This window comes from Henckelia pumila, chromosome 3 (genome assembly GCF_033568475.1).
Source record: "Henckelia pumila isolate YLH828 chromosome 3, ASM3356847v2, whole genome shotgun sequence".
In the NCBI taxonomy this organism is placed as follows: domain Eukaryota; kingdom Viridiplantae; phylum Streptophyta; class Magnoliopsida; order Lamiales; family Gesneriaceae; genus Henckelia; species Henckelia pumila.
In genome coordinates, this window is record NC_133122.1 from 38,036,523 (window position 1) to 38,174,012 (window position 137,490).

A 137,490-nucleotide genomic window follows, 5' to 3' on the forward strand; every position below is an offset into this window, starting at 1 on the left:
ATGCTTATGAATGCGCAAATCGCCTTCGGAAAGATATGAATTTTTCTCTAAGTGATGATGATTCGGAAGAAGAACAAGAAAAGGTTGAACAGGCAGATCTCATATCTTTTACTGCTTTACTGGAAAGTAAGAAAAATTTTCAGATCAATCCACTCGGTGTTGGCTCCGGTGTTGCAACACCTGGACGCAACACAGTTCAAAAATCTGTTTGTTTTGTTGCTTCTAACCTTGATAATTCCAGTAATCATGAAGAACAGGTAGCTGATCCTTATACTCTGGAAGGTATTCAAAAACTCTATGAAGAGTTGTTTTGTGATTGGAACAAGAGGAATCAGTTGAACACAACACTCGCAAAAGAGAATACTGAATTGAAAGCTGATGTGGCTAGATTGGAAGTTCTCATGAGTAAGAAAGATCTGGAATTAGGGTTGCTGAATTCTGAACTTGAAAGAGCAAAAACAACACTTGATAAATTTAATTCAAGTTCAAGCAAACTTGATTCCATTTTGACTATGGGTAAAAATGATAAGTTTGGTCTTGGTTTTAAAGAAAGTGTTTTTGAAACTGGTGAATCTTCCAAAACACCAGTGTTTGTGAAGGAAGGTAATGATTCCTTGAACCATCCTTCAACTGCTTCGAAAGGTAAGAAACTCATTGTTGAAAAGAATGTTTCTGTCCCTAAGCCAAAACAATGGAAGCGTCCTTTTGTATGTCACTATTGTCTCAAATCTTGTCATATCAGGCCCTTTTGTCGAAAGCTGAAAAATGACTATGTAGTGTAGGAATCTAAGAAGGTGTTGCCCCCCGTGTTTCCCAACACCAAGAGCAACACTGGCAGAAAGAGGCCCACTGTGAAGAATGTTTGGATACAAAATGTCATGCCCCAAAACCGGGCCTAGTTGACATCGGCGTTGTTTAACATTTCGAATTGAAAAATAACAAGCCACGTAGTATAGATAACAACCTTCAACCAGTTTTTTATATAATCAAATATGTCTTTACAAAATAGAAAATACGACAATAGCTGAAGCGACAAAATAATAGAAAACAACTACTAATAAAACTTCAACTTGATCACCAACCCCAGAATGCATATTGTTCATCCTCTTCTAAATTTTATTCGGTATCTGGGGAGGAAATTAAGGGGGTGAGTGTTTTGGAAAACACTCAGCAAGTGGGGGCCGATCGAGCACGATAAACACCAAAAATATATTTACATGTACACATGTATATTTCATAATCTCGAAACAAAATAAGCATGCTGAATTCGAACAAATACGAAGCAAATATTACACTGTTAATTATCTCATTTTTCGTGGTTCTACTGATCAGTCTCCTATATGTTACTCCTCTAAGAGGCGAGGCCAAAGTAACGGTTATTATAACCCACCGCATCAGGGCCATATCAAATCAAATCAAATCATCGGAAATTCCTTAATCATTTCTAAATCGACTCTTAACAGTGCATCTCAAATATTTCCAATTAATTCTAACATGCTTCAAATAATATCATGAATATCCAACAAATAATATTTATCAAAGTGGAATGAATATACGTATCATGTCGATCGAATTTTCAAAAGCATAATTATTTATTTTATAAAACTTAACTCACACACAAAAATAAATATAAGTGTAGAAACTTATATTACACAAAAGAAAGGTAGAAGCCCACTTACAGTATTCGATTTCTAATAAAATCGTGAAGGAGTAAACGTTTGTTGAAGAGCCTCGACTGGAGTAAAAATTCGAATTAGATTCACGGCAACAATCTGCTCGATCTTAAGAAAACTAAGCTTCTCGGTTTTGGCAGAAAAATGCAACTTCTCGATCAACTTCGGCGTTGCTTCTTGGACAGATTTCAAACAGCTTTCTGACTTAGGTTGTTGTAGATGATTTATTTAACCTGGACAGATTCTAAGGCTTCAAGAACAAGCAAAAACTTGCTCTCGAAATGGACATAAATTCCTTCAAAATGGATAGAAAGTTTACTTCGAAACGATGCCGACTTTTTCCGAGTTTTCTGGAAACTTTGAAGATCAACACCGAGCAGAGATTTCCGAGCTTCAAACTCCTGCTATGGAGTTTCGAATTTAGGAAGGAGATACGCTCAAAATTTGGACAGAAACATGATCTTAGATTTTTGCTTACTGGTTTTCGAAGATAGCCAAAATAATCCTTCCGATACGATGCCGATTTCTTTGAGGATTCTGGGCAGCAACTTAATCCTTTGAATTGCTCGATTCAATTGCTGCTATTGATCCGTGAAATGGCCAGAAATCAGCTGTCTGAATCCTTGCTAACTAGACTGTAATTTGATGCTTAATTTGGCTGAAAACTGGAGCTCGAAGTGAACAAAATGAACGGAACTCAAAGCTTAAAAAAAATGTTGCTGCTGCTCGAGTATGGAGTGTTGGAGTGATTGAAAATGGTGTGTTTCCCATCAGCTTAATCCATAATTTATAGGCTTCAAGTAGCTACTGAAAGTCCTCCCATGATCAGTCATTTATCCTCCATAATAGCCATTTAATCTCCCTTACATGACTGTTACACTAGCTGTTACAATTCTTCAGTTTTGAATTTGAAAAGAACCTTCGGTTATGGCTCATGTATTCTTCGGTTAAGGCTCATCATCTGCTGGGTTCTCACACAAAATCCTGATGTTAGATGTTTTGTTATTTATACTTCCTTGAAAGCTAACACTGCAGGTAATTGGTATTTTGATAGTGGAAGCTCTCGGCACATGACAGGCTTGAAAGATCACCTCACTGATTACGTTGAACAAAATGGTGGTAGAGTGACTTATGGAGGTGGTGCAAAGGGAAGAATTGTTGGCAAAAGAACACTCAATGTGGAAGGGTTTCCAAAGCTTCATAATGTCTTACACGTTGAAGGACTTAATGCAAACTTAATTTCAATTAGTCAACTGTGTGATGACGACTTGCATGTGAAGTTTGATAAGAATACTTGTGAAGTTTTTGATAATACTAATCATTTTGTTATAACAGGTACAAGATCAGTGGATAATTGCTACCAACTTGGTGAGGAATTGGCATGTAGACACTCAAAGGTTGATGAGTTTAGTCTATGGCACCAAAAGCTTGGACATGTGAATTTCAAGACCTTAAAAAATCTGAGTAAGTTTGAAGCTATCAGAGGTCTTCCAAATCTAAAGTTTGGTGTTCCATATGTATGTGGTGCATGCCAAAAAGGTAAGCAAACCCGTGTTGCGCACCCCGTGTTACAACACTGTGGGACAACACGGTGTCTTGAACTTTTGCACATAGATTTGATGGGTCCCATGGAAGTCGAAAGCTATGGAGGTAAAAGGTATTCCTTGGTATGTGTTGATGATTTTTCTTGTTTTACATGGGTAAGGTTTCTTAGAGAAAAATCAGATACTTTTGATGTTTTTAAGAAGTTGTTTATCAAGATTACTAACCTACATACTTTGACTGTAGCAAGGATCAGAACTGATCATGGAAAGGAATTTGAGAACTCATCTTTTTCTTTTTTTTGTGATAAGAAGGGCATCTCACAGGAGTTCTCTGCCCCAAAAACTCCTCAACAAAAATGGAATTGCCGAAAGGAAGAATAGGACGTTGCAGGAGATGGCTAGGGTGATGATGAGCTCAAAAAATATCTCCAAGAGATTTTGGGCAGAATCATTAAACACAGCATGTCATATTTCCAATCGTGTGTATTTGAGAAGTGGTTCTTCAATGACTTCCTATGAAATTCTCATGGGAAAGAAGCCAAATCTCACTTATTTTCATATCTTTGGCTGTGTATGCTATGTTTTGAATGATAGAAATCACCTATCAAATTTGATTCCAAAAGTGATAAGTGTTTGTTCCTAGGTTATTCTACAAATAGTCGTGCATATAGGATGTATAACCTTAGGACCAGAACAATTATGGAATCTATTAATGTTGTTTTTGATAATGGTGCAGATCTCAAAGAAAAAACTGCTGAAAATGATATTGAAGGCTTGCTGGAAATTTCTCACGAAGAACACAGTGTTGTTCCTGATGTTGCAACACCAAACACAACACTGGTTTCTCCAAAAACTGTTCATGAGGAAAATTCCCAAAATATTAAGGAAACTGAGATGATTACTAAAAAGGATATTCCAAGCAAGATACAGAAGAATCATCCATCATCACAGATTATTGGAGATGTTCATGGAACAAGGCAAACCCGTGCTAAGGACAAAATTGACTACCGCAAGATGGTTGGGTTAGTATGCATGAGTTCCGTGTACTCACAGGTAATGCATTCCTGTTTTGTTTCCAATATTGAACCCAAGAATGTCAATGATGCTTTGAATGATGAATTTTGGGTAAATGTCATGCATGAAGAACTTGAACAATTTGTCCGAAATAATGTGTGGTTTTTGGTTCCACCTCCTGATCATGGTAATGTCATTGGTACAAAATGGATTTTTAAAAATAAAACTGATGAATCAGGAAACATCATTAGGAACAAAGCAAGGCTGGTTGCTCAAGGGTATACTCAGGTTGAGGGGGTTGATTTTGATGAGACCTTCGCTCCTGTTGCCCGCATTGAGTCAGTCCGACTTTTGCTAACTATTGCATGTCATATGAGTATAAAACTTTACCAAATGGATGTGAAGAGTGCGTTTTTGAATGGTATTTTAAATGAGAAAGTTTATGTGAAGCAACCCAAAGGCTTTGAGGATCCACACCACTTGGATCATGTTTACAAGTTGAAGAAGACACTCTATTGCTTAAAGCAAGCTCCACGAGCATGGTATGGTAGGTTGACCGAGTATTTGCTCGAAATTGGCTTCAAACGAGGTGAGGTTGACAAAACCCTTTTTATTCAAAAGGCCAAAGGTGAAATTCTTATTTTTCAAGTTTATGTGGATGACATTATATTTGGTGCCTCTTCTCAAAAGCATGTTGATAGTTTTGTTGAATGCATGTCTTCTACTTTTGAAATGACCATGGTAGGAGAGTTAACTTTTTTCCTTGGACTGCAAGTAAGCAATCAAATGATGAGATTTTTCTTTGTCAAAGTAAGTATGCAAAGAATTTGGTAAAAAAATTTTGCAAAGAGAATGTTAAGAACATGAAAACTCCAATGGGTTCGAGTGAAAAATTGGGAAAAGACAGTGTTGCGGCTGGTATTGACAACACATTGTATCGCAGCATGATAGATAGTCTTTTGTATTTGACTGCTAGTCGTCCTGATATCATGTTCAGTGTGTGTTTATATGATAGGTACCAATCTGATCCAAAGGTAACCCATTTAAAAGCCGTTATAAGAATTTTGAAATATGTTTCGGGTACATTGGATTTGGGATTGTGGTATATGAGGGAAACCAACACTAAACTTGTAGGTTTTAGTGATGCTGATTGGGCTGGTGATGTGAATGATAGAAAGAGCACTACAGGTGGGTGTTTTTACCTTGGCAATAATTTGGTTTCATGGTATAGTCGTAAGCAAAATTGTGTGTCACTTTCGACTGCTGAATCTGAATATGTGGCAGCCGGAAGTTGTTGCTCACAACTTCTTTGGATGAATCAAATGATTGAAGACTATGGTTTTAAGAGTGAACCCCCCATTGTTTATTGTGATAATTCGAGTGCTATTGATATATCAAAGAATCCAGTTCAACACTCACGCACAAAACACATTGACATTCGTCATCACTTTATTCGAGATTTAGTAGAAAAAGGTATGATTCGAATGGAGTTTGTTGGAACCAATAACCAATTGGCAGACATTTTTACTAAAGCATTAGATCATGAGAGATTCTCAACTCTTCGGAGGTCACTCAACATGTGTGCATTATAATTCATTGCATGTGTTGTCTGCGGTGTTACAACACTACCGACAACGCTGTTGTTTTTCTTGTCATGCATATTTAGGATTTTAGGCATTTTTCACTCACTCTGTTATGTGTAATGTTTAAATCTCTGTGTCATTGATTCAATCGATGCCAAGTTTTTCTGCAAAATTTTATTGAAACACACTGGCCCTTGCAAATCGAACTCTGACTAAACCACTAAGTAGTTGAGGGATGTACGTGTATTCCATTTTCTTGTCCCATGTGAAAGGTGGTTTCGCAAATTCAGTGTTCAGTTTTTTAAAGTTTGATGATCAATGTCATATATACAAACTTTATAAATAATCGGAAGAAAATGGAAAAAACTACCTAATTGAGTCCAATGAAGACTGTTCTTTTGGTGTGCAGGCTACCACTTCTGGAATTTTTCTGAAAACAAGGGTAATCAAGTGTGTAAGTGTCAAATGTTTTTTTGAAAAACTATAGTGTTGTTGATGATGTTGGCAACATGAGAGGCAACACTACACTTGTCAACATATTGTTTGCTTGTGATTGCATTCTTACTTTATGTTACATTCTGTTTAGGCATAAAATAGGCCATGCATATGCATTTTTGTTAATAGAGTTCTGTTTTTTGGGTAAGGTTCTAAATAGACGAATTTTGATGATTTACCATATTTACTTAAAATTGAATTTTTGTGATTGTCTTTTTGTTTCAGTGGAGTTAGGCTGATGTGGAGGTAATTCTGGAAGATTTGGGCTGAAATATTTATCTCGGATTATTGCCTTATTTATGGGATTTTATCTCTTAAATCTCGGCTTTTAAAATTTTGGCCGTTTAGGAAAGTTACCGTTGTAACTTGAGGGAGATCAAGGATCAGGGCAATTAAGAGTTTGTTAGAGGGAAATTATTACCGTTTTGTGATAGGATTCTTATATATTTGGTTCCCTTTGTAATCGGGTGTTATTATTCTCCTATTTTTTTCATTACCCGATTGAGTTTTCTGCAAACCCTACCCTTCTCTCACTTTCAAATTTTATTGTAATGACAGGCCTTGATCCTCAAGACATTCGAAGTGAGATGGCCCATAAAGAACCCGATGTTGCCGCCAGTGTTGCAACACCGGAGAACCCAACTTCCAACCCTTCTCTATCGATCATTCCAGTACCCATGGAACCCGTTCCTCTTGTTGTTCTCATGCCTGGAGAACCAGGGAACGCGATTGATTTGGAGAATCCTCCTGATTTTTCCGTTTTGAATAGGGTTAATCCTCCTCCACAAATGGCTCGCCGATCAAAAAGGCAGGCAGGTTACAACCCTGATTTCACCTAGTCTAAAAGGTTTTACAAGGGTCCTCGCATCTCCATGGCTGAAGAAGATCGCAGCTCCGGTGACGATTCTGATGATGCCAACTACGAATTTGTGGCGAGGAAGAAACCCTCTAGTCCTGCTGCTGCCTCTGCCTCAGCTCCTATTGTTGAATCTGCGTCTGAGAGTGATGATTCAAACACCTCTGGTGATGCTCTGCCTAAGGATGCTCCTAAAAAAATTGTACCTCAGGAACCTGCTGGTTCTGATGAAGATGCCACTCTGGCTCAAATTTTGAAAAGCCTGAAGCAAGGAAAGGCTTCCTCGTCTGTTCCTCCCTCTTCTCATCTCTTCGATGATGAGCCTGATGCTGAGATGATGGACGAGTTTGTCGCAAGCAAAGCCCATCAAGCTAATGATCCTTCTTCCTCTTTTTCTTCTGCCGACTCTGATGCTGACTCTTCTGATAAGAGTGCTGATATTGGAGATGAAGAAGACTCTGAAGATATTTCCAGCATGGATGCTGATGAAGAGCCTTTAGAGACAGAGGATGTTTCTGCTATTGATGCCAGTGTTGCTGTTGGTGTTGTCAACACCACGGACAACACTGTTGATGAGGACTATGACATGGATGCTGCTCATTCCCTCATGTTTTACTCTGGTGATGCTGTTGCTGTTTGGCCTCTCTTCGCTCATAGAGGTCTACTGGATGAGAGGAACATAGATGTACGCTCCTATGATAGGTACAATCTTGTTGATTTTATGAAGCTTAGGCAACTTTATTCTACTGTTTTTGCTGTGATACCCTACTGTAAGAGGGTAATTCTGGAATTCTATGCAAACCTGACCGCAAGCATTGAAGATCCAGAATCTGCAAAGTATGGTTTGGTTTATCTTTGGGTTCGGCTGTTTGAGTTTACTTCAGTCGTTATCAACGCTCTATATTCAAACCCGATGTTGATGAAGGACCCCATCCAGATGTTAATGAAGTTATCTCTGTCCTCACTGGTGGGTTGGTCAAGAAATTCTCTGACCATTTTTCTGCAGCCAAGTTGACATCATTTTATTCGGTCCTTCACAAGATTGTTGTGAGGAATTGGATGCCTTCCTCCAACTCTACAGTAATCACACGACCACAGGCGTTCATTCTGTATGTCATAGGGACTGGAAGTCCTTTCAATTTTGGGAAGATGATATTCAAGACAGTGCTCCAGTTTGCTGATGGAGGACTCAAGTCTACTAAGCTGCCTTTCCCATCTTTGATCTACGGCATTTTGGAATCTAAGGCTTTCATCCGTAATATTACAGAAGATCTCACTGATCAACCTGAGATTTTGAAGTTAGCAGCTGGACTTCTCAAGGGAAATCGAGTTCTGGATTTTCCCTGGTCTGCTACTCCTACTCCTGCTGCTGAAGATGCTGGTGTTGCACCCGCTGTTTCCAACACGGGTGACAACACTGAAGAAACAGTGTCTACTCCTACTACCCTGGAATTCACCATTGCCACTATTCAGCTGCTGATGTCTCGTGCTGAAGAGAAAATTGCGCAAGCACAGGAAGATATTGCGTTCTACAGCATGATCTTGGCTGATTGTCGGAGACAACTTGGTATTTCTGGCCAAATAGGGGGAGATAGTGCACAAGATGAAGCTGGTCCATCTGGGACTAAAGATGATGAGGATGAAGCCTCTGATCAAGATGGATCTGATAATGATCAAATTTAGATTTTGCTTCTTCTCTCATCTTTGCTTTATTTGCTTCATTCCGATTTCAATATAATTGTTTTTCTTTTGCTCTAGTTATGTGCCTTAATTGCTCAGATATGTGTTAACTATACTAACATCTTCTACCCCACTTATACTCTGATATATGAATTAAAGAATCTCATGTGTTACTGTCTATGTTATCCACCGTGTTACGACACGGGGGACAACACTTCAGAGGGAGACTTTAAAATTCAGGGGGAAAAGATTTTTAAACTCAGGGGGAGTTTATGATTAGTTCATACTTGTGCAATGTTTTGTCCAGAAAGCAAAAAGGAAGAGATTGAAAGAAATTTTATTTCTTGATATTTTCGGCCCTTGTATTAATTGATATTATTAGATTTTGTTTTCTAGACAAGATAAAATATATGGTAAATATCCTGAGTATATATCGATTATGTTAAAGATATATTTGCGAAAGTTTAAATCATGTCTTGATAAGGTGATTAGTTGATATAATATAATTCGATATTATCAAGATTTGATTTGCAAGATTTGATAGAGTTTATTTCCTACTAAACGATAGTTGCTTATTCTTGGAAATCTTCAAGATTTGAATGCTAACCTATAAAAGGGGATTTCACGCACAAGATGAAAAAAGGTTTCAGACGATAATACACTGCGCATACTCTGAAGAATTCTGTTGAAGAATTTGAAGAACTCTGAAGCAAGGTTTGCAACCATCGTTGTTGCATGTTCCCGTGTTGCCATTCGTGTTGAAGACATCAGAGACAACACTGTGGAAACTGTGTTGTTGAAGATCTTTTCTGTCTCTTCAATTTAGGCTACGGGAGTTGCATCCAATTTCTTTTATACTCTGTTGTATTTTAGGATGCAAGTTTGATTTCTCAACTTGTTGAGAAATTTAGGATTTAATGACTTTTCGTAAAATTACTATGATTGCTTTGTAAGACTGATCTTACGTTTACTAGTAATATTTAGCCTTAAGGCACCCGCACGAGTTTTCATACTCGTGCAAAATTATTTACTTGTGTTTTATTTACGCTTTAAATTTTCGCTGTACTGTGCTGTCTGTGGTGTTACAACACAAAGGACAACACTGCCTATTTTACATAACCAACCACGTACACCGTTTCTTTCACGATAAAATAAATTTCAAGATTATCCATAATTTCTCTAAATGAGACATTTCAACTATAAAACATTTAACGAAATAAACAATTTTTTTTTCTTTATCAATGGGATTAGGAGATAAATTTTGAATTTTATATATAGTCTACAATTATTTTCTTTTGGAATTTAAAATATGAGATATTAATTGTATGTCAGCTAATACTAGCATACCCATAATGTTTCCAGTTATTTACACACAAAACAACGATCCGCAAGCACAGGTGGCACGATTAATTGATTAATCAAATTCATGTTTCCCGCAGACATCATGGATTTATATTCATCTCTGTATGCAAATGAAATAGCTCATGTTTTAGTTACACGTGTCCTTCCTAATAATCATATATGTATATAGATATATAACTGGTCATGCAAATAAAGATTTTCATGGTTGGATGATAATGAAAGCTCTGTATTTCAAACAAAACAAAATAAAATAAAAACAATTCTTTCAGCATCAATATGTAACTCCATGTGACCATGTCTCATTCCATGAAAACCCACAGCTTATATAATCCAAACCAAATTTTCTCAAATATATTCTTCGATCATAATTTTATTTTGATCTTTTTTTTTTTTAATAGTACGAACAAATCAAAATGGCTAATGAGTTTTTCGAGCGACACGAATATTATTCGATTTGCACTTAAAGTTATCAAAATTTGACGTAGCTCAAACATATCAAATATGTTTTCATGCCCAAATCATTTTGTTCGGTGACTCGTGGCCGTTAATAATATGTAAATAAATTTAAAATTACCCGAGCTACAATTCAAAGCTTCATAATTAAATTCAAACGAATTTATAAAACCGTCGCAACATGCGGCAGTTTTGTTTTAAAACCGTCGGCCGCCCAACTTCGTTCAATTTTGGCGACCAATATTATAAAACTGTCGGAAAGTTCGACGGATTTAAAATCCGTCGATCTTGCTCGTTGTTACAGTTTGCAAAAAACCGTTGATAGTTGCGACGGTTTATTTAAAATCCGTAGCAAAAGATTCCAAAGATGTCTGAACCGTAGCAAACATACTGAGTTTTGATTTTCCGATTATTTTTGCTGCGGTTTTTATTAAACCGTGGCAAAGATTGCTACGTTTTTTAAAACCCGTAGCAATTATTTCATTTTTTTGTAGGGTCAAGCTCTTAGGCGAACCAAACTCGAGCACTAAATAATTAATTTTCAAGTTTCTAGCTAACAAAACTATTCATATCAATCGTACAAGTGAAATCTTTTAAACTATACAAGTCACCATTCAGGTTAGCAACTGCAAAACATCGAGAGTAATTGGCATCCAATATACACAAATGATTCCCAGAAAGCTACGAGCAAAGAACAAAGAACATTCAAATAGGCGGGGGATCGACAAATTCAAAGAAAGGCACGGCCTTCCCATTTCAGATGAACATTACAACTGACGTTGTTTCTATGGAAATCACACCATCTACAACAACTAGTAAACAAGAAAACTACCACCATATGCATATAGATGCCAACGAAAAGGGAAAATCGACGCCATTGTTTACAATCCTTGGATGCATATCAGCGTCTCAAATTTCTCCAGAAAAAGTTTCAACATGGATCATCGTCCCCAGCATTGCTGAACAGTCCATTTTCAAAGCTCCTCATGTAAACTACTATGTAGACTATACTCCTCGAATACCTTGAGGAAAATTTCATTACCGCATCATCTCAGCTTCGCTAAAGAATCACTGTTTCAGGGCTTTCAAGTATTGTGTAAGAGATCTACTATAGATTCATTAATCGCTTTCTTTCTGGTATGTCCAAAGGGGTTCAAGTGTGATGACTGTCACTAGTATATATGATACCCTAGAAACGACATATTGCAAAGAGACTCGAAAACGCCAATGGATTGGGAAAAAATGGACTTGACTGGATTCACTAAGGATAGAACTTACTATATACACTCACTCTAATCCTAATACATTATCTAAGATTACCACATGAAGAGCAGATCAACAATTGAAGCAGCAATTTATTTAACAGCAATAAAATGCCAATAACTCCATCTACAGCATCAAGAATAGCAGGAAACACAAAATTGAAAAGAAGCACTGATTTTTTTCTTCTTCAAAGATTGTGTGGATTTTAACAATGCCAACAAGCATATTTCCATGTTAAAGTACTTCAATTGATGATTATCCTTACTCAATCGTCCCCGGTTGGAAAAAGTGTAAGAACCCTCCTCCCGTTTGTTGCAGTAGGGGATCCTAAATCCTCCACAAAGGCTGGAACCGCCATGGAACCGTTGTTGCTTTGCACCGGTGTGCCGGTTCTCTGCATCTGCTGATGTGGTTGCCTCATAAAGGGATGATCAAACTGCCCATTTGGCGGCGAATTCCCAAATTGTCTGAACTGCTGCTGCAGCTGAGTATGGTGGTGCGGCCCTGGCCCTACCACCGCCATTTGGTGGTGATGCTGCATTGCTGCGGCAGCCACAGGCACAAGCGGCAAGAAATGCTCTGAATTTCCCCTGCCCGGGTGCAGAAAATGCGCAGGCACGGGCGAGCTGGCAAACAAGTGGTCCGTAGCGGGGTCCATGCCGGAACCAGACAAGCCGGCGGGGCTGTTGCCGCCTCCGATTCCGCTGCTGCCGTTACTCGAAATGCCCTGCATCCGTTTCAAATAAAGACGGTACTTCTGCAAATGGCTGGCAACGTTCTCTCTCGTAAGCCCATCAACACTCATAAGCTGCATTATCGTCTTCGGGACAGCATTCTTGATCCCTAAATGGGCCACCGCATCGACAAATCTCTTGTGCAGCTGTGGGGTCCACACAAGGCGGGGCCGCTTGAGGGTTCTCGCCGGCTCATCAGAACCGGGACCGCCTCCTGATCCCACCCCGGCGCCACTCAACTCCGGCGAGTCGAATTCGGCCGAGGAATTGGGCTGAGAGGAATGGGTAGCGGACTGCGGCGGAGGAGGAGGCGGCGCGTGATTGCTGTGAAGGGACTGGTGCGTGGTAGGAATGTTGAAAGCTAGCGCTAGATCAGGAGTAATTAACGATTGCGACAAGGGCATCAAGTCTTCAGGTGAAGGCAATTCATCTTCCCATTTGGAAAACCAATTCGATTCCTCTTCCCTCATACTCTTTCCTTTTTATTGCCTCGCTTCTTGGATTATACACTCCTAAAAAAAAAATCAACACTCGTTCTCCAAAAAGGAAAGCTTATGGGGTGCCAAAATTTATGTGAGAAGAAACAAACCAAAATCGAAAACCCCTTCAAATTTTTTTCCCTTCAGAATCTCGACAATCCTTCCCCCATAAAACCAAGAAATTGATGACCCAAACGAAAAGGGAATCAAGAAAAAGTTGCCTTTTTGAAGTGTGTGAGATAATATAAAATACAAGAAAGACTTCAGCTTTTTCAAGAGCTGCGAAGTGCTTGCAGAAGATTCGTGGACTGAGAAAAATTTACAGACTCGGGTTTTTCATTTTCATGTCGCCTCTTGAAATTCTTGCACTCTCAGTCCTCTTCTCTCTCGCTCAAGAAACATAGGAGGAATGAATTTTTGGACAGAGAGAGAGAGAGAGAGGTCTTCGGGGGTGGGGGATGGAGGGTCGATCGAGGTGGATCTTGTTTTCTTCTTTTCAGCTTTTATTAATGTCGCAAGTGTGTGAAAATAAATAAAAATGGTGGTATACGCTGTTTTCTTTTCTTGTTTTTATTTTGTTTTCCAGCTTTTTGGGATTATCTAAGTTTGAGTTTTTTTTATTATTTTATCAAAGTTTGAATTTTTTTAAAAAAACACGAAAATTATCGTGACACGATTTCATCTTGATTTTGTAAGAGTGGATTTCGATAAAATGAAAAATTATTGGATAATTTGCATTAAATTCCCCTACATTTTTTGTTTTTTACATTCAATTTTACGCTTTATGACAAAAGTAAGTTTGTCAAATGCATAAAATGTAAGATATATGAATGCATATGCTCCAAAAACATATTATTTTTTCGTCAAAAATAGGGTACTACTAACCTGTTAAATTCCTATTGTTTAAAAAAAAATCAGAGAAAACAAATTAAAAGAAAGAGTAAACAACATTTTTTTTTCAATTAGATTATTTTTAAAGCGATGGATTTAATTTTATATATGATCGAGCATTTGTGGAAAATGGCTGGAGATGCGTTGGCGCGTGAGGCACACGGAGGAATTTAATTGGGTCCAGGACAATCAGTATTCAGTCATCTGTCATGTGATTTTGTAGGAATCAACGAAGTCAAGTTAGATTTTTTTTTTCTTTTTTTGTTGTTTTCTTAGTCTCAGAAAAATAGGGGTAGCGTAGGAGGACTGAAGGTAGACTATCTTTTAGGGGGAAAAAAATATTCGAGATATTTATAGGAGATAAAATTTGTATTTTTTTTTATTTCAAGGCAAATTTATTTAAAATCCACGGACTAAGACGTAATTTTGCCATTTAATCAATGTAAGGAAAAAAAAAATTTATTTGAACTCACTCATGTACACAAAATATTTATGCACTCTATGAACTCATCTTTTTTTTTTTTACGAGTGAAATCGGTACAAAAAATTGAAATTACGGTACTGATATACGATATTTGAGTACTAACTGGTTTAAATCTTTTACAAAAGATATAATTTTGGGTACAAAATTTGAGCAACTTTATTTATATCAAACTTGTAACACATGTTTGGATATTCAATAATCATATATCATTACCAGATCTAAAATACAAAATATTATATATTAGTATCATATTTTCAAAGTTTTGTACCGTTTTTTATTCGAAAAATGAAAAATATGTAATCAATATCAACACTCGCATACATCTTTGAGTACTCAAAAAGCATATATTAGTATCAAATGTGAAACAATTTATGCTCAATAATATATCAATACTGTATTTTCAATATTTTGTACTAACTTTCATCCGAGAAAAAACACGTGAGCTCAAGAAATGCAAAAATATTTTTGTTATGGATTAGAGAGTTCAAACATATTTTTTTGACAGATAATGAATACAAAATTTTGAATTTGAGGATTTAAAACAAATTTATTTTTGATTTGAGTCATTTTATTTATTTCATTAAATGACAAAGAATTAATTATTTTTTCTGAAAAAAGTCTGCGAATGCTCTCCTACAACGGATATCAAAGGTGCATCTAAGATTTTATTGATTTTCTAATGGATCTCATATTTGTTATTAAATATTCAATATTCTAAGAACGACATGAAATACATATCGTATCATGTCATAGACTTTTTCCTTTCTTCATGTGATATCAATCATAAAACTTATTTAAGGCAATAACGATTTCATATTGATGCCCCATGAATGGGTCCATCACATGTTCAGGCTCAATTGGAGTCCATAGCCAAGAAACAAAACTCAGTTCAGGTTTAAGTGGTATGATTGGCCCATGACAGTAGGTGGTGGAAACGAGACATGTTGAAGTTGGAGTTGGGGATAAATCTAAAAGTGAAGGAGCAGAGGAAGGTGGGAAGGTGATGAGGTGAGGTGTGGATGAACTTAGGAGTTGAGAATGACGATGACGGAGGAGAGTAGTTAAGGTAGAACATACTTGGGATGTGTGAGTCCTTAGCCTAAGCATGTCTCAAGGACAAGACCTCTTAGCTTCAGTCTTGCCTCAAAGACGAGTTTTAGATGAACAAACACGTGAGTCTCATTCACGTGGTCCCCTACGGAATATGCGTAGTCCCTTACGACCCTACCTTCTCTTTTATAAATATCAAGTTTGTTCACTTCATTTGCAACTCATTGCTTTTATTTTTTAGGGGCGCTTAAGCTCTCCTCCACTCATTTATTTTCGACTTTGACTTGAGCTTCGGAGGGGCTACGCTGTGACACCTTCCCGACTCCTCTCTAACACTCTTTGTTTGGTTTCAGGTTCACCTACGAACTTGGAGCTTTGAGCTTTGGTTTGACTCGAATTTTCAAATTTTAGTGAGTATCACATATCTTAAAATACGAATTTCATTTAAAATGTGAGTATTGACAATTCATTATCATTTATTTATTAGCAATCATTCATTTCATTCAAATTCAATTTTTTTTAAAAATATGATGACATAGCCGATGGCGAAACTATAAATTTATTTTTATATAAGTGAAATTAAAGGTCGTCTAATATATGTATGTATATGTATAATTTTTAATCTAGAGCACAAAACGTGACATGTAATAGGATTTCATATTAAATCAAGTGACGTTATGTGTGAAATTATAAAAAAAATTATATGCGCACTCATCGTGGATGATAATAATATGTTTATTTTAAATAAATATTAAGAATAGAAGTATGGTAGAAAGTCTTTTCTTGTGATTAAGAGGGAATATTTTTGTGTGCTCGATGTGATTAGTGGTTTGTTTGGTTGTCATTACCAATTCAACATATATTTATTCTTCACTCGCCTACTTATGTGTCTCACATGTAGGGCTACCAGAAAAGAAAAAGGAAAATTAATTATCTCATTTTAATCAAAATACTTCATGCTTTTATTACCTATATATCATAATATTACTAGATAATTTGCATTTATATATTTGACGTTCATGACATCATGTACACTTTACAAGAGAGATTTTGCTCTTAAAGAAATGATTTCATTCATTTTATTTGTAGACGGGTTTGGATGATCTTTTTTTTGTTCACGGAGTTTTCGAAATAATATCTCTAGTTATTGTACTATAAATCCATCGTAACTATCAAATTTGCATGGTTGAACAACTGATGAAGTTGAAATACACCCACCCAAACAATCAAACGAATATGTTTTTATTCAAACAATAATATTATTTGTTATAAATATATTATTATTGTAGATGATTATCTTAGTAAAGATATGTGATCAAGATAAATATGTAAAGATAATATTTGTAAAAATTTGTATCTTGTAATATTTCCCTATAAATAGGAGTTCAATGAAAATTGTACCTGACTCATATGATTTTCTCTTCTCTCATGAATTCTCTCTACTCATCTCTCTATTTCTATTATGATTTATAACATGTTATCAGCACGATGGTGTAACCAACTGAGAATGAAAATAATTCTCGTTTTATTGATGTTATTGGAATAGCACAACGTGTTGTCAATACTCAAATTTATGAGAGATATTCATTGGTACTCTAGAAATAGCACAAAAAGATATTCATTGGTGCTCTAGAAGTAGCACAATGAAAATAATTGATATATTGGTGCCAAATATCATGAATATGTTGATGGCTATAAAGTAGCACAACATGATTTTATATTGAGAATTTGAAGAAATTCATGATCATGATATAATATATTGAAAATTTTGAGAGATTCATGATTACAATTTTGATATATCGAAAGATATTCATGAATTCATGATATAATATATTGAATATTGAGATATTCAAGATTAAGATATGATATAAGATCAAATATATTGAGAATCTAAAGAGCTAGTTTTCTTGTTATAATATAATATATTGAGAATATGAATAGATTCATGATAAAAATGTGATATATGATTTCGTATATTAAGAAAGTGAAGAAATCATGATTGATTTCTGATATGATATCAAATATCTATAAAATATCATTGAAAAAATTGATCTCATGTCAAAATATATCAATATTGACATATTGATAAAAGGATGTTGTATCAATATTGAACTATTGATAAACGATGCAACATTTGATAATATTCATGAAGAATATTAATATAAGATCCATGATTTGGAAATATTTTCGAAGAATATAATTTAATGCCCTTTTGGTTGTTGAGAATCTTATGAATTGAAAATTTTAGTACAATTTCTCAATGAATATCGATATATGATCTAAAATTGTCAATATCCATAAGAAAATATTATTAAAGATATATGTGAGATATATATCAAAAGATATTGACTCTATATCGATTCAAATCATATATTTGTTTTTAATGTTCTAGAAGAAGCATGATCTATTATTTGTCACTATTTTTATGAATAGCGACTTGATGTTCAATGATGAACTGCATAGGCTATTGATTGAAAATTATGTGAAACGCCTACTACTAATAAAATGCGGAAAGACTTTTTTTTTTTTAAAATAATACTATACATATACGCCCATACATATATGTATATAAAAATAACATATATTTCTTAAATAACCTGAAAAATATTAAATAAATAAATAAATCCTTAAAAATGTTTCATGCATCAATTTAAAATGATAAACAATGCTGCTGAAAAATCTCATATGCGGAATAATAATAAAATAAAACATGTTTCAAAATTCCATCATAATAGACTAAATAACTGCGACGGTCACGGGGTCCACTGCTCCGTGAGCTCATACGTCCTCACCACCGGTAGGAGCTACATAAATGTCATCATGCTCACCTGCACCATATAAGCGTAGTGAGCCTAGAGGCTCAACATGTCTAATCCTTTATAACAAGGTTAAAAATAATGCATCACGTAGATACTAATACATATACATGTACATGAGCATGCATGGAAACATTTTTCATTACATAAATGCTGAATCATAAATCATAAACATAACATAACTTTCTTCATCATACATAACATAATTGAGCATGTCATAAACATAAAAACTGAGTATGGTCATATCCATGAATGTGACTAATAACTGTGCCGACTGATCAGTCTAAAGAACCATCGTACGTGGCGGTGGATAAATCCACCTCTATGCTGGTAGTAAACTACCTCTGTGTCAGTGGTAAAACCACTTCTATGCCGGTAGTAGAACTACCTCTGTGTCAGTGGTAAAACCACTTCTATGCTGTCACATCACTTCAATTTCCATAAAAATATTTTTCATGCTCAATTCTTAAGCATAAACACATCATAAAATATTTCATGTATGCATGCACTTAAAATATGTCCGTAATATATATTTAATTAATTTTAATAATAAATATACTTTTACTTAAAATAGACTTCATGCATAAAAATAATTAAATATATATTCCGGACTTAGTTTATTTTCATGGGTTGGTCCAGACTGCTGATCACTCACTCTAAGCCCATTAAACTTAAATAAAATCCAATAATCATATTTTAGCTCAAATAACTTAATTAAACTTAACTTGACCTAAATAAAATATTTAAGCTCAATTACTTAACTTAAGCCCAATAAAACTCTAGACTGGCCCAAAATCCACTGACTGGCCCAAAAATTCTCATGGACTCTCAAGCCCATAAAAATCATTGTACTAACTTAAATAAATTATTTAAGGCCCAAATAAAATTATTTTGAGGTCCAAATAATTTTATTTCTAATTAATTTGCCCAAAAACCAATTAAAATATTAAACATTTAAAAATTTAAAATACTCAAGCCCGGCCCACCTAACCCGAACCCGGACCGACTTAACCCGACCCATGACTACCTGACCCGACCCAGCACTCAACCCTGACCCATAACCCGACCCAGCGACCCCCCAAACCCCAAACCCGATCACCCCTCTCCTTCTCTTCTCGGCTGGGCGAGCAGCAGCCATTCCATGGCTGCTGCCGCCCTGCTCCAGCCGCCCCTGGCCGGAGCACTACCTCCCATGGATAGCCCACATCCAGTGAGTTCTAACACAACAAGAATCAGACCAAACCATGGCCCGAGGAGTGAGAACGAAGCTCTGCACCAGACGCCTTTCTCCTCCTCGCGCGCAGACTGAGCAGTCGCCAAACTTTCGTTCGTGCGGCTTCCTCCGACAACCAAAGACCGTGAAACCACTTCTCAATTTTATCCAACATCTAAATCTTTTAAACCCAACAAACCACGCACAAATCCATGGCCTGATTAAGGAGAACGACCCCTCTCTTCCCAAAGCCCTAACCTGCGCGTCTATGTGCATCAGAAGTGAATAGCTTCGTTTCCAGCCTATGACACCTTAAAACTCTGAACAAACTCGACCCTAAGGCACCCTGGGACCTCTCTGACTCGAGCCCTCAGCCCTGGACCATACCATGCTGAAGAAAAACGTGAGCCATGCCAAGTAGACACTCAAACATGCATCAAACATCCATGAAATTGCATAATTCGAAAATATCTGATAAAAATCTGAATAAAACCCAACATGAATGGTTAATAGCTTATATGGTGTTCAAACGAAAGAATAAACATGCCTTAAACGAAGATAGATTGAGAAACGAGACAATAATCGCGTGTACGACGCTCCGGGACGACGAACGAACCAAAGACTCCAAGAATCTATGAAGGATCGGCTATGGAGATTGCTTTCTGCTGAACGTGAGAATGGGGGTGGGAGGAGATGGGAGTTGTCGGCTGAGTGTGGTTAGGGTAGGGTAGGTTTTTGTTTTAAATTTTTGTAACTAGGAATAATTTAGGATAATAACTAGTATAAAATAATTAGGTAGATAATATAACATAAATATAAGATTTTAAACTCTTAAAAATACCTAATAATCTGATAACTAATCAAAAATCCCGAAATACTAATTTATAGTATTTTTAAAAATTAATAAAAGTCATTAAAATGACTTATTTTGGCTAAAAATCAACTCTTAAATAAATATATAATTAAATACTAAAATTTTCTTGACAAAATACCTTAAAATAAGATTTTAAGGCTCATAAACTCATAAAATATTTTTGGCTAAGAATTTTGGTATCTCGTCCGTCCACGGTCCCGTCTACGCGATCAAAATAATAAATATTCTCAAAAATCCAAAAATACCATAACTGCGGGTTAAATGATAAAATAAATTTAAATCATGCATATAATTCACATAATAACACATAAATGTCATTTAATCCAAATATAAATTTTTAAATAATTATTTTCCCTAATTATGCATGCGAATTTACGTATTAAAATTTTTGGGTGTTACATTATGAATGTGCGGTAGTAAGATCGCAACACTATCAACCGGAAAAGAAAAATAAATGTTAAACCCAATGAATTGGACCATCATCGATGATGGATTGATGGTAGTCTATGCATGATGATGTCAATGGGTTGATTTATGACTAACTTCAACTCATTTTATTTATTTATTGAACTAATTTATTTTTTGTAAATTAAGTTTTTATTTCTGTTTAAACTAAATTTTGGAAAACTCTAGTATGACTAACTTCAAGTCATTTTATTTATTTATTGAACTAAATATGTCAAGATAATATTTGTAAAGATTTGTATCTTGTAATCTTTCCCTATAAATAGGGGTGTTTGAGTTCAATGAAAATTGCACCTGAGTATTGACTCATATGAATTCTCTCTACTCTCATAAATTCTTTCTACTCATCTCTCTATTTCTATTATGATTTATAACACGTTATCATCACGATGTTGTAACCAACTGAGAATGAAAATAATTCTCGTTTTATTGATGCTATTGGAATAGCACAACGTGTTGTCAATACTCAAATTTATGAGAAATACTCATTGGTGTTCTAGAAGTAGCACAAAGAGATATTCATTGGTGCTCTAGAAGTAGCGGAATGAAAAAAATTGATATATTGATGCCCATGAAATATCATGAATATGTTGATGCCTATAAAGTAGCACAACATAATTTGATATTGAGAATTTGAAGAAATTCATGATCATGATATAATATATTGAGAATTTTGAGAGATTAATGATTACAATTTTGATATATCGAAAGATATTCATGAATTCATGATATAATATGTTGAATCTTGAGATATTCAAGATTAAGATCTGATATAAGATCAAATATATATCGAGAATCTAAAGAGATTTTTAGTTATAATATAATATATTGAGAATCTGAATAGATTCATGATAAAAATGTGATATATGATTTCGTATATTGAGAAAGTGAAGAAATCATGATTGATATCTGATATGATATCAAATATCTATAAATATCATTGAAGAAATTGATCTCATGTCAAAATATATCAATATTGACATATTGATAAAAAGATGCAAGATTGTATCTATATTGAAATATTGATAAAAAGATGCAAGATTTGATAATATTCATGAAGAATATTAATATAAGATCCAAAATTTGAAAATATTCTCGAAGAATATAATTTGATGCTCTTTTGATTGTTGAGGATCTTATGAATTGAGAAATTTAGTACAATTTCTCAAAGAATATCGATATATGATCTAAAATTGTCAATATCCATAAGAAAAAATTATTAAATATATATGTGAAATATATATCAAAAGATATTGACTTGATATCGATTCAAATCATATATTTGTTCTTAATGCTATAGAAGAAGCATGATTTATTATTTGTCACTATTTTTATGAATAGCGACTTGATGTTCAATGATGAACTGCATAGGTTATTGATTGACAATTACGAATATGCGGTAGTAAGATCGCAACACCATCAACTAAAAAAAAAATAAATGTTAAACCAAATGAATTTGACCATCATCTGTATTGAGCAACGATGATTATGGATTCATGGTAGCCTATGCATGATGATGTCAATGAGTTGATTTATGACTAATTTCAAGTCATTTTATTTATTTATTAAACTAATTTATTTTTTGTAAATTAAGTTTTTATTTCTGTTTAAACTAAATTTTGGAAAACTCTAGTATGTGTTTTTATTCACATAAATTATTTTGATGATATAAAATAAGATCTACAAATTTTGTGAATCTATTCTATTAGTCAATATATTGCATGAGATATTGATTATGCAATTTGATGATTTGATAATTTTTATATTTTAAGAATTTATTGGGTTGTTACATCTTTATTCCATAAAATTTGATTATGGATTTTAAATTCCTCAATTTTGATTGTGGATATAAATTTTATTTTTTTTCAAAATCATTTGATTAAGTTATCACTTTTTAAATGAATGATAGAGTATTTTTATCACATGTTATTATCTTACATGTAGGAACATGAATTTAATGTAAAATGACATTCGTGATAGATTGAATGTCATTATTAAAAGTAAAAGATCTACTTGGTGCGTACAAAAATTTGAAAATGAATACAAATTTAATGTGAAATGATATTCGTGATAGATCGAATGTCACTGTTGAAGGTAAAAGATCTACTTGATGTATACATGAATTTGAAAAGGTACGTCCGATTATCAATTTCAATTCATTTATTATAATATCTTATTTATAATAATTAATTTGTTCAAAGAAAGACAATTATGAAAGTTGTCTGATTAACGTGGTCCATTCTTTTAAGTGAATGTGACAGTGCCAATGAACACAGTTGATACACTGTAGTTTAATTCTTCAAGGAAGAATATGTTATCTCTTATCAAGCGAGATATGAATTATGTATTCGGCACAAAATATTGAGATATACGTCACAATCAAGTATTGTACTGAATGTATATCGGTATCTCGTATCACTATCGTACTTGAAGTACGTAAAGAGATTTTATTGATATCTATCAAGCAAGATATAAAAGTTTGTGGAGACCGTTGATGTCTACCCAAATTATATGTTTCATCGTATGTTGATATGAATGTATGAAAGATCTTGAAGATCATTTGATTGACGATGAAAAAAAAATTGATATGATGTGCTTGATATTATAAAATAGTGATATACAATATTGACGTATATGGATTTTTGAATCTAGTAGATATTGATTTGGTTTAAATAGTATATTACAAATCAATATTTCTAGAAGAGCTAGCTAAAGAGCTCCAAAAGTATCATTGATACAATACTTTCAGAGTTTGGCATAATGGATTGAATTGAGCATTCAAATTATATAAATAGTTGAAAGACTATTGATAGTGTACAAAGATGTTAATGAATAAGCCAAAAGTTACTGGATCGATAAATAGAATGGTTTTTAAATCAAAGATCCAGAAAATTTTATGAATTCTTATTGGCTTATCACATTTGATAGCACTATCATAAATGCTCAAATTTATAGAAGTCCCCATATTGTCTGGAATGAATAAATATCGTGGTCCTACGAAGCGCAAAATGATGTTTGCGAAAATACGTATTGAGAAAAACTTTCAGAACATATAATCAAGACAAGCTTGATCAAAAGAGGATATGCATATCAATTTTATGATTATAAATATGTTGGTTTAGTTGATTTCTTTTGCCTCCAATCAACTATTAAACCATGAAAATAAATGCGTCATATTTGGGGATATCTGAAAGATATATTATAAATATTATGAAAAATGCTCATGTACTGAAAGTTAATATTTGTGCGAGAAATGCACTATAATAAATCTCTTGAAGGGATTGTAAATATGTTGGAAATAAATTGAATCTTATGATCAATTATTTTGAGAAATGAGATTTTATGATGCGAAATTCTCATTTATTATTCTTGTAAAACAATGTTTCCAACATTGAGGGGGAGAAAATAGAAGCTACAAGAATATTTGAGATCGATCCCAATGAAATATAAAGTGAACATGATGTTCAAAGTTTAAATCTCAAATACATTATTTGATCTTGTGTATAAGATCGTTTATCTTCATTTATGTTCAAGTTGAACAATTTAAATCGTCTTTAGTGACGAAGAACCCCTTTAAAGAAAATGAGTGAATATCTAAATGTGAAAAGAATAATGGAGGCTCGTCGTTGTGAAAAGATATTAATGTCCTGCAGGACCATATCTTATATTATTTGTAAGTAAATGAAAAAGGATGCTAGAAGCGTGAACGACCAATTATTTCAATGAATCCAATTTGGATTATGTTATTCCTGAAGAATAACAAGTATATTAAAATATGATATTTCACAAACTATTTGGGATCGAAATGATATAATCATTAATGTGTTTTTGTTATTATGCAAAATGATGATTATTTTGAACTATAATTTGTAGAGATTGTCAATAACAAATGATTGAAAAGTGACATGTTGCATATGAGAAAATATTTAGCAAATTTTCTCAAAATATTTCAAGCGGATTATGAGAAAAATATTTGCACTTGTCATGGATGTACTGATTTGATGGTGATACATATTTCTACATACTTGAAGGATTCGATGCTCAAAATATAATTTTTGCCAAACTTGAAGAAGAAAAGATATTTGGTCTTGAAGTACCATATATTTGACAAAATCAGCATCTAAATCAATTTTTGGAAAATAAGTGCATAAGATTGAAATATTAAGAGTTAATAATTTTAAGTGATGCTTGCAAGAGGAGGAGCAATCAAAGTTGTACTATTTTTCTGTTGTCTATGATTTTTCCCACGTGGTTTTTCATAACAAGGTTTTTAATGAGGCAATTAACAAGAATCGCGAGATGTCGTACTTTTTTTCCTTCATTAGGATTTTGTCCCACTGTGTTTTTCCTGATAAGGTTTTAACAAGGCGCATCCATCGTCGGAAAGATATCCAAAGAAAGTATATGGTGTTGTACTCTTTTCCCTTCGTTCATATTTTTCTCACGGGATTTTACTGTCAAGGTTTTAACGAGGCAGCACTCGAGTCCCGATGAAGTCCCGAGCATCCATCTTGCCAAATGAAGATTTTGAAAAATTGGTTTCTTGTGCAAATAATCATCTAAGGGGAGTGTTATAAATATATTATTATTATAGATGATTATCTTTTTAAAGATATGTGATCAAGATAAATATGTCAAGATAATATTTGTATCTTGTAATCTTTTCCTATAAATAGAGGTGTTTGTGACGCAAATTTCTCATTTGTTATTCTTGTAAAACAATGTTTCCAACATTGAGGAGAGGAAATAGAAGCTACAAGAATATTTGAGATCGATCCCAATGAAATATAAAGTGAACATGATGTTCAAAGTTTAAATCTCAAATACATTATTTGATCTTGTGTATAAGATCGTTTAGCTTCATTTATGTTCAAGTTGAACAATTTAAGTCGTCTTTAGTGACGAAGAACCCCTTTAAAGAAAATGAGTAAATATCTCAATGTGAAAATAATAATGGAGGCTGGTCGTTGTGAAAAAAAATTACTGGTCTGCAGGACCACATCTTATATTACTTGCAAGTAAATGAAAAAGGACGCTAGAAGTGTGAACGACCAATTATTTCAATGAATCCAATTTGGATTATGTTATTCCTGAAGAATAACGTGTATATTAAAATATAATGTTTCACAAATTATTTGGGATCGAAATGATATAAGCATTCTTGTGTTTTTTTATTATGCAAAATGATGATTATTTTGAACTACAATTTGTTGAAATTTTTAATAACAATGATATGTGGCAATATGAGCAAATTTTAGCAAATTTTCTCAAAATATTTCAAGCGAATTATGAGAAAATATTTGCATTTGTCATGGATGTACTGATTTGATGGTGATACATATAGAAACATCCTCGATTTGATGCTCAAAATATTGTTTTTGCCAACTTGAAGAAGAAGAAAAAATATTTGGTCTTGAAGTACCATATACATGGTAAAATCAGCATCTGAATCAATTTTTGGCAAATAAGTGCACAAGATTGGAATAAGACGAGTTAATAATTTCAAGTGATGATTGCAAGAGTGGGAGCAATCAAAGTTGTACTATTTTTCTCTTGTCTATGATTTTTCCCACGTGGTTTTTCATAACAAGGTTTTTAATGAGGCAATTAACAAGTATCGCGAGATTTCGTACTCTTTTTCTTTCATTAGGATTTTGTCCCACTGGGCTTTTCCTGATAAGGTTTTAACGAAGCGCATCCATCGTCGGAAAGATATCCAAAGAAAATATATGTTGTTGTACTCTTTTTTCTTCGTTCGTTCACATTTTTCCCATGGGGTTTTACTGTCAAGGTTTAACGAGATAGCACTCGAGTCCCGATGAAGTCTCATCCATCTTGCCAAATGGAGATTTTGAAGAATTGGTTGCTTGTGCAAATAATCATCTAAGGAAGAGTGTTATAAATATATTATTATTATAGATGATGATTATCTTAGTAAAAAGATATTTGATCAAGATAAAATATTTATATGTAAAGATTACGAAGCCTTTGCAGACAAAATTTTTTTATGCCGATATTAAAGTATAATCTAATAAGAAATCCTACATCAACTACTATATCAAAAATCTTTCTATATTATAATAGTTTCACGTCTTAGAATAACTGTTTGGTCTTTTATGTGTTAGGACTGAATTACCCCTAAGCCACTTTCACCCATTTTCTCCCCCCAATCCCCCCACTACACGTTATATTTGCTTCTTAATTTTTAAATTTTTATGTCTCATTTATTATATATATATATTTTAAAAAATCAAATATTTAAAAATAAAATTTAAAGATACGTGTGTTACACATGCAAAGCGTGTGCTAGATGGTTAGTATTAATTATATTATAATGATAAAATATAAATTAAATAAGTATAGAATTTGGTATTAAAATATAATCTAATAAGAAATCCTACATCAACACAAACTGGCGGTGATCGATCTCAAATCTTGTCTTTTTATTAAATGCATAAAAAGAATTTATGAAATCAGAAATCGAAACCGAAAATCGACAGCATCGAGGATTCAAGATAATCATCAATCCATCCCCCTCTAAAATATGAATCAAGTTAGCATATATTCTTCTCTTCTAGGTCAGCAACCAAAAGTGATTTGGCTGGTGGCAGCAGAGCCACCGCCTTCCGTTCCATATTGGTGTATTTTCTGTAGATCCCCTTGAGCTTGTTCTCCGCCGCCGCCAAATGGAAGCTAACCAGTAACTTAGCACAATCCCTGATTCACCAAAAAAAATCAAGATTCATTCCACAACCTGTTTTTCTTGTACATTATTATTATTACACTTACATGAGCTGTGGTTCGGAGAAACCGGTGTGTTTTCTAAGAGTTTCGTTCCAAAGGGGCATCTTATTTAGAGTGGATCTTGCTGCATAGACTGCTGAGGCAGCAATCACCGAGGGACAGTACATTAGTGTGGCATAATTCATCATTCCAAGCTCAGCCAAGAAATAAACCATGTTCTCCACCTATAAAAACCAACCAACACAAGATAAGAATCTTGGGCACAAAAACGAATCAGTGAACTTCTTTCGATGGAACGGTCCGCCTTACATCCGAATCAGTCATGGATGCCTTGATGAAACGGACTAGAAACACGTATGGAGTCGGGACAGTCAAGTTCCATTCCAGTTCACCGAGTATCCGTTTTTCCATGAGCAAGACTTGTTTGTGTGAGTAGGTGTTGTCTGACATGCCAACTAGTTCATTAACCTGCAATAACAACATCACATGGTTAAATATAAGGATGTTTTTCCCTAAATCCAAACAAGTAAAATACTTTTTATGCACCTCAGGAGCCCAAATTTCTTCGTATTTCGAGGCTATCAGCATAGCACTCATGCCCACAAGCTGAAGTTCCCTTCTTGATGTCGTCGTGGCCGACAGATAACGATCCAGGATGTTGATGGTCAGATAAAGAGTCTCCGGAGAAAGCTCGAACTTGTAGTGAACTTGGATTAGCCAATCTATTAGAATGGCTCTCATCTTCTCATTAATTTCCGGCTGTGTATCCATGTAAGCATGTGGCCGGCTTTCGTTCTCGGCCGACTTGTAGTAACTGTACATGTCTTCGACATATTCGACCACTGCCAAGTCATTGTTTACATCTGCAGCATCAATGTCCACTATGTCCTCCTTATGTTTCTCGTTCAATCCGTAAGCAGACTGGAAATCAATCAAAAAGGTCTCTAAGGTTCTGGAAATAGGTAAACAAAAGAAGCTGTAAAAATAAATCACAGAGACAAATGAATATATAGACCTGGCTTCTGGCAGTGAGTGTTGAAGTAAGAGTTGGAGCTTGCTTTCTTGATGACGACTTATGGTGCGATTTCTCAACGAGTTCTTCGACATTTACTACCTGTGGCGGATTCTGTTTTACGTGAACTTCCTCAGTATCAGGGCTGATTTCAATTATTTCCTCTGGATTAGGTTTGGTAACATCTTTCTTCTGAACCGGTCTTTTATGGGGCAGAGCTCCGTCCGCTACAATGGCTGCGTTTCCATTTACAGCCAACGAGTTCTGTAATTCAAGAAAATCCATCAAGATTTGTTAGTGAACGTAGTAAGCTTGAACAAGATGACTATTTTCAAGAAACACACCTTCTCGGCGGCAGCCGCCTGGGCATTGGCGAGTAACTGAGCACAGAAACTCCTGAAGTATCACGAAAACTCGATCAAGATCGATAAAACAATCATACCCACAATCAATTTTCACTAGATGTTTTGTAAAAATTAAAGAAGAGACGATTAAATACCTCGTCGCAGGTCGAGAAACCTGAGGAAGTGGCTTGCCGTTGACCCCACAAGCGGCAACCACATTCCCAATGTCTCCAAGTGCGCGTCGATTCTTCCTTTCTGCTACGATGTTCTTCTGTTTAATGGCCCCTGGAATAGGTGCATCGCCTATTAAATTTCATTGTGGATCAGACAAACAGTAAATTTTGAAAACAAAACGCAAAAGATTTCAAACGAATGAACAAAAAGATGAAGCCACTGACAGAAATTTCTACGCAAAAGTTTTTAAGATATGATTTAACATTCATGAAAAAATGAGTCGAGACATATATCACCATTGCTACGCAAAGGATAACTTAAAATATAAAATACGATATCATTCAAAATCACAGGAGTTCAGAAACTAAAAATAAAAACCAAAAGAAGAAACCCATCAAATTCAACGAACCAAATCGATCAAGAATTCGAAGTATGGCTATCAATAGTCTTTTATCCGATCCCAAATCAAGAATAACATAAAAAGATTGAATCCAATACCTCTGTTCTTCGGCAGAATAACTTGTCTCGTCGCCATTACAGTAAATTTTACCCTTTTCTTTTTCTTCTTTCTTCTTCTTCCTTCTTCAGTCTCTCTCTCCCACACACTTTCAACTCTCTGTGAAAAGTAATGGGAATTTGCAAAAGGGAGAAGAGACGCCTCTTTTTTAAATTAGAGAACCAGCGCTTCGTTCCAACGGTCGTCTGTTCTTGATATCCTGGCCGTTGGATTGGAGAGATCGATCTGACGGCCTGTGTTTATTGTTTGTAAATATGCGTAATGCGCCGCCTTGGGGGTGTTTGTAGCCGTTGGACTTTTCAGTAGTTACCGTTTGAGTATATTTTTTTAGGGTTAATATTGATTGCCATGTCACACGTATATTATTTGCATAATTTGCGCCACAATTAAAAAAAAAAGGAGAAAAAATTAAAATACATAAAAAAATTTCCACGTAAAAAATCTAATTAATTTAATTGTTTTAAAACTTTTAATGTTCAAAGGATGCCTGTTTTGTCTTGTCATGATATATTATACTTTTTTTATGTAAGACTTGCAAATTTATTTTTTTAAAAGGAAAAAAAATATATGTTATAAAATTTACAAACCAAAAAGAAAAACTCCCTACGAATATATTATACTTTTAATAAATCAATTCTGAAAAATAATAATCTAGAACTAAACTCTTCCAACTCGATATTTCTATTAAGAAATTAGACAAAAATTTATTTAACAACATTACATGAAATGAAATTAAAATGTTATGAAATTTATTATTCTCCACGTTCCATTATTTAGGTTGATCTGCGTTTATTTGTATAAATGAAAAAAAAATTAAAAAAACTCATAATATACCCTTATTTCTAATCATTTCTATTATATTTAAAGAGCAAAATTGTGAATTTTTGTTTAATCATAATTTTAATCACAATCGTAATCAATCACAGTAAACAAATTATTATTTATCCATAACACTTTATATCATACCTAATTAATTTAATAATCACCTAATAAATTATATCTTCACAATCCTATCAACATAAATAAACATTACATAGTCCACTTCCATACTTAGCAATCTTTCCATTTTGTTTTAATTATCAATTTACTCATATTAAATTAAAATCATTGTTCCAACTTTTTTTTTTACCAATTTAATCATATTAAATTAAAATCATTATTACTTTTTTTTATCTTATTAAAATATTTATTAAATATAAGAAAAATGAAACCTTGTTGTAAAAAATTACAATACCAAACACTTTAATTTGTATGAAAACACATATAAATCTAAATGAGCAAGACAGATGGAGTAATATATATAGAGTTATATTTTAATGCATCGGCCTATCTGGAAGATTATCGCCAAGCCATACGAGAATGTTCTATAGTTCAAACCCGTGCCCCGAACGATTCTCCAATTGTTTGGCAACCCCGCTTGAGGTTTACTATCGACTGGATGTGGATTCGAGTTTTCAGGAAAGGACAAATAAGTGTGAAGTAGGGGGGGACTGCTTCGAACTCATGATGGTGGAGTGCTGGCAGCATTCGGCAACACATTTCTAATGCCGGATTCAATAATACTTGGGGAATTATTTGCTATCCGCGATGGTCTCAAAGTTGCTCGCTCAAGGAGATTCCATAGAATTCTAAGTTTTTTCATATTTACTTTTGATATTGCAAGTAGTCACAGAGCCGTCAAGTGATTTAAGTTATGTTGGTTTATGTGCTTTTGATAGAGTCTCTGTGCTCTAGATTTTTGTAGCATTTCTTTTTCTCATACTAAGAGGAAGACTAATGAAGTAACTTAATCTCTAATAAAATTTGTTCTTTCCTCTCCTATGCCTTTTTTGTGGGTGTCTGGGAACTTTCTTGCTTGGTAAAATTAACTTGTAACTCAAAATATTATGAATTTTTTAATGAAATTAGAAGTTTCCATAAAAAAAATGACATCCATATTAGATAGATTTTCAAATCCGTTATATTCACCGTTGCATTTACATAAGTTAAGGGAAAGATGAATGTGAAATTCATTCACATAATTTCATCCAAACAATTAAATGGATTTGAAATCGATGAATTGAAAATCGTAGCTTCAGATACTTAAATTCAAGCACAATCTTAGTGCTTTCCACAATTTCAGTACTGGAGTATTTGAGTTGTTATAGCTTGTCATTAACCCTAATGATCCAAAATATTAATATATTAGTTATTTTTAAACTCCACAAGAGTCACGAGATGATGTGCTGAAGATTGTAATTTTAATAGGAGCTTGGATATTATAGTTGTAGATTCATCCCTTACATATACACACATGGATGTTCTATGTATTACATGGAGTTAATAATGCAGAAATCAAAATATGTGTGTTTGCTACCACTAATCTATTTCGAACGCTGACACATTCGAGTACGATAATATTGTGCAATTAAATAACTATGAAGTTCAACATTCAAGGGCTCCACCTATATTATATAATGGAGAAAAAAATCATTTTAGTCTCCTAGCTTTAAATGTTTTATCTTTTAGTCTTGTAATTAATCAAACTTGGGTATTGATATGTTAACTTTTAAATTTTAGCTATTTTGATCATATTTTAATCTAATTATTCAATTTCAGTCAAAAAGCGCTGACTAGACTATAAAATCCGATTATATGGCAATAAATTTGGTGAATGTCTTATTTTTTGCGTGCATCGTCCAGAGTTTGCTCTTTTTTAAAAAGAAAATTTTATAATTTTGGTATGATTTGATGGAGATATGCTATGTTTTGAATCTGTTTTAATTTCTTTGTGAAAAATAATAGCAATTGTTTTCCATCACTGATACACACAGGCACACATTCGATGGCTCGAAAAATAAGCACATAGAAATTGGCATTCAAGCTATATTTCAGCACAAATGGCCATACGAAGAGAAGCTCCGAATCGCAAGATCATCAAGAATGAATTAACAATTGAATGAAAGGCAGAAGGTGTTACAAACTACTAGCTATGAAATAGGCAACACAAAAACCATGCCTACTGACGAATTGTAACGACTAAGGGGACGGGGCCGAACCGATCAAACTCGAATAAAAAGCACACACGAACACACACTCGTAGTTATCTTGCATCAATCGAAACGTAAATCTCGGTTCTTACAGCAGTGCATCATCATCTGGACCAGCAAGCAAGACCTGGTGAATAGATCACCATTTAGAATCTTGTTTCAACAGAATCCGAATTCGATCATACATGAGAAAGAAGTTTTCTAGCGTTTGTGAGTGTAAAAAATAAGATTCATGACAAGAAAGCTACTTACATTGCAGTCAGAAGCATACTTTCTGGCAAGAATCAGGGCTCCGTTTCTGTCGTTCTCGGAGTCGAACACGAGCACAAAAGATTGTCCTTTTCGAGCCTGCCAAAACAGTGACTTGGCTGCAGAATTACCTCCTCCTCTGAACCCACATAGCTGAAAATTAAAGATTATTATCGAAAAGATTGATATCAGATTCTCCAGTTATAAACCTTGATTTTTTTTCTTAGGATTGAAGTTCACAGTTAGTTTCAGGTACATGTTCAAACAGAAGTGTGAATCATATGATTACCACCGTCTATACCTGCATCGACTTCGAATATGAATCTCTGGCCTTGGTGATCCATCCTCTACTAAGCTTGATTCTCGTTTTCCCAACGTGAAACAAGTGTACGGATTGTGATGAATAATTCCGTCCATTCATTTGAGAGATGACAACCTGTAAACCGAAGAGAGTATTAGCATCACAAAGATAGATATTCCAAGAATTATTTGAACATTGCATGGCAATAAACTAAGTTCAAGATTGCTCCATAAACTGGAAGATGCAATTTAAATAAGCATAGATTCTAAGGTCACGTACATTGAAGTCATTGTTTGGTTTCCGCAAAAGTGTCTCTACATAGCCTGCCAAGTTAACAGCTGTAGGGAAAGTTAAAAATAAAACCTCATTAGCCTTCCTCTCCTTTCAAAATTTTTTACGTAGTCTAAGTTGTAACAGGAATTAAGCATGAAGAGCGACTAAGGTAAACCCATGTAATACTTCAATGGCATAAAGATGGGACCTTAATTCTTCAGAGAATCCATTAACCATACACCAACCTTTATCGATAGGACCATCTGTTGTCAGACAGATCTTTTGGCCATTTGAGACTATATCCACTTGCAGAACTCGACCAACATCAATAGGCTCCGGTGCATAAACGGACTTGTTCGCACCTAGAAGGGGTGAATAGATGATGTACTAAGATAAAGATCAAAGAAACTATACACAGATTTTTCTCCTTAAAAGACTGCAATTAATAAAAATTGGTTGAAGAAACGTTGTGCCCGGTATCATTGTATTCTCAACTTTGGATAAAATTTAAAAGATCAAGCATAGTGCTCAATCCTACACTAGTATTATGTGGATATGTTTAGTTTCGCATGGTACCTAACTTATACTTTTTATGCATTATGGATGATGAAATGAAAAAGGTTGTTGATTTTAGTTGTCCCCTTCCAGCTTGATATGATGTAAGAAATACACAAATTCAACGAGAAACAATGCACCATAAGCCAAAAAAAAGGAAGTACTGATACCTAATATAGGCTCCCTGCGGCTGGATTGAGAAGACAAACGATACCATTGTACTGAACATTTTGCAAGCTCTGCTGCTTCGTTTGAGCATGAATGAATCCGTAAAATGGAACCTAACGACTGAGAACCACATAGCTCATATAACTGATTTGAATTGTCCTCCGCCTTCTTGCTCATTTCCAACTGTAAAGCAGGACGACATATAAGTCGGACTAAATTGAGGCTTGAAATAGAAATTTTAATTATGACAAGTCAAAACTGTAGTAATAGAGCTATCCAACAGTATCTGCAGAAGGGTAATGGAGGAAAATGCCAGACCTCATTTCTAAGTTTAACTGAAACCATGCATTTCTCTCTAATTTGAAATCTCAGTTCTCGAAGTTCGTGTTCCATCTCCATAACCTTCCAAACATAAAGTAATTTGTAATTAAATCGAATGAAATAGCAGGGAAACAGAAAACCATCAAACAGGGAATGGTGCGAAATATAGCCAAACAAAGAGCACAATATTATGACATCGCTCACAGTTTAAGAGATCCAAAAGTTAAAGAATGGATATCAAGTAAACGGTTTCAGTAAAGTTGTAAAGGAACAACTTCAAAGGTGATTCTGACACGAAAAATGAGTAGTTCTCTCCAATAAAATTAAAAATTGTCACAAAAGGGTGGATCTGGATATTGCCGGGAGATGGCGGGGTGAGTTGATGGAATGATCTTATACACTTTGCGGAGAAATTTAGAATTTTAGAAAAATTACAAATGATAAATTTCTTTCGTATGAGGGAGCACTCCCTGTGGATTGGCACTACTGTATATGCTTATCAAAACTTAGAATCACAACAATTTCATCACAGAAGCAATAATATAACTTTAATGGTATCTGACAAGGGAAAAGAAAGATTAAAAGTGATTTTTATGACACGATTATTTAAGTAACTACACCCAAAGTTATCAGTCTCTACTAGAAATTGCATGAACTAGCCAAATGTAGCTGAAGCAATATACTGTCGCATCTCAAAAGAATGCTTTAACAACATAATCAAATCAAAAAAATTCAAGAATTGCTACAAAATTTCAGCTACAGTATGAAAGTGATCATGTAAATTTCAATCTAGGATAAGAATGTGAACTACATTAACCAACATATCTGGCCATTTATAAAACGAATTAATGTGTCAGCATGGGGTAATCGTATTTAAAAAAGTCGCGAAAGGCTACAAAAGAACATAGCTCCACATAACCGTTGCGTAAAACCAAAAAGGCTATTTCAACATACTTTAATAGGCTGATGCTTTAATTTGATTCTTCTGGATTCTTGAACCTCTTCGATTAGTCCCTCCAATTCCTGTAAGTTTGGAAACTCTAGACATCATTAAAAAAAATATGGAATCTGCAGCAAGGATAATCGAGGGGGAAAAGGTAGATGAAGGCTTGAAGCTGCTCAAAGGTCAGTTGCCTAGGGGAACTGGTAGGTATATTTGAAAGAAAACCTATCATTTTGTTCGATTGGATTTCTATAGGAAACAAAGTAGGATAAATAAAAACAAATGCATCAAAGATGAAATTTTAAGTTTATTACATTTCCCCACAGAGCCACAGAGGTATGTTTCACATTTGAAGCAAAAGCAAAAGACTTGTTACCTGCTGTTTCCCTGAACTTTGGTTTCTCTCTTGTTCCTCAAGGGCTTCTCCGATCCTCTGCACAACTGCTCTAGCACTCTCGATTTCAGCACAAGCAAAAGACTTCTCTTGGTTGACTAACTTTTTAGCATCTTCAGAAGCCTGCAAAACGAGCAACTTCACTTGTACAAAATCCATAAAGGAGAGAGGAAAATATTTTACAGGTGAGTTCTTGAGGAAAAACAAAATAACCAACAAAATATTGGAGCCAAAACAAAATCGAATGATACGAATAAGATAGTTTTTGTTTTTTAAATACAAATAAGATAGGATGTATATGTCGGATATGCAGAAGGTAAAGATCAGATACTTATAGCAGGAAATTACTGAAAGTAGAAGCTTCTGCCCATACCAAGCTACAATCTACGAACTAATTTCGTATGAATGCGGCAAATAAATGTGGCAACTATGATAAAGTTTGTGTTGTGCGTGTCAACCTGCTTTAGAAAGTTAACTAGCTTTTTCACTTCAAACTTCTCCTGAATTAGCTCGCCTTCTTTTTGAGTCAATTTTACGGCCAAAGCCTCTACCTGGAACATCAACAAATGAGCACTATCATGTAAGAATTTAATAGCATATAAATCAAAGAAATATGGAAAGATTACACTGGATGAACAATAGTCGGACAGCTAAAGTTAGTATGCATACGACTACAAAATTAACATAGAATTGCATGAGAACCACCTAAAAGAATAACATCTTTTTGTTCTTGGTGTTTGAATTTGACGATAAAGAACTCAACTTTTTTCTTTTTAGGTATGATTATAACGCTCTATTGGCAATTGTAGCAACACTGACCAAACCTACAGTAACTGTAAATTCTATGCAGCCACCATCTTTACCTGCATGATTCTAGTAAGCTTTTCGAAAATATTTTGTGTTTCTTCCAAATCAAGCTCATCGGGGCAAAAGAGGAAACAATCATACAAATCTGAGCGTTGAAATGGTTAACTATTAAATCGTTGATTTTGGATGCTCTTTTACGGGTGATGACTGACGAGTGATGATACAAGGGGTGAAACAAGTTCCGAATAATACAAGATCTAACAACCAACTCACAGATGCAGTAGGGATCTGAATAAAAGGTTCGTGAATAATCAGTAAAGAATCTAAAATGACATAACACTATAATCACCATAAACTGACCATCGAAATAGCCTTTTCCACATCTTCTTTGTTCTGACCAGCCAATCGTCCTCTCAGATATTCCAACGCATCCCTAAGCTTCTTCAGAAGCACGTGTCCATCTAAAGAAACTACCTCCCTAAGTTTTGCCTGAATTCCACAACAGATTTCATCATTCATCCCATCATTTCTTTTTGTCATCAATCTAAAGTTATAGGAAAATTTCCAAGAAAAAAAAAAGTCCTTATGTTATGATACCCCAAAATTAAAGGCAGAAGCAAAGTGGCATTAAAGGACCTCATCTGACAACTTAGCTGCAGCAGCCAAATTCTTATCGAATTTGCTGGCAAGATCACGAACAGACAAACGCTTATGTTGTTCCGTTAGCTGATTTGTTTCCTGAACAACCACCTCCTTCAGGGGTGGTCCCTTAATGTCCTCCTTGATCTCTTCTAAAATATGATTATCAGGTCCTAATTTGTATTTAGGAAACTGATCAGACTTGAAGCTCGCATCTGCTGACACTGACCAAACCGCCGGCACCTCATCGCCGAATTCTGGACTAACCTTCGTCATTGCCCTGAGTTTACGCCCTGTTACATCGAGAGTGGAGTCATTTTATCTCAAAGAAAACAAATGATTCAATCAGGATAACATGTAATCAAAACCTTAAGTAGTAAAGAACACCAAAGCCCAACTCACGTTACTTGCATTCAGAGGAACTACACTAATCGTACATTGAAAACAAGGAATCAATCTGAATAAATTTGGCTGAAAATGCAGTTATATGGCTAAATTATAAAAAAAAAAGTATATCTATAAAATGTCTTCAACAATCTAAAAGTAGTAGTTAGAACAAATAAAGGAGTTTAGCACCTGAGCGTGAGCACCAAATCAAGAACTAAAAAAATAGTTTTTCCTCACAAAAACAAACAGCTAGAGCAGCCAAGAATAGGCTTTGTAAAAATAGCCAAACACAGAAAACTGAAATTTTTACAAAGAAATACTTCTGTCAAGAATGATCTCTCACTATCCCCAAAATTACAGCACCAATTGTACGTCGAATATGTATGGAGAGAAAAAAAATAGCCAAACTCCCGAGAAAATCGAATCTTTAGAGGTTCATTTCAGAACCGAATTCTTGAGATAGCAAGAAGGGTTGACAGGACAGATGAATTATATGCGCACACACACAAAAAAAAAAAAGAAAGAAAGAAAGAAAAAAGGAAATCGTGCATAATTGGAAAAGGCCAAAAAATTAAAAAGGAAAAATCTCACTCACAGTGACAAATTATTATTGCATACAATGCAGAGAGTACTACAGTAAGAAACGATGGCGCAGACTCATGTTCTCCATCAAGAACTCGTTAGGCAGAAATGGATGACAAAAAGAAGAAAAAGAACCCAACTTTCACATAGAAAACGAGAAAGGGTTGGCAGCCCAGAAGAATTTAATGCATGAAATTGTAGTACAAATCAAACCAAATTAAAAATAAAAAATAAAAAAAAATATCTAACCTACAGTAACAGAGAACAGTTCCCACAAAATTCACAGAATATACTGCAGTAAGAAGCAATGGAACATATTCACATTCTTGACTTGACCGGCGCCTCTATTCTTCAGCTGTGGAGAAATAACAATAATAGATAGAGAGAAAAGATTGGCGCAAGCAAGCAAATATGTGAAGGGAAGCAGCTGAGGAAGAATATGTAAGCTTTTTAAAAGCAAAGTGAGAACTGAAAAGCAAAAGGCTTGACACCATTTGTGCTGACACCATTCTTGCCTCTATAATTCAGTGTCTCTCTCTTTTACTTTTTTTTCCCCTTTTCTCCATCGCCACCCCCAGTCAAAATCCCTCTTGGAACATTGTGAAATGACACATTAGTCCTCCGGAGTCCACCTTTGAAGATTTTAAGTTATATTTTGTATTTATTTTGTATTTTCGAGTTTAAAATCAAAATTTCATATAAAAAACAGATAAGATATGGTAATTATAGATAAATTAAAGATAAGTTGGTTACTATATATTTTTTAACGTTATGAATATTGCATCGATGAGGATATATTTGTAACTTCATTTATACTTCACCAAATTAATTAATTAATGTAAGGTATTGATTTTTAATTAAATAGTAAAACTAACATAACTATCGGTTTCCAATGAAGATTTTGAAACATTTCCTTATTATTGAATTGACTAAAACAAATGTTAGTGAAGCAACTCTACCAAATATGAGAAAGTAGTATTGATTTAGAAACAGATTTGTTAGATATATAAAAGCATATTAATATAAATGTGAATGGTAAATATTTATATATTTAGAGTTTCAAAATCATAAATTTACAACTTTAGGCTTTAGCCCAAGTAAAGACCCATAAAATTTAATAGCTAATGGCTAAACTATTATTGATTAACTGTCTTATAAAACGATGTCATAAATACTTATCCGTAAAACAAATCTACCTCATCTAAATATAATCCACTGTAGAGTCACACAAAAATTCTTATGACGATTATTTATTGGATTTATGGATGGATAATATAGTCAATCTTTAGTGGAGGGAGGGTGGCAATAGTCAATCAATTGAGAGTAATGTGAGTAAACAAACAGCCTGTAAAAATTGGTGTCTGTAAATATAATTGTGGGTTTCAGTTAAACAATAATAATAATAACAACTAAAAAGAGCTTCTAAGCAGTGTTCAAATTGGTGAATAGATGAATTTTTGGTCATAGATTGGGAGTTCGATTTTTCCTACCAATACCTTCTAAGACTAGTCTGTCACACATGACTTGTATAGTATGGTTTATCTGGCTAACGTAATTTGTAGGCTATTGCATTAGTTCAAAAGTTTATCAAATGCACACCAAAGATAGCGGCCGGATTCCCACGTCACAAAAATAATAATAATAACTAAAAAGAAAGAAAGGACAGTAGCCACGCGCTGTCCCCACTCGCCGCTCAATGAGGTGTTCCACCACCCCAAGCGTAATAATCGATGCGCACGATGGCGCGTGATCGTACGTGCCCTAAAACTTGACAAAGAATTCTTCTGGCCGCGTTTTGCGGGTTATTGATGCGTGCTCATATTTACAGGCTTATTATGGGTAGTTTTTCTTTCTTTTTTTTTTCTACTTTTTTTTAAAAAAACAATTATGAACGGAGTTCGATGTCTCGATGTTTAGAAAAAATCTTTGGCATTATCATCTAAGCGGTTTATAATTACTTATTTTTAAAAGTTGTAAACACTATCTTAATAACTCAGCCTTAAAAAACTAATTACAACTATTTTTTGAATGAATTATAGGAAAATTGTTTATAAACTTTACTTTTGATGATGTTCTTAATTCTTGTGAAAAATAAATAAGCGAATGTATTTGGGACAGACGACATATTTGTTGTATGAAAGTTTATATAATTTACATTTCATATAAATATAATATTTATTTGATATTATATAAATTTACTAATTATGTTTGTGAAAGTTGGATGAGCCGTTTGTCCTTTTGAGTGACTTCACGACAGCTTTCGATGATTACGACTATCACATTTCATTTTGATCTATTCAGTAAATTAATTGAGTGTTGTTTAACCAATAAAGGGGAGGCAAGATTATATTTCTACAAATAAAAAAATTAATATCACCAGTTAATTTTTTTTATAAAAAAAAAACTTGCAGTAATTTTTTTTCAAGTTTAAAAAGTTAAATGACACAAATAGAAACGTTCAATTTCATCTAACAGACTGTTAGATGAGCATCATCATCGAATATCTAGCTACGACTATTTTTCATTAGGTTTTTTCTAACTCCGTCGCCGAGTATATTATATTGTACACAACTAATCATCCGTAGCAACTGTTTGGTAAGTTAACCAAATATTTGACAAAATAGTAGTCACCTTTTCTAATGACAAAAATATATCTTATTAATTAGTTACTATTTCTAATTTCAACAGGATTGGATTTGTTCACGATGATATTCTAAGTGAAGTCTTAATCATTACATCAGTTGGGACATATACTACTTTTGAGCTTTGGGTTCTATTATCCCATCATTATCATTACTCTCTAGCAAACAACTTCTAATTTATATATAGAGGTTGTATTGATTTACCATCCAATGATGTTTTTTTACGGTAAAAACTTGTAATATTATTAAAAAGAGTTTAAATCTTTTGTACAAGATCTACTAACCAAAACGATAACATTCCAGACTCCCAAACAAACGAGAAGGGAGAAAAAATTGTAAAAGAAGCTAGCCTATGGGCTATGATATTAGTCGATCGACGACAATGGTTTAACTTAATAATATATATGACGAAAAGCCAATAGATCTTTCACATTCTTTGCAAGAGCGCCGATATAACTATAATCCTCTTCTGGCTGTTTGCACCGCCAAAAAAAAATCCGAATAGATATCATGAATTTCCAATCCTTTTCCTTGCACCAATTGCAAACCTTCCATAATCGTTGTGAGCTCTAAACAACCGAGTGAGGCTTTGATATCTTCTTTCCAAACGTCAATAGAACCTATGGTCTCTTAATACTCCTCCCGCTGCAAAGCTATTTAATTGTTTCTGAAATGCAGCATCTACATCCATCCTCAAGTGGTTAAGCCTCGGTTTTTTCCATCTAACCTGTGAAAATAAGCTTCTATCTACGCACGAAATATTCAATAATTCCCGAGCTTGTCGAAAATCCATTAACATTGAATCACACCATTCAAAATCCCTTCTGGTCGTAAACCTATTACTATCATGGCCTATGCGTATACGATTCTGCCAAATAGCCCACGTCCTCATCGCAATAAGATTCAAAATCCTTAGTACACAACACCTTCAACATCCATATAAATACATCCATAATACCAAGATTTTTTACTTTTTTAAGAAAAGGTTTGAACACAGTACCTTTCCAACATGGCTCGTGAAAGGGCACCAAAAGAGTGCATGACATGTAGAATCATAAGCATTTTGATAGAAACTACAACCTCCAGAAACTGGAACATGATGCCCATGTAGATTTGCCACTATTGGGATGATCTCATGTAATACTCTCCACCAAAATATTCGGACCTAAGGGGGGATTGCGAGAGACCATAAATATTTCCACCACCTTTTCGCATGAAACTTGGAACAATTGATCGGTGTATCATAGAACCAGATATCCAACTTGTACCCATCTCTAACTGAATATTTGTCTTTTGAATCAAAAAACCAGAATCTTGGATCTTCTCTGCTGGAGTTCGAAATTGGGGTTTCCAATATTTCATGCGCTGAGATTGGAGTAAATAAATTTCGCACCAAAGAAGCATTCCAAGTTCCATTATACATGAGATCACCAACAGTCTCATAGCCATTCAAAACACCCATACGACAGATCGGGCGTCGACCTCCTGGCAGCCAAGGCTCCTCGATTATTGCAATTTTGGATATTCCAGAGCATACTCTCCACCCAATCCCTCGTCTCAACAGATTACGGCTCTAAAATATTGATCTCCATACATAAGAGGGATTATTACCCAAAGAAGCATTCATAATGTCTTGATATTTGAAATATCCCTCTTTAAGAACACGAGCAACAAGAGACTCCGTCTGATCTATAATTCTCCAAATTTATTTTGCCAAAAGTACTTTATTGAAATATTCAAGAGCTCGGAAACCCATACCTCTTATACATTTAGGCCGACATAGGAAACTCGAAGATTTCCAATGCATTCGATTTCGCCCCTCATTAGATCCCCACCAGAAGTTCGCACACTCCCTTTAATAGCCTGGATAACTTATTTTTGCAATCGAAAACAAGACATTGCATAAGTAGGTATGGATTGAATATCATATTTAATCAGAATTTCTTTTCCTCCGACCGAAAAAAATTTGGATCCTCAACCTTGCATTCTCTTAACCACTCTCTCAATAAGATATCGAAACTGTAACTTCTTACTACTTTGAAAGAAATAGGAAGCCCCAGATAGACTTCATGCCCCTGGAATTATCTTATTACATTATTATAGTAGAGACTATTTGATAAACTAATTTTCAATTAATTTGTGAAGTTTGAGGTGAAATTACGATCATATCATAATTTAATTCCCAAAAAAAAACAAATTTATTAGACAAATTAGTCATTTAATATAGTCTCCTCTTTTTTAGCCATTAGATGTTATCTTATTTACCAAATTGACATTCGCTATCTTTGTTTTTTATTTTTAAAATTTTAAATTAGATAGATATCACTCTTAAATTTTTGAATCTCTAATTAATCTCAATGTGAGTTCTAAAAATAACATAAAAATTAATTAACATAAAAAAATTATGTATGTACGCATCGTGTGCAAAAGATGCTAGTTTCTTTAAACATGACAACTAACTATGTCCGTCTCTGATCAGTATCAGAACCGGAAATTTTTGTAATAGAGAACGTAGAAAGAGTATATATAAAGTTTGTAAAATTTAAGGGGAAAAGTCATTTTTTTGTGAGATTAAAATATACGTGGAAACTTTTCGAATCTATTCCATATTGATACAAAACCTAGTAGGGCTGATTTGCATAGTAGCTAATGATGGGTTGATTAGATAAAATTTGGCTAATGGACAGAGCTTCCTTGTAACTTTAGATTTTATTATATGGGTGGGGAGCATTTGGTAGGTAGTATAGCAAAAACTTAACGCCTTTAATAATGACTACTAATTAGCGGTTGAGCTCTCCAAATGGGATTTTAATTTAATTTATATATATAGCTAGAGATGCATGTGACCCTAAAATCCTTGATTATATTATGGACCACCCTATTTTGTGAAAAGTGATGGATCAAGATAATTAATTGCTTATCCCTTTCGTATTTATATTATTGTCGATGTTATTAAATTTATGCCGCTTTCTACCTTTGATGTCCACAAAGTATTAAACCATTAAACAAATGGGTGGTTCGAGTAATTCGTGTGTGTATACACGAACGAAAAAGACAGTTGAGTTCTATGCATCCAATGATCGAGGTTCAAGAAATATATATTGATCACCTCACACATTCAAATTAAATTTAAACCAGTGGATAGATACCGTTTAATTAGTTTGAGTGATGACATACATAATATAGATAAATAATATAATGTAATAAAAAATAAATAAGAAATGATAGTTAATATAATATTTTATTTGATAGATAAATTATAGTTTATTTGATTTGATTGATTAAATTTTATATAAAAATGATAAATTATCATTTTATCGTTTTAACAATAAATAAAATGTGAATAATATTATCTATAAGGAGTAATTAATATAGTAATTTAAATTCAATTATTTGATTGATGTAAGATAAATTATTAATTATTTGATTGATATAAAATTAATAATTAATAAATAGATAAATAATATAACGAGAAGAACGCGAGATTGGATGAGATAAGTTATGCATAAATTAATAATACATTCAACCAAACGGTAACGTGAGAATAGTATTACCTCGTGCTAGCATCTCATGATCAGTTGTTCATCGGGTCTTCTTTCGATTTGATATAAAAAAATCCGCCCGATTTTTTTAATATATTTGATTGATTTGATGGGAAAAAAAATTATCACTAAACGATGAAGTAGGTATATGTAACAACGTTGTTTACGAAGTTATAACGCATGTCATTCTCTTAAGAATAATTAATCTTTTAATAGTGACGATATTAATATAATTAATTAGAAGTGAAAGTTACGTTACTGCATATATATTATATATTATGCATGTTATTTTAGATTTATTTTATTTTAAAATAAATGTATTCTTGTATCTGAAAATAGATCTACAAAGAGTGAAACAACTTGAGATTCAATGGTCACACCAATAAATGTCATGGATATTGAGTCGTATTCAAAGTTCGTTAAGCAAAAAGTGCATATTTAATGACGTCTTATCAACTAATTCGATTAAATATTCTACAACTAAACCCTATCAATTAATTTTTAATAATTTTTTTTTGAATTTGATAGCAAGATATGCACAAGATAAAATCGTTTACGTGCATGTTGCCTATATTGACTTGTGCATTTTTCCTTAAACCAGCGTATGCAATGGGAGGGACCAATAAGATCCATCATCCCATGAAGTTAAATAAAAACATATATTTTTAGGAAAATAACATTTTTGTAATGTAATTAGCGCAATTTTTTAAAAAAACAATTATTGTTTATCTTATCGATCAATTTATGATTTTAATCAACTAACTTGCACTATTTTTTCAATTTTATTCATTTGTTTTTGGAGTGTTCAATGATCTCGGACACGTCAACAATCAATATCTGATGTCACGTCATAATTTTTTGATATCATATCTTTATTTCTCACAGACATTTCAACGTTTCGATGAAAAAAGACCAAAATTGAATGAGGCAAATTAATTGGCTTAATTAGACTACGAAATGACCAATAAAAATGATCAAAAATGAAAAATAGAATGTTTCCACGTCATTAAAAAAATATAAAATACAAGCCTAAAAATATCGAACTCCCTATATTTGTATATTTAGTTTTTAAGATATATATACTTTATCATCGGTAGACCATACAATATATATAAAATATCTAATATAAATTCATTTAGTTGAAGGTGAACGGATCGAGTTCGAGGCACAATGGACTCGGTACAGAGATTAAGCTATTTATTCATGTAAAATAGCACGATTCGTTATCTCAAAAAATAAAAAAATAAAAAAATAGCACGATTCGAACGTTTGGTCTTATAAATCGTAAATGTTTTATTATTTACTATATTAATTAGAATTTTTTTAATTTAATCATTTTTTTCCTCGTGAGAATTTATACGAAAAAAAAAATTTGACGAGACATGACAAAAAAAAATCAACAAATTTTATGGATTTTCTATAATATAAATTAAAATTTGCAGTGTAATAATTTCGTGGTTTTAATTTCACCTTTTGAGGTCAACCCGAAGGGAGAAGATGAATACATTTTCACACTTGATGATTATTCCTTTTGGCGTTCAACACATCACATGGTGGTAGGGTTTCAATTTCAAAGCAGCCCCCCACCAGCGCAGCTAGCTAGGCCTTTCTATTTCATATATCATCTTCTAATTTGTTTTATATATTTCAATTAATTAATAATACATTTTTCTATAATAATAAATTAATGGTGCATTTACTTTTACAAGCATGTAAAAAAATATTAACATATATAATTTGGTATGAAATATTTGACGCCATGAGATGAGGTTCGCAAGATTGAATCATGACGTCTCAAATTGAGCTTTATTTCATAAAATTGACTCATAAAAAATCATAAAAGTTTTTGTATGAATATAATATATAGTTGATGGTTTCCAAGTATTATCCATAAATCTCACTCCTTGCTTTGTTCCAATTAATAACACTATTATTTGGAGTTTTAGTGGGAATTTATCACTCTTTAAATTACACATTATACGAAAATTTTCATGTAAATACATGAAAACATTAATGAAGTTTTGTTGGACATTTCACTCTAAATATATGTTGAATAAAAAAATCAACTATCTTCGTTAAATATGTTGAATAATAAATAATTATATAATATATGTCGAAACTCAAAATCATGTGCCGACTCTTATCGTGTTACTTGAGAGAAGTCCAGGAACTAAACAATATATAATAGTACTGACGGGCCACGGTCCATTTGTACTAAGGGTAGCCCACTGAGGCCCAATTATGACCCGTCATATTGTTAAGCCCAACAAAGCAATGGTAGGGTTTTTTTTTTTTTTTTTTTTAACAAAATATTTTATTTTATATATATATATATATATGAAAAACTACAATTTTGGTCCTTTATATTTGTAACTTTGCGATTTTCGTTCTCTATGTTTTCATATTTCAGTTTTAGTCTTACATGTTTCGATTTTTGCCAATTTCAGTCTTTTTTATTCGAAAATGCTTGCGTGTTACTATACACTTCAGCTCCACATCAGCAATGCATTGGTGTCATATCAGAAAAAAGAATAAAATTGTCAAAAAAATAAAGATAGCAGACTAAAACTGAAATCTAAAAATATAGAAAACCAAAATCGCAAAGTGACAAATATAAAGGATTAAAAAAATAATTTTTCTTATATATATTTATAGTTAAATTTAAATTCTTTTATTTAAAAACATTAAACTTTCTGGTCCTTGGTTGTACCCATCCGGATAGAGAGAGATTTTCAAAGTTTTCAGGGCACAACTACGTGACAAGCCATTTGGCTAGATACATGGTACATTGGCTTACGCACAAACATTACAATTCCCGATAATGTTCCATAATTTACTATTTTGGTCCTCGTGTTTTTCTTTGAATATGTTGTAGTTTTGAAAATTTTGGTCATTTTCCACAAGGTTACTGATGTGGCAGTATCAGCATAACGTCTGAAAAATTATTAAAATTGAAAAAAAATAAAAAAGAAAATAGCTTATTGAATATAAAAATATGGTACGTCGACATAAATATCAAAATTATAAATGAACAAATATATAATCAGAACTCCAATTTCCCTAACATACACACATACCTCCAATTGATTAAACATCAAATTTTATTGAAATATACACAATTAATAGTTCACAAATTCAAAACTAATTTATATGTAAACACATACATACATATATACATATTATACATATTATTATTATTATTATTATTATTATTATTATTATTATTATTATTATTATTATTATTATTATTATTATTATTATTATATGTAATTAACTCGCATCAAATTATATGTGCACGTATGTGAAAAATAAAAGCTAACGTCGTTGACTATTATTGGAATCTGGAGATCGTAGGAAATTGAGTATGAATGTTTGAATATTATATATATATATAAAAACTGGTAAATCACGCACACGATAATTAGCGTGCACAGATTTTTCATGTAATTAAAATTTTCTTAAAGAATATCTTAGCTATATTTTAAGAAAATCTTTAAGATCAGTAGTTTTCATAATCGAAACAATCATTAAACCAATAAATCTTTAAAAACGATTCAACATGTTGAACCGAAATATTGTTATATTGTATAAAATAATAATATAATATAGTAATTGATTTATTTTAAATTTTAAAAATATGTATATGTATAATAATATATATTTACCAAAGTTTAAAATCTAAACAATAACATATATATAATCAAAATATCAAATATAATTATTTATTTATTATATGAACAAAAAAAATCAAAATTAGCTCAAATATTAATAAAATATTATTTTAAAAATTTTAAAACCAAATAATAATGTTAACCAAAAATAAAAAAATTTAAATTTTAAGTATAGGAAATAATTTTTTAAAGGGATATAGGAAAAAAAAATTTAAAAATTATTTTAAAAAAAATTAGATGAATAGGTCGAATCGGTTCAAGGCCGGTTTTTGATCGGGTTTGACCAGTTAATACAATTTGACCGAAAAAATGATTCTTGGCATTACTTTAGACTGGACTTGTGATCGGTTTGCAGTCGAACTAGTCGGTCCGATCCACTCTAGTATTCTAGTTTAAAAACATTGTTTAAGATATTGATTATAATTAACAAATCAATTAGTTACTTTTTAAAATTACTAAAATAAATCTAATTTATTGTAACAACTTTTATTGAATGAAATAAGTGTATTTTTATTCATCCATTAAATTACCAAGTTAGTTACTTTAAGGGTTGATATTTTATTATCTACATACAATTGTATTGATGCACGCTTTGTGTGCTTATATAATATTTTTATAACTAATTTGATTTATATTCATATAAGAGTAATATCATAGTCGTAAAAATTATCGAGAGAATAAACTGTAATTTGAAATGTCGAAATTAAAAATAAAAAAAAAAACACACACAAAATTGTAATATCTATAACACATAAGAGCAATTTTGATTAAAAAATTAAAGATGATGTCTAAGAGACAGATTCTTTATATATAAGAGAAAATAATAATAATAATAATAATAAGAATAATAATAATAACAACAACAATAATAATAATAATAATTATTATTATTATTATTATTATTATTATTATTATTAATTAATAATTAATAATAATAAATCTCTATATATAAAGAATCTCTGCCTTAGACACAATATTTTCATTTGCCGAACTTGCTCTTATGTGATATAAATATAATACTTTTATTTTTATTTTCTTTTTTATTTTTTGAAAATTTTCATATTTTTTCTCAACTAAACATTATAAATAAGATAAATTGAAACATTATAGATAAGATAAAATGATAAATAAATTTTAAATTTATTTTAATATTATTTTATAAATGAAAAAATAAATTTAAATATTATCGAAATAATATTTATACATAACATATAATATTAAATATATTATATGATTTTATACACACACAATGCGTGTGTGCGATTATGCTAGTATAGATAATATATGAAGGAGAGAAGTAAAATAATTAATTTTCAATTTTTTTTAATTATTTCGTTAATATCAAGAAATAGCAGAAATTTTTGGTGGAAATTAAACATATTGGGCACTCATAAATATTGTGTTTTGACAGACCGCTGCCCAAATGCATGTCCAGACACAATACTGTGCTTTCTTGAATCTTCCATGCAGCACAAGTTCTTGGCGTTTCCTGTGAGAGAACAATGACACTAGTAGGACTTGATGTGGTTTATATATGCTCACGATATCGATTCATATAAACGAAAAATTACGAAGTCGACAATAAATATAATTATTTGACCATGTTTTTGTCCAAATAGTTTGTTCACCACTCTCTATGTTGTCTATGTCTAATCAATTTGAGACAAACATATATTGTTCTTTCTCGTTTTATATATATATATATATATATATATACATATAGTTATGTTATGTTGTCCACCTCCCGTGTCCATCTCCATGCCCTCCTATGAGATGACAATCATCCAATGAATGAGATGAATCATAAACAAATGGTTCATCCAATGGATGAGTGCCACCTCATAGATGGGCATGATGGTAGGCACGGAAAATGAACAGTATAACAAAACTGTATATATATATATTCTTTTAACAACAACCGTAATTGTTAAGATCGTGGACTTATGTCTAACTCCACTTCAAAAAAACAGATGAAGATTATAATTGATTTACGATATTTAACAATCATAATAACAACAACGACAACGAGAACAATAACAATGGTTGCTATTATTATTATTATTATTATTATTTTGAAGTTTGGTTGACTCCACTCTTTGTTTTTGAAGACAAGAAGTGAAGAATGGGTGGGCTTCACATCACATGTAATGATCCGTATGCAGCATGTGCCCATTACATTACAAGTAGCTTATCTATCGGATCTTGCCTACTTTCGAGGCACCCTCTCCCTTCACTTATTTTATTTCAATAATAATAATAAATTTTTCATTTTTTGTGTTTATTTCATTTACGCCCTCCAACTATATGATTAATACGCATTTCCAACCTCTCCTCTCTCTTATTACACCCTTTAACCCCCCGATCTCACTACATTTTTATTATCTTACCGCACTTGCAATTGTAAAATAAAATGTAATTAAAGCATAAAATATATATTTATTCCCGACTATATAGACGTCAAATTACAAAGATAAATAGTAAGTCTATTCTGAGACGGTCACAGATATTTATCGTGAGATGGATGAAGTCACTCAATCCATATATAAAATAAAAAAGTAATATTTTTGCTCCTAAGGGGGTGTTCAAGTTGGTGGAGTAGATGAACTCTTGGCCATAAGTCAGGAGTTCGATTTTTCCTGCCAACATCTTCTTGGACTAGCCTGTCACACAGGGCTTGCCTAGTGTGGTTTACCTGACTAGCATAGTTTGCAGGCTATTGCATTAGTTCAGGGGTTTACCCAGAGCGCACCGTAAAATAGCGGCTGGCCGGCTGCGGTGTATAATTAATTAAGAGCAAGGATTTCAAAAATATTGAATTTGATAGGAGTGTAGGGGCAAAATGCAAAAGGGGAAGAAACGTGCAATTATTGTTGATCTGATCCATCTATCTACATGTGCACATGTATATATAAAAGAAAAGGAAGACAAAAATGGATAGATGGTAACGTTGGTTAAATGAGATGGGTTCTTGGGTCCGTACGATTACATCTCCCTTCAGAAAAGCTTGCACTTTCTTCAACCATCAACAACACCCACACAGAACCACTACCCCCAACTCCACCCCACAAGGTACCTAATTACTTAAATCATTCACAAATATTATTGTACATGTTAATTCTACATCATATTCATATATCATCATCTTCTTTATGAAGAATTTAATGTGTGTATATATATAGGGTTGTGTTTGAACTTCATTAATTCTCATTTAAAAGACAAGATTTTGATAGCACATCTCTTTGAGATTTGTGGAGTTGATGAGTGGGTTTATAATATAATGTGATTGATGATTGAAAAAGAATGGGTTTTAGATTTTGGAGTTGAGTGGACTGGATTTAATGTCTGATGAATACAGAGATATTTACGTAGTAGAGTTTAGATAAAGTACAAAACAGAATTCATATGGGTGGCTGTGGGAGTTCTGAGTTCATTTTCTTGTATAAAAAAAAAAAAGAAAGAAAATCTCTTTTGTCCATTTTAATTTCTCTCTAAAACTGAAACATCATGCATGTGCAAAAATGACAGAGGGACAAGAGAATGCTATAATGGACTTGGAGGGAGAAGTGATGGCTTGCGCGTACGAGGATGTTCAAGTGATGTGGTCGATTCTGGACAAGTCCAGGCACACTCCTAATTGCACCACCATGTTTCTACAGAACAATTCCATCAATTGATCACATTTTGCGCCGCAATTTTCTCTTTTTGGTTTTTTGTAGTTGGAAATGTACATATATAAATATATATATCTTTTCGTGCTTGTGGCTGTGGCTGGATGAGGATGACCAAGACGCCCAAACACAAGTCTCTGTTTTGAATTCTGTGGGAGGAAAAAGGGAAAAAAGAGTTTCGAGGAAGTCTTTGTTTGATCAAGAAACATTCGAGTAGTACTGTCACTGTTTCACTCTGTTGTGACCGATTCATTCTTGTAATGGAGTCGAGTTGTGTTTGCTTTGAAACATTTTGAAATCAAGTGATTGGATTTTTTTGATTCTGATACATCCCGTGGCTTAATGGAATCCATGATGATAGGAAGATTAATCTTTAAAAGGGAAATTTCCTAATTCCTAAAGCAGTACACATGCATTACAATGTGTCCCTTGATCATCTAATGTGTATAGTGAAATTTCTGTGTTCTTGAGCGGCTTGATTCGAGTAGATTACTCATGTGTTGATGTTTGTTTCCTTTGCACAAAACTCATCAAGAAATTATCAGAACCTCCAACACTAGTGCACTTGTATTGGTTTAATTCTAAGCAAACATGCAGCCATTTTAGGCATCTTGATGCGTTTTTGGAGTTTATTCGTCTAATGGATGTCCCTCTTCATCTGAACCAAAGCCTGGTTAAAATCCAACTTCTTGTACATGATAAGTTGTAGGTATGTTTGGGACGATGCATCAAGATAATGTAAACCTCAGTAGGTTCTTGCATAAGTCGCCGATTAAAGAGGAATTGGTTTCTTCTGATGTATACCTTTGATTAATAAGAAAGTACTTGTGATCTTCAACGGTCTTTGTATTATTAATTTTAAAAAAAAATTCAAATTTAACATATATAGTAGAGGATTGCAATCCTCCGCCTATCTTTGACAGGGTTTAGTCTATACTACCCCACCCGGGCACTGCTCGGGTGAGGATCCAACGGCTCGGATCACGCGACAGATCAAATGGCCATTGAAGATCACAAACTTGCACTTTTCTTCTTTAATTTTAATCATTTTTTTCTAAAATAATACTAACGTGACACCAATAATGTCTGTCATCGCATAAACAATTTCTAACACCACGTTAACACTCCAAAAATTAATCGACCATTAATAGTAAGACCAAAAATTGAAAACATGCGTGTTCCAAGACCAAAAATGCATGTAATTAATTAATATTGATTTTTTTAAAAAGAAAAATTAATATCAGCAGTACACACACATGACATGCATATAATCAATTACCCGCTTTTCTCCATTCAAATAAATAAAGCAATAAAACCAAATCAGTTTGAAGAATTAATTCAGAGTGTTTCTTTTAATTTCTGCTCATTATAATCCCATCCCATCTCCCGGCCAAGAAAACCAAGAAATCTGGAGAAATGCTGCGTCCAGATGATGTGCTTGTAGGTTCTTTCATGGCAGAGATTCTCGTGCTTCCGCATCACACGCCCACCATCGGAGGCCATGAGACCGTTTCTTTGGCTCCCGATCATTCTCTTGATTGCGACCCAGATGCCATTCGAGTCTACGGTACCAAACACCCCATTGAACTCGTCGGCTATCTCCAACACAATCATCTTTGCGTCCTCCGTGACTTGCTTAACAGTGGCTTCATCAGGATTGAAGGTGGTAATGCTTATGATCAGTTGAAAAGACAAATTTATAATGTTCAGTATCAAGATTTTAATTAATTTCTTGCATGTCATGTACGTGTGTATACTAACACACCAGGTTACGTGCCGGAAATAGCACCAGCAGAGCTGCGTGGAGTGAATGTTCCATGTCGAATCAACGTTTATTCGAATGAGAACCATTTCAAGGAGGTGAAATCCGCCATTGCTCGCGATGGGGGGATGCAGCTTTTTTTGCCAGTAGTTGATCAAAACCAAGAGGGTACCGTATGTATATATGTGTTTCTCTACTCTTCTGTATATTAATTCACATGTACGTACGTTCCAAAGCTTAATTATATTTCTCAAGATGTATATATAAAATATAGGCGTGGAACGATCAACTGCAAAGAAAGGAAAGGCTCTTGGACCTGATTGCGGGATTTTTCACAATAAAGAGATATTAGATGTATGGAATTACATCCAAAAGAACAAGCTGCAACGAAAGAATTACGTTATCTGTGACGAGAACCTGAAAAAGGTTTTCAATGGCAAGCCTAGAGTCGATATTTCCGGCCTAGAGAGTTTGATTAATTTTCTTGTTTATAATCATAAACTCGTAGATGCTGAGTCGTGAGTATGAATGATATATGAAAAGAGAGTGAATGAAAACATTTACATACAACAATCAGAAGCATATATGCATTTTAATTTGTGAACACAATGGTGATTACTTCGATTGCAGATACTTGATATGTGTGATGAGATTTGGTCTTTAATATTCCAATCTTTTATCATATGTTTGGCTAGTATATTTACATGTACTTGAGCATAGTCGAAAGTCTCATGTTGTCTATATCAATGCCTGATTATGTATCTTGTCTATCATGTGACTATATATGGTGCATAAATAATACAAGCTTGGTTTTATCTTCCAATCTGATAACTTCAATAATCACAGTATGATTTATTATTTGGTAATGAACAGGTAGAATAGCTAGCGCATGCCTCCCCGATGTTTCTGTGCCGTTGTGGCTATGGTTCCGGGGCTCGATCGGAAACAGAAGCTTTGGTAGGACTTCCTACAAAATGCAGCTGTCTACGTAGAGAAAGTCGTTGTATGCACAAACAAGATGAGAATGCAACAATAACTTCGAAAAGAAATTAAGCTCGATCAAGTATATTATTGAAATTTTCATAACAATAAGAATCAGCTGATATTCTCAATCTAAGATTAATAATGTCAGGTTACAAAATCACACAATGGCTTGAAAAGGGTACAACTGTGGATGCTGATAGGATTAGCCTTGATAAGATTAGTCGTGCAACGTTCCAAGAATATCATCCTCTCGATACAGATGGTACCTGAAGCATTATCAAGAATACACGACGAACATTAGCATAAAATTTTATCAAACGAATTTAACAGCTTTACAGAAGCCAAAAACATAACTAAATAAATTCCCCTGAAAAATTTATACCTGATGAATTTTATTTCAAGTATAATAATTAATAGAAAAAATTACATGCCATGTCAGAGGGGAGAGGGGACAATATTTCGATTGGATTGGCATACCGAGGAATATTTCCAATTTTGAGGACCACAAACTTAGTAGATTTGCTGGTGGTAAGATCATCCTACCATAGAATATGTGCAAGGTCTCATGTTTTTTAGTCCACAATCGTTGCTTGCAGTGTTCCTTTCGGACTTGGTGTCAGATTTTTAACAGAACAATAAAAATTTGAGAGAGTCGATGGAAAGCTAAATGATTCCATTAGTCTAATGTACTGATATAACACACATTAACTATTCATTCATTCAGGTCCCCAAAGATTAACTAGGAAAAAAAATAGAGAATGATTTAACCAAACAGGAAATACACAATTCACATGACTTACTCTTTTTCCCCGAGCTTAACCTCGGAGCCCCCATACTCGGGAAGCAGAACAGTATCTCCTTCCTTCACATTAACAGGAATGAGCTTTCCTTCCTTGTTATGACATCCAGGACCAACAGCAACTACTTTTCCAGAATTCAGCTGATAAAATTCTCACACAACTAAATTTCAGTACTTCAAGATGAAATATTGAAGCCAATTTAACTTAAAAATTCGCATTTACTTCATCTCATATATAAACTGAAATCTAAGACGACTAACTGAAAATCCATAATGAGTGAGATTGACAAGTAATAGCCAAACTACGAAGCCCTAAAAAATTAGATCCTCCATCTTGCTGAATTTTTTTCCATAATAATCATTCATCCAAATTCATCTGGCTCTAATTAAACCGGACTCGGATTATATTGTTGTCAACAAATCCGCTCGTGTAGTTGGTTTTCAAATGCCTAGAGCTCACCTACTGAATGCGTGTCAAATGAAAGAAAGAAAGCCTAAATTTTTAACTGCAGCAAAGTCAATTACAAAAGACCCATTCCATTTTCAAATGAGATCACGTACATGGTGAATCATGACACAATTGAAAGACAAACCAATCTTCAGAACCAAATCACTAGCATAATCTTCAAGGGAAATCAACAATAGTGGATCCAGCTCAGTATAAAGCAAGGCAATGCAAGAAAGAAACAAATGCTCAACAGAGTAAATGAAACCCATGTCATAAATGAAAATTCGAACCGAAGTCGTGCTTCCGGTGGCATTTTCCAATCCAAAAACTAAAGAGTACTAACAAAAGAAATTCGACCCACATTAAATTTGCTGAATAGAACTAACATTTTAATCTTATTCAACATTTTCAGAAACAAAAAAAAATGATCTTTCACATTTCGAAGGAAGGGTGAGACCTTGGCGGTTCTCTCAGGGAGGAGAATTCCGGAGCTGGTTTTCGATTGAGGGACAATCTTCTCGACCAAAACCCGGTTCAGGAGTGGCATCAAGCGCTTCGCCATTTTTCCTTTCCGTAAAGAATACAGAGCTAGGGCTTTGCGAGGGTTTAAGAAGAGCGTCTCTTTTCTTAATTGACCAAATTAACCTTCTATAGCCATACTTAATTTTTAATTAATAATTAATAATTGAAATTTTATTTTTCCAATTTCTTTTTCTAATTGCATCTCCAAGTAACGATTATAGTTCTAATAATCATAACAATATATAAATATATATTTTTTTCTTTTTTAAAAAAACCAAATTTTATTGTGTTGGAGGAAAATTGATGCCTTGCATTTACATTTAATTGTACCACATAAAAAATTCTTAAATTATTTCACAATAAAGGTCAACTCAATTTAAAATAAAATTTGTTATCATTATTATTATTTTTTAGGATCAAAATTTGTACTTCTTTGTTGTACAATAAATCGAGTTGTATATATGATATCATAATAATAAATAATAAGATGTGTAATAAGAGACATGTCAATCTCTTGAAAGTTTTTTTTTTCTTTTAAAATGGTTGATCCCAAGGAGGACCTCATCTCACATGAGTCAAAGGCTCATTGAATCATGCGGGGTTAAATCGAAGGATGTGTAGAGAGAAAACAACATTGTCAATCCCCAAAGTATACCCCACAATATTTCAACAAAAATATGCTCCACACGAAGATCGAACCCGCAACGCTGGAAAATTTTTCTCACGTTACCTCAGTCTTACCAACTCGCCTATGCCCCTGTTGGCGATGTCTTGAAAGTTTTTTCGACACACTCCTTTGTTCATGAGTAAATCCTTTATTAGATAGATTTCACCGTTCACGTACACATATCAATGAATGAGAAAATAATATTTTTGTAAACGAAAATAATTTTTTTTTTCTCATGAATCAGATAAAAAATTCATTTGTGACAAATGATACAATTGATAAGAGCTTTTGTTAATTGTGCCTATGATTTCATAATATTGCTAGCAAGAAAAGTCACTGGATCGAAAGTTCCACTATTATAAATAGCATAAAAGAATAAATTTTAATTATAATCTTTTCTGCATGGTATAATAGTAATACTAAAATTTGATATCTAAGCACATATTAATGTTGTACAGTACAATCGATTTAGTCACGCGTAAAGCATGTACAATATAACTAATATGTTAATTATTATTGAGAATGGTGCATTGAGTAGCAGTAAAAAGGGTCTAGTTCTACAAAGAAGGCCGTAAAAATCCCTACAAATTAATGTTTAAATTTTAATCTCATTAACCATATAACACATATGCTACATAAAACATAAAGGGTGAATGGTGATTGTGTTCTAAAAATACCTCAAAGCTTAGAGGTATTAGCAAAGATTCTACTCAATGCAACTGCAGCCTTGGAACCAGGACACCTGCCCAAATGTTTGCTGATGAAATCTCCAGCCAACATAACTTTCCTGAGATCCACGTTCGTTGCCACTCCGAGTCCATTCAACATATAAACAACATCCTCAGTAGCTACGTTCCCAGTAGCACCTTTGGCATACGGACAGCCACCTAGGCCCGATACAGAGGAATCCACCGTGCTAATACCCAGCTGTTGGGAATGCCACAATGTCAAACGGCTGATGTGATGCAAAACTATAAACCTCATTGTCAGGATTGCATTCTTCTAAACGTGAAAAAAAATTGCATGCTTAAAAAAATTGTCAGCATTTTGATTTGCCTCAGAGAGTGATCGAGGTCTGAATAATCGTGACGGTACCTATGAGGTTTAGTTGATATTGTATGGTTCAAGGGGCCTAGAAATGACAAAAACTGAACTGAAGGGACACTGTTGCGATCACTCAAAGCTCATTGGGTGTCCGTATAATAAAGTCAAATTTCACATAATGTTCTGGTAATTTACCTCAATTTTACAGATATTTCAGTTAGGAAGAAGATTTGAATCAGATGCATAATGAATTTGTAAAACTATCCGTTGGTTACAAAACGAGCCTTGACATGACCATGTAAGAAAACACAAAGATATGATCCATCATGGCCAGGAAAATGTAAACAAAGTAAAAAAAACGGGAAAAAAGTAAACTTACTTGGAGGGACAGAAGAATGTTTGACAGAGCTTGCCCATATGTGTCATGGAAGTGCACAGCAAGTTTCTCCACAGGAACAACCTCAAGAACAGCTTCGAGCATTGGAATTACAGTGCCTGACAATAGGATAAGAAAAGGGGTGGGTTGTTAACAAGCAGATCTATTGTGATACTCTGCGCACAGAGGATTTGAATATTTTGACACAATATAGAATGAAACTAATAGAACTACTATATCGCTTTCAGTGAAAATACGTCTCATCCAGGAAACATGAGGTGCATGAAATGTGGGTGAATGAGTTTTAATTTTGATAATGAAACCAGGAGAGGTAAAACAATCCAGAACAACATACTACAAGATAATTCAATATGTTATGTGTTATTTCTTAACCATTTATGGGTCAAGAGGCGGTGGAATGTTTTTACAAGAAAATGTGCATACACTCGCAATAGTAGTACCAGGAAAGCAAATTTAGTATTACCAGGAGTGCCCACACCAATTGTATCACCAAGGGAGATTTCAGCACAACCCATATTAACAAGTTCTTGTGCAACGTATGCTACCTTTGATGGAGGTACTACTCCTTCCACCGGACAGCCCACAACACATGATATATATCTGACAAAAATTATTCATTCTTTAGATACAGCAAATAAAATCTACATGTTCCAAGAATTTTAAAGATTAATGCAACAAGAAAATGTATTAATAAGCTGACTATGGCTGCAGAAGTTCAAATTTGACCATATAGCACACCAAAAACTAACGAAATATTCACTCAAAAAAAAACCCTAACGATATCAAAAACATTTAACATCCACAAATTCACACTATTTCACACTATTTGGTAAGCACACATCTGTAAGAAGCTGCAAATGCCCACACATGATTCATCAATCAAAATTTTGACAAGTACTACTAAATTTATCCAGAATCAACTAATAGCTTTAACATGGCACAAAGTGCGTTCCACAGAGGAGGCAATGTATGGATATTCCATTATATTACATCAGTAACTTCCTAAATTAGGCACGGTCCTTCGAACTGTCCCTTTCCGACTCCAAACATCTAAAAACATTATTATAAGCACAGTACACATGTCATACCAACCCATTACAAAAAAAATTTGAAAAATTTGATAGCAAGAATCCTGACAGATATTAAAAGTAATTCTAGGAGTTATGGAACAGTAGAGAGGACAAGAAACCCTGGAGCATACCCACGAACAGGAAGTAAGTGGTTCCTAGCAGCAAGGGTAACATCACGATACCGAGCAAGACTATCTTCAATGCTGCAGTTTATATTTGACACGGAAAAGGACTCCGAAGCTGAAGCAAAGACAGCCACTTCTTTAGCTCCCGCGGCTACAGCAGCCTCAAAACCCTGGGCAAAGAGATGGAATATTATGAATATCTATAAGGCTCATAACACTATTAACGGTGAATGTTGCATGCTAAGTTCTTGACAGAAAAAGCAACGTACTTTGAGATTTGGAGTCAAAACAGGAAATCTACAATGCCCAATGCCGCGTATGGCTGACATGACATCCTTGGAATCGGCTAGCTGAAATTTAATTTTTACCATATTGATTAGTTAAAAAAAAAATGCTTGAAGAATCATGACTTGAGATTAAAAAATCAACATAATCTCGCATATACACATGTAATCCACATCAAATGAAGTAAATTTTAGGTCGTGGCTTATAACATAATTTGTTAACAGGCAATACAAACTCTGCTAATTAGTTCATCAGCAGCACACCCCCGCAGGGTAGCAATTACAAGAGAGAGGATTTGAGCAATTTCTTAGCGAAATTTGTGTTGCAAACCACAGCAAATTACTTTTTTCCTTACAATTAATGATAGTAAAAATTTAAAACAAAGCAGTGATTGAAGTCTCTCAAAAAGTTCACATTCCAGAAACTTTGTCTCTGCATAACATACCATGTCATCATTGTATTTAATGACATGGATTAAGTCATGAAGACACCAAACAAGCAGCCATGTCAAGTTACATTGTGATCACACAATCGGTGTTCATCTGAAACTGATGATGGTCCCCTTGTTTTCTTCACCAACAAATCAGATAGTGAAAGCTACAGAAAATAATGAAATTAAGAGAAACAGAAATTGGTTGACAACAAAGTGAGTGCGTGAAGTAAAATCTCAAACTAAGTTATGGCACAATCATCTTTAAGAAAACCACATCAAACGGACATCATCAAGGAAAATGAAAGAAAGGCTCTGCTACCAACACCCAATGTGGTGCAACAGCACAAACCTTTAGCAACTAAGGGAGAGGCACTCAAATCCACGTTAAAACACCCACCCCCAACCCAACAAATTATATTCAAAATATAACTGTTGATGCAAGTTATCCTCTGAGATTGATAGGGATACCATACCTGAGGTACCCACTTTGGTGAGACGAAACTGGTGGCCTCAACAACAGGCAATCCTGAAGAAACAAGCATCTTTATCAATTCAACTTTTACTGCAGTTGGTACAACTTCCTTCTCATTTTGAAGTCCATCTCTAGGACCAACCTCCACTATCTTCACAAATTTAGGAATAGAACTCAACAGCTGCAAGTAATTCAGACCAAAGGGAGTTAACAAATTGGAAAGAAACCAAAAACTGAACCAACACCCTTCAACCACAGTTAGTAAAAACAAAACTAGAGGGGATCTTACAATTATAACTTTTTAAGGCTTTGTCAAGTGAGGGAAAAGTAAATTATCTTTCCAAAAAAGAGAGGCAAATGAGAAAAAGGAGTGCTTGTTCCATTTTGTGCTTTATTAAATAAAAGCTAAAAAAGAAACTGGAAGTACTTGAACTAAATTTCCAGGTTCAAAGACTTCATTTATCATCGAAGGAACGGAAAATCATCAAAAAAATCTATTGTAAGAATATATTTTCCATCAGTACCTACTACACACGCTTTCATGAATGGAATGGTACCTTGTGTTTTACATCCGCAGAATGACAATGGGAGCTGAAATGAAGACTTTGCATGTGCGGGGTGCTACATCTGACTACTTCAGTTGACCGATTGAAGAAAAAGTTGAAGGGCGATCTCTTAGTTTCAACTTGGAACAAATTTGGTCCCTTTGGTTTATCCTTGCTACAGATAAGACACTTCTAATGTTTTTTATTAGAGAACAGGGACTAGACAGTGGACTCACATGTAAGTGGCAAAAAGGACGAGACTAAATAGTCATCAAAAGATGTAAGGTAAATACAAATAGTTCTCATCAAATTTTAGAATGTATTTCTTTTGCGTGAACTGAACATTACCGATCATGACAATGCAAACATTAGAATGTAAGCTCGTAACGCTCAACTTAAAACAAGCGCCAGGCAGTGTTCTTCAACTCAAAAGCATTTATTGGAAATCAAAACTTTGAGTTAATCATAGTCTGAAGACAAACTTACAACTAATGCATGCCAACCCAGAATTGGAGTTACAAGATCAAACCAGATAAAAAGAACAAAACATGAATTCGAGAACCTTATACATGACAGCTCAAACTTACTTCATACTTCCCCAAACAACGGGGTCCCCATTATCGAAAAATTCTTGTCCCATTTCATCACCCGAGAAAATAAATGAGAAATTTTTCCTCCTCCACCGAGTGGATATTTTGTCGCCAGACTTACGTAAAAACATCGGTAAACTGAAAAAAAAAAAAAAAAAAGCAATGAATTCAGAACCAAATCATGTTACGAAAGTTGGGAACTCATGTCTTCCGACAATAAAAAAAAACGACAAAATGGGTTAAAAATCTACATAGAGAGAGACTTACAGTAGAAAAATCGATCAAGCTGGAACCGATTGTTCTCGTTAAAAACCTAGATTGAGAGTTTGAACTTTTGGGAAAGGAAAACCAAATTTGCTTTGCGGCAGCAATGTTTTCGGAAGCTAATCTTTAATTGACTTTATTTTTTTAAAAAAACTAATCTTTATGAGGATATTGGTTTATTAACGGAAAATCCTTTCGCTCAGAACACTTTATTCAATACAATGTAGAAATTAAATAATTTTACCAAAATATCAGTGATGAAACGGGGACTTACCCAAATTGATTTGGCGGAAGCAATCAATGTGGCGAAACCTTTGCCACCAGTTTAGATGGGAAGGTCAGTACCATCTCATCATCATATGAGACCAATTCTATCAGGAGAATCCACCAATGTCAGGATTCCGAGGCTGGTCTAATGATGCCGCCGGCACAGGTGTTTCCGATTACACCTGCTGGTGTGGTTGCTGGTTTCCAATAAACATTTTTTTGGATATATATATATATATATATATTAGTCCATCAACCGTGTCAACCTCCATGCCAATCAACCGTGTCAACCTCCTGCTCACTCACCATGTCTACCTAATGTGCCCACCATGAGGTGGCACTCAACTATTGGACGCACAATTCATCACATCCAATAGTTGAGTGCCACCTCATGGTGGGCACATTAGGTGGACATGGTGAGTGAGCAGGAGGTTGACACGGTTGATTGGCATGGAGGTTGACACGGTTGATGGACTAATATATATATATATATATATATATATATATATCCAAAAAAATGTTTATTGGAAACCAGCAACCACACCAGCAGGTGTAATCGGAAACACCTGTGCCGGCGGCATCATTAGACCAGCCTCGGAATCCTGACATTGGTGGATTCTCCTGATAGAATTGGCCTCATATGATGATGAGATGGTACTGACCTTCCCATCTAAACTGGTGGCAAAGGTTTCGCCACATTGATTGCTTCCGCCAAATCAATTTGGGTAAGTCCCCGTTTCATCACTGATATTTTGGTAAAATTATTTAATTTCTACATTGTATTGAATAAAGTGTTCTGAGCGAAAGGATTTTCCGTTAATAAACCAATATCCTCATAAAGATTAGTTTTTTTAAAAAAATAAAGTCAATTAAAGATTAGCTTCCGAAAACATTGCTGCCGCAAAGCAAATTTGGTTTTCCTTTCCCAAAAGTTCAAACTCTCAATCTAGGTTTTTAACGAGAACAATCGGTTCCAGCTTGATCGATTTTTCTACTGTAAGTCTCTCTCTATGTAGATTTTTAACCCATTTTGTCGTTTTTTTTATTGTCGGAAGACATGAGTTCCCAACTTTCGTAACATGATTTGGTTCTGAATTCATTGCTTTTTTTTTTTTTTTTCAGTTTACCGATGTTTTTACGTAAGTCTGGCGACAAAATATCCACTCGGTGGAGGAGGAAAAATTTCTCATTTATTTTCTCGGGTGATGAAATGGGACAAGAATTTTTCGATAATGGGGACCCCGTTGTTTGGGGAAGTATGAAGTAAGTTTGAGCTGTCATGTATAAGGTTCTCGAATTCATGTTCTGTTCTTTTTATCTGGTTTGATCTTGTAACTCCAATTCTGGGTTGGCATGCATTAGTTGTAAGTTTGTCTTCAGACTATGATTAACTCAAAGTTTTGATTTCCAATAAATGCTTTTGAGTTGAAGAACACTGCCTGACGCTTGTTTTAAGTTGAGCGTTACGAGCTTACATTCTAATGTTTGCATTGTTATGATCGGTAATGTTCAGTTCACGCAAAACTACGAAGCCCTAAAAAATTAGATCCTCCATCTTGCTGAATTTTTTTCCATAATAATCATTCATCCAAATTCATCTGGCTCTAATTAAACCGGACTCGGATTATATTGTTGTCAACAAATCCGCTCGTGTAGTTGGTTTTCAAATGCCTAGAGCTCACCTACTGAATGCGTGTCAAATGAAAGAAAGAAAGCCTAAATTTTTAACTGCAGCAAAGTCAATTACAAAAGACCCATTCCATTTTCAAATGAGATCACGTACATGGTGAATCATGACACAATTGAAAGACAAACCAATCTTCAGAACCAAATCACTAGCATAATCTTCAAGGGAAATCAACAATAGTGGATCCAGCTCAGTATAAAGCAAGGCAATGCAAGAAAGAAACAAATGCTCAACAGAGTAAATGAAACCCATGTCATAAATGAAAATTCGAACCGAAGTCGTGCTTCCGGTGGCATTTTCCAATCCAAAAACTAAAGAGTACTAACAAAAGAAATTCGACCCACATTAAATTTGCTGAATAGAACTAACATTTTAATCTTATTCAACATTTTCAGAAACAAAAAAAAATGATCTTTCACATTTCGAAGGAAGGGTGAGACCTTGGCGGTTCTCTCAGGGAGGAGAATTCCGGAGCTGGTTTTCGATTGAGGGACAATCTTCTCGACCAAAACCCGGTTCAGGAGTGGCATCAAGCGCTTCGCCATTTTTCCTTTCCGTAAAGAATACAGAGCTAGGGCTTTGCGAGGGTTTAAGAAGAGCGTCTCTTTTCTTAATTGACCAAATTAACCTTCTATAGCCATACTTAATTTTTAATTAATAATTAATAATTGAAATTTTATTTTTCCAATTTCTTTTTCTAATTGCATCTCCAAGTAACGATTATAGTTCTAATAATCATAACAATATATAAATATATATTTTTTTCTTTTTTAAAAAAACCAAATTTTATTGTGTTGGAGGAAAATTGATGCCTTGCATTTACATTTAATTGTACCACATAAAAAATTCTTAAATTATTTCACAATAAAGGTCAACTCAATTTAAAATAAAATTTGTTATCATTATTATTATTTTTTAGGATCAAAATTTGTACTTCTTTGTTGTACAATAAATCGAGTTGTATATATAATATATCATAATAATAAATAATAAGATGTGTAATAAGAGACATGTCAATCTCTTGAAAGTTTTTTTTTTCTTTTAAAATGGTTGATCCCAAGGGGGACCTCATCTCACATGAGTCAAAGGCTCATTGAATCATGCGGGGTTAAATCGAAGGATGTGTAGAGAGAAAACAACATTGTCAATCCCCAAAGTATACCCCACAATATTTCAACAAAAAATATGCTCCACACGAAGATCGAACCCGCAACGCTGGAAAATTTCTTCTCACGTTACCTCAAGTCTTACCAACTCGCCTATGCCCCTGTTGGCGATGTCTTGAAAGTTTTTTCGACACACTCCTTTGTTCATGAGTAAATCCTTTATTAGATAGATTTCACCGTTCACGTACACATATCAATGAATGAGAAAATAATATTTTTGTAAACGAAAATAATTTTTTTTTTTCTCATGAATCAGATAAAAAATTCATTTGTGACAAATGATACAATTGATAAGAGCTTTTGTTAATTGTGCCTATGATTTCATAATATTGCTAGCAAGAAAAGTCACTGGATCGAAAGTTCCACTATTATAAATAGCATAAAAGAATAAATTTTAATTATAATTTTTTCTGCATGGTATAATAGTAATACTAAAATTTGATATCTAAGCACATATTAATGTTGTACAGTACAATCGATTTAGTCACGCGTAAAGCATGTACAATATAACTAATATGTTAATTATTATTGAGAATGGTGCATTGAGTAGCAGTAAAAAGGGTCTAGTTCTACAAAGAAGGCCGTAAAAATCCCTACAAATTAATGTTTAAATTTTAATCTCATTAACCATATAACACATATGCTACATAAAACATAAAGGGTGAATGGTGATTGTGTTCTAAAAATACCTCAAAGCTTAGAGGTATTAGCAAAGATTCTACTCAATGCAACTGCAGCCTTGGAACCAGGACACCTGCCCAAATGTTTGCTGATGAAATCTCCAGCCAACATAACTTTCCTGAGATCCACGTTCGTTGCCACTCCGAGTCCATTCAACATATAAACAACATCCTCAGTAGCTACGTTCCCAGTAGCACCTTTGGCATACGGACAGCCACCTAGGCCCGATACAGAGGAATCCACCGTGCTAATACCCAGCTGTTGGGAATGCCACAATGTCAAACGGCTGATGTGATGCAAAACTATAAACCTCATTGTCAGGATTGCATTCTTCTAAACGTGAAAAAAAATTGCATGCTTAAAAAAATTGTCAGCATTTTGATTTGCCTCAGAGAGTGATCGAGGTCTGAATAATCGTGACGGTACCTATGAGGTTTAGTTGATATTGTATGGTTCAAGGGGCCTAGAAATGACAAAAACTGAACTGAAGGGACACTGTTGCGATCACTCAAAGCTCATTGGGTGTCCGTATAATAAAGTCAAATTTCACATAATGTTCTGGTAATTTACCTCAATTTTACAGATATTTCAGTTAGGAAGAAGATTTGAATCAGATGCATAATGAATTTGTAAAACTATCCGTTGGTTACAAAACGAGCCTTGACATGACCATGTAAGAAAACACAAAGATATGATCCATCATGGCCAGGAAAATGTAAACAAAGTAAAAAAAACGGGAAAAAAGTAAACTTACTTGGAGGGACAGAAGAATGTTTGACAGAGCTTGCCCATATGTGTCATGGAAGTGCACAGCAAGTTTCTCCACAGGAACAACCTCAAGAACAGCTTCGAGCATTGGAATTACAGTGCCTGACAATAGGATAAGAAAAGGGGTGGGTTGTTAACAAGCAGATCTATTGTGATACTCTGCGCACAGAGGATTTGAATATTTTGACACAATATAGAATGAAACTAATAGAACTACTATATCGCTTTCAGTGAAAATACGTCTCATCCAGGAAACATGAGGTGCATGAAATGTGGGTGAATGAGTTTTAATTTTGATAATGAAACCAGGAGAGGTAAAACAATCCAGAACAACATACTACAAGATAATTCAATATGTTATGTGTTATTTCTTAACCATTTATGGGTCAAGAGGCGGTGGAATGTTTTTACAAGAAAATGTGCATACACTCGCAATAGTAGTACCAGGAAAGCAAATTTAGTATTACCAGGAGTGCCCACACCAATTGTATCACCAAGGGAGATTTCAGCACAACCCATATTAACAAGTTCTTGTGCAACGTATGCTACCTTTGATGGAGGTACTACTCCTTCCACCGGACAGCCCACAACACATGATATATATCTGACAAAAATTATTCATTCTTTAGATACAGCAAATAAAATCTACATGTTCCAAGAATTTTAAAGATTAATGCAACAAGAAAATGTATTAATAAGCTGACTATGGCTGCAGAAGTTCAAATTTGACCATATAGCACACCAAAAACTAACGAAATATTCACTCAAAAAAAAACCCTAACGATATCAAAAACATTTAACATCCACAAATTCACACTATTTCACACTATTTGGTAAGCACACATCTGTAAGAAGCTGCAAATGCCCACACATGATTCATCAATCAAAATTTTGACAAGTACTACTAAATTTATCCAGAATCAACTAATAGCTTTAACATGGCACAAAGTGCGTTCAACAGAGGAGGCAATGTATGGATATTCCATTATATTACATCAGTAACTTCCTAAATTAGGCACGGTCCTTCGAACTGTCCCTTTCCGACTCCAAACATCTAAAAACATTATTATAAGCACAGTACACATGTCATACCAACCCATTACAAAAAAAATTTGAAAAATTTGATAGCAAGAATCCTGACAGATATTAAAAGTAATTCTAGGAGTTATGGAACAGTAGAGAGGACAAGAAACCCTGGAGCATACCCACGAACAGGAAGTAAGTGGTTCCTAGCAGCAAGGGTAACATCACGATACCGAGCAAGACTATCTTCAATGCTGCAGTTTATATTTGACACGGAAAAGGACTCCGAAGCTGAAGCAAAGACAGCCACTTCTTTAGCTCCCGCGGCTACAGCAGCCTCAAAACCCTGGGCAAAGAGATGGAATATTATGAATATCTATAAGGCTCATAACACTATTAACGGTGAATGTTGCATGCTAAGTTCTTGACAGAAAAAGCAACGTACTTTGAGATTTGGAGTCAAAACAGGAAATCTACAATGCCCAATGCCGCGTATGGCTGACATGACATCCTTGGAATCGGCTAGCTGAAATTTAATTTTTACCATATTGATTAGTTAAAAAAAAATGCTTGAAGAATCATGACTTGAGATTAAAAAATCAACATAATCTCGCATATACACATGTAATCCACATCAAATGAAGTAAATTTTAGGTCGTGGCTTATAACATAATTTGTTAACAGGCAATACAAACTCTGCTAATTAGTTCATCAGCAGCACACCCCCGCAGGGTAGCAATTACAAGAGAGAGGATTTGAGCAATTTCTTAGCGAAATTTGTGTTGCAAACCACAGCAAATTACTTTTTTCCTTACAATTAATGATAGTAAAAATTTAAAACAAAGCAGTGATTGAAGTCTCTCAAAAAGTTCACATTCCAGAAACTTTGTCTCTGCATAACATACCATGTCATCATTGTATTTAATGACATGGATTAAGTCATGAAGACACCAAACAAGCAGCCATGTCAAGTTACATTGTGATCACACAATCGGTGTTCATCTGAAACTGATGATGGTCCCCTTGTTTTCTTCACCAACAAATCAGATAGTGAAAGCTACAGAAAATAATGAAATTAAGAGAAACAGAAATTGGTCGACAACAAAGTGAGTGCGTGAAGTAAAATCTCAAACTAAGTTATGGCACAATCATCTTTAAGAAAACCACATCAAACGGACATCATCAAGGAAAATGAAAGAAAGGCTCTGCTACCAACACCCAATGTGGTGCAACAGCACAAACCTTTAGCAACTAAGGGAGAGGCACTCAAATCCACGTTAAAACACCCACCCCCAACCCAACAAATTATATTCAAAATATAACTGTTGATGCAAGTTATCCTCTGAGATTGATAGGGATACCATACCTGAGGTACCCACTTTGGTGAGACGAAACTGGTGGCCTCAACAACAGGCAATCCTGAAGAAACAAGCATCTTTATCAATTCAACTTTTACTGCAGTTGGTACAACTTCCTTCTCATTTTGAAGTCCATCTCTAGGACCAACCTCCACTATCTTCACAAATTTAGGAATAGAACTCAACAGCTGCAAGTAATTCAGACCAAAGGGAGTTAACAAATTGGAAAGAAACCAAAAACTGAACCAACACCCTTCAACCACAGTTAGTAAAAACAAAACTAGAGGGGATCTTACAATTATAACTTTTTAAGGCTTTGTCAAGTGAGGGAAAAGTAAATTATCTTTCCAAAAAAGAGAGGCAAATGAGAAAAAGGAGTGCTTGTTCCATTTTGTGCTTTATTAAATAAAAGCTAAAAAAGAAACTGGAAGTACTTGAACTAAATTTCCAGGTTCAAAGACTTCATTTATCATCGAAGGAACGGAAAATCATCAAAAAAATCTATTGTAAGAATATATTTTCCATCAGTACCTACTACACACGCTTTCATGAATGGAATGGTACCTTGTGTTTTACATCCGCAGAATGACAATGGGAGCTGAAATGAAGACTTTGCATGCGGGGTGCTACATCTGACTACTTCAGTTGACCGATTGAAGAAAAAGTTGAAGGGCGATCTCTTAGTTTCAACTTGGAACAAATTTGGTCCCTTTGGTTTATCCTTGCTACAGATAAGACACTTCTAATGTTTTTTATTAGAGAACAGGGACTAGACAGTGGACTCACATGTAAGTGGCAAAAAGGACGAGACTAAATAGTCATCAAAAGATGTAAGGTAAATACAAATAGTTCTCATCAAATTTTAGAATGTATTTCTTTTGCGTGAACTGAACATTACCGATCATGACAATGCAAACATTAGAATGTAAGCTCGTAACGCTCAACTTAAAACAAGCGCCAGGCAGTGTTCTTCAACTCAAAAGCATTTATTGGAAATCAAAACTTTGAGTTAATCATAGTCTGAAGACAAACTTACAACTAATGCATGCCAACCCAGAATTGGAGTTACAAGATCAAACCAGATAAAAAGAACAAAACATGAATTCGAGAACCTTATACATGACAGCTCAAACTTACTTCATACTTCCCCAAACAACGGGGTCCCCATTATCGAAAAATTCTTGTCCCATTTCATCACCCGAGAAAATAAATGTCCACCGAGTGGAATTTTGTCGCCAGACTTACGTAAAAACATCGGTAAACTGAAAAAAAAAAAAAAAAGCAATGAATTCAGAACCAAATCATGTTACGAAAGTTGGGAACTCATGTCTTCCGACAATAAAAAAAAACGACAAAATGGGTTAAAAATCTACATAGAGAGAGACTTACAGTAGAAAAATCGATCAAGCTGGAACCGATTGTTCTCGTTAAAAACCTAGATTGAGAGTTTGAACTTTTGGGAAAGGAAAACCAAATTTGCTTTGCGGCAGCAATGTTTTCGGAAGCTAATCTTTAATTGACTTTATTTTTTTAAAAAAACTAATCTTTATGAGGATATTGGTTTATTAACGGAAAATCCTTTCGCTCAGAACACTTTATTCAATACAATGTAGAAATTAAATAATTTTACCAAAATATCAGTGATGAAACGGGGACTTACCCAAATTGATTTGGCGGAAGCAATCAATGTGGCGAAACCTTTGCCACCAGTTTAGATGGGAAGGTCAGTACCATCTCATCATCATATGAGACCAATTCTATCAGGAGAATCCACCAATGTCAGGATTCCGAGGCTGGTCTAATGATGCCGCCGGCACAGGTGTTTCCGATTACACCTGCTGGTGTGGTTGCTGGTTTCCAATAAACATTTTTTTGGATATATATATATATATTAGTCCATCAACCGTGTCAACCTCCATGCCAATCAACCGTGTCAACCTCCTGCTCACTCACCATGTCCACCTAATGTGCCCACCATGAGGTGGCACTCAACTATTGGATGTGATGAATTGTGCGTCCAATAGTTGAGTGCCACCTCATGGTGGGCACATTAGGTGGACATGGTGAGTGAGCAGGAGGTTGACACGGTTGATTGGCATGGAGGTTGACACGGTTGATGGACTAATATATATATATATATATATATATATATCCAAAAAAATGTTTATTGGAAACCAGCAACCACACCAGCAGGTGTAATCGGAAACACCTGTGCCGGCGGCATCATTAGACCAGCCTCGGAATCCTGACATTGGTGGATTCTCCTGATAGAATTGGCCTCATATGATGATGAGATGGTACTGACCTTCCCATCTAAACTGGTGGCAAAGGTTTCGCCACATTGATTGCTTCCGCCAAATCAATTTGGGTAAGTCCCCGTTTCATCACTGATATTTTGGTAAAATTATTTAATTTCTACATTGTATTGAATAAAGTGTTCTGAGCGAAAGGATTTTCCGTTAATAAACCAATATCCTCATAAAGATTAGTTTTTTTAAAAAAATAAAGTCAATTAAAGATTAGCTTCCGAAAACATTGCTGCCGCAAAGCAAATTTGGTTTTCCTTTCCCAAAAGTTCAAACTCTCAATCTAGGTTTTTAACGAGAACAATCGGTTCCAGCTTGATCGATTTTTCTACTGTAAGTCTCTCTCTATGTAGATTTTTAACCCATTTTGTCGTTTTTTTTATTGTCGGAAGACATGAGTTCCCAACTTTCGTAACATGATTTGGTTCTGAATTCATTGCTTTTTTTTTTTTTTTTTTTTCAGTTTACCGATGTTTTTACGTAAGTCTGGCGACAAAATATCCACTCGGTGGAGGAGGAAAAATTTCTCATTTATTTTCTCGGGTGATGAAATGGGACAAGAATTTTTCGATAATGGGGACCCCGTTGTTTGGGGAAGTATGAAGTAAGTTTGAGCTGTCATGTATAAGGTTCTCGAATTCATGTTCTGTTCTTTTTATCTGGTTTGATCTTGTAACTCCAATTCTGGGTTGGCATGCATTAGTTGTAAGTTTGTCTTCAGACTATGATTAACTCAAAGTTTTGATTTCCAATAAATGCTTTTGAGTTGAAGAACACTGCCTGGCGCTTGTTTTAAGTTGAGCGTTACGAGCTTACATTCTAATGTTTGCATTGTCATGATCGGTAATGTTCAGTTCACGCAAAACTACGAAGCCCTAAAAAATTAGATCCTCCATCTTGCTGAATTTTTTTCCATAATAATCATTCATCCAAATTCATCTGGCTCTAATTAAACCGGACTCGGATTATATTGTTGTCAACAAATCCGCTCGTGTAGTTGGTTTTCAAATGCCTAGAGCTCACCTACTGAATGCGTGTCAAATGAAAGAAAGAAAGCCTAAATTTTTAACTGCAGCAAAGTCAATTACAAAAGACCCATTCCATTTTCAAATGAGATCACGTACATGGTGAATCATGACACAATTGAAAGACAAACCAATCTTCAGAACCAAATCACTAGCATAATCTTCAAGGGAAATCAACAATAGTGGATCCAGCTCAGTATAAAGCAAGGCAATGCAAGAAAGAAACAAATGCTCAACAGAGTAAATGAAACCCATGTCATAAATGAAAATTCGAACCGAAGTCGTGCTTCCGGTGGCATTTTCCAATCCAAAAACTAAAGAGTACTAACAAAAGAAATTCGACCCACATTAAATTTGCTGAATAGAACTAACATTTTAATCTTATTCAACATTTTCAGAAACAAAAAAAAATGATCTTTCACATTTCGAAGGAAGGGTGAGACCTTGGCGGTTCTCTCAGGGAGGAGAATTCCGGAGCTGGTTTTCGATTGAGGGACAATCTTCTCGACCAAAACCCGGTTCAGGAGTGGCATCAAGCGCTTCGCCATTTTTCCTTTCCGTAAAGAATACAGAGCTAGGGCTTTGCGAGGGTTTAAGAAGAGCGTCTCTTTTCTTAATTGACCAAATTAACCTTCTATAGCCATACTTAATTTTTAATTAATAATTAATAATTGAAATTTTATTTTTCCAATTTCTTTTTCTAATTGCATCTCCAAGTAACGATTATAGTTCTAATAATCATAACAATATATAATATATATTTTTTTCTTTTTTAAAAAAACCAAATTTTATTGTGTTGGAGGAAAATTGATGCCTTGCATTTACATTTAATTGTACCACATAAAAAATTCTTAAATTATTTCACAATAAAGGTCAACTCAATTTAAAATAAAATTTGTTATCATTATTATTATTTTTTAGGATCAAAATTTGTACTTCTTTGTTGTACAATAAATCGAGTTGTATATATGATATATCATAATAATAAATAATAAGATGTGTAATAAGAGACATGTCAATCTCTTGAAAGTTTTTTTTTTCTTTTAAAATGGTTGATCCCAAGGAGGACCTCATCTCACATGAGTCAAAGGCTCATTGAATCATGCGGGGTTAAATCGAAGGATGTGTAGAGAGAAAACAACATTGTCAATCCCCAAAGTATACCCCACAATATTTCAACAGAAAATATGCTCCACACGAAGATCGAACCCGCAACGCTGGAAAATTTTTTCTCACGTTACCTCAGGTCTTACCAACTCGCCTATGCCCCTGTTGGCGATGTCTTGAAAGTTTTTTCGACACACTCCTTTGTTCATGAGTAAATCCTTTATTAGATAGATTTCACCGTTCACGTACACATATCAATGAATGAGAAAATAATATTTTTGTAAACGAAAATAATTTTTTTTTTCTCATGAATCAGATAAAAAATTCATTTGTGACAAATGATACAATTGATAAGAGCTTTTGTTAATTGTGCCTATGATTTCATAATATTGCTAGCAAGAAAAGTCACTGGATCGAAAGTTCCACTATTATAAATAGCATAAAAGAATAAATTTTAATTATAATCTTTTCTGCATGGTATAATAGTAATACTAAAATTTGATATCTAAGCACATATTAATGTTGTACAGTACAATCGATTTAGTCACGCGTAAAGCATGTACAATATAACTAATATGTTAATTATTATTGAGAATGGTGCATTGAGTAGCAGTAAAAAGGGTCTAGTTCTACAAAGAAGGCCGTAAAAATCCCTACAAATTAATGTTTAAATTTTAATCTCATTAACCATATAACACATATGCTACATAAAACATAAAGGGTGAATGGTGATTGTGTTCTAAAAATACCTCAAAGCTTAGAGGTATTAGCAAAGATTCTACTCAATGCAACTGCAGCCTTGGAACCAGGACACCTGCCCAAATGTTTGCTGATGAAATCTCCAGCCAACATAACTTTCCTGAGATCCACGTTCGTTGCCACTCCGAGTCCATTCAACATATAAACAACATCCTCAGTAGCTACGTTCCCAGTAGCACCTTTGGCATACGGACAGCCACCTAGGCCCGATACAGAGGAATCCACCGTGCTAATACCCAGCTGTTGGGAATGCCACAATGTCAAACGGCTGATGTGATGCAAAACTATAAACCTCATTGTCAGGATTGCATTCTTCTAAACGTGAAAAAAAATTGCATGCTTAAAAAAATTGTCAGCATTTTGATTTGCCTCAGAGAGTGATCGAGGTCTGAATAATCGTGACGGTACCTATGAGGTTTAGTTGATATTGTATGGTTCAAGGGGCCTAGAAATGACAAAAACTGAACTGAAGGGACACTGTTGCGATCACTCAAAGCTCATTGGGTGTCCGTATAATAAAGTCAAATTTCACATAATGTTCTGGTAATTTACCTCAATTTTACAGATATTTCAGTTAGGAAGAAGATTTGAATCAGATGCATAATGAATTTGTAAAACTATCCGTTGGTTACAAAACGAGCCTTGACATGACCATGTAAGAAAACACAAAGATATGATCCATCATGGCCAGGAAAATGTAAACAAAGTAAAAAAAACGGGAAAAAAGTAAACTTACTTGGAGGGACAGAAGAATGTTTGACAGAGCTTGCCCATATGTGTCATGGAAGTGCACAGCAAGTTTCTCCACAGGAACAACCTCAAGAACAGCTTCGAGCATTGGAATTACAGTGCCTGACAATAGGATAAGAAAAGGGGTGGGTTGTTAACAAGCAGATCTATTGTGATACTCTGCGCACAGAGGATTTGAATATTTTGACACAATATAGAATGAAACTAATAGAACTACTATATCGCTTTCAGTGAAAATACGTCTCATCCAGGAAACATGAGGTGCATGAAATGTGGGTGAATGAGTTTTAATTTTGATAATGAAACCAGGAGAGGTAAAACAATCCAGAACAACATACTACAAGATAATTCAATATGTTATGTGTTATTTCTTAACCATTTATGGGTCAAGAGGCGGTGGAATGTTTTTACAAGAAAATGTGCATACACTCGCAATAGTAGTACCAGGAAAGCAAATTTAGTATTACCAGGAGTGCCCACACCAATTGTATCACCAAGGGAGATTTCAGCACAACCCATATTAACAAGTTCTTGTGCAACGTATGCTACCTTTGATGGAGGTACTACTCCTTCCACCGGACAGCCCACAACACATGATATATATCTGACAAAAATTATTCATTCTTTAGATACAGCAAATAAAATCTACATGTTCCAAGAATTTTAAAGATTAATGCAACAAGAAAATGTATTAATAAGCTGACTATGGCTGCAGAAGTTCAAATTTGACCATATAGCACACCAAAAACTAACGAAATATTCACTCAAAAAAAAACCCTAACGATATCAAAAACATTTAACATCCACAAATTCACACTATTTCACACTATTTGGTAAGCACACATCTGTAAGAAGCTGCAAATGCCCACACATGATTCATCAATCAAAATTTTGACAAGTACTACTAAATTTATCCAGAATCAACTAATAGCTTTAACATGGCACAAAGTGCGTTCCACAGAGGAGGCAATGTATGGATATTCCATTATATTACATCAGTAACTTCCTAAATTAGGCACGGTCCTTCGAACTGTCCCTTTCCGACTCCAAACATCTAAAAACATTATTATAAGCACAGTACACATGTCATACCAACCCATTACAAAAAAAATTTGAAAAATTTGATAGCAAGAATCCTGACAGATATTAAAAGTAATTCTAGGAGTTATGGAACAGTAGAGAGGACAAGAAACCCTGGAGCATACCCACGAACAGGAAGTAAGTGGTTCCTAGCAGCAAGGGTAACATCACGATACCGAGCAAGACTATCTTCAATGCTGCAGTTTATATTTGACACGGAAAAGGACTCCGAAGCTGAAGCAAAGACAGCCACTTCTTTAGCTCCCGCGGCTACAGCAGCCTCAAAACCCTGGGCAAAGAGATGGAATATTATGAATATCTATAAGGCTCATAACACTATTAACGGTGAATGTTGCATGCTAAGTTCTTGACAGAAAAAGCAACGTACTTTGAGATTTGGAGTCAAAACAGGAAATCTACAATGCCCAATGCCGCGTATGGCTGACATGACATCCTTGGAATCGGCTAGCTGAAATTTAATTTTTACCATATTGATTAGTTAAAAAAAAAATGCTTGAAGAATCATGACTTGAGATTAAAAAATCAACATAATCTCGCATATACACATGTAATCCACATCAAATGAAGTAAATTTTAGGTCGTGGCTTATAACATAATTTGTTAACAGGCAATACAAACTCTGCTAATTAGTTCATCAGCAGCACACCCCCGCAGGGTAGCAATTACAAGAGAGAGGATTTGAGCAATTTCTTAGCGAAATTTGTGTTGCAAACCACAGCAAATTACTTTTTTCCTTACAATTAATGATAGTAAAAATTTAAAACAAAGCAGTGATTGAAGTCTCTCAAAAAGTTCACATTCCAGAAACTTTGTCTCTGCATAACATACCATGTCATCATTGTATTTAATGACATGGATTAAGTCATGAAGACACCAAACAAGCAGCCATGTCAAGTTACATTGTGATCACACAATCGGTGTTCATCTGAAACTGATGATGGTCCCCTTGTTTTCTTCACCAACAAATCAGATAGTGAAAGCTACAGAAAATAATGAAATTAAGAGAAACAGAAATTGGTTGACAACAAAGTGAGTGCGTGAAGTAAAATCTCAAACTAAGTTATGGCACAATCATCTTTAAGAAAACCACATCAAACGGACATCATCAAGGAAAATGAAAGAAAGGCTCTGCTACCAACACCCAATGTGGTGCAACAGCACAAACCTTTAGCAACTAAGGGAGAGGCACTCAAATCCACGTTAAAACACCCACCCCCAACCCAACAAATTATATTCAAAATATAACTGTTGATGCAAGTTATCCTCTGAGATTGATAGGGATACCATACCTGAGGTACCCACTTTGGTGAGACGAAACTGGTGGCCTCAACAACAGGCAATCCTGAAGAAACAAGCATCTTTATCAATTCAACTTTTACTGCAGTTGGTACAACTTCCTTCTCATTTTGAAGTCCATCTCTAGGACCAACCTCCACTATCTTCACAAATTTAGGAATAGAACTCAACAGCTGCAAGTAATTCAGACCAAAGGGAGTTAACAAATTGGAAAGAAACCAAAAACTGAACCAACACCCTTCAACCACAGTTAGTAAAAACAAAACTAGAGGGGATCTTACAATTATAACTTTTTAAGGCTTTGTCAAGTGAGGGAAAAGTAAATTATCTTTCCAAAAAGAGAGGCAAATGAGAAAAAGGAGTGCTTGTTCCATTTTGTGCTTTATTAAATAAAAGCTAAAAAAGAAACTGGAAGTACTTGAACTAAATTTCCAGGTTCAAAGACTTCATTTATCATCGAAGGAACGGAAAATCATCAAAAAAATCTATTGTAAGAATATATTTTCCATCAGTACCTACTACACACGCTTTCATGAATGGAATGGTACCTTGTGTTTTACATCCGCAGAATGACAATGGGAGCTGAAATGAAGACTTTGCATGTGCGGGGTGCTACATCTGACTACTTCAGTTGACCGATTGAAGAAAAAGTTGAAGGGCGATCTCTTAGTTTCAACTTGGAACAAATTTGGTCCCTTTGGTTTATCCTTGCTACAGATAAGACACTTCTAATGTTTTTTATTAGAGAACAGGGACTAGACAGTGGACTCACATGTAAGTGGCAAAAAGGACGAGACTAAATAGTCATCAAAAGATGTAAGGTAAATACAAATAGTTCTCATCAAATTTTAGAATGTATTTCTTTTGCGTGAACTGAACATTACCGATCATGACAATGCAAACATTAGAATGTAAGCTCGTAACGCTCAACTTAAAACAAGCGCCAGGCAGTGTTCTTCAACTCAAAAGCATTTATTGGAAATCAAAACTTTGAGTTAATCATAGTCTGAAGACAAACTTACAACTAATGCATGCCAACCCAGAATTGGAGTTACAAGATCAAACCAGATAAAAAGAACAAAACATGAATTCGAGAACCTTATACATGACAGCTCAAACTTACTTCATACTTCCCCAAACAACGGGGTCCCCATTATCGAAAAATTCTTGTCCCATTTCATCACCCGAGAAAATAAATGAGAAATTTTTCCTCCTCCACCGAGTGGATATTTTGTCGCCAGACTTACGTAAAAACATCGGTAAACTGAAAAAAAAAAAAAAAAAAGCAATGAATTCAGAACCAAATCATGTTACGAAAGTTGGGAACTCATGTCTTCCGACAATAAAAAAAAACGACAAAATGGGTTAAAAATCTACATAGAGAGAGACTTACAGTAGAAAAATCGATCAAGCTGGAACCGATTGTTCTCGTTAAAAACCTAGATTGAGAGTTTGAACTTTTGGGAAAGGAAAACCAAATTTGCTTTGCGGCAGCAATGTTTTCGGAAGCTAATCTTTAATTGACTTTATTTTTTAAAAAAAACTAATCTTTATGAGGATATTGGTTTATTAACGGAAAATCCTTTCGCTCAGAACACTTTATTCAATACAATGTAGAAATTAAATAATTTTACCAAAATATCAGTGATGAAACGGGGACTTACCCAAATTGATTTGGCGGAAGCAATCAATGTGGCGAAACCTTTGCCACCAGTTTAGATGGGAAGGTCAGTACCATCTCATCATCATATGAGACCAATTCTATCAGGAGAATCCACCAATGTCAGGATTCCGAGGCTGGTCTAATGATGCCGCCGGCACAGGTGTTTCCGATTACACCTGCTGGTGTGGTTGCTGGTTTCCAATAAACATTTTTTTGGATATATATATATATATTAGTCCATCAACCGTGTCAACCTCCATGCCAATCAACCGTGTCAACCTCCTGCTCACTCACCATGTCCACCTAATGTGCCCACCATGAGGTGGCACTCAACTATTGGATGTGATGAATTGTGCGTCCAATAGTTGAGTGCCACCTCATGGTGGGCACATTAGGTGGACATGGTGAGTGAGCAGGAGGTTGACACGGTTGATTGGCATGGAGGTTGACACGGTTGATGGACTATATATCCAAAAAAATGTTTATTGGAAACCAGCAACCACACCAGCAGGTGTAATCGGAAACACCTGTGCCGGCGGCATCATTAGACCAGCCTCGGAATCCTGACATTGGTGGATTCTCCTGATAGAATTGGCCTCATATGATGATGAGATGGTACTGACCTTCCCATCTAAACTGGTGGCAAAGGTTTCGCCACATTGATTGCTTCCGCCAAATCAATTTGGGTAAGTCCCCGTTTCATCACTGATATTTTGGTAAAATTATTTAATTTCTACATTGTATTGAATAAAGTGTTCTGAGCGAAAGGATTTTCCGTTAATAAACCAATATCCTCATAAAGATTAGTTTTTTTAAAAAAATAAAGTCAATTAAAGATTAGCTTCCGAAAACATTGCTGCCGCAAAGCAAATTTGGTTTTCCTTTCCCAAAAGTTCAAACTCTCAATCTAGGTTTTTAACGAGAACAATCGGTTCCAGCTTGATCGATTTTCTACTGTAAGTCTCTCTCTATGTAGATTTTTAACCCATTTTGTCGTTTTTTTATTGTCGGAAGACATGAGTTCCCAACTTTCGTAACATGATTTGGTTCTGAATTCATTGCTTTTTTTTTTTTTTCAGTTTACCGATGTTTTTACGTAAGTCTGGCGACAAAATTCCACTCGGTGGACATTTATTTTCTCGGGTGATGAAATGGGACAAGAATTTTTCGATAATGGGGACCCCGTTGTTTGGGGAAGTATGAAGTAAGTTTGAGCTGTCATGTATAAGGTTCTCGAATTCATGTTCTGTTCTTTTTATCTGGTTTGATCTTGTAACTCCAATTCTGGGTTGGCATGCATTAGTTGTAAGTTTGTCTTCAGACTATGATTAACTCAAAGTTTTGATTTCCAATAAATGCTTTTGAGTTGAAGAACACTGCCTGGCGCTTGTTTTAAGTTGAGCGTTACGAGCTTACATTCTAATGTTTGCATTGTCATGATCGGTAATGTTCAGTTCACGCAAAACTACGAAGCCCTAAAAAATTAGATCCTCCATCTTGCTGAATTTTTTTCCATAATAATCATTCATCCAAATTCATCTGGCTCTAATTAAACCGGACTCGGATTATATTGTTGTCAACAAATCCGCTCGTGTAGTTGGTTTTCAAATGCCTAGAGCTCACCTACTGAATGCGTGTCAAATGAAAGAAAGAAAGCCTAAATTTTTAACTGCAGCAAAGTCAATTACAAAAGACCCATTCCATTTTCAAATGAGATCACGTACATGGTGAATCATGACACAATTGAAAGACAAACCAATCTTCAGAACCAAATCACTAGCATAATCTTCAAGGGAAATCAACAATAGTGGATCCAGCTCAGTATAAAGCAAGGCAATGCAAGAAAGAAACAAATGCTCAACAGAGTAAATGAAACCCATGTCATAAATGAAAATTCGAACCGAAGTCGTGCTTCCGGTGGCATTTTCCAATCCAAAAACTAAAGAGTACTAACAAAAGAAATTCGACCCACATTAAATTTGCTGAATAGAACTAACATTTTAATCTTATTCAACATTTTCAGAAACAAAAAAAAATGATCTTTCACATTTCGAAGGAAGGGTGAGACCTTGGCGGTTCTCTCAGGGAGGAGAATTCCGGAGCTGGTTTTCGATTGAGGGACAATCTTCTCGACCAAAACCCGGTTCAGGAGTGGCATCAAGCGCTTCGCCATTTTTCCTTTCCGTAAAGAATACAGAGCTAGGGCTTTGCGAGGGTTTAAGAAGAGCGTCTCTTTTCTTAATTGACCAAATTAACCTTCTATAGCCATACTTAATTTTTAATTAATAATTAATAATTGAAATTTTATTTTTCCAATTTCTTTTTCTAATTGCATCTCCAAGTAACGATTATAGTTCTAATAATCATAACAATATATAAATATATATTTTTTTCTTTTTTAAAAAAACCAAATTTTATTGTGTTGGAGGAAAATTGATGCCTTGCATTTACATTTAATTGTACCACATAAAAAATTCTTAAATTATTTCACAATAAAGGTCAACTCAATTTAAAATAAAATTTGTTATCATTATTATTATTTTTTAGGATCAAAATTTGTACTTCTTTGTTGTACAATAAATCGAGTTGTATATATGATATATCATAATAATAAATAATAAGATGTGTAATAAGAGACATGTCAATCTCTTGAAAGTTTTTTTTTTCTTTTAAAATGGTTGATCCCAAGGGGGACCTCATCTCACATGAGTCAAAGGCTCATTGAATCATGCGGGGTTAAATCGAAGGATGTGTAGAGAGAAAACAACATTGTCAATCCCCAAAGTATACCCCACAATATTTCAACAGAAAATATGCTCCACACGAAGATCGAACCCGCAACGCTGGAAAATTTTTCTCACGTTACCTCAGTCTTACCAACTCGCCTATGCCCCTGTTGGCGATGTCTTGAAAGTTTTTTCGACACACTCCTTTGTTCATGAGTAAATCCTTTATTAGATAGATTTCACCGTTCACGTACACATATCAATGAATGAGAAAATAATATTTTTGTAAACGAAAATAATTTTTTTTTTCTCATGAATCAGATAAAAAATTCATTTGTGACAAATGATACAATTGATAAGAGCTTTTGTTAATTGTGCCTATGATTTCATAATATTGCTAGCAAGAAAAGTCACTGGATCGAAAGTTCCACTATTATAAATAGCATAAAAGAATAAATTTTAATTATAATCTTTTCTGCATGGTATAATAGTAATACTAAAATTTGATATCTAAGCACATATTAATGTTGTACAGTACAATCGATTTAGTCACGCGTAAAGCATGTACAATATAACTAATATGTTAATTATTATTGAGAATGGTGCATTGAGTAGCAGTAAAAAGGGTCTAGTTCTACAAAGAAGGCCGTAAAAATCCCTACAAATTAATGTTTAAATTTTAATCTCATTAACCATATAACACATATGCTACATAAAACATAAAGGGTGAATGGTGATTGTGTTCTAAAAATACCTCAAAGCTTAGAGGTATTAGCAAAGATTCTACTCAATGCAACTGCAGCCTTGGAACCAGGACACCTGCCCAAATGTTTGCTGATGAAATCTCCAGCCAACATAACTTTCCTGAGATCCACGTTCGTTGCCACTCCGAGTCCATTCAACATATAAACAACATCCTCAGTAGCTACGTTCCCAGTAGCACCTTTGGCATACGGACAGCCACCTAGGCCCGATACAGAGGAATCCACCGTGCTAATACCCAGCTGTTGGGAATGCCACAATGTCAAACGGCTGATGTGATGCAAAACTATAAACCTCATTGTCAGGATTGCATTCTTCTAAACGTGAAAAAAAATTGCATGCTTAAAAAAATTGTCAGCATTTTGATTTGCCTCAGAGAGTGATCGAGGTCTGAATAATCGTGACGGTACCTATGAGGTTTAGTTGATATTGTATGGTTCAAGGGGCCTAGAAATGACAAAAACTGAACTGAAGGGACACTGTTGCGATCACTCAAAGCTCATTGGGTGTCCGTATAATAAAGTCAAATTTCACATAATGTTCTGGTAATTTACCTCAATTTTACAGATATTTCAGTTAGGAAGAAGATTTGAATCAGATGCATAATGAATTTGTAAAACTATCCGTTGGTTACAAAACGAGCCTTGACATGACCATGTAAGAAAACACAAAGATATGATCCATCATGGCCAGGAAAATGTAAACAAAGTAAAAAAAACGGGAAAAAAGTAAACTTACTTGGAGGGACAGAAGAATGTTTGACAGAGCTTGCCCATATGTGTCATGGAAGTGCACAGCAAGTTTCTCCACAGGAACAACCTCAAGAACAGCTTCGAGCATTGGAATTACAGTGCCTGACAATAGGATAAGAAAAGGGGTGGGTTGTTAACAAGCAGATCTATTGTGATACTCTGCGCACAGAGGATTTGAATATTTTGACACAATATAGAATGAAACTAATAGAACTACTATATCGCTTTCAGTGAAAATACGTCTCATCCAGGAAACATGAGGTGCATGAAATGTGGGTGAATGAGTTTTAATTTTGATAATGAAACCAGGAGAGGTAAAACAATCCAGAACAACATACTACAAGATAATTCAATATGTTATGTGTTATTTCTTAACCATTTATGGGTCAAGAGGCGGTGGAATGTTTTTACAAGAAAATGTGCATACACTCGCAATAGTAGTACCAGGAAAGCAAATTTAGTATTACCAGGAGTGCCCACACCAATTGTATCACCAAGGGAGATTTCAGCACAACCCATATTAACAAGTTCTTGTGCAACGTATGCTACCTTTGATGGAGGTACTACTCCTTCCACCGGACAGCCCACAACACATGATATATATCTGACAAAAATTATTCATTCTTTAGATACAGCAAATAAAATCTACATGTTCCAAGAATTTTAAAGATTAATGCAACAAGAAAATGTATTAATAAGCTGACTATGGCTGCAGAAGTTCAAATTTGACCATATAGCACACCAAAAACTAACGAAATATTCACTCAAAAAAAAACCCTAACGATATCAAAAACATTTAACATCCACAAATTCACACTATTTCACACTATTTGGTAAGCACACATCTGTAAGAAGCTGCAAATGCCCACACATGATTCATCAATCAAAATTTTGACAAGTACTACTAAATTTATCCAGAATCAACTAATAGCTTTAACATGGCACAAAGTGCGTTCAACAGAGGAGGCAATGTATGGATATTCCATTATATTACATCAGTAACTTCCTAAATTAGGCACGGTCCTTCGAACTGTCCCTTTCCGACTCCAAACATCTAAAAACATTATTATAAGCACAGTACACATGTCATACCAACCCATTACAAAAAAAATTTGAAAAATTTGATAGCAAGAATCCTGACAGATATTAAAAGTAATTGAGTTATGGAACAGTAGAGAGGACAAGAAACCCTGGAGCATACCCACGAACAGGAAGTAAGTGGTTCCTAGCAGCAAGGGTAACATCACGATACCGAGCAAGACTATCTTCAATGCTGCAGTTTATATTTGACACGGAAAAGGACTCCGAAGCTGAAGCAAAGACAGCCACTTCTTTAGCTCCCGCGGCTACAGCAGCCTCAAAACCCTGGGCAAAGAGATGGAATATTATGAATATCTATAAGGCTCATAACACTATTAACGGTGAATGTTGCATGCTAAGTTCTTGACAGAAAAAGCAACGTACTTTGAGATTTGGAGTCAAAACAGGAAATCTACAATGCCCAATGCCGCGTATGGCTGACATGACATCCTTGGAATCGGCTAGCTGAAATTTAATTTTTACCATATTGATTAGTTAAAAAAAAATGCTTGAAGAATCATGACTTGAGATTAAAAAATCAACATAATCTCGCATATACACATGTAATCCACATCAAATGAAGTAAATTTTAGGTCGTGGCTTATAACATAATTTGTTAACAGGCAATACAAACTCTGCTAATTAGTTCATCAGCAGCACACCCCCGCAGGGTAGCAATTACAAGAGAGAGGATTTGAGCAATTTCTTAGCGAAATTTGTGTTGCAAACCACAGCAAATTACTTTTTTCCTTACAATTAATGATAGTAAAAATTTAAAACAAAGCAGTGATTGAAGTCTCTCAAAAAGTTCACATTCCAGAAACTTTGTCTCTGCATAACATACCATGTCATCATTGTATTTAATGACATGGATTAAGTCATGAAGACACCAAACAAGCAGCCATGTCAAGTTACATTGTGATCACACAATCGGTGTTCATCTGAAACTGATGATGGTCCCCTTGTTTTCTTCACCAACAAATCAGATAGTGAAAGCTACAGAAAATAATGAAATTAAGAGAAACAGAAATTGGTCGACAACAAAGTGAGTGCGTGAAGTAAAATCTCAAACTAAGTTATGGCACAATCATCTTTAAGAAAACCACATCAAACGGACATCATCAAGGAAAATGAAAGAAAGGCTCTGCTACCAACACCCAATGTGGTGCAACAGCACAAACCTTTAGCAACTAAGGGAGAGGCACTCAAATCCACGTTAAAACACCCACCCCCAACCCAACAAATTATATTCAAAATATAACTGTTGATGCAAGTTATCCTCTGAGATTGATAGGGATACCATACCTGAGGTACCCACTTTGGTGAGACGAAACTGGTGGCCTCAACAACAGGCAATCCTGAAGAAACAAGCATCTTTATCAATTCAACTTTTACTGCAGTTGGTACAACTTCCTTCTCGTTTTGAAGTCCATCTCTAGGACCAACCTCCACTATCTTCACAAATTTAGGAATAGAACTCAACAGCTGCAAGTAATTCAGACCAAAGGGAGTTAACAAATTGGAAAGAAACCAAAAACTGAACCAACACCCTTCAACCACAGTTAGTAAAAACAAAACTAGAGGGGATCTTACAATTATAACTTTTTAAGGCTTTGTCAAGTGAGGGAAAAGTAAATTATCTTTCCAAAAAAGAGAGGCAAATGAGAAAAAGGAGTGCTTGTTCCATTTTGTGCTTTATTAAATAAAAGCTAAAAAAGAAACTGGAAGTACTTGAACTAAATTTCCAGGTTCAAAGACTTCATTTATCATCGAAGGAACGGAAAATCATCAAAAAAATCTATTGTAAGAATATATTTTCCATCAGTACCTACTACACACGCTTTCATGAATGGAATGGTACCTTGTGTTTTACATCCGCAGAATGACAATGGGAGCTGAAATGAAGACTTTGCATGTGCGGGGTGCTACATCTGACTACTTCAGTTGACCGATTGAAGAAAAAGTTGAAGGGCGATCTCTTAGTTTTAACTTGGAACAAATTTGGTCCCTTTGGTTTATCCTTGCTACAGATAAGACACTTCTAATGTTTTTTATTAGAGAACTGGGACTAGACAGTGGACTCACATGTAAGTGGCAAAAAGGACGAGACTAAATAGTCATCAAAAGATGTAAGGTAAATACAAATAGTTCTCATCAAATTTTAGAATGTATTTCTTTTGTGTGAACTGAACATTATCGATCATGACAATGCAAACATTAGAATGTAAGCTCGTAACGCTCAACTTAAAACAAGCGCCAGGCAGTGTTCTTCAACTCAATAGCATTTATTGGAAATCAAAACTTTGAGTTAATCATAGTCTGAAGACAAACTTACAACTAATGCATGCCAACCCAGAATTGGAGTTACAAGATCAAACCAGATAAAAAGAACAGAACATGAATTCGAGAACCTTATACATGACAGCTCAAACTTACTTCATACTTCCCCAAACAACGGGGTCCCCATTATCGAAAAATTCTTGTCCCATTTCATCACCCGAGAAAATAAATGAGAAATTTTTCCTCCTCCACCGAGTGGATATTTTGTCGCCAGACTTACGTAAAAACATCGGTAAACTGAAAAAAAAAAAAAAAAAAGCAATGAATTCAAAACCAAATCATGTTACGAAAGTTGGGAACTCATGTCTTCCGACAATAAAAAAAAGACAAAATGGGTTAAAAATCTACATAGAGAGAGACTTAGAGTAGAAAAATCGATCAAGCTGGAACCGATTGTTCTCGTTAAAAACCTAGATTGAGAGTTTGAACTTTTGGGAAAGGAAAACCAAATTTGCTTTGCGGCAGCAATGTTTTCGGAAGCTAATCTTTAATTGACTTTATTTTTTAAAAAAAACTAATCTTTATGAGGATATTGGTTTATTAACGAAAAATCCTTTCGCTCAGAACACTTTATTCAATACAATGTAGAAATTAAATAATTTTACCAAAATATCAGTGATGAAACGGGGACTTACCCAAATTGATTTGGCGGAAGCAATCAATGTGGCGAAACCTTTGCCACCAGTTTAGATGGGAAGGTCAGTACCATCTCATCATCATATGAGACCAATTCTATTAGGAGAATCCACCAATGTCAGGATTCCGAGGCTGGTCTAATGATGCCGCCCACAGGTGTTTCCGATTACACCTGCTGGTGTGGTTGCTGGTTTCCAATAAACATTGTTTTGGATATATATATATATATATATATATATATATTAGTCCATCAACCGTGTCAACCTCCTGCTCACTCACCATGTCCATCTAATGTGCCCACCATGAGGTGGCACTCAACTATTGGATGTGATGACCACCATGAGGTGGCACTCAATTATTGGATGTGATGAATTGTGCGTCTAATAGTCGAGTGCCACCTCATGGTGGGCACATTAGGTGGGCACGGTAGGTGGGCAGAATAGCAAAACTCTAAAACTATACAATTTTGCTATCATGCTCACTCACCGTGCCCACCTAATGTGCCCACCATGAGGTGGCACTCAACTATTGGATGTGATGAATTGTGCGTTCAATAGTTGAGTGTCACCTAATGGTGGGCACATTAGGTGGGCACGGTAGGTGGACAGAATAGGAAAACTCTAAAACTATACAATTTTGCTATCCTGCTCACTCACCGTGCCCACCTAATGTGCCCACCATGAGGTGACACTCAACTATTGGATGTGATGAATTGTGCGTCCAATAGTTGAGTGTCACCTCATGGTGGGCACATTAGGTGGGCACGGTAAATGGGCAGAATAGCAAAACTCTAAAACAATATATATATATATATATATATATATATATATGGATAAATTTCAGAAAAATACTCATGCATAAAATAAAGTTGTTGTTCAGTACCTATAACAGTAAAACTTAAAATTTAGTACCTGACAAACAATTTTACTTATTTTTTACTCCCTTTCATTATCATTTACATTTAAATTTATTATTATTATTACTACTTAACACATCACTAACCCTCTTCCTTTCCCCAATTTCTTAATCGCTACATCCAATCTTGCCCAGCACTTACCGATCAATCACCCACTGATGTCGAATATAACTTCAAAAGCCTACGGTTTGAGCAAGCCCATCAACAAATAGGTTGAAGCAAGCGACGTGGGTGAAAGACAGAGTCGAAGCCAGCCTTTCAACTCGGAAAAATAGTAAATTTCTTCAATTCTCGCTGTTTTTGAATCGATTAATCGCATTATTCTATGTTTTTTGAATGAACTTTTTTTTTGGAGAAGAAAATGTGTCGTGAGATTAATATTGGAGAGAAATAATTATCAAAGAGGTTGAAGAAAGTGGAATTTTGCTCACTACCTTTAATAATTGGGTATTTCATGTCTTTTGTATCTTTATTTATATAAACATTCTTGATAATATTTAAAGCCAACTTTTACTGAGGTTAAGTGTGAAATTTGTTATTCTCTTTATTATACACAACAAATGATAATTTTTGAAAAGTTTATTTATCTCATTTGCTATTTCGATAAGTACAAAATTTAGAATTCATTTTATGTTCGGATGTACATTGTCATTGACCATGTCTTAATCATTGAGATAAATTTTAAATTTTCCTGATATTTCATGTCATTTTATTGATGGAAGTCGGATCTGGGAGCGGTAATTTTTCATTTCTTGGAAGTTGCTGCTATGTCAATGGTCTTTATTTGATTTCAATTCCTAATGGAGCAACTCTATTCGAGATATTCCAGAGTCTAGGACAAAAGTGTGATGTTATTAATCCTGAATTAACGATATTGCAATACATAGCACCTCATGAGAAGATTGCAGTAACCCTAAATGAAGACGATGACATCCGAAACATGATAAACCTTCATATTTGTTTGAAATTGAGTATAATCAATTTAAGAGCAGTTGCAAAAGATGATTAGAGTCAGGGTAACATAAATGCTGAGAGGTATTATTTCTGCATTGTTATTTTGGTCTAAGTCAAGGTTTCAAAATTTGCAAACTTCGTGATATCTTTATGCTGGTTATTTATTTCTGTAAACAACATGAAAATTATTTTTCATAGTTTATTTTGCATATTAGTTAATTATTGTTATTTAAAATGTGTTATAGTTTATAATGCAAGTTAAATTTCTAATAAACGAATTTTGAGTTTTATGCTCATGTATTCAATTGATTTGTATTTGAAATGGTAAGGTTTGATTTCGATGATGACGGAGGTCACGAGCTTGAAGTTTGCACTTTAAGCAATTCTCTTGATTATTGGATTCATTGCATACGTGGTAACGGACAATCATTTAAAGATGCTGCAGAATTCAGGATTTGTCTTAAAAACTTTCCAATTGCCACAAGAAAGTCATTTTCTTATAGGAAAAATGACAGTGAAAAGATCTTAATTGTTTGTAGCGAAGAAAAATGTCAATGGAAAATTTATGTCTCAAAACATAAATCTGACAATTCATTCTCCATAAGAAAATGCAACTTAAGTCATAGTTGTGGGGATGACAATTTGCGGACTAGAGGTCACCCTAAAGCTAATGCATCTTGGGTAGCTAACTTGGTGAAGGAAAAGTTGAGAGGAGAGCCATCGTATCGTCCATGTAAAATGATGAAGGACCTTCAAAGTGATTTTGGAGTAGAACTTAAGTATCATAAAGTTTGTATGGGCAAAGAAATGGCGATTCATGATATTCATGGGACTGATGAGGGATCATATGATAAGTTGCGATGATATTGTCAAGCTGTTAAATAAACAAATCCAGGGAGTTTTGTTGAATGTGAAATTGATCCGATGAAAATTTAGACGATTATTCATATGTTTTCACGCATGTCTTGTTGGTTTTATTAGTGGTTGTCGGCCATTAATATTTTTGAATGGGACTCACATTAAGAACAAGTACAAAGGATGTTTATTAGTCGCAGTGGCCAAGGATGCAAACGATGATATTTTTACACTGGCATATACAGTTGTAGATGCAGAAAATGATTCTAATTGGGAATGGTTTTGCTACCATTTGAAAAATGTCTTGGCATCTCAATACATGATGGTATTCCATAGGTACACTTTTTTCTCTGATCCGCATCCTGAATTGATCAAGGCAATTCAATCTGTGTTCCCTGGTAGTTATCATTCTTATTGTCTGAGACATTTGGTCGATAAATTCGTCAAATAGGTTTTTCGTATGTTGATTTAACAATATTTCAGTTATATATTTATTGTTTTCTATCAATAGGTTATTATCTTTAAATTTTATTTTTGTAGGTGTTGCGTAGGTATCCTCTTCATAACAAAAAACATTGGTCTTATGTCTTGAAGAAAGCCGCTTACACCCCATCAAGACATGAGTTTACTCAACATATGAAAAGTATAATTGATTCAATGCCGCTCGCCCAAGATTTTCTTGTGAGCTCATCCCCAGAAAATTGGGCCAATTCTTTGTTTTTGGGTGAACGATGGGGTGTCATAAACAATAACATTGTTGAAAGCTGGAACAATTGGGTAAAACCTGTGCGCCATCTACCTATCATGTCTAAGGTAGATAATATACGCATTTAAATAATGACCATGATGCACCAAAGACGAGAAAAAACACTGGAGATGACACGAGAACTAAGTCTAATGAAGGATAAGGATGTATCGATTGCATATGGTAAATTTCGAACCTTAAAGGTGCTCAAGTCTTGTGGAGTTCAGTTTGAGGTTGTAGATGGAGACAAAATGTTTGCAGTTGATATAAATTCATGGCATTCTTCATGTCGATCTTGGCAGATATATAGGCTTCCTTGCAAGCATGCTTGTGCTTGCATAGAATCTAAGTCTCTATTTGTCTATCAATTCTGTGATAGATATTTTAAGATGGACATGTACCGCCAAGCTTACAAAGGAATAATTAATCTCATTCCTACATCTGACATGAATGAGGGATATCTCGATGATGGACATACCATTTACGCTCCTACAACCCGTAGCCAGCCAGGACGTAGAAGGACTAAGCGTATTCCTTCTCAAGTTGAACAACGTCTGAAAAAGTATGGAAGATGTCATGGGCAAGGGAATAATAGACGAACATGCAAAGAACCAGTGCCATAATTGGTTTGATTGATAAAAACAATAATACAATATATTTTCATTCGATTGTACTAATTTTTTGTGATGTTATTTATTTTAAAAATTCTATATCTACCCCTCATGTATTGTTTTCTTTTCTTGCAGGCACAAGAGATTACTAAACCAAGAAAGTAGCAGTTAACATTGTCGAAAAAGAGCTACAAGATCAAGTGTCATTTTGTGATTAATTTTTGTTTTGAATTCAACAAGACTACTGTGTCAAAAAAGAGCTACAAGATCTGGTGGCATTTTGTGATTAATTTTTGGTTTGAATTCAACAAGACTACTGTGTTGGTATAAGACATTGTTGATTGTGTAAGAATTTAAAAACATTAAGTGGTTAAACAAATCGGTGGATGTTGTTTGTGCAATTGTGTTCGAGACATGCATTATGAAATGGTCGGTAGATTGATCATTAAACTCTTCTGATAAGTGCTAATTTCACACACACACACACACACACATATATATATATATATATATATATATATATATATATATTGTGATAGGTTGCGGTTTCTAACAATTACAAAATAACCATGCAAAATTTTGCAGGGTAAATTTTGGTCTAAATCAACAATTAAAAATAAACTCACGCAATTTTTTTCGAGGGGAAATTTTGGACTACTCGACACCCATTTTTACTTTGTTTAAAAAGAAGGCAAGTTAGGATAAGTTTGAGATGATAAAAAAAAATTTTATCAGTCAACACCATTGGTATTTCCATGGAACATATTTTTGCATGACTTAAGAGTGAAGACATTTAAACTTTGGAAAAATATGTTTTCCACGAATTACTGAATTACAAATTAATTACTTTATTTCATATTATACTTATCAGTATGTGTTCAAAATACCTGTTGCTAGCTATTATGTTCATTCATAATATAAACTAATTTGAATTAATGTTACAACAAGAAAACAATTAATTTCATGACAAGAGATTATTTCATCTCATATTATACAAATCCTCATTCGTTGACAATACCTACTGGAATTAATGAAACAAAATGATAATTTTATTTTATATCTACTATTGTTCTCTCATTTTATCTGAAAATTACTTAATTTGAGCTTTCCAATACGTGATTTAGTACATTTAATACTCCATATGTGTAGCAAAATACTTGATTTTTTATTGATCGCATTAATGAAGTCACTATTGGCGTTTTCATGGAACAAGTATTTGCATGACATAAACATGTCCTTTAAATTTTTTTGGAAAAACATGTTTCCCACAAATTAATGAATTACAAATTAAGTATTTTATTTGTACTGTAAAATACTAAATTGGAGCTTTCAAATACATGATTTAGTACATTTAATACTTTGAATATGTAACGAAATACTTGAATTTTTATTGATCGCATTAATGAAGTCAATATTTGCGTTTTCATGGAACAAGTATTTGCATGACAGAAACATGTCCTTTAAATTTTTTTGGAAAAACATGTTCCCCACAAAATAATGAATTATAAATTACGTACTTCATTTGTACTATAAAATTCTTAATTTGAGCTTTCAAATACGTGATTTAGTACATATAATGCTCCATACATGTAGCAAAATACTTGATTTTTTATTGATCGCATTAATGAAGTCACTATTGGCGTTTCCATAGAACAAGTATTTGCATGACATAAACATGTCCTTTAAATTTCTTTGGAAAAATATGTTTCCCACAAATTAATGAATTACAAATTAAGTACAACATTTGTACTATAAAATACTTTATTTGAGCTTTCAAATACGTGATTTAGTACATTTAATACTTTGAATATGTAATAAAATACTTGAATTTTTATTGATCGCATTAATGAAGTCGCTATTGGCATTTCCATGGAACAAGTATTTGCGTGACATAAACATGTCCTTTAATTTTTTTTGGAAAAACATGTTTCCCACAAAATAATGAATTACAAATTAAGTACTTCATTTGTACTGTAAAATACTTAATTTGAGCTTTGACATACATGATTTAGTACATTTAATACTTTGAATATGTAACGAAATACTTGAATTTTTATTGATCGCATTAATGAAGTCAATATTGGCGTTTTCATGGAACAAATATTTGCATGACATAAACATGTCTTTTAAATTTATTTGGAAAAATATTTTAACAAGATATTATTTTATTTCATATTATATTATCAGTATGTGTTCATAATACCTGTTGTTATTATATTCATTCATAATATAAACTAATTTGAATTAATGTTACAACAAGAAAACAATTAATTTCATGACAAGAGATTACTTCATTTCATATTATACGGATCCTCATTCGTTGACAATACCTACTGGAATTAATGAAACAAAATGATAATTTTATTTAATATCTATTATTGTTTGCTCATTTTATCTGAAAAATAATTAATTTGAGCTTTCCAATACGTAATTTAGTATATTTAATACTCCATATATGTAGCAAAATACTTGATTTTTTATTGATTGTATTAATGAAGTCACTATTGGTGTTTCCATGGAACAAGTATTTGCATGACATAAACATGTCCTTTAAATTTCTTTGGAAAAACATGTTATCCACAAATTAATGAATTATAAATTAAGTACTTTATTTGTACTGTAAAATACTTAATTTGAGCTTTCAAATACGTGATTTATTAAATTTAATACTCCATATATGTTTTCTCGAACAAAAAATACTCCATATATGTAGCAAAATACTTGATTTTTTATTGATCGCATTAACGAAGTCACTATTGGTGTTTCCATGGAACAAGTATTTTCATGACATAAACATGTCCTTTAAATTTCTTTGGAAAAACATGTTTTCCACAAATTAATGAATTACAAATTAAGTACTTTATTTGTATTGTAAAATACTTAATTTGAGCTTTCAAATACGTGATTTAGTACATTTAATACTTTGAATATGTAACGAAATACTTGAATTTTTATTGATTGCATTAATGAAGTCAATATTGGCGTTTTCATGGAACAAATATTTGCATGACATAAACATGTATTTTAAATTTCTTTGGATAAACATGTTCCCTAGAAATTAATGAATTACAAATCAAGTACTTCATTTGTACTGTAAAATACTTAATTTGAGCTTTCAAATATGTGATTTAGTACATTTAATACTTCGTATATGTAGCAAAATACTTGATTTTCTATTGATCGATTAATGAAGTCACTATTGGCGTTTCCATATAACAAGTATTTGCATGACATAAACATGTCCTTTAAATTTCTTTGGAAAAACATGTTCCCCACAAATTAATGAATTACAAATTAAGTTTTTTATTTTTATTGTAAATTACTTAATTTGAGCTTTCAAATACGTGATTTAGTACATTTAATACTCCGTATATATAGCAAAATACTTGATTTTCTATTGATCACATTAATGAAGTCAATATTGGCGTTTCCATGGAACAAGTATTTTCATGACATAACCATGTCATTTAAATTTATTCGGAAAAACATGTTTTTCACAAACTAATGAATTACAAATTAAGTACTTCATTCGTATTATAAAATACTTAATTTGAGCTTTCAAATACGTGATTTAGTACATTTAATAATCTGTAAATGTGGCGAAATAAGCATTCACCCCATAGACAAACAAAAACACCACAACTCTTATCATCTCCTTGTTGTCGACTCTTTACAGCAATCACTTCACCTTTGCCAATATCACGATTTTTCGCATTCCAATGATATCCCGATAAAAATTTGGCCTAAATGAAAAATTCAGTCAATATCAATTTTCAAATCAACCCTAAACAATGTGCACACTTTTTTCATAAAAATATTTTTTCATGTCCTACTTACAAATTTCTTTGCTGCACCTTTGTAAACAGCACCACCCAAAGAATCTTTGAGCGTGAAACACTGATTGCTTGAGTGTACATGAGCAAGATCCAATGTGATTTGTAACTAATCGGGAAAATTATGTGCTTACAACGCTCTAGAAGCTCTTTGTTTAGTTTGGACAGCATGCTCAATGTACTCCTGTCCAACTTTGATGTAAATTCTAAAAAATCTTGAGCTTTCACCCTTTTCTGTTTCGTTTTCTCGAGCATCCCAATAACTTTAATCTGTACAAATTATTAAAAATATTATTAATTGTACCTATGATGAAAATATTCATTAATAACTTTGACAATATGTACCTGGACATTGGGAGACATGCAATATATGTCATGCCCATAATTATGCTTTTCATTGCTCAAAATATTGAAATAGGCGTGAACAAGGTCAGATCGCAGTTCGCCACCAAACAAACAAAATAATAACTCATGCCCACACAATATTACAGAATCATCTTGCCAAACTACACCACTACAAAGAGAAAGTAGCAAAATTAACTCAAACAAACATAAAATGACATATTATGATTTCAGAAAAATAAAATAAATTTAGATGTTTTTACCCAAAGTTTCTTCGCAGATGTACTTCTTAATAATGTTTTTATGTTCCGTTGAGATTTGATCATGCCCATTATAGTCTTGTCTTTCTCGGAACTCCTGTACATATTCTTCACAGCACTTTTAGCTATACTTTTAACATCAATATCATCGTATATGAAAGATGAAAAATACACTATTCAATAAAAAAATAATGTAAGCACTACAAAATTGTAAAATATATAAACCATTTGTAGGTATTGTAAAAATATACCGTGTCCAACCATTGGGGTGAATGATGCTTTCTCTTTCTCTTTGGGGTTGTACTGGGGGTGTCATATAGTCAGGATCTTTTCTTTTTTTTTTTAACCGGTTGTTCTTTTATGAACGGTCTTCACAATAGATGATTTTGGATTAAAGATAATAATCTCTTTCCCTTCCCCAATGTCGCTTGCCACGCGATCATTTTCTCCATCATTTGTGTTCAATCGCACTTCATCCACAACCACTTTCACAAAACTCTCCAGATCAACTGTCTCGTCTGTGTTCATTTTCACTTTTTTGTCATCCACTTCGTTCAAACTTTCAACAATAGGATCAACATATCCATCCACATCTTGCTCGATATGAACTTCATCGTACATATATGAGGCATCCTTAAAACCAAATCGGATTGCATCATATGCAACCACTTCATTTTTTTCCTTCAACAATTTAATCTCATTTTCAAGCCTTCTAATGTGATCCAACAATTCTGAATCATTGGATCGAGAATGAACCTTGAAATATAAGTGTTAATTAAGCATGCTATATTGTTATTGGTTGAATAATATACTAATAATAAATTTTCTTTCATGAATCATAAATAGTTACCTCATCAAACCTCACTATATAATCAACAAGTTTTTTTTCCTCTTCAAATGGTTTGATCGGAAAAATCTAAAGACAAAAAAAAATTATATTACATTTAAACAAAATTATAGAATAATATAGATTAAATTGTGCGAACCTTGTTTGATCCCACAGTCATTAATACAGCCTCTGCACCTTTAGGATTAATGGGAATCTTGCTCTCTCCCCACTTGAATAATCGCGGAAAACAACGTAAAAAACACGAGGTTCACCAAGCATATTAACTCTTTCATAGACCCAAGCCTAATACAATTGTTAGCACTTATTAACTCCACAAATAAAATACATAAGCTGAAAAAAAATAAGAACATAACATCAATCCAACTATGCAACCTCCCATATTCTTTTTATCCTTTTTTTTTCACTTTAGAGAATCCTAGATGGTCTTCAACTTCATTACGCAAAAACCTAAAAGTTGCATCTCCCCAAGCATTGTAGTAACCCAGATTCCATTTTAAGATAATAATATGTTAAACATGATTAAGGGTTAGTAATTTCGGAGTGTTATTGGACTTCGAAAGAGATTATGGGCTTTTGACTTTGGGCCGGATCGGAAGCTCCAAACCCAGATCGGAAGTTCCGATCCTAGCCACTTCGAAAGCTCATCGGAAGCACAGAGATCGGAAGCTCCGATCCTGGAACGGACGTTCCGATCTCCAGCTGCTAGCAATGCTCGATGACTCAGCCGCGAGTTTTGACAAGTGTTGAACCTAGAGCAGATCGGAAGCTCCGATCGCCCGATCGGAAGTTCCGATCCCAACGTGTCACACATGCATGCAATAAGCTGGATCGGAAGCTCCGATCCCGAAATCGGAAGTTCCGATCCTGACCGAGAATTTTGCCTATAAATAGGGCTCGTTCGATTTCATTTTGAAATACGAATTCCCGAGTTTCCTTCTACAGTTATATAGTGTGAGATATACACTTGAGGGCCCTATAGGTTATAATAGAGGTTCTGGAATAACCAAGGTGTGGTTATAGTCATCCGGGACTAGCGACTTCAAAGGGCTAACTACGGACGAAGGTATGGTCCGGGAATCTATTTAAGTTTTGGGAGTACTTATTAGCTTAGTTAAGGCTTATAGAATTTATGTAGTGATACGGTGAACTTTTGAATATAGGCTTGGAACCTATGATCCTACTTTACTTGAACTAGCCTAGAGGTACGTAGACATTGACTGAGATTGCCAGCGAGTATACATGTTTATATGTTGCATTTATTTGGCATTATTATATGGCATGATATATGATTTACCGCTTTCTATATTCATATGTCATGTGCATATACACGTTGAGCCTATACCTTGTTATACCTGACTATAGAGCCGCTCAGCTCTATACTCGATAGTCTGTCACTGAGAGTACCGCGACGACGGGGGCATTTATGTCTGTCTACTCTAGTGTACTAGACGAGTGTGGTTGCACCCAAAGGTTGATCCGTGCGGTGGCAGCACTCATGTGGCGCCGGTTCTGAGCATGATTTTTCAGATGACCCTGTACCAGTCATCATGTTGCATGCATTATATACATATGTTTACTCATGTCTATGTACTGGGCGTTAGCGCTCACGTCCTAGTTGTTATCTTGGACACCCTATTCCATAGGACAGGTCACAGGATGGACGGAGCTGATAGTTCAAGGCAGGACTAGGGAGCAGGAGCCTTGAGGATTTTATTATACAGCAGGATTCGATATAGCTGTATAATGTTTACTTTTAAGTTTTTGATTTGGTTGTATCACTACAGATTTAAGCCTGGATTATGTTACTAAGCTGATATGTAAATTATGGTTTTGTTTCCGCACATTTTACTCTGTTAAGTATTTTTCTGAATTAAGATTAATGCATGCTATTAGTTGCCAGTTAGTAGGTGATTCCATGCAGGGTCACTACATTTTTGGTATCAGAGCATGCTTAGATTTTGGGATTAGTACTTGGGATTTAGAATTAGTTTTGAGTAATTCTTGCGCATTTGGGATTTTAATGTGCAATTCTTTTCAGGATATGGCTGACGAGAGTCACGGTAGTGTTGGCCAGGGAGGTGGTCATCATCATCGTCGCCTTCATCATCATGATGATCAACATCGTCATCATGAGGGTAGATGTCGCTACTCTATCAATAAGTTCATGCAAGTAGGACCGAAACCTTTGGTGAGAGGCGAGAATCCTGAACAGGCGAGGAGTTGGATGTCTAAACTCGAGAGTACTTTTCGTGCTTTCGATTGCACTGAGGATCAGAAATTGGAAGTTCTAGAATTTGTTCTAGAAGATCGAGCACGTTTTTGGTGGGATGCCAAGGCTGCTCAGGCACATACTGAGAGAGGACAGTTGACTTGGGGGGATTTCTATCAGGAGTTCCAGAAATTGTATTTTCCTCCGGCTGTTCGCCAAGCACGATCGATGGAGTTGCTTACTCTGAGGCAAGGATCAATGACTATTGATCAATATCAGCAACGATTTCTTGATCTGCTACCTTTCAGTCCTCATATCAATGAGAGTGATGCATCGAAGTATGATATCTTTCTACAAGGTTTGAACCAAGATATCTACTCTCAGGTTGTCGTCTGTGATGACCCGGTATCTTTTGAGACTTTGGTGAACCGTTGCCGTCTTGTGGAGACTAGCAACAGGCGGGCACAGTTGATGATGCCAGGACAGCCTAGTGGATCTTTTGAGCCTAGAGCTCAATCTGTTGTGCAATCTGGACCTACGTCTTCTTCTACTCCTACTAATTCATCTGGATCTCGTGGTTCATGAGTTATGTTCCGTTTTGGGAAGAAGAAGAAGAAGGAGGAATTTTGTAGCCATTGTGGAGGGAAGCATCCTGCAGCTTCATGTCGGAGAGCTACTGGTGCTTGTTATATTTGCGGTCAGCAGGGACATCTGCGGAGAGATTGTCCTCAGCGCATGGGTTTTGCTAGTGGATCGGGATCACAGGTTGGATCTCAGGCTTCTATTGTTCCACGTCAGCAGCCAGCACCACAGAGTTCTTCTGGTTATCGTCCCCAGACTCAAGGGCAGGTGTTTGCTCTATCTCAGGAGCAGGCTACAGAGGGAAGCGATCGCATATTGGCAGGTATCTTTCTGTTATGTGGTATTCCTGCACTTGTATTAATTGATACTGGAGCATCGCATTCCTTTATTTCTAGTCGCTTTGTTAAGAGACATAGATTACCTTATGTATCATTAGATATGGATTTAGTTGTATCTACTCCGTTGGAGCAAGAGATAGTAACTAAGCGTCTAGTGATGGGTTGCCTTCTGGAGTTTGAGGGTAATGTGTTAGCAGCTAATTTGATGATATTAGCGATGGCAGATTTTGACTGTATCTTGGAAATAGATATGCTGACTTTGTATCACGCTACTGTGGATTGTTATCAGCGTCTGGTACAGTTTCATCCGGATGAGGGTGATAGCTGGTATTTTTATGGTGAGGGTGCGCGACCTCCGATGCAACTTGTTTCAGCTCTGAAGGCATGTCATGTCTTGGAGTCAGGTGGGGAGGGCTACCTTATCTATGCAGATGATATGTCCATGAGTAGTACGGGTATTGATCAGTTACCGGTTGTCAGCGAGTTTTCTGATGTATTCCCTGATGAGATTCCTGGTTTTCCTCCGGTGCGAGAGGTTGAATTTGGTATTGATTTAGTACCAGGAACTATGCCTATATCCCGAGCGTCTTATCGTCTGGCACCTTCAGAGATGAGGGAATTGAAACAGCAGTTACAGGATCTGCTTGATAAGGGATATATTCGTCCGAGTGTTTCTCCGTGGGGAGCACCTGTTTTGTTTGTCAAGAAGAAGGATGGATCGATGCGATTATGTATTGATTACAGGCAGTTGAATCGTGTCACCATCAAGAATAAGTATCCTTTGCCGCGGATTGATGATCTGTTCGATCAATTACAGGGTACTTCTGTTTACTCGAAGATAGATCTGAGATCTGGATAGCATCAGATGCGGGTACGAGACTCAGATATATCTACGACTGCTTTCAGGACCAGATACGGGCATTATGAATTTCTGGTGATGCCATTCGGTTTAACGAATGCACTGGCAGTCTTCATGAATCTGATGAATCAGATATTTCGAGAGTATCTGGATAGATTTTTCATCGTCTTCATTGATGATATTATTGTCTATTCTCATGACAAGGATGAGCATGCACAACATCTAAGGATTGTTTTACAGACGTTACGAGATAAGCAGCTGTATGCGAAATTGAGCAAGTGTGAATTCTGGCTTGATTGGGTAGTGTTTCTCGGTCATGTGATTTCTAATGAAGGGATATCTATTGATCCTAGTAAGATAGAGGCAGTGTTGAACTGGTCTCGTTCGATGACGGTTGCTGAGATTCGTAGTTTCTTGGGTCTAGCTGGATATTACCGTCGGTTCATCGAGAATTTTGCACAGTTGGCAAGGCCTTTGACACAGCTTACACGGAAAGATGTTGCCTTCATATGGTCCTCGGATTGTGAGGAGTCATTTCACGAGTTGCGTAGACGTCTTACTACTGCACCTGTGCTAGCCCTACCTTCTGGATCGGGAGGTTATGTGGTTTATACTGATGCCTCTGGTCAGGGGTTAGGATGTGTTCTGACACAGCATGGACATGTTATTGCCTATGCTTCTCGACAGTTGAAGACGCATGAGAGTAATTATCCAGTGCATGATCTCGAGTTAGCCGCCATTGTATTTGCGCTCAAGATTTGGAGGCATTATTTTTATGGCGAGAAATTTGAGATATTCACGGATCACAAGAGTTTGAAGTATTTATTCACTCAGGCGGAGTTGAATATGCGACAGAGACGCTAGATGGATCTTCTGAAGGATTATGATTGTGAAATCAAATATCATCCAGGTTCTGCCAATCTTACTGCTGATGCCTTGAGTCGGTAGGTGAGACTTTCTGCACTTCAGACTAGTGAAGTATCTCATATGAGTGCTGTTCATTGAGTTTTACGCTCAAGCACAAGAAAGAGAGAAATGGGATTCGATTGTATACTATTCTATCTGAGCCAGCATTGTATTCTCGGATCAGAGATGCTCAGATATCTGATGTTAAGACTCAGCGTTTGGCACGTCTGGCCAATGGAGTTAATACATCTGGATTCCATTTTCAGGCAGATGGTTTATTATGCCTATCTAATCGAGTGGTTGTACCTAATGATGCGGATCTCAGGAATGATATTCTATCTCAAGCTCATAGGAGTCGATTATCAGTTCATCCTGGTAGCATGAAAATGTATAAAGACTTGCAAACTAGATTCTGGTGGAAAGGGATGAAGCGAAGTGTGTATCAATTTGTTTAAAGATGTTTGGTTTGTCAACAGGTCAAGGCTGAACATCAACGACCAGGTGGATTACTGCAGAATCTTGAGATTTCCGAATGGAAGTGGGAGCACGTAACTATGGATTTTGTCACCCACTTACCTATGAAGTCACGTCAGTGTGATGCTATTTGGGTCGTTGTTGACCGTTTGATGAAATCAGCACACTTTATTCCTTATAACCGGGAATATTCTTATGATCACATGACACGTTTATACATCCAGGAGATAGTGCGATTACATGGGATTCCAGTGAGCATAGTCAGTGATAGAGACCTGCGATTTACCTCACGTTTTTGGGGTAGTTTTCAGGAGGCGTTGGGTACCACTATGAGTTTGAGCACTGCATATCATCCGGAGACTGACGGGCAGTCAGAACGGACAATTCGTATGCTGGAGGATATGCTACGTTCTTCTGTCATGGATTTTGGCTTATCTTGGCAGGATCAGTTACCTTTGATCGAATTTGCCTACAATAACAGTTATCATCGTAGTATCAATATGGCACCTTTCGAGGCATTGTACGGTCGATGGTGTCGTACTCTGTTATTCTGGGATGAAGTCGGGGAACGACAAGTCGAGGGTCCTGAATTGGTGCAGCAGATTGTAGACAAGGTAGATTTGATCAAGCATAGGATCAAAGTTGCTCAAGATAGACAAGCCAGTTATGCTAATATTCGCCGCAGGCCACTTCAGTTTGAGCCTGGTGAATATGTGTTCCTTCGAGTATCACCTTTCAGGAAGGTAATGAGATTCGGCATGAAAGGCAAGTTGTCTCCTCGTTTCATTGGGCCTTTCCAGATACTGGAAAAGATCGGATATGTTGCATATCGTTTGGCTTTACCACCAAATCTTTCCAGTATATATAATGTTTTTCATGTGTCGTTACTTCGACAGTATATAGCTGATGAATCTCATGTGATTCAGTCTACTGATATTCAGCTAGAGCCAGATCTGTCTTTTGTTGAACGACCAATCCGTATCCTAGGCAGGAAGGAGAAAGTTCTTCGGAACAAGACTATACCACTTGTGATGGTACAGTGGCAGCGCCAAGGCATTGAAGAAGCAACTTGGGAAACTGAAAGTCGTATGCAAGCAGAATATCCTGAGTTGTTTGCTTTGTACTTTTGATTTACCATGTAAGATGTAATTACAGTTATTGTAATAAAACATGGTTTGATGTTTCATATTGTTATCTTGATTTTGTCTTTGATGTTATTTCACGGACGAAATATCTAAAGGTGGAGAGAATGTAATAACCCAGATTCCATTTTAAGATAATAATATGTTAAACATGATTAAGGGTTAGTAATTTCGGAGTGTTATTGGACTTCGGAAGAGATTATGGGCTTTTGACTTTGGGCCGGATCGGAAGCTCCGAACCCAGATTGGAAGTTCCGATCCTAGACACTTTGGAAGCTCATCGGAAGCACAGAGATCGGAAGCTCCGATCCTGGAACGGACGTACCGATCTCTAGCTGCCAGCAATGCTCGATGACTCAGCCGCGAGTTTTGACAAGTGTTGAACGTAGAGCAGATCGGAAGCTCCGATCGCCCGATCGGAAGTTCCGATCCCGACGTGTCACACATGCATGCAATGAGCTGGATCGGAAGCTCCGATCCCGAAATCGGAAGCTCCAATCCTGGCCGGGAATTTTGCCTATAAATAGGGCTCGTTCGATTTCATTTTGAAATACGAATTCCCGAGTTTCCTTCTACAGTTATATAGTGTGAGATATACACTTGAGGGCCCTATCGGTTATAATAGAGGTTCTGGAATAACCAAGGTGTGGTTATAGTCATCCGTGACTAGCGACTTCAAAGGGCTAACTACGGACGAAGGTATGGTCCGGGAATCTATTTAAGTTTTGGGAGTACTTATTAGCTTAGTTAAGGCTTATAGAATTTATGTAGTGATACGGTGAACTTTTGAATATAGGCTTGGAACCTAGGATCCTACTTTACTTGAACTAGCCTAGAGGTACGTACACATTGACTGAGATTGCCAGCGAGTATACATGTTTATATGTTGCATTTATTTGGCATTATTATATGGCATGATATATGATTTACCGCTTTTTATATTTATATGTCATGTGCATATACACGTTGAGCCTATACCTTGTTATACCTGACTATAGAGCCGCTCAGCTCTATACTCGATAGTCTGTCACTGAGAGTACCGCGACGGCGGGGGCATTTATGTCTGTCTACTCTAGTGTACTAGATGAGTGTGGTTGCACCCAAAGGTTGATCCGTGCGGTGGCAGCACTCATGTGGCGCCGGTTCTGAGCATGATTTTTCAGATGACCCTGTACCAGTCATTATGTTGCATGCATTATATACATATGTTTACTCATGTCTATGTACTGGGCGTTAGCGCTCACGTCCTAGTTGTTATCTTGGACACCCTATTCCATGGAGCAGGTCGCAGGATGGACGGAGCTGGTAGTTCAAGGCAGGACTAGGGAGCAGGAGCCTTGAGGATTTTATTATACAGCAGGATTCGATATAGCTGTATAATGTTTACTTTTAAGTTTTCGATTTGGTTGTATCACTACAAATTTAAGACTGGATTATGTTACTAAGCTGAAATTTAAATTATGGTTTTGTTTCCGCACATTTTACTCTGTTAAGTATTTTTCTGTATTAAGATTAATGCATGTTATTAGTTGCCAGTTAGTAGGTGATTCCATGCAGGGTCACTACAAGAATACTCAAAAAAGTTTCCAAATTGTCCAAGTATGGGAAAATAAAATTTGGAGTGCCAAAATTACTAATAGGAAAAATAACACAATTAAAAAGCAGCAAAATAAAATCTAAAAAAATCATCAATCTCAATGTCATTCTCTGCCAACTCAAATAGCTTTTTTTGATGACATTTCTCTGAACACAATTCTTCCCCTTGAAATGGCACTGAAGGAAGTTAGAACTCAATTTCAAATTGATGTTAACCGGTTGATCGACGCAAGGCAAACCCATAATGATCGAAAAATCCCTACTAGTGAATGGCACCATTATATTGCTTCCAAAACGAAAGCTGCATGTCTCTACTTCAAAGCGTTTAAGAATTGCATAAACTCTTGATGTGCTTATACAAAGCTTTTGGATCTTCAACCAAGGTGCAAGAGGTAAAGTCTCTATCCTCTTTAATTGTAGTTCACTCATTTTGGGAACTAATTGCTTTACTACTGATATAAATTTTGTTGGAGAACACCTTGATAGGGATGGCAACGGGGCGGGGCGGGGACGGGTTTGCCATCCCCATCCCCGTCCCCGAATTAAAAACCCATCCCCGGTTCTACATATTCGGGGAATCCCCGTCCCCGAACCCGTGGGGACTAAACCCCCATCCCCGAACCCGAACCCGAACCCATTGTAGATATGAAAATGAGATTGTGATGGGGTGGATCCCCGAACCCGTGGGGAAATCCCCAAACCCGTACCCGTAGACATCAAACTTAAAATATTCAATTTTCCAACAATTATCTTTTACATTCCAAAAATCATTAATATTACATTTTTGTGTACTGACTTATAAAATGCTCAAACTCTAACTCTAACTCTAAAATTTTGACAAATATTCATAAATTTTAGATTTATATAAAAAATTTGAGACATTCCAAGTCTCAAATATCAAATAATTCAACTTAGTGATTCAAATATCTTTAACATATATACGCTGAAAATTCTAAATAAATTCAAGAAAAATTTATTATATGATGATGAGTGTGTGTCTTTTATTATTATTATTATTATTATTATTATTATTATTATTAATATTATTATTATTATTATTATTATTTATTTATTTATTTATTTATTTATTTATTTATTTATTTTCGGGGATATCGGGGCGGGTTCGAGAAAACGGGCGAGAGAAATTGGGGGAAGGGAAGAGGGTTAGTGATGTGTTAAGTAAGTATAATAATAATAATAATAATAAATTTAAATGAGAATGATAATGATAGGGAGTAAAAAATAAGTAAAAGTGTTTGTCAGGTACTAAATTTTAAGTTTTACTGCTATAGGTACTGAACACCAACTTTATTTTATGGATGGGTATTTTTCTTAAATTTACCGTATATATATATATATATATAGAAATTTTCAGCTGCCCAACCAATGATGCCCAACTCGTCCCCGATAACTAAAACCTGATAGTGGGTTTTAGTGATACGAATTTTTTTTAAAAAAAACAACTAAAACCCGATAGTGGATTTTAGTGATCGGGAACGAGTTGGGCAGGAATGGTTGGGCAGCTGAAAATTACTCATATATATATATATATATATATATATAAATATCGAGTATTCCTCAATCCCTTATTTTATCAAATTTTTAATATTTTGATATTATTTTTATTATTTAAATAAAAAATTTCATAAATCATATATGAAATAAATAAGTAATTGGTTGAATCAATGACAACGAGCAGTAATTAAAGTTCCATATATTTATAAAATGATTTCAGAATAAAAAATTAATGATGTCATGTACATCAATATTTGTAAATTAATTCTTATATCATAAAAATTTTGAATATAATTTTTTTTATTAAAATCACATCATAAATTGAATACAAACTCATGAGATGATATAATAATAAAAAAAATCTTATCATATAATCCATGTACATGATATTAGATGTATCTTTGGCGTTATTCATCACGTTATATTTTTTTAAAAAAAAATTCATTAATAAAAATATCAAATAAAGACAAATTTTTGGATACAAATTGGCCTTATTAAATATAACTAGCTCAATAAATTGCTCGGTTAACAATTAAGAAAATTTCAATATTTTATTGAGTTTGAGGTCTATGTTGAAAGTTAAAGTCTAATCTCTTATCTTATCTTATCAATAGTTGTAACTAAGTTCTAAGGTTATTGCCCTTTCTTAAGATTAGCTTTCTCTCTTGTTATTAGTTTGTTACAGATCCTATATTGAAGGATCTGAGAGGCATAATTGTTACTGCTATATATTTACGTACTTCATAATAATAAAGTTAAGATTTTCATTCTAAATACTTCTACATGGTATCAGAGTCAGGTTGATATGACCAAGATAGGCAAACCTCAAGCCTATACTTTATCAACGTCTCCGGCTATGGCTTACTCAAACACTCCCGATCAATTCACTCATTTTGTCACAAATCACAAGATCAATGGCCAGAATTATCTTCAATGGTCACAATCAGTCTTGATGTTTATTTGTGGCAAGAGCAAGGAGGATTATATCGCAGAAGCAGCTGTTGAACCAAAGAAAGAAGATCCGAAGTACAAAACCTGGAAGGCGTAAAATAACATGGTGAAATCATGAATACAGTAGAAGGAAGGTCATGTTGGGAGGTACCCCATTAATTTCTTCTGAATCATCAGCACTGTCGTCTGAATTTGAGACTCAAAGCACCGCTACACGAGCTTCCACGGACAGCAGATCAAGGAAACCACGACCGTATTGTGATAAGTGTCACAAGCCTGGACACACAGAGGCAACCTGCTGGAAGATTCATGGAAGGCCATCAGATTGAAAACACACAAGAAGTTCGAGCTCGAATGATCGCGAGGCTTATGGACACTCTGCAACAAGCTCTCCTTTCAACAAAGATCAGTTGTAAATGCTCTACAGCCTCCTCAACAAGGCTCAACCTCCCTCATTATCATCTTCTGTATCATCATCGTCTGCACCAAATTCAAATTCCTCATCAGCAAATATTGCACAACAAGGTAATCCTCAGGCGTTACATGCCAATACAACCAGCTCATCCTGGATAGTGGATTCTGGAGCCTCAGATCACATGACTGGTAATCGAAATATGTTCTCATCACTTGCTCCGTATGACAAACCAATCTGAGTGACTATACAGATGACACTAAGACGTTTGTCATGGGGATAGGGACTGTTTGCATCTCCAAGAAGCTTCAACTTAAATCTGTGTTTTATGTTCCAAAATTACAATGCAATCTTCTGTCAGTACGCAGATTAAATATAGATTCACAGTGTCTAACTATTTTCAGTTCCTCCTCATGTTGTTTTTAGGACCAGGTTTCGGGGAGGATGATTGGATGTGGTGAGCAATGCGAGGGACTCTATATTCTCAAGCCCGATAGCGCACCAACTCAGTGTCAACTTCTCCCACGTGAAAATAAATTAAAACTGTGTCCTCCTTTATTTCTTCTGCTTCGAATAAACATAGTGAAATTATGATGTTACACTATAGATTGGGACATCCAAATTTCATGTATCTTGCAAGATTATTTCCCTCTTTATTCTCCAATAAACATGTTCAAGATTTTCAGTGTGATATTTGTTCGTTGTATAAGCATACTCGTAGTTCTTACCTGCCTAGATCATATACTGCATCCCATCCGTTTTCAATGTTACACTGTGATGTTTGGGGGCCTTCTAGAGTTACTAACCTTGGGGGAACAAAATATTTCTTATTATTGGTTGATGATCACACTCGGGTCTCTTGGGTGTTCTTGATGAAAGAAAAATCTGAAGCAAGCTTGTTAAATAAACAATTTCACATTATGGTGAAAACACAGTTCAACACAGATTTGCAGATATTCCACTCGGATAATGTAGGCGAATTGTTCAACTTAGAACTCAGCTCTTACTTCAAACAACATGGCATTATACACACAAGCTCATGTGTTGACACACCTCAGCAGAATGGCGTCGCCGAGAGAAAGAACAGACATATCCTGGAAGTAGCACGGTCCCTACTATTTACAACAAATGTGCCAAAACACTTTTGGGGAGAGGCTGTTCTCACTGCTACATACCTCATCAACCGCATGCCATCACGTGTCCTAAAATTCAAAACTCCTTTCCACACTCTACTCACAACATTTCCCCATAATCGCCTCATATCCAATATTCCTCCCAAAATCTTTGGCTGCTCGGTCTTTGTTCATCTCTATAACGAGGGAAAACTTGAACCAAAATCCATCAAGTGTATTTTTCTTGGTTACTCACCCACCAAGAAGGGTTACAAGTGTTACTCACCTCTTCACCGCAAATACTACGTAACCATGGATGTCACCTTCCAAGAAAATAGCCCTTTCTACACCAATTCTAGTCTTCAGGGGGAGAACATTAGACATGAATCCCAGAATTGGAGTATCTTCACTGTACCAGACTCGGAGGCTGCTCCACCAGACTCGGGGATCCATCAATCACCCATAAATGTAGAGTATTCCTCCATTATCTCACAAGACACTCAATCATCCTCAACGAATCCTGCTCCAACTCAACACGATCCAGGTAATATCTCGACAAGCCAGGTTCCACTTGATCATGAACAGTCCAATATGGACCTACCTATTGCACTAACAAAATCGTCTCGTAATTGCGGGCCATATCGTATTGATGACTATATATATTATGGTAATCTCTCACAAAGTTTTCGAGCCTTTGTTTCCAGACTTGATCAGATTACTATACCAAACACTATTGATGAAGCCTTAAAGGTTCCGGAGTGGATACGAGCTACTTACGATGAACTTAAAGCCCTGGAAAACAATCAGACGTGGGAACTGATAAAGTTACCACCTGGAAAAAAGATCGTGGGATGCAAATGGGTGTTCACAGTAAAGCATAATCCAGATGGTTCAAAGGAGAGATTAAAAGCTCGGCTTGTCGCCAAGGGCTACACTCAAGCTTATGGAGTTGACTATGGAGAGACATTTGCTCCAGTATCCAAACTAAATACAGTCCGAGTGCTCTTATCCATCGCGGAAAATCTTGATTGGCTATTACACCAGTTTGACGTAAAGAATGCTTTCCTCAATGGGGATCTCGAAGAGGAGGTGTACATGCTAATTCCACCTGGATTTAGTAATGCAGATAATCATAACAAGGTGTGCAAGCTGAGGAAATCATTGTATGGGCTCAAACAATCACCAAGGGCATGGTTTGACAAGTTTTCTCAGGTGCTTCGATGGTATGATTATACTCAGAGTCATGCGGACCACACATTGTTCTCAAAACACTCGGAGGGTGGTAAATGTACATTCTTAAGTGTCTACGTAGATGACATACTTATCACCGGAGATGATTCGGTTGAGATAACCAAGCTCAAGGCTGCTCTTTCCTCTGAATTCGAAGTAAAAGACTTTGGACAGATGAAGTACTTCTTAGGTATGGAAGTGGAAAGGTCCAAAAATGGAATTGCAATGTCTCAAAGAAAGTATACACTCGATTTACTTAAGGAGACTGGCATGCTAAGTTGTAAGCCTTCTGATATTCCTATGGATCCTAACCTCAAGCTCAAGGCACGATCTTCTGAAGCTGCTGCTGAGAGGGGGAGATATCAACGGTTAGTTGGCAAGCTGATTTATCTCGCGCATACGAGGCCTGACATAGGATTTGCTGTGAGTATGGTCAGCAGATTCATGAGTAATCCCTCCGTGATCCACATGGAGGCTGTCATGAAAATCCTATGTTACCTCAAGTCATCACAAGGATCAGGATTTCTTTCAGGAAGACGACAGACCGAGAGATAAATGTGTATATAGACGCAGACTGGGCAGGATCATTGACAGATCGAAGATCAACTTCAGGCATGTGCACATATGTATGGGAAAATCTAGTGACATGGAGAAGTAAAATGTAATCCGTAGTAGCAAGGAGCAGTGCAGAGGCAGAGTTGAGATCACTAGCAAGTGAAATTTGTGAAGAAATGTGGTTAAGGCGACTTCTTGAAGATCTCAGAATCAATATGGAAATGCCGATCAAACTTTCTGTGACAATCAAGCATCTTTGAGAATTTCCAAAGATCTTGTCCAACATAATAGGACAAAGCACATCGATATTGATAGGCATTTTATCAGTGAGAAGATTGAAGACAAGACGATCATTTTGAGCTATATTTCTTCAAAACTTCAGATTGCAGACATTCTCACCAAATCACTTCCAAGAAACAGTTTTTTTTAGATGTGTTCCAAACTTGATTTACTCAACATTTACAATCAAGTTTGAGGGGGAGTGTTGAAAGTTAAAGTCTAATCTCTTATCTTATCTTATCAATAGTTGTAACTAAGTCCTAAGGTTGTTGCCCTTTATTAGGATTAGATTTCTCCCTTGTTATTAGTTTGTTACATATCCTATATTGAAGGATCTGAGAGGCATAATGGTTACTGCTATATATTTACGTACTTCATAATAATAAAGGTAAGATTTCCATTCTAAATACTTCTACAGTCTAAGGATTTGTGTTTAATCTAAAAAAAAAAAGTGTTTTACATTCGGAATTGTTAGATTTGATTTTTTTTCGATATAAATCCCCAGATTTATATAGTATATACAAGAATCTGACCCACAACATGATTTGTTAAATTGAACTTTATTTTATCTACAAAAATCTGGTTTATATTTGGAACCGTTCGATCAGATTTCTTTCAACCATAAAAAAAAATATCAGCATGTCAATATTAGCTCTTTAAATACAATAACATATAATCTCAGAAAAAGTCATCATTCTACAAACTTCTCGACACAAATATTAAGAATTCAGATCAAATGCTTCAAAGTCACAAAGTGTTTTTTATATGGACGAATAAGGTACACTTCTGTGTCATATTTATCTTGACACATCACAAGATCCCATCAAAAGCATCAATCAATCCAAGCACCAATTTTGGAATCATACTGAGACAAACTATGACGATTCCAATCGATCTCAAATCTAAGACATAACAAAAGATCATTATAATATCGAATGAGTGTTATAATGTCAACTAGTAGTAAATTAATAACTTGCATCTGACAAGTGAAACAACTCAGTTCAAGCGGAGCTTCAGAAGAAGATATTGTGAGTATATATTCATTAAATATTTAAATTATATTGTGGCCTTGAAAAATCTAATATGTATTTGATATTATGTTACAGATGAAAGGAGCAAAGCAATTATGTCACAAGACAAACCATTTATATAAATATTTAAATTTGATCATGTATTGACTACCATGAAAGGTGTGGAGAAATTTATCGCCAAATCTTACCCTTCAAGAAAAAAAAAATGTTGAACGGTTTATCTTATTTTCAATTAAATTCAATTGATAAAAATTTTAGTGGTGGTCCATCGTAGTCTGTAGAGACTGCTTTGAGTGAAGAAATCAAAAATGAAAAATAAACAAGATAGATAATTATTTACACATGATTGAAACAATGTGATCAGAACGACAAGAATCTTGAAATTGTTGAAGCGGAGATCTATTGACATGCAACAAAACAATCAGATCCAACTAGGAAATCTACAAAAGAGAGGAGAAAAAATTCAAATAAGTATAAAAAAAAAAATGGGAGTGAGGAATAAAGAAATGTTTTTTTTAAAAAAAAACAGAATTTCATTTATGTTTATTGTATGGGGGATTTGGGGATAAATCCATGTTGACAAACATGGCTCTACAATCAGTCCCTGTCCCCTAAAATTTAATTTTGCGCTCCCTGATCCTCCTACATCAATACTTTTAAGTCTCTGGTCAACAAATAATTTCATTTATTTTTCTCTCTCTTTCTTTAACATTTTTTTCCTCTCCTCATCCCCTCTTTTGTGATTGCAAATCCCTAGTCATGGACATTGAAGGAGATTGAGAGAAAGCTAAATATGGGGTAAAAATTATATGGTAAATCATCTTCCCCTCCTTCTCTTCCCTTCACGATTTTTTCCTATCTTCTATTTCATGATTTTTACAGTAAATCACTAGCCTCCAAGGATGAAGGTGACTGGAAGCTTGGAGCCACTGCCACGGCATTTCTTCCCCTCCATTTAGTTTTCTTCCTCTGAGGGTGAAGGCGGCTGAAAGCTTGGAGCCACTGCCACGATATATCATATCTTCCCCTCTTTCATTTCGTTTTTTGCTTCTCGTAGTACGATCTTCCCTTCACGATGTTCTTCTCTCCTCTATTTCATGATTTCCACAGTAAATCCCTAGGCCATCGGATGACAAAGGCGACTGGAAGAGCATTAGGGCAGCATGCGAATTATGAAAGTAGAGAATCAGAAATCCTTGAATTAATATTTGTATTGACAGTAAGTATGATGCGGTTTATGTAGTTCTCCTAGATTTGATTTTTCACGTTTATGCCTCGTGATCACGTATTGTGAAAGAAGAGAATCAGAAATCCTTGAATTAATATATGTATTCCCAGTAAGTATGCCGATGTTTCTCTAGTTCTCCTATTTTATTTTTTACATTTAAGCCTCGTGATTTTGATTCAATTTTCTTGACGTGCATGTATAGATAGATTGATGTAATTGATTTTGTTGTTTTGAATGATTTTGATTGTCCGAATCAAAGCAACAGTAGCATTGAAACTATTAGAAATTTGTTTTGGTTGTATTTTTTGAATTGAATTAGAGATTACGTTAATATTATTTAAGTTTGTGGTTATATTTTTTGGATTGGAAATTAATGTAAGCTAATCGATGCTTTATAAAAAAAAATAAAAGAAAAATTAAAATGTCATTGATTCAATTGTTTCAATTTTCAGGATTATATATGGTTTGAATTTCTCAAGTTCAACTTGGTTTTTAATGTCGGTTTACTGCTATGTGAACTTATTGTTTATGATTGGAAGATAACTAATATGTGTTATTCTAACCAAGTTGCCTTTGGCACAACGGTTAAGTATCCATTGAAAAATGGAGAGATTAGGGGTTCAATTCCCATTGATGCGAATTGACTCCGAATTTTCTAACACTGACCAGTGTACTTCTACGTGGCGTTGATGTGGTCCCTGTAGGCGGTCTCTGCGTGGCCAATCCGTGGATGACCTCCGAGGGGAGATCCGGGTACTGTGAACAAACTTCGAGCTTCGTCCCGGGGCGTGCTATGGGGCCCATCTACATAACCCATCCAATCGACTAGATACACTTGGCCGGAGTAAGAAGGTGCTCGCGGCCCAACACGAGCCTTATAAATAAGATAAATGGGACTCCGAACCATCATGAGTCTAAACTATATGGGATCTAACTCCTTATCGATATGAGTATAAACTATCTGGGATATTTAGTAAATAATTAAATATAAGAACATGGTCCTCAATAAATACTATTGGGGGCCAAATTTTTAGAAACCGGGGCTTGCCCCAATGGTTTCACCTTGTATTTCCCATGAATTGACTTGGGTTCGAGTCCTCCCACCCCTTTTTTTAAAAAAAAAAAAACTAATATGTGTTATTATATTTATTAATTGATTCCTAAATATTGATTTTGAACAAGTACTTATTTCTTACTTATCAAGACTTTATTCTAATGAAAAAAAAAAAAATCTCTAACACTAGAACATATTTGGATTCTATTTAGTTTGTGTTGGTTTAAGGATAAAACTCGTGTTTGATTGATTCATGTGCATGTTATTTGTTGGCTTGTAATTGTACTTCGAATTCTTTATATATATTTTTTTTCAAATTTTCGTTGGTGATTGTGTATTTTGCTTAAATTTATGTGTGATTTTTTTGTTGGTTATTATTGTAATATATAGTCAATTTGATACTCTTTTTTAGTTGTATATATTATATTTTTGTTGTTATAATATTCTTGTAGTTTATAAAGACTTTTATTAGATTTAGTCAATATTTAATGAATTTTTCCCAATATTTGTGAATGAAGATTTTTTTTTAATTCTAGTTTTTTGTGAATAATTTTTTTAAATTATTTCATTCCACTGAAAATTTTAACTCAGTTGACGCAGGTACTCGCTTGATTTATTGACACAATGAAATCTGGATCTGGATCATCAAATTTTTCATTCATCCAGCATAATCTTGACCTATTTCAGCATATAACGAGGGTATTCGAGCACATATATTTTAAAAAAAGAGGTGCTCCATTTTCAAAATATCTTGTCTCCTTGAAGTATTCGAGCATAAATAATTTCAATGAAATGTGCGCTCCTCTTTCAAAGGTCAAGATTATGTCGGCATGGATCCAATATATGCTAACTTTAAGCTATTTTTATACTGAATATTATGTTAAAATAATTTTTTAAAACATTAGATGCAAATCACAAGAAGTTTTTTATTTCCACCACTAAACTACTTCAAGGAGACAAGATATTTTGAAAATAGAGCACCTCTTTGTTCAAAATATATGTGCTCGAATACTCTCGTTATATGCTGAAATAGGTCAACATTATGCCGGATGAATGAAAAATCATGAAATAGAAGATAGGAAAAAATCGTGGAGAGAAGAGAAGAACGAGAAGGAGGGGAAGATGATTTATCATATAATTTTTATCCCATATTTAGCTTTCTCTCAATCTCTCCTTCAATGTCGAGAAGGTTGGGAATTTTCAATGGCAAAAGAGGGGATGAGAACTGAGAAGAGGAAAAAAATGTTAAAGGAAGAGAGAGAAAAATAAATGAAATTATTTGTTGATCAGAAACCTAAAACTATTGATGTAGGAGGATCAGTGGGTGCAAAATTAAATTTTAAGGGGTGGGGACTGATTGTGGAGCCATGTTTGTCAATAGGGATTTATCCCCAAATTTTCGTTATTGTATTTATATCGTTTGGTGTTTTTATTTTAATTTATGTTATTTTGTATGCATATGGTTTGATGTTTGTCATGTCATTTTGTATTGATATCGTTTGTATTTGTTTATCGAATAAATATATTTTTTAAAATAATAAGTTAACTTTTAATTATAATTAAGATAATTACCGAAGGGTTGCCTTTTTTGTAAATTTTTTTATTACAACACTAAATATATTTAATTTATTAAAGAAATATAAATATGGTTATTTAAAAATAAATAAGTTGTCAACTTTAATTGAAAAAGAAAATAAACAATTATTTAAAAAAAAAAAGGAAAAAAAGAATAGGAAAAAAACAAAAAACAAAAAAGATAGCACAGCTACAGTGCTCAGCTGTGCACCAAATTAACGCAAGATACAGTGTTGTCAAAATATAGAATGGAGATGCTCTTAAAGCCTTGAAGGAAGCACAAATTCAATGGAAATTCATTCATCAATTCATTTATATCTTTGTTTCTGTTCTTTATCAGAATGACACATATCAATCACAGCATTTGTGTTTAAAGAGAAGAAAATATAGGTACACCAGGCAAGGTAGCTCCTGCTTCAACGATGAAAGCATTGCCAGTCACGTACTCGGATGAATCGTGGATCAAGTATCGTATGAGAGATGTCAATGCTGGATCCGTCGTGCCATGAGTTCTTAATGGGATAGTTTTTTTCGCGAAAGATTTGAGCCATTCTTTCTCCATCAGACTTTCGGTTATCTCGGATCTGAAAAGCCCGGGAGCTATGGAGTTTACTCTGATTTTGTACTCCCCTAACTCCATAGCCATCACCTGTGCGTAAAAGTTTCATTGTTCAGATGGAAACAAATATTTGGTGTACTGAGTATTTTAAACAGAAGATAGCGAATTCAGTAAAAATCTTGAACCAGAAAACCAAAGATTATTCAAAGAACTGAACATCAGAAGGTAGCCTCTAATGAAATTTCGAGCGAACATACTACACGGGACTAAACGAATCAAAGATGTGATATTGTAAATCAGAGCATGTGATTGGTTAGCATCTGCTTTCCACCACATTCACTTTATGAAGATTATTAATCAAGAGAAGTTACAGAATTATATCAGGCAGGCTTATAAATCGTTTCGAACTACTCCCACAAAAATAATGAAGGGTCATTGATTACTATCACTCTTCCATTCTCAATCACATAATGACTTAACTGATCTACCAGCATCCGAATTCTAGCAGAGGTGCATCTTATGAGTTCAAGCAATGATTTCATATCGTCAATATTATTCAACGAGTGCAAGTCGCTCTCTTGTGTATAATACTTTGTCCAGATAACAGTTAGCTCTTGGTGTTTATCCTGAATCCTTCACATATACCAGTCAATCGCACTATAATCCCACAAAACAGCACAACCAGGCCTCTCTCGATGGATATGTGACTATGTGTATCCTGAATCCTTCACATATACCAGTCAATCGCACTATAATCCAACAAAACAGCACAACCAAGCCTCTCTCGATGGATATTGCTAGCAACCAATTCACACCCATTCTCGCTTTATAAAATAGTTTATCAAAGTTAGATAAATCTGCTATAGAGAACCCGTTTTGCAAAGCCTTCCCATAAAAAGATGTAAGATATGCCAAGTGCACCCTCAAACAAAAAAATCTTCAAAATTGCATTTAGCCCACACAATTTCCTCGGAATGCTACGACTTATACTTACGTTAAATGCACAAACATCATAGATCCATCACCAGACATTTTAAGACTTCTAATTAGCAGTTAGGACACATGTCACAGCACAAAAAAAAAAACTAACATTCGTCAAGGCGTTAACGGCAGTTTTTGAAGAGGCATAAGCAAGGCATCCAGGTAGCTGGCCACGATTAAGACCAGCAATCGAACTGATATTGATGACTGATCCACCTTTTTTAGCATCACGCATCAATGTACAAACATGCTTTGAAACCAGCCAGGTTCCTGTCAGATTTGTTTTGATGGTATTCTCCCATTCATCTTCTGACAAATTTAATGGACTGTGCACACTGCCTGTAGTAAAAATTCAGAGCAAGATAATCAACAATCCACCACCATAACACAAGACCCGATTAAAAATAACATGAGCAAGATTCCAGTGGATGAGTAAACAGTAATGCCTATCAAGACAAGATGAAACCGTCATTTACAGTAGCCAGAGCACATAGCTCTTTGTTCCACACTGCTCTTGCCACATCAAAATGTGAGTACTTAGCTTAATAAATAATGATAGAAATATTTCAACAAAAAATTGTGAAGGGTTAGTTATTCAAATCGAATTGATATTTAAGGGCAGACTGTATCTCTTCAAATTAAATTTTGTCTCTCCCCAAATACAGTAACTTGAAGCTTATCAAAATTATTAGACTTGTGTTCTCGCATGTTAGCACAATATCATTGGTAATGGTGATGTTGAAATCAAGAACATCGACAGTAAGCTAAATACACTCGGACATTTGACATAAACTACTTCAATTTTCACTTAAAAACTCTTCATGTTGCATCGTTGCAGCTCCTCTATTTTCTTAACACCAAACTAACAGCATCACCTACAGCATAGACATTAGAAGAGCCAAATGCAATGAGGCTCATAAGTATCACATTGCCTAGAACAAGTGGCAAGGTAAGAAAAGTTATTTATTGAAGTGAAGCGAGCACTCTAAAAAATTACATGCTCAAATCTATATTTTATCAAACATAATTCAATGTCTGCTTTCCAAACTATTCACCCTTTCACTAGCAACGATTGTTTAAGGTCTGTCTGGCCACATGGCTAGATCAATTGTTGACATCGTGACAACCATGGATGCTGGCAAAAGGGTTTACCAGCATCTGAAAAAACTATCTCACACTTATTAGCTACTCTACGAGTTGCGGAGCTAAAATGCGATTGCAACAATGCCTGCCCTTTGTGAGGCAGACTATCACGGATCGTGTCCTATAATAAGTGGCTTTTATTCGTCTACCAATACCAGGGGAGTGCAAGTTAACAAAGCCTTTAATATCCACACATGCCATCTATGAATATACGTCTGACAGTAGTCTTTTCCTCAGGTAACCTCTCCCAGTGCGTTGGCTCACAAAGAGAGCACTAATGTTAAAGTATATAACTCAAGAAGAGAACCGAAATCCGAAGATGGTAACTTCACAGCCGTCATGTTTCCCACGTAAAAGCAAGTTTTCTACTTTGTAACCTTCTAGATTCGTGAGCGCTCAAGTTTCCTGTTAATTTCCTGGGAAACCAAAGTGGGAAAGGCAACATTGTTTGTGGAAATATCTGCGCAGAACTCAAGACACCCTTTTTTTATTTTATTTATAAAAAAAAAAAAAAAGAAACAAGAAACAGCAAGGAAACAAGATTGGACTAGACGAACCAAACTCGAACGCCACTAAAACCACGTAAAAATAAATTTAAACCAGTCAAATTTCCTCAAACGACACAAGAGCACTTTTACCTCTAACACCAGCGTTGTTGATCAAAGCGTCGATTCTTCCAAACGCATCCCAAGCCTTCTTCACCGAAGCCTCGATAACGGACCCACTAGCCCCGACGTCAAGTTCAATAGCCACTGCAGCTGGCCCATGTGCATTGGAACAGGACGATCCGGCCATCTTGTTAATGTCGTCGCAGAGTGACTGCAGCCGATCAATTCGCCTAGCGGCGGCCAAGATTCTGCAGCCAGCTTTGGCCAAGTCTAAGCAGAAGTCCCGGCCGAGCCCGGATGACGCTCCGGTCACCATCACTACTTTGTTATCGAGCCGGAGCCACGGCTCCATATATGGCAATTTGTGAAAAGATTAGCAGATTTTGTCACTTGTGTTTCAAGAATCTAATGGTTCCAAAACCGAATCAACTCTACCCCAATTCCTGTTTTCATAGTCCCACCCAAAACTAGCTAAAAAAAGGTGTATTATTTAATTCTCTTTCCTTTTATTTTACTATTATGGTCCATGGGAGCGTCTCTAGTTTTGTTTTAACCTGAATTTAAACTCAAAATTTCCATGTATTATGATATATTTATTTTAGACTTTAGTGTATTAAAAAGCTATTTACCTATCATTTGAGTTCCTAAATTCATCATTTTGATACATGATATACAAAAAAAAACAATCATTTTAATTTACTTAGTTTTCACATGTTATATTATAATCATTAACGTGCGTGTATGACCTGATATGTTTTTTTTATGTTGTTTAATATAAATAAGATATTCGTCTAACAAAATTGACAAATAAGACCGTGTCATTGGAGTTTTGTGTGTTTTTAAAATGAATTAAATAGATATAAATTAGGAAGTTGATATCTAAATTTACGTTTTGAATTATTTTTATTTAATATGTTTAAACTTAAAAAAATAAAGAAGTTTTATTTTATTTTTGATAAAAAGAAGTTTTAATTTTCAACGACATCAATTTTTTTTGTTCTTTCTGTTATATATTCAAAATGCAACTCAATGTAACATTAAACAACCCAATTATAACTATAATAAATGAATGGCAGAAGATTAAACAATTATGAATTAACCAAATAGGCCAAAAATTCAACCAAAAAAAAAAAAGGAAACCAAACATGGTTGATCGTATTAGGTGCATTTAACACCCAATATTAGAGATATATATATATATATATATATATATATATTTAAAAAAAATCTACATTTCTCTAACCCAAAATTGATTTATTACTTTTTATATATTCTATAAATGTTATCTTAATCATCTCTTGATTAATTTCTACCTCCGTCCCTGTCCCCCTACATACTAACATTAATCAACATTGCTATGATTTGATTTTCTTCAAATTATCGAGATAAATTACACCTCTATTTTTTTTTATGCATGGTTATGCATTCCATTTTTTTTTTCCTTTTTCCTCTTGATTGTCCATTTGACGAGCGATTTTTATCGTTTACCTATTTTTCATTCATTGTCTTCTCAACATGATAGGCAAAATATACAAAAGAATTATCTTTTCCGTTAAAATAAAATGTGATAGAAATATGAAACAAATAGTATTCACGTGTTACGTTACACATAATATTTGTGTCGGACAAGCTCTTATCGTTTAATAAAATCCAGATTATATTATAAATATAATTTAATAAACACAAGCGCAAATGCAAGAGTTAGATGCTAGTATGTAACACATATATATCCACCGTTTTCAAGCCTTAGAATCATTCAAAGAAACACAACTTCATTTGACTTAATTCTCTTAATTCATTCATTTACCTTTTCTGTCTAAAGAGAAGAAAAGATAGGCACACCGGGCAAGGTAGCTCCTGCTTCCACAATAAAAGCATTGCCCGTCACATACTCCGACGAATCGTGGATCAAGTATCGTACGAGAGATGTCAATGCCGGATCCGTCGTGCCATGAGTTCTTAAGGGGATGACTTTTTTCGCAAAAGTTTCGAGCCATTTTTTCTGCATCAGAGCCTCGGTTATCTCAGATTTGAAAATTCCGGGAGCTATGGCGTTTACTCTGATTTTGTACGCCCCTAACTCCAACGCCATCACCTGTACTTAACATTTTCATTGCTCAGATTCAATGTTCTAAAAAGCTGTAGGCGGAATATCTTAGTCGCCCTAGACGATTTTTTATGTTTAGCTTAAATATATAATTTTTTTCGATCATCTTAATATTTCTTCAATAATTTTGCTAAAAAAAAAAAAAAAAAAACTTACATTTGTCAAGGCGTGAACAGCGGTTTTTGAAGAGGAATAAGCAAGGCTTCCAGGTAGCTGGCCGCGGTTAAGACCAGCAATGGAACTGATATTGATGACTGATCCACCCTTTTTAGCATCACGCATCAATGTGCAAACATACTTTGAAACTAGCCAGGTTCCCGTTAGATTAGTTTTGATGGTTTTGTTCCATTCATCTTCTGATAAATTTAATGAACTGTGTACATTGCCTGTAATAATAAAAATCATCTTCTCTCTATGTTATCACAACATCATTAGTATTTTTACTGATAATAAAATCAACAACAACGACGATGGACGATCACAACAATAGGGTTTTTTTAATTGCCAGCAATTTGTAAATTTTGGGGACCGTGCCATGTATGTATGGCACGGTCCCATGATTTTTTTTTCTTGTGGTTCTTTTATTTATTTATTTATTGGGTTCTTTTTCATGCAATTGGGATGTGCATTAACTATACAATTCATGACAATTATTTTGTCATATTTTAGTTATTGTGTATAATACTTAGAGTTTTATGATCATCAAATTAATTATGAACATATATAATAATTTTGTAATGCTCTTATATGATTCTAGTTTTTTTTTTGTTTTTATTAGAAATATAAGTTTCTAAAATATTTTTTTAAAATAATTATCTAAAAATGTTAACACTTATTTTTCAGTTTTCTGAAGAAAATCGTGAAGCTTTATCCATTAACTTATCCATGTTTTGGTTTTGGTCCATTAACTTTTTTTATGTGGGTTTTGGTACACTAACTTTTCATTTTCAGTAATTTTTGGTCCAACTGCATACGTGTCAGCTTCTGATTGGTTCACGTCATCATTTTGGAACAATCAGAAGGTGACACGTATGCAGTTGGACCAAAAATCACTGAAAATGAAAAGTTAGTATCAAAACCCATATAAAAAAAGTTAATGGATCAAAACCAAAACATGGATAAGTTAATGGACCAAAAAATTTATTTTCCCTTATTTTAATACCATATGTTTATAATTAAATATTTTTTTAGACACATAAGTTTCGAAATAGTATTTTTAAAAAAGAAAAAAACAACACAATTTTTTTTTTTTTGGTTATTTTAACAAATTTTAACGTGAAAAAATTATATATTCTTTCTTTACTTCATGAGGGTTTAGTACATGCCGCCCGCAGGGTATTACCTTGCGGGTGACGTGTAACCACACGATTGATTAAAATCAGTGAGTCTCACAGGGGGTCCACTAATTTTAACCAATCATGATCAGTCACGTTACCCGCAGAGTAGTATCCTGCGGGTGGCATCGACCTTACCCTTCATGAGATCTCGATTTTTTGGGTCCCGGCATATGTCGACTACAAAATGGGTAAAAAGATTCTCGATTTTTATCAAGATACCCGATTCAATCCCTAGTTTTGTCAATTCACTTTTTTTAAAAAAAAAAATCACCAACAAACAAACAAACATTGCCTTCCATCCAAAGACTCCGAAAACCAACAAGAACACCTAACACATAATTTAAACCATGCAATTAATTAATTTCCTCAAACAAACACAACTGCATGTACTTTAATAATTTACCTCTAACACCAGCATTGTTGATCAAAGCGTCGATCCTTCCAAACGTATCCCAAGCCTTCTGCACCGAAGCCTCGATGACGGAGCCACCGGCGCCAACGTCAAGTTCAATAGCCACTGCAGCCGCCGGTCCATATTCATTCGAACCGGCCACCTTGTTAATCTCGTCGCAGAGTGACTGAAGCCGATCCATTCTCCGAGCAGCGGCCAAGATTCTGCAGCCAGCTTTCGCTAAGTCTAAGCAGAAGTCCCGGCCAATCCCGGATGACGATCCGGTCACCATCACTACTTTGTTATCGAGCCGGAGCCACGGCTCCATCTCCATCGTGGCCGCTTCTGTTTCTAGTCTTGCCCAAAACTAGTTGCTAACAAACTTGTATACTTTATTTCTTTGTCTCTTTTGGGTAGTTAGATATTATATACGACGGTCCACTCTCGGTTCATATATAAAATAAAAAATAATATGATAGTTTGCAGGCTATTATGTTAGTCCGAGAGTTTACCCAGATCGCATTGTCAAAAGGTAGCGGATGCGGGTCCCATATCACAAAAATAAATAAATAATAATAGAACATATATTATATATCATTACAATAGATTTATTCTACAACATGAGAAAGGTATTTGCATATAATTTAATTTTCTAAATTCACCGTTTCCGATATATAAATATTATTTTTGGTTTTCCTAATATACTTTTATTATATATTTTTGAATGAATTGAACATGGATAAAATAAGAAGTTATTACATATGTAAATTTATCTTTTCATTTATTTTGCTAATATGTGTGAAACAATAAAAAATTAACATGCAGATCAAGACTATATGTTTATTATCATCCTAATTAATAATAAGTTTTTTAATACATCTATCTCAATTCACGTATTCTCCAGTCGAATTTTAAAAAATGGCCTTAAATTATAATGTGGTTCATATTCTCTTAGTTAGGGTACCCGCAGTCCTGAACCTAAAAACTCAACTTCATCGTGGGACCTATCATTAAATATATTTATCATCTCAAAACAAAATTTTTATAACTTTTCTCCACAATCCTAAACCCAAAAAATAACTTTTTTACGGGTCCCACTAATCATTTCTACACATATTATCAAATACATATTATTAAATACATATTATTAAAAAATTATTATTATTATTTTTTAATATTAAAGAAATGTAATAGTTGGCTCCCTTTTTCGGAAGCCAGCTACAGGTTCTTCCCATGAACTTGCAGGCTGCAATCGGAAGCCAGCTACAGGTTCTTCCCATGAACCTGCAGGCTGCAACGCAGCAGCCTGCAAGTTCAGCTTTTTTCTCAACTTAGAAGTTGGAAAAAAAAGCCACCGTTGCAAGCACCCTTAGTACTAACAAATTTTTTGAATTAAATTAATACATTAAAAACAACATAAAAATTCAAACAATAAACGATATCAAAATATTTCTATTATAATTGAATAACTAGATTTCCAAAAATGATTACTAAAAAACTTCTTTTACAATTTTAGAGCTAAAAAATATTAATGCAGTTTGTATAATCAAGTTTTTTCGTAATTTCTTTCTCAGTTATAACATATTCAAGAATATGAATTGAAATCTATGATTTTGTCTTTCATATTTCGTAATTATGAAATTATCCCAAAAAAAAAAAACACACACACAAAATATAATGAACTATCAAAAAACTCACAATTCACGTGCTAATTTAATTTATAACCAGTTAATGTAGCTATTTGAAGTTAACTTCAACAAAAACCCAAATTTTCAAAATTAGGGTTTGAAGTCGTAGCTCAAATCCACAAATTTTCTATCACTGCGTGAGATTAACAACAAAATTAACATTTAACATGAAATCAAAATTAAATTGGACAATTCATTTTAGCACACCAAGCTGTAGAGAAGAAATCATTCGAACAACTCGAACAAATTAAGAAATCAACGCTAGAATCATCGATGATCACGGAGGGGCGATGGGAGGCGATGGTCGACTACAAACAACACCAAAATTAGAGGTGATGAACGGAACAGAAATTGAACATATTGATTTGGGCGACAGATTTGTTGTAAGTTGTGCTTGGGACACATTAAAATGTCCCTATCTGATCATGTACACGTGATTTTCCAAGTGAATTGGGAAAAGCTCAAAATATATATACATTCTCCTTTCCACTTTACAAACCCTATCAATCCCAAAAATCGATCTTCTCCATCCTCCCACCTCCCTCTCGCAACCAGCCAATTCGTTTCTGATATTGAGCGGCGACGACAACAGAACATCGTCGAGAATGTCCCCACCTTTAAATTTTATTTATTTATTTACATCCTAAGAGATTAGTTGACGGTATATGAACGTGTTTCAGAAACAAAAATGCGGATGATAAATATAAATGACACAAAAAAGTTTTGAGAGACAAATGAGAAAAGGTAAAAACCATACAAATATTTTAATATATTATCTCGTTGTGCTCGAGTACTATTCTTCGATTTTCTTCTTCTTTTTTAAATAATAACAATTATAATATAAATTTTTTCAAATAATTAATTAGACCCACTAATGTATAATAATTATATAATTATAATATATATATATATGGTAGATTTCAACTTAACATATGGGTAATACCCCAATGATAGATCTAATGTCCCATGATTTGTCACGTCAATAATATATAATTAATTACGTCTATGTGCAAAAATACGAACCGTTGGATGCATGATTTAGATATTACCCATATGCTAGGATCTCATCTAACATTTTATTAAAAAAATTGGGGCACCACCATGGGTGGGGTAAGGCCGTCTCGCTCACAATGGTTACTCAATTTAGTAAGATAGTATTTGCAGTCTTTAAATATAAATAATTATAAAATTTTTTTTACAAATTTGTTAAAAAAATTAATAATCAATTATTTTTAGAGATTACAAAAACTTTTTGAATATCAAAAAGCACGTATTTGAAGGTTTTAATGAAGCTGATTTTATTGTCAAAATCGTCTAAGATCTGCTAATTATGAAGGTGCTCATGCATGCCCTTGCACCCTGAGCTGTGATCCCTGCCCAAATTATTGCAAATGTGGAATCAATTAGTCCTTTCTTTTTGCACTCTTTTGTATGTAATGACTTGACGAGCTAGTATTTAACGAATATATAATTTTTTTACTAAAAAAAAAAAAAAAAAAAAAAAGGTCTCCATTATAGATTTGAACAAAAATGTTATAATATTAAGATAAAGATACAAAAAAGTGGCACCGTAACGCATGCCCGACACAAATGATCATTACGTTATATAATAATAAATTTAAAAAGCGAAGCAAACAGTCGGAAAAAAAAAAGACTTAAAAACGAGCATGACTTGTGGAAAAACTTCCACCACCAAACCCTAAATATTAATCAATTCATCCCCCAAAAAACTCGATCATGCAGCAGAGAAACTCGCCGGAGATCTCATCCCTTCATCGGTTCTTGTCTGAAAATGGCCTGAGTCACCGTTTTCCGGCGACTCAGAGCCTTTGTTGCTCATCGGACGTGCCGAAACTTGTGGACAGACCACCTGATCAGGCCCGAGGTCTCGCTGCTGCTGAGAATCACAGAGAAGCTGAGATGAAACGTAGGAAGAGGATTAATTCTCATCTTGATAGGCTCAGAGATATTCTTCCTTGTAGTTCTAAAGTAAGTCAAAATTTATCATTTCAACTTTTGGAAAGTTTTTTTTTTTTTTAAACAAAAAAATATGATGGGTTTTTGTTTTTATTCTTGCAAGTTTAGATCTTGACGAGATTTCTTTTGGAAGATTTTTATAATCGAGATGCGGATTTTGGGTTGGTTCATGGGTTTATTGCCTTTGGTTTTTAAATCTTGGTTCGATCTTAGATATTTTTGTATAATTTGAATCAAGAAAGTGTTGTTCTTGAGCCCTTTGAAGAGTACTTGAAGTATTTTCAATGGATAAAATTTCTCATGAATATATTTTTTGGGTACGAAACAGCCAACATCACTGCAAGTTTCTAAAGATAAAAAGAAATCAAACTTTTGACAGATCTTTATAACAAATTAAAGATGAAAGCTCATGATCGTTCGTTCTTTTGGTATAAAGTAGTCTAACTTTACAAAAAATCAAAAATTTTGTGAGATTCATATTACTTCTTGACCCATTAATATTTCATATATGTGTTTCATGAATCATCGATTCATTAATGCAGACGGACAAAGCTTCGTTGCTAGCTCATGTGGTTCAACGTGTGAAAGAACTTAGCCAACAAACGTCCCAAATCATGCACTTTGATCAAACAATCCCTTCTGAATCGGACGAAGTTGCGGTCACGTGCGACGACGATGGAAAATCGGTGGTTAGAGCATCCCTTTGCTGCGAAGATCGTGTTGATCTAATACCCGAATTGATCGGCGTGATTAAGTCCTTGAATCTGATCCCTTTGAGGGCTGAAATGGTGAGTTTAGGAGGGAGAATAAAAAATGTGATGGTTTTGAAAGGGGAGAAGAATAGGATGGATGAATCTGGTAATTTGTTTCTTAGAGATGAGCTGAAAAGATTGGTTTTGAGTTCGGTTAATCGCGACGAATATGGAGGGAATTTGAAGAGGAGGAAAAGGTTTGATTCGTTTTCATGAATGGGATTAATTTTGGTGTGCTTGAATTAATTTGTTCTTGAGATCAAGGTTTAGCTAATGTTACCTCATTGAATAGATATGTAAGATACTACTACAAAATGTTTTAGTTAAACCTAATGTAACTATACATATATGAACGAAACTTGGTGAACATTTTGATAAAAACTTTTTTTAAAACAAAATATGAAGGAAACATTGTGTTTTGGGGAGGGGTGTCAAAAATGAATCAGTTAAAAAAAAAATTTGATGTTCGTTTTGATAAGGGGTTTAATACAATTAGCAAAAAAGGCTTAGTGAAATCATTCCAATTTACGAGTAGAAACTTGCGTGAAACACCATTTTAAAAATTAATGAATATAGCCGCATGAAAATGGTTTGAACAATTCGTAAATATGTAGGACATAAAGTTTTAGCATTCGGTTTCGTGAACTTTTTGTCACTCAATTGATAAGATATAATATATACAATAAAATGAAGGGGTGGGGTTGGGGGGGGGGGGGGGGGGGGGGCGCGTGATTTAATCATGCATTTAATTTCATACAAAGTAGTAAATTGAAATGACTCCCTTTTAATTTTTTACTTATCTATTTTGTGCAACATTCAGAATATATGATGTTTGTCTAAATTCATGTATGTATCATGATGTCTATATTGCATATAATACCAAAGGAAAACTCCAAATTTTTGGCATCCATTTCAAAACACACTAGAATCTTTGCCAGAAAACGTATATATATAGTTTAATTGTCGAACACATTAAACTTTAGTTACGTTTCACAATTTTTCTCAAATTACAATTAAGGTATGCGCGAATAAAAAAAATATATTTGCTTCATTAAATTAATACTTTTGAGAAATTAAAATAATTATTTTTTTCATTAACTTGTTCATTTTTTGTTTTTTGTTCATTAACTTCTCGAAGTTAAGTTTTGGTATATTAATTTTTAGTTTTCGGTTACTTTGGTCAAATTATTGACGTGACACCAGAAAATGCTCACGTAACATCGGAAAATGCAGATATGTCAAACGGTCATGTCACCGATTAGATCAAAATGGTCGAAAATTAAAAATTAATGTATCAAAATCAAACATTGAGAAATTAGTAAACTAAGAACAATTTAATGGAAAAAAGAAACCATTTTCTCTAAATTTATTCGATTTTGTTTGGTCGTATTTTATGACCAAATGAAATTTTAAAAAAAATGGCTCTCGAATGGACATAAAGTGACAAAGTGAGGGTTAGTATACCGACGGGAGCTGTGGTCGGGCAACAAGCTCGCACAGCCGACAACTCGCGTCACGCATTCAAGGAATTGTCGGGTGTTGCATGGCCGGCTAAGCTCTCTCTTTTTTTATTTTAATACATTTTTTTATTATTATTATTATTTTAAAGAATGCGAATACTTGCTACTAAAATGATGATATGATAGGTGGTAAAAATATAACTCAAATATTTTTGAATTTTAAGTTAAATAATTTTTTAAAAAAAAAACCCGATTATTTTGTTTTAAATATTGACACTTGTTCAATGCACATGTTTTTTTTTTTTCGAAATTCATGATATTCGACATATATGTGTTTTAATTTTTAAAGACGGTGCGCTCATGATCGGACTTCTCCAAAGCTTCTGGACTCCGGTAGCACAACCGCGACTTCTACGGATTCTCTGTCCCGACTCCTAAGGATGGTGCAACATAAGTTTTGAGAATTTAAGAGAATATCACGGTGTAACAAGTTGTAACGAGCTGTTTATCATTATGATAGGTCATAGGTGTCAAGTAGAAGTTGAGTGAAATGGATTTATATGTATTTTTTTAGTAATCTAACAATAACAATTATTTTGAGTTGAAATATTTGACACGGCTGGCAACGTAACGTGAGAAATACAAAAATATTTTTGATTTGGGCCAGCCCATCCTAAAAGTTTGGTCGCCAGCCCATCTTAAAAATTTGGTCCATTTAATTTCACATTGTTTCACATGCATGAGTATGAATCCACATGCAATTTTATTTTATTTTTTTTCAAAAAAATATTCAATCAATAAAGTTCAAATGTAGCATGATATAATGTCATAAGTATTTGTAAGAAACACAAAAAATCCTTTCAAAAAAAAAACACAAAACTCTTTTGTTTCTTAGTAAAAATTTGTTTCTTAGTAAAAATATTGAAACATCTAATATCTGTGAAAAAATTAATAAAAATATTTATAAACATATAAATATATGTTTTTGAATTTTGGCTGCCTATTTTATCAAATTCAATTATAGTCATTATCTTTTAATTTTAGAAAATTTTAATTATTTGTTCACCTCGAATGTTGACACACAACGATGTCAATATGTCATGTCGACATCAAGTCAACATTTCATTAGTATCTCATCAGCGATAGATCGAAAATACATAGAGAAAATATCGAAAAAGATAAAGATAAAGGATGAAAATGCTATTTTCCCCAAATATTGAAAACTTTATAACCGAAGGTACAAATTTATTTATGATCAATAATGTGGAATCATTACACTAACCCGAGACGTGGCCTCAAACCAAATTCTGTCCCTCAATTAAGTTGCATAAATTAAGGGGGCAAGATTTTCAATGTCCATAAAACCCTAATTTAATATAATGGTGGTCCATTTTGCAGTCCCCCACTTTCCACCATTTAACCAAGCTAGAGGATTCTCCATGTCCATTATGTTTATGGATGCCACCCAAGTATCACATAATGATGATAAAAGGAAAAAAAAAAGAGTAGAATTCGTGTGTTTCGAATGAATCATTGTCTTTATTGGATGGGTAGTTGGAACATCAACCGGTGAAATATTTAAGTCGTATAGCTCGTTACCATTTGCTATAAATCTTGTATATACTGTAAAACTTGCAAGCTTGTTTTTTTATTGATATCAGAGTTAAGATCTCATATTATGCTTTTATTTATAAGTCGGTGATGCGGTATAATCGTTAGAAGGATGATAGTTTAGACTCAACAATCAGTCTTTTGCATGCGCGTGTCTTAAAAAAATTGAAATTTTAGGTGACTCATGTAATCAAATAACCTAATTTTGGCTTAGCTCATAAAATCATAGTATAAGGATAGTACATTCACACTATTTATAAGTATTTAATTTTAATTTGACTGTATGAGATCCATATATTTTAAAAACCCTACATGTTCAAATCAATTTTGGAACAAATGATTTTATTAATGAATTTTAAATGATACGGCCTATTCCATCGATATCAGTATTGCATATAAGATTTTAATTCGAGTAAAACTTAAAAAGTGGATATTCAAGACAATATTGCATATAAGATTTTAATTCGAGTAAAACTTAAAAAGTGGATATTCAAGACAATAAAGCGTTAAGCATTTCTACACACACATATGTATAGAGGTGAACATCACATCAGTCGGTATTGTTTATATTAGTATTCAGGATAGTTGGTCATCATATCAAAACTCATATATATATATATATATATATATATATATATATATATATATATATATTATTTCATGAAAATAATTGTAAGTAATTTTTTTTGGGTGGAAAGTAAATTTTTTTGAAAAACTATACCTTGAAATGATTTTTTAAGATATCATGGGAGTTGGAATGGAGAAAACGCAAATATGTGAAACCATGAACTTTATTATTATTATTATTGATTCACTCGACGAGTTGCTTAGCTTGATATAGTGTTAACTTAAAAATTCATTCGAATTTTTGTCCATTCAAAATATATGGTCGATAAACTTAAATCCGACAATTTAACACAACTTTAAAAATAACCTGACAAATGCACGAAAATCATATAATTGTGCTAGCAATAAATCAAAGAGTAAAGTCAAATTAAATAAAGATTCATATCTCTTCAGTTAAATTTTGTAAAAATATAACCTCGTGTTAATTCAAACATGTTACAATTATATAGCGTTTGTAAACTCTAAAAATAAGTTATTATGATTATTTTTTTTACCAAATTACCTTGACATGCTTTATTTTTCATCCCTAGCTCTAACAAGAGAATAGATCACCCTTTCCAGAACATATAAATTATATTCTTAATTGCTACAAATGACTCAGTATAATATGTGTGAATTATATTATACCTATATATATATATATATATATATATATATATATATATATATATATATACGTAAATGTGTGTATTAATTTTACGTATATACATGTGTGCGAATCAAATTAATTGTGCGAGAATATATCCATAAAACTTTTTGTATCTCTTTTTAAATCTGCTTTATTCTTTGGGGGGAAAAAGATATGGAGGATAGAGGGGTATCTGAGAATAAGAATTTTCTTTGTCGATTATTACAAAGCTCCACTATGATACACACACACACACGTACATATATATTATCTCCAAACACATATCATTACTAATTATCCATTATTAATTGTTTATCATATTTTCTCTACTTTTTAAAAAATTTAAACTATTAAATATTTAGTTATTTATCATAATCTAAACTTTTGAATAATTAGTACATAATAATATAACTCTTAAAATACCATAAAAATTAATTAACGTTAAAAAAATTATGTATTGGAAACATTTGAGGGACTCAGAGTAATAACTTTGTGTCTTGTTGAGTCTCATCTTGTGTGTTGGACGAAGTTACAATAGTCACATTGAACCCTCGAATATGTTCGAAGATCTCGAAATGATCTTCCAGTTCTGGGGAGAATTCGCAAAACTCCGTTTCCATCGAGAATTGAATAGAGTTTTCCCGTATTTCGACCGGAGAATCTAATAGAGACATTACTGTGGAGATTCTGACCAAAAAATGATACAAACCACGCCCTCGGAGAGTGCTTTGTCGTGCTAGGTCACTGACATATCCTTTTTTGTCTTTATTTGACCTCAAAAATAAATTGGATCAAAACGACTTTTTTGTCGAAGACCTTTGTGTCTGTATTAACAATGTTTGTCCCGCATATCACTAGGAAGATCAGGATCTTTACAAAAGGCTTTATAAAGCTTTCGTCTCAATTCATATTTAGCCGCGAGCAATCTACGTTTGTGATCTCGTATATTTCGCTTCTCCGACATCTTACTGAGTTTCCCCCTCATCTTTTTGCAAAAAGCCGCTCCACGATGATAAAGTCTCATCTTGTGTGTTGGACGAAGGTTTTTTTTTTATATAAACCAAAATATTATTTTTTCAAATTACAAAAGCATTCTAATTTTATTATACAAAAATTATAAAACCGGATTTTAGTATATATATGTATCTCATTTAAAACTATTATATATATATATATATTTGGAAAAATAAGTTTTTTAGTCCAGCAACTTTATCTCTTTTGGGTTTTGGTCCATTAACTTTTTCGATGTCGGTTTTGGTACACTAACTTTGCATTTTCAGTGTTTTTTGGTCCAACTTCATACGTGTCAGGTTTTGATTGGTCCACGTCATAATTTTGGACCAATCAGAAGTTGACACGTATGCACTGAAACCAAAAAACACTGAAAATGCAAAGTTAGTGTACCAAAACCCACATCGGAAAAGTTAATAGACCAAAACCAAAACATGGACAAGTTAATTGACCAAAAAAATTATTTTTCATATATATATATGTATATATTATATCTTTATATATTTTTTTATTTTTAAACTAATTATTTCATCATAATAAAAACGTAACTATTTAAAATTAAAAAAAATTAACATGTATGTATATATCGTGTGTATAGAGACACTATTAAATATAAATGCGAAAAATGAAATGAAGATTTTGAAGAATTACGTGAAGTTTGTAGACTTGCGGTGCAATTTAATATTTTCGGATCCTAATTCCTAGCTACTACATCGAAATTTTGGACTTTTGATACACAAATAATAATAACTTGAAACACAAATTCATGCTATTGGACTTCTGATACAAATATATATATAGTTGTTTCCAGTTGACAATAACTATATAATCATGTTATGTCTTCACACCTAACTTATAATTACAAATATATTTGCTCTTTAAAATGTATATTTGTATATTTGTTTTTCGATTTTAGACATTTGTATAGTTAAATTTCAATTTTAATTCTATGTATTTGTTTTTTGTTTTTGCATTTTTTATCATTTCATCCAATATGGCGCCAACATAGAATCGAACAATACTGACATGTACGTGTAGTGTCAAATCGATAATCACAATAAATAATTACTAACATTTGCCAAAAATTAAATCTTGAAGTACAAAATTAGATTGATATTTGATAACACAAATTAAAGACCAAAACCACAAAGAACTAAACACGTAAAACTAAGAATGCAATATTTCTTTATTTTATCAGTTTTAAAATATAAATGAATAGCGTTAAATTGAATAAACTTCGACGAATAAAAATCAAGAATATACATAAAATTTCGTCTTGAATTCGATCTCAAAATCTATATACATATAGCACCTTTAATATACAGTTTTGATCCCTTACACCTTAGGTTGCGGGAAATCCACGGGCACCCGTGCCCAAAACAACTCCGATTGTCTTGAAATTTTCACGGTAGGGTCATATCGAAAATGCGAATCCAATAATATATATTTTTTATTTCATGGAGAAATGTTGATGAAAATGAGGATCATATGAAAAGATGCAATTTCACGATGTTCTTCTATTATTTGTTTATTTATTTATTTTTACATTATCGTGATCAAGACATCTTTTCCAATTAAAAAGGTAGTTGCATATATATTGTTAAAGACTGTCAAAAAAGCGCAGAACATGTTCTCTTCTAAGCATATTAATCCAATGTGTTTTTACTTGTGAATTAATTTTTCACATGCCTAATTAAAAATCCGGTGGGAGTAATAAATTACATCAATTTGTTTATTTATATTAACAAGGAAATTAAAATATAATTAATTAGTTTCGAAATTTTAAAATCATAATCCGAACTTTAAATTAAATAATTTCCAAAATTACAATGCGAATTTAAGGTGCATGTTTAATAAAGAAATATATTGTATATGAATTATGATAAATAATTTTAATAAACATTTCGATAGCTAAATTAGTTTATGATTGTGGGGGTTAGTTAATTGGTAGTCCTCTCCATATTAATATCATTTTAATGCCATTTATGAAACCGTACGTAGGACTGCCAATTCAGTATTATATACAAACCCACGTATATAATGTTAAGACGGGCCTAGCACTAGGGACAATCTTCCTTTTCTTTGACGGGAAAATTATCGAAATATGTAGCGGGTATGAGTTATACATAAAAGATTTGAATTTCACCGTCACAATTAGTTATAAATTTTATTTTGGTAAAACACAGAAGCTCTGTATAGCCATTTAATTGTCATCTGGTACTTAATTATTTTCCTTATAGCACGTAGGTTCGTCAAGAGATAAAGTAATGTAAGAAAAATTTTATCTCTTCACCAAGTATAAGAGGAGGAAAAAGTAGTACTAACAGCTGTCAGAGATATATAATTAACCACGTTTATTTTTTTTTTTGTCCTGAATACATAGACTTATATTTAATAATATATTTTATAGATATTTTTTTATTAATATGTCATATAAATTGCTTATTGAAAATTTTAATAATTTTTTAAATGAATTAAACAGAGATATAAAAGAATAAGTTTGTATATAATTTGTTTTTCTAACTATTTTCACTTAAACTGTGTAAGAAAAAAAACTTACATGATCGAAACAGAGTAAGTACTATAGCAAGAGCTCATAATAATGTGTCTATCAAGTTTAATTGAAATGAATTTTAAAATGTTTAGACACAATCATAATCAATGCGAATAATACAAAACAATTATTGGGCTCGGTTACTGAGACCCTACCCTATGGATAATATCCAAATCCTACATCTAATGGTCTACATCTCAACATATTATAGTGCTAACATGACAAATCATGAGTTGTTAGATAACCAATCACGGTAAAACCCAAGTAGATGAGATCCTAGCATATAGGTTGTAACACCCGGTATTTTAAATACGTAAATCCACATGCATAATTAGGATATTTAATTATTTAAATTTTAGATTTATGGGTTAAATAATTATGTGAATTATTTGTGCATGATTTAATTTATTTTTAAGCATTTAACCCATAATTAGTGATTTTTATGATTTATAGTATTTAATTGTTTTTGATAGCGTAGACGGGACCGTGGACGGACGAGATGACAACTTTCTATCCAAATTATTTTATGAGCCTTTTTAGAGCCCAAAAATATTATTTTGAGTTTTATTTCCTCAAAATTCTTAGTATTTAATTTTATATAATTTTAGGAGTCCATTTTTATTCAAATTTAGCCATTTTAATGACTTTTAATTATTTTTAAAATTCCCTTAATTTGTAATTTCGGGATTTTTATATTTTTAAATTGAGTTATCAGATTTTAACTTTTATTTGAAAGATTAAGTTGTATATTTTTATATTTAAAACCTTTTATCTATATTTAATTAACCTATATTTTAATTAAAACAAAAACAAAACCTAATCTACCCAAACCCCACGTTATTTTTTTCCCATCAGCCGCCTCCCTCCCTACTATTCATCATCTTCTTCCTCGAACCACAGCCAAGGAGGTTCCATAGCCGAATTTCTTCGAAGTTTCAAGGTTGCTCGTCGTCCCGTCGTCCCGGAATCGTCCCACGCACGTTTTTCTCTTCAATTTCGGTGAAAGGCATGATTCTTTCCCTATTTTTCGTGCCTATCAGATATTTTAGTGTGTGTATTGTGTATGCATCAAAAACTTTCAAGAATTTTCAGAAAAGTTTCGGCTTTCATGAAATTTGTGGCTTGTAGTGTGAGTTTGATTGTCATGCGCATGTTTCTTAGCCATGGTTGTGTCTAGGCTGCTGGTCAAGGTCCCTAGGAGGTATAAGGTGAGTCTAGGCTCGATTGGCTCGGATGGTTCAAGCCAAAAGTGCCTAGAATTGGAGCTGGTTCGATCGGGCTCCCTTGGTGCGCAGATTAGGGTTTTGAGAAGGGGGGGCTTGGCGAGGAGGTCCAGGCTGCATGGGGCTGGGGGCTGGGGCAGGTCAGGTCCGCCCAGACGTGGGCTACGTCTGGGCGGTGGTGCTCCAGCCAGGGGCGGCCGGAGCAGGCCGACAGCAGCCACGGAGTGGCTGCTGCTCACGGCCGCAGCCGAGAAGGGGATAGGGCGACGGGTCCTAGGGTTTTCAGTTGGGTCCGGGTCGGGTCTGTGGTCCGGGTTGGGTCAGTAGGGTAGTGGGTCGGGTTAAGTTTGGTTCGGGTCCAGGTTGGTGGGCCGGGCTCGAGTCTTTTTAATTTTAAAGTATTTTATGATTTGATGGGTTTTTGGGCCAATTAATTAGAAATAAAATGTTTTGGATTCCATTTAATTATTTGGGATAAATTTAATTATTTTTGGGATTAATTAAATTAATTTAAGTTAATCCAATAATTTTTATGGGCTTGGGGGCCCATGGAAGTTATTGGGTCAGTCTTTGGGCTTTTGGGCCCATTGGGCCAGAATGAGTTGTTAATTGATTAGCACTCTAGTGTTTTTTATTTCTCCATATATTGATGATCTTACAGTTAGTTACGATTCTTCTTTTTATTGAAGATTGGGGAAGTGTCCTTATTCAGGGGAAGCACTTGATAGCTTAGGCATCGAGGCAGCTGAAACCGCATGAGACTCAAGGTCTGATTCCTGATTTTGAGCTCGCAGTGATCTTATATCTTGGAAGATCTGTCATCACCATATTATGGTAGAGTTCCAAAATATTTTTTGATCTAGAAGTT

At 34.4% G+C, this 137,490-nt stretch overlaps 12 protein-coding genes, 1 long non-coding RNA gene and 1 pseudogene across 32 annotated transcripts; 2 read left to right on the forward strand and 12 right to left on the reverse strand.

The window, feature by feature from the left end:
- Positions 1 to 11,274: 11,274 nt before the first annotated feature.
- LOC140890607 (transcription factor MYBC1-like) lies at positions 11,275 to 13,642 on the reverse strand. The gene has a single exon (XM_073298520.1). The coding sequence runs from the start codon at positions 13,125 to 13,127 to the stop codon at positions 12,189 to 12,191; it is 939 nt and encodes a 312-aa protein (XP_073154621.1). The 5' UTR covers positions 13,128 to 13,642; the 3' UTR covers positions 11,275 to 12,188.
- A 13,789-nt stretch (positions 13,643 to 27,431) lies between these two features.
- On the reverse strand, positions 27,432 to 29,807 carry LOC140891130 (G2/mitotic-specific cyclin-2-like). Of its 2 annotated transcripts, none has more exons than XM_073299444.1 (8): positions 29,702 to 29,807; positions 29,185 to 29,332; positions 29,030 to 29,081; positions 28,689 to 28,949; positions 28,220 to 28,594; positions 27,983 to 28,141; positions 27,719 to 27,897; positions 27,432 to 27,646 (listed from the first exon to the last, which is right to left on the reverse strand). In XM_073299444.1, the coding sequence occupies exons 1-8, from the start codon at positions 29,736 to 29,738 to the stop codon at positions 27,484 to 27,486; spliced, it is 1,374 nt and encodes a 457-aa protein (XP_073155545.1). In that variant the 5' UTR covers positions 29,739 to 29,807; the 3' UTR covers positions 27,432 to 27,483. The 2 variants fall into 2 exon arrangements, with proteins under 2 accessions (XP_073155545.1, XP_073155546.1); XM_073299445.1 differs by having other exon boundaries at positions 29,185 to 29,314; positions 29,702 to 29,760.
- Positions 29,808 to 32,567: 2,760 nt separating this feature from the next.
- Positions 32,568 to 38,879, reverse strand: LOC140887600 (stomatal closure-related actin-binding protein 3-like). 6 transcript variants are annotated; one of them, XM_073294948.1, is made up of 13 exons: positions 38,618 to 38,879; positions 37,397 to 37,692; positions 37,121 to 37,249; positions 36,412 to 36,504; positions 35,936 to 36,076; positions 35,571 to 35,639; positions 34,614 to 34,697; positions 34,298 to 34,478; positions 33,818 to 33,934; positions 33,579 to 33,637; positions 33,300 to 33,434; positions 33,002 to 33,151; positions 32,568 to 32,876 (listed from the first exon to the last, which is right to left on the reverse strand). In XM_073294948.1, exons 2-13 carry the CDS (start codon positions 37,673 to 37,675, stop codon positions 32,838 to 32,840), a joined length of 1,476 nt encoding a protein of 491 aa, XP_073151049.1. In that variant the 5' UTR covers positions 37,676 to 37,692; positions 38,618 to 38,879; the 3' UTR covers positions 32,568 to 32,837. The 6 variants fall into 6 exon arrangements, with proteins under 6 accessions (XP_073151049.1, XP_073151050.1, XP_073151052.1 ...); XM_073294949.1 differs by lacking the exon at positions 38,618 to 38,879 and adding an exon at positions 38,382 to 38,539; XM_073294951.1 differs by lacking the exon at positions 38,618 to 38,879 and adding an exon at positions 38,107 to 38,278.
- A 12,293-nt stretch (positions 38,880 to 51,172) lies between these two features.
- On the forward strand, positions 51,173 to 52,210 carry LOC140893515 (uncharacterized). The gene is made up of 2 exons (XM_073302600.1): positions 51,173 to 51,292; positions 51,749 to 52,210. Exons 1-2 carry the CDS (start codon positions 51,184 to 51,186, stop codon positions 51,895 to 51,897), a joined length of 258 nt encoding a protein of 85 aa, XP_073158701.1. The 5' UTR covers positions 51,173 to 51,183; the 3' UTR covers positions 51,898 to 52,210.
- A 2,476-nt stretch (positions 52,211 to 54,686) lies between these two features.
- LOC140892607 (10 kDa chaperonin, mitochondrial-like) lies at positions 54,687 to 56,479 on the reverse strand. The gene is made up of 3 exons (XM_073301550.1): positions 56,342 to 56,479; positions 55,438 to 55,577; positions 54,687 to 54,903 (listed from the first exon to the last, which is right to left on the reverse strand). The coding sequence occupies exons 1-3, from the start codon at positions 56,444 to 56,446 to the stop codon at positions 54,855 to 54,857; spliced, it is 294 nt and encodes a 97-aa protein (XP_073157651.1). The 5' UTR covers positions 56,447 to 56,479; the 3' UTR covers positions 54,687 to 54,854.
- Positions 56,480 to 57,561: 1,082 nt separating this feature from the next.
- Positions 57,562 to 64,829, reverse strand: LOC140890925 (hydroxymethylglutaryl-CoA lyase, mitochondrial-like). 6 transcript variants are annotated; one of them, XM_073299091.1, is made up of 9 exons: positions 62,573 to 62,693; positions 62,032 to 62,172; positions 61,457 to 61,619; positions 60,901 to 61,080; positions 59,979 to 60,059; positions 59,716 to 59,879; positions 58,978 to 59,114; positions 58,497 to 58,612; positions 57,562 to 58,000 (listed from the first exon to the last, which is right to left on the reverse strand). In XM_073299091.1, the coding sequence occupies exons 2-9, from the start codon at positions 62,163 to 62,165 to the stop codon at positions 57,752 to 57,754; spliced, it is 1,224 nt and encodes a 407-aa protein (XP_073155192.1). In that variant the 5' UTR covers positions 62,166 to 62,172; positions 62,573 to 62,693; the 3' UTR covers positions 57,562 to 57,751. The 6 variants fall into 6 exon arrangements, with proteins under 6 accessions (XP_073155192.1, XP_073155195.1, XP_073155194.1 ...); XM_073299094.1 differs by lacking the exons at positions 62,032 to 62,172; positions 62,573 to 62,693 and adding an exon at positions 64,693 to 64,829 and having other exon boundaries at positions 61,457 to 61,633; XM_073299093.1 differs by lacking the exons at positions 62,032 to 62,172; positions 62,573 to 62,693 and adding an exon at positions 64,693 to 64,829 and having other exon boundaries at positions 61,457 to 61,636.
- A 1,089-nt stretch (positions 64,830 to 65,918) lies between these two features.
- On the reverse strand, positions 65,919 to 70,455 carry LOC140886909 (hydroxymethylglutaryl-CoA lyase, mitochondrial-like; annotated as a pseudogene).
- A 3,791-nt stretch (positions 70,456 to 74,246) lies between these two features.
- LOC140886945 (hydroxymethylglutaryl-CoA lyase, mitochondrial-like) lies at positions 74,247 to 81,460 on the reverse strand. 7 transcript variants are annotated; one of them, XM_073293891.1, is made up of 9 exons: positions 79,257 to 79,377; positions 78,716 to 78,856; positions 78,141 to 78,303; positions 77,586 to 77,765; positions 76,664 to 76,744; positions 76,401 to 76,564; positions 75,663 to 75,799; positions 75,182 to 75,297; positions 74,247 to 74,685 (listed from the first exon to the last, which is right to left on the reverse strand). In XM_073293891.1, exons 2-9 carry the CDS (start codon positions 78,847 to 78,849, stop codon positions 74,437 to 74,439), a joined length of 1,224 nt encoding a protein of 407 aa, XP_073149992.1. In that variant the 5' UTR covers positions 78,850 to 78,856; positions 79,257 to 79,377; the 3' UTR covers positions 74,247 to 74,436. The 7 variants fall into 7 exon arrangements, with proteins under 7 accessions (XP_073149992.1, XP_073149995.1, XP_073149993.1 ...); XM_073293894.1 differs by lacking the exons at positions 78,716 to 78,856; positions 79,257 to 79,377 and adding an exon at positions 81,324 to 81,460 and having other exon boundaries at positions 78,141 to 78,317; XM_073293892.1 differs by lacking the exons at positions 78,716 to 78,856; positions 79,257 to 79,377 and adding an exon at positions 81,324 to 81,460 and having other exon boundaries at positions 78,141 to 78,320.
- Positions 81,461 to 82,546: 1,086 nt separating this feature from the next.
- Positions 82,547 to 88,867, reverse strand: LOC140887029 (hydroxymethylglutaryl-CoA lyase, mitochondrial-like). 3 transcript variants are annotated; one of them, XM_073294032.1, is made up of 9 exons: positions 88,609 to 88,867; positions 87,012 to 87,152; positions 86,437 to 86,599; positions 85,881 to 86,060; positions 84,960 to 85,040; positions 84,697 to 84,860; positions 83,963 to 84,099; positions 83,482 to 83,597; positions 82,547 to 82,985 (listed from the first exon to the last, which is right to left on the reverse strand). In XM_073294032.1, exons 2-9 carry the CDS (start codon positions 87,143 to 87,145, stop codon positions 82,737 to 82,739), a joined length of 1,224 nt encoding a protein of 407 aa, XP_073150133.1. In that variant the 5' UTR covers positions 87,146 to 87,152; positions 88,609 to 88,867; the 3' UTR covers positions 82,547 to 82,736. The 3 variants fall into 3 exon arrangements, with proteins under 3 accessions (XP_073150133.1, XP_073150131.1, XP_073150134.1); XM_073294030.1 differs by lacking the exon at positions 88,609 to 88,867 and adding an exon at positions 87,551 to 87,703; XM_073294033.1 differs by lacking the exon at positions 88,609 to 88,867 and adding an exon at positions 87,551 to 87,697 and having other exon boundaries at positions 86,437 to 86,616.
- Positions 88,868 to 95,238: 6,371 nt separating this feature from the next.
- On the reverse strand, positions 95,239 to 96,211 carry LOC140893443 (uncharacterized). The gene is made up of 3 exons (XR_012153145.1): positions 95,811 to 96,211; positions 95,470 to 95,735; positions 95,239 to 95,375 (listed from the first exon to the last, which is right to left on the reverse strand). It is a non-coding gene; the product is annotated as an uncharacterized lncRNA (long non-coding RNA).
- Positions 96,212 to 116,231: 20,020 nt separating this feature from the next.
- On the reverse strand, positions 116,232 to 119,797 carry LOC140887769 (uncharacterized). The gene is made up of 3 exons (XM_073295229.1): positions 119,287 to 119,797; positions 117,615 to 117,844; positions 116,232 to 116,614 (listed from the first exon to the last, which is right to left on the reverse strand). The coding sequence occupies exons 1-3, from the start codon at positions 119,606 to 119,608 to the stop codon at positions 116,336 to 116,338; spliced, it is 831 nt and encodes a 276-aa protein (XP_073151330.1). The 5' UTR covers positions 119,609 to 119,797; the 3' UTR covers positions 116,232 to 116,335.
- A 1,275-nt stretch (positions 119,798 to 121,072) lies between these two features.
- On the reverse strand, positions 121,073 to 123,440 carry LOC140891608 (uncharacterized). Its single transcript, XM_073300195.1, has 3 exons — positions 123,104 to 123,440; positions 121,520 to 121,749; positions 121,073 to 121,351 (listed from the first exon to the last, which is right to left on the reverse strand). The coding sequence occupies exons 1-3, from the start codon at positions 123,423 to 123,425 to the stop codon at positions 121,073 to 121,075; spliced, it is 831 nt and encodes a 276-aa protein (XP_073156296.1). The 5' UTR covers positions 123,426 to 123,440.
- Positions 123,441 to 126,473: 3,033 nt separating this feature from the next.
- LOC140893285 (transcription factor bHLH106-like) lies at positions 126,474 to 127,832 on the forward strand. The gene is made up of 2 exons (XM_073302350.1): positions 126,474 to 126,768; positions 127,299 to 127,832. Exons 1-2 carry the CDS (start codon positions 126,517 to 126,519, stop codon positions 127,722 to 127,724), a joined length of 678 nt encoding a protein of 225 aa, XP_073158451.1. The 5' UTR covers positions 126,474 to 126,516; the 3' UTR covers positions 127,725 to 127,832.
- Positions 127,833 to 132,310: 4,478 nt separating this feature from the next.
- Positions 132,311 to 132,798, reverse strand: LOC140888501 (large ribosomal subunit protein uL5m). The gene is given in 2 exon segments (XM_073296191.1): positions 132,311 to 132,658; positions 132,751 to 132,798. Coding segments are annotated over 2 exon segments (396 nt in total).
- Between the last annotated feature and the right edge of the window lie 4,692 nt (positions 132,799 to 137,490).

Excerpts from the sequence above, each read along its gene's own strand:
- LOC140893515 (XM_073302600.1), top strand. The coding sequence starts at position 51,184 with ATGGGTTCTTGGGTCCGTACGATTACATCTCCCTTCAGAAAAGCTTGC. Across the intron at positions 51,293-51,748 it reads CCCCAACTCCACCCCACAAG|AGGGACAAGAGAATGCTATA; the intron begins GTACCTAATTAC and ends CAAAAATGACAG.
- LOC140887029 (XM_073294032.1), bottom strand. The coding sequence starts at position 87,145 with ATGTTTTTACGTAAGTCTGGCGACAAAATATCCACTCGGTGGAGGAGG. Across the intron at positions 86,600-87,011 it reads GTTGTTTGGGGAAGTATGAA|CAAGGATAAACCAAAGGGAC; the intron begins GTAAGTTTGAGC and ends TCTTATCTGTAG. Across the intron at positions 83,598-83,962 it reads AATTGGTGTGGGCACTCCTG|GCACTGTAATTCCAATGCTC; the intron begins GTAATACTAAAT and ends TCCTATTGTCAG.
- LOC140892607 (XM_073301550.1), bottom strand. The coding sequence starts at position 56,446 with ATGGCGAAGCGCTTGATGCCACTCCTGAACCGGGTTTTGGTCGAGAAG. Across the intron at positions 55,578-56,341 it reads TCCCTGAGAGAACCGCCAAG|CTGAATTCTGGAAAAGTAGT; the intron begins GTCTCACCCTTC and ends GAATTTTATCAG. Across the intron at positions 54,904-55,437 it reads GTTAAGCTCGGGGAAAAAGA|GTACCATCTGTATCGAGAGG; the intron begins GTAAGTCATGTG and ends ATAATGCTTCAG.
- LOC140890925 (XM_073299091.1), bottom strand. The coding sequence starts at position 62,165 with ATGTTTTTACGTAAGTCTGGCGACAAAATATCCACTCGGTGGAGGAGG. Across the intron at positions 60,060-60,900 it reads CACCAAAGTGGGTACCTCAG|CTAGCCGATTCCAAGGATGT; the intron begins GTATGGTATCCC and ends ATTAAATTTCAG. Across the intron at positions 58,613-58,977 it reads AATTGGTGTGGGCACTCCTG|GCACTGTAATTCCAATGCTC; the intron begins GTAATACTAAAT and ends TCCTATTGTCAG.
- LOC140887769 (XM_073295229.1), bottom strand. The coding sequence starts at position 119,608 with ATGGAGCCGTGGCTCCGGCTCGATAACAAAGTAGTGATGGTGACCGGA. Across the intron at positions 117,845-119,286 it reads CAACAACGCTGGTGTTAGAG|GCAGTGTGCACAGTCCATTA; the intron begins GTAAAAGTGCTC and ends TTTTTACTACAG. Across the intron at positions 116,615-117,614 it reads CCGTTAACGCCTTGACGAAT|GTGATGGCTATGGAGTTAGG; the intron begins GTTAGTTTTTTT and ends TTTTACGCACAG.
- LOC140887600 (XM_073294948.1), bottom strand. The coding sequence starts at position 37,675 with ATGACGAAGGTTAGTCCAGAATTCGGCGATGAGGTGCCGGCGGTTTGG. Across the intron at positions 37,250-37,396 it reads CAGCTAAGTTGTCAGATGAG|GCAAAACTTAGGGAGGTAGT; the intron begins GTCCTTTAATGC and ends TGTGGAATTCAG. Across the intron at positions 36,505-37,120 it reads TGGAAAAGGCTATTTCGATG|GTAGAGGCTTTGGCCGTAAA; the intron begins GTCAGTTTATGG and ends TTGATGTTCCAG.
- LOC140891130 (XM_073299444.1), bottom strand. The coding sequence starts at position 29,738 with ATGGCGACGAGACAAGTTATTCTGCCGAAGAACAGAG. Across the intron at positions 28,950-29,029 it reads AGGCGGCTGCCGCCGAGAAG|AACTCGTTGGCTGTAAATGG; the intron begins GTGTGTTTCTTG and ends CTTGAATTACAG. Across the intron at positions 28,595-28,688 it reads CACTCACTGCCAGAAGCCAG|TCTGCTTACGGATTGAACGA; the intron begins GTCTATATATTC and ends ATTGATTTCCAG.
- LOC140886945 (XM_073293891.1), bottom strand. The coding sequence starts at position 78,849 with ATGTTTTTACGTAAGTCTGGCGACAAAATATCCACTCGGTGGAGGAGG. Across the intron at positions 76,745-77,585 it reads CACCAAAGTGGGTACCTCAG|CTAGCCGATTCCAAGGATGT; the intron begins GTATGGTATCCC and ends ATTAAATTTCAG. Across the intron at positions 75,298-75,662 it reads AATTGGTGTGGGCACTCCTG|GCACTGTAATTCCAATGCTC; the intron begins GTAATACTAAAT and ends TCCTATTGTCAG.
- LOC140890607 (XM_073298520.1), bottom strand. The coding sequence starts at position 13,127 with ATGAGGGAAGAGGAATCGAATTGGTTTTCCAAATGGGAAGATGAATTG.
- LOC140893285 (XM_073302350.1), top strand. The coding sequence starts at position 126,517 with ATGCAGCAGAGAAACTCGCCGGAGATCTCATCCCTTCATCGGTTCTTG. Across the intron at positions 126,769-127,298 it reads TTCTTCCTTGTAGTTCTAAA|ACGGACAAAGCTTCGTTGCT; the intron begins GTAAGTCAAAAT and ends TCATTAATGCAG.
- LOC140891608 (XM_073300195.1), bottom strand. The coding sequence starts at position 123,425 with ATGGAGATGGAGCCGTGGCTCCGGCTCGATAACAAAGTAGTGATGGTG. Across the intron at positions 121,750-123,103 it reads CAACAATGCTGGTGTTAGAG|GCAATGTACACAGTTCATTA; the intron begins GTAAATTATTAA and ends TTATTATTACAG. Across the intron at positions 121,352-121,519 it reads CTGTTCACGCCTTGACAAAT|GTGATGGCGTTGGAGTTAGG; the intron begins GTAAGTTTTTTT and ends TGTTAAGTACAG.